The 144,179-nt window shown below is 37.0% G+C and overlaps 2 protein-coding genes across 8 annotated transcripts; one reads left to right on the top strand and one right to left on the bottom strand.

Moving 5' to 3' along the window:
- The first annotated feature begins 7,783 nt into the window (after positions 1-7,783).
- Positions 7,784-101,995, top strand: LOC114046958 (centriolin-like). Of its 7 annotated transcripts, none has more exons than XM_027867613.1 (43): positions 7,784-7,883; positions 14,800-15,047; positions 18,263-18,387; positions 19,463-19,593; positions 20,836-20,977; positions 21,292-21,478; positions 22,361-22,554; positions 27,295-27,414; positions 27,938-28,163; positions 32,716-32,825; positions 34,223-34,417; positions 39,198-39,351; positions 41,515-41,735; positions 43,520-43,696; positions 44,310-44,444; positions 47,496-47,641; positions 48,363-48,570; positions 49,383-49,562; positions 50,380-50,559; positions 52,649-52,765; positions 53,592-53,736; positions 54,790-54,938; positions 56,134-56,314; positions 58,292-58,605; positions 64,215-64,414; positions 67,081-67,273; positions 71,189-71,319; positions 71,573-71,713; positions 71,921-72,044; positions 73,058-73,222; positions 74,765-74,924; positions 75,259-75,374; positions 75,461-75,678; positions 76,864-77,021; positions 80,160-80,233; positions 81,238-81,426; positions 82,111-82,336; positions 84,121-84,326; positions 85,955-86,095; positions 86,771-87,046; positions 87,670-87,732; positions 89,130-89,339; positions 90,351-90,788. In XM_027867613.1, the coding sequence occupies exons 2-43, from the start codon at positions 14,831-14,833 to the stop codon at positions 90,369-90,371; spliced, it is 6,966 nt and encodes a 2,321-aa protein (XP_027723414.1). In that variant the 5' UTR covers positions 7,784-7,883; positions 14,800-14,830; the 3' UTR covers positions 90,372-90,788. The 7 variants fall into 7 exon arrangements, with proteins under 7 accessions (XP_027723414.1, XP_027723413.1, XP_027723408.1 ...); XM_027867607.1 differs by lacking the exon at positions 90,351-90,788 and adding an exon at positions 101,654-101,995 and having other exon boundaries at positions 7,836-7,930; XM_027867606.1 differs by having other exon boundaries at positions 7,837-7,930.
- Positions 92,688-119,463, bottom strand: LOC114046959 (ras-related protein Rab-14). Its single transcript, XM_027867614.1, has 8 exons — positions 119,176-119,463; positions 107,171-107,229; positions 105,796-105,849; positions 103,705-103,882; positions 98,218-98,284; positions 96,607-96,694; positions 96,210-96,240; positions 92,688-95,030 (listed from the first exon to the last, which is right to left on the bottom strand). The coding sequence occupies exons 2-8, from the start codon at positions 107,220-107,222 to the stop codon at positions 94,853-94,855; spliced, it is 648 nt and encodes a 215-aa protein (XP_027723415.1). The 5' UTR covers positions 107,223-107,229; positions 119,176-119,463; the 3' UTR covers positions 92,688-94,852.
- Between the last annotated feature and the right edge of the window lie 24,716 nt (positions 119,464-144,179).

Below are 144,179 nucleotides of genomic sequence, written 5' to 3' on the forward strand. Positions count from 1 at the left end.
TCTAGGGCTGTATCCCATAGAGATTGTAAAAATGGGAAAAGGACCCATATGTACAAAAATATTTGTAGCAGCTCTTTTTGTGGTGGCAAAGAATTAGAAATTGAAGGAATGCCCATCAATTGGGGAATTGCTGAACAAGTTGTGGTATATGAATGTAATGGAATACTATTGTGCTATAAGAAATGATGAGCAGGCAGACTTCAGAAAAACCTGGAAAGACTTATAAGGACTGATGCTGAGTGAAGTGAGCAGAACCAGGAGAACATTGTACACAGTAACAGTCATGTTGTGTGATGACTAACATTGATAGACTTAGCCCTTCTCAGCAATGCAAGGATCTAAGACATCTCCAAAGTTCTCATGATGGAAAATGCTATCCACATCCAAAGAAAGAACTATGGCATTTGAATGTAGATGGAAGCATACTATTTGCTATTTTTCTTTCTTCTGTTGAGTTTTGTTTCCTCTTTCTGGTAGTTCCTCTTATTGGTTCTAATTCTTCCTCACAACATCACTAATGCAAAAATAAGTTTAATAGGAATGTATATGTATAGCCTATATCAGATTGCGTGAAGTTTGAGGAGGAGGAGGGAAGGGAGGGGGAGAATAATTTTAAAACTCAAAAGGAAGTGATTAATTGATAAATCAAAATAAATTAATTTTAAAAAGAAAAGAAAATGAAGGTTATTGAGAGACAGCATGATTTACTACAGACTCCTGGACTTGAGGGAGAAGTGTCCTGGTACTGGGATACAAAGCAAATTAGTGGTTGAAGATGAATAGGTGTCCAGTCAGGTTTGCTGACTCCTAGGACAGAATTATTTCCTCTACTCCATGTTGCTAATTGTCTCTAGTCAAGACCTCTATCACTTATGTTCTGTTTAAGTGTATTCCCATGTCATACATGTAGCACTTCATCTCCTTTACTCCCTTAATCATATACTCGTCTTTCCAAGGTCCTGTATCTTTGTTAATCCAACTATATGTGCATTTTTTTGCCTATACTTGTGATTTGTATAGGGAACTCCAGGCATAGTCATTTTTCTGCAATTTTTGGAGTCCCAAAGAGTTGCCTGGAGCATTCAGGTTAAGTTACTTGACCACAGTCTTCTTCACGACCTCTGACAGCTAGTATATGTCAGTCAGAACTTGAACCTAGGGCTTTCACACTCCAAGGCCATGTCTCTATATACTATACCATATGTAAATGCACATAAGCCACAGCCATGCTCACATAATAATAACAAAAACAATAAAAATAACTCACTAGATATATGTGCATATATCTAGTGAGTTATTATTATTATCTATATCATCTGATATATACAAATACCAGTCATCCCACAATAACCCTTTGAAGTACGAAGTGCAAGTATTATTATCCCCAGTTTATAGACGAGGAAACTGAAACAGTATCCAAGAGGTTCAATGGTTTTCTGAGGACCACACAGCTAGTAAGTGTCTGAGGTGGGACTCAAACCCAGGCCTCCCAACACTGTAAGCAGTCTTGCTCTCAAAACAGTGAAAAGCAGTTGAGGGAAAATTCAAGCAAGTGTTATATAATAGGAATTCACGGTTTCATGTACAGTTCTCTCCTGTTCTACAATGTATGTGGAAATACTTATTTTATTTGGTGTTTTCTAAGATTAGAATTTGTTGGGCTGCTAGGTGGTGCAGTGGATAGAGCTCTGGCCTTGGAGTCAAGAGGACCTGAGTTTAAATCTGGTCTCAGACACATGATACTAGCTGTGTGACCCTGGGCAAGTTACTTAATCATGATTGCCTCACTAAAAAGCAAAAAAAAAAAAAAAAAAAAAAAAAGATTAGAATTTGTTTTTAATTGAGCTTGCAGGTTACATGAATTAACATCTACTCTAATCTGATCTAATATGCATTTATTAAGCACCTAGTATGTGCTTTGGGGACACAAAGGTCTTAGGCCTTGGGGATACAAAGACAAAATGAAAAACAGCCCCTGCCTTTCAAAGCTTACAAGCTAATGGGGTATAGAACACAAAAATACATAGGTACATACATGTTAATTTAGAGAGGAAGGAGAGAACACTGATAACTAAGGGGATCAATAAAATTTTCTACAGGGAACTTGAAGGAAGCTACAGACTTTAAGAGACAGAACTGAGGAGAGAGTAAAGGGCAGAGTCTATGCAAAGGCATGAAGACAGGAGATGGAGTTCTGAGTTTGGGAAACAGCAAATAGGCCAGATTTGCTGGAATGTATGATTTGTAAAATGAAGTTAAATGCAATAAATCTGGAAAGGTAGTCTGGAGCCAGTGATAGACTTTAAATGGAAAGGTAAGGAGTTTGTTTACCCTAGAGTAAATAGAAGTCATCAAGGTTTCTTGAATAGGTAAATGATAGGACCAGACTTGTGTTTTGGTATTTGCACAGACTTCGATGATTCAGGAAGAATAAGACTGATGACTTTGTGTAACTCTGCCACACTTAAATCCAATTCATTCTCAAGTCAAGACATCATCCATGAGGTCATTGGTCTTCCAAAGAAGGACAAAGGAGAAGGAATGTCTGCTCACCTCTCTGAACCTGTTTCCTCAGGGTAAAAATGGAGATATAGAGATTTGTACTATTTCTCTCACAGGATTGTTGTAATGATCAAAGTAGACAATGAATATGTATAACCATAAAGCATTATATAAATTAGAATTATTCCTATGATTCCTATGATTAGCCAGGATGCTAAGGAAACAAAAAATGCATTACACATACATACACACACATATTGGACAAGACAAGTCAGAAGTATGCGGAGACTTTTACAGCATTTTTAGTCCTGGAAATTTGAAAAACTGTGAAATACAAATCATGCACATGTTATATTTTGTTTACCTATATTATAATTTATGTAAATATATATTACATTTTAGAAGAGGCAGCATAGCGTTGTGGAAGGAGAGCCAGCCTCAAAGTCTAGAAGGCCTAGATTCAAGTTCTGCCTCTGACACAGATACTGTTTCTAGGCAAGTCACCTAACTTCTTAGTGCCCCAGCAACTTTCTAAAATCTAAAGGCACAAAGCAGTTGCTAATCTGCATTGGTAGAGGGAATTAATTTACCAGAAGAACCCTACACCAGTGAAATTGCAGATCCTCAATACATATAAATATATATTTGTATGTATATATATGCATATATTATATGTATCACATGTGTGTTACATATACTATGTACTATAAACATATATGCATATAAATACATATATAAACACAAGAGTAATTACTACCTTACAGACTAACCATACTTTTATCAAACTTCCCTGACAGGTCTTCAATTCTAAACATTTGAGGCATCTTTTAAAATAATCTCTTAGACTTATTCTAATTGACACTGATCAATTTTTTTTTTAATGTCAGCTTCATAGGGCGTAAGATGGTTTTTATACATACATTGATCCCACACTTGTCAGTGTTTCAGGATGACTAATTTTCTGCAGCAGCAGTGGGATGTACAAGAATCACATGACACAAGGGCTAGAAAAGAATTTTGAGATCATCTAGTACCACATCCTCATTTTTCAGATGAGGAACTAGAAACCCAGAGCGGTGACAAAGCTAAAACATGCAGCTAGTAAGTGGCTGATACTCTACTCCAAGTCTTCTGACACCAGGTTTGAGGCTCTTAAATTTTTTTACTCTTTCTAATAACAATAATAGCCACCATTTGTATAAGTGCTTTAATGTTTGCAAATAATGTTGCAAGTCCTTTTTGATGTTCACAACCACCCTCCAAGAATGTGTTACATGTATTGGCATATGCTTATTAATGTTACTATAGTTTACTATAGTATTACTATACTATAATATGCTTTCACATTCATGATCTCATCTGAGAGAGAATGGCCCTGGAAAATAGATAAGGAAGCTATTATTATGCCCAGACTACAGATGAGGAAACAGAGATTTAGAGAAGGAAAATGATGACATGGTTAATGGTCACATGGTGGTGTTTCAGCATCAAATGCAGTTTTTCTGAAGCTAAGTCAAAATCTCTTTCAACTTTACCATGACCACAGGAGCAAATGGCTTTATTAGCAAACATCTTTTAAAAACTTAGTGTTAGATGGAATCTTAAAACTAGGAAAAGATTTTTTTTAAATAGTATAATTATTTTCTTCTCAGATTTCGATTTCTGGATCCCTTGTATTAGAAAAGAAAGAAAATTCTAGCTACTGTTGTTCACAAGAACAAACCCTAAAATCTGAAATGGTTTTAGAAAGAAATTTATTAGGTAATTTGGTAGAACAGTGGGCTAGAAAGGAGGTATGGCTCCCTTTTGTCTAGGGTCTGGAAGGTTTATATTATATAAGATTTAGACAAGGAAACCTGCACACTGTCCTGGAGACTTCTTGTCATGTTGACAGGGAACCATTTAACTCACGTCATTCATCCATTTCTGAATCTGCCTAATTGTATTATCATTTAATCCAATTTTCCATCTCCTTCAATCAGAACAGTATGAAATATTTTCTCAAAAGCTTTGTTCAAATCTAGGTAAACTATATCCATATAGCATTTCCTTTATTTGCTAGTTTAGTAATTCTGTCAAAAAAAGGAAATGTGGTTAGTCTGGTTTAACCTGTTCTTGACGAAATTATGCTGGCTTTTTGGAATCACTAGTTCCCTTTCTAGATGTTTACCAATTATCTTTTTATTGATCCATTTTGGAATTTTACCAGGAATCAAAGTCAAGCTCCTGACCTATTGCTTGTGATTTTTTTCCCTTTAAAAATCCTTTACCAGTCTTGTGGTCTCTTTCCTATTTGCCAAACTCTTTCAAACATCACTGACAGTGGCTCAGTAATCACATCTGCTAGTTCTGTCAGTACTCAAAGATATTGTTTATCTGGGCCAGATGACTTGAATTCATCAAGGGCAACAGGTGTTTTCTTACTATCTTCTATCTCATCTTGGGTTATCGACTCCTTACTCATTTTTGTTGCCATTTCCAGTGTAAAGGTCATCTTTCTTGATAGAGAAAATGGAAGCTAAATAAAAACTGATCAATTCAAAATAATTTAAAATTTTTTTTTAAAAAACTGATCAGTTCTGTCTTCTCTGAAGGAAGAATCCCCTCTTTGATGCTTTTTACCTCCCAAAAGAGCTTTAAAAACAAGAAAACTGCAACAAAACCCTATCACCCTTTTTTGTCATCTCCTATATGCTTTTGCACAGTCTCTTTCCCATGCCTGTAATGTACTTTTTCCTCACATCTACCTCATAGACTTCACCACCTTCAAGGTTCTGATCAATTTCCATCTCCTACAGGAAGTCTATCCTGATACTCTATTAGTGCCCTCTGGAAATTACTTTGTATTTATCTCTGTTCATGCTGTTTTATCCCAACAGGATGTAAGCTCCTTGAAGGAAAGGAGTATTTTTGGCCTTTAAATCCCTTGCACCTAGAAAAATGACTGGCACAAAGTAGACACTTAATAAATGTATGTTGAATGAATTATGTGGGACAGAGACCACTACTCAAATTCCAAACAAAGACTTAGATACCTTGAAAGCAGAAAGGAGTTTATTACTTTCTCATGAGAAAGGGCACCGCCCCTCATTGACCTAATGGGCTTGCCAGGGAGGACAAGTACCTACAGAAAGCAAGGCTCATTTATACCCTAACTTGATTTCCTCCTCCCTAATCCCCTTCCCCTTATCCCACTGACTGGGCTTCAGGGGGCACAATCTATTCATGGAAATCTTCCCCAGCAACAGAGAACAAAGGCGGGTTACACAAGTTTGCCCGGAGACAAGAAAAGGCAGGAAGTCTATGTCCTTGAAAACAGGGTGGGGGGGGTTGACAAGGTCAGAAGGGAGTGTGTTTCAACAATACAATTAGAAGGCCACCTACAACAGGTGCCTCCAATTTCTCTCCTCCCACTCTCTTACTATCTGGCTTCTCACCTTATCTCTCTCCAAATGACCAGTGATCTCCTAATTGCTGCCCTTTGTGAGAACTATTAACAAGAACTATTAACCCTTTGAGGAGGCTTCACTTCTAAGAGATCATCTCTCACAGAATGAATTAAAAAAAGGGACAGATGTGAAAAATGTTAAGGAAGTGAATTTGATAAAACTGGGAAACTGGATATTGGTGGGGAGAGGGACAGCAAAGAGTCAAAGATAATTCTTAAATTGTGAACCTTGAATCATCTTTGTTTCTTCACTTTTCCTAACTCCCATTTTCCAATCAGGTACCAAATTTTATTAAGGCATGTTAGAAGAACGGATGGATTTAAGGGAAAAGATGAGTTTCATTCTGATTGTATTGAGTTTGAGAGCCCTATCACATATCCTGATAAAAACTGTCCAGCAGGCAGTTAATAATATAAGACTAGATATCAGGGTAGTTTTGGGTAGGATACATAGACATGGGAGTCATTAGCATAGAGATGATCGTTGAACCTATGGGAGCTAAGATCACCAAAAGCATGTGGAAAAGAGAACAGAGATCTGAGTGTACTCATGCATAGGGCACAGAATAGCATGTACATCTTCCTACAGACTGAAAAGGATCAGTCTGACAGGTAGGAAGACCACAACATAGCACTGTCATGAAAAACCAGGAAGAATAGTTTTACTTCTGCTCATCTTTCTAGAATATCAAATAGAATCTATAAGGCAGCAGAAGAAAAGAACATAGAGTGGCACATATGAGGCACTCCAGAGAGATGTGGAAAGACTTGCATGAACTAATGTTCAGTGAAAAAAGCAGAACCAATAGAAGGAGGTGTACAAGGACAACAATGTGGAAGATCACTAAAAGGAAGTTACAGTCTAAGTTATTTTAAAACACCAGTGAAGGTCCTAGAGAAGAGATAAGGAAACATATACTTCCTTCCTCACTTCGGAGAACAGAGGGAAACTACTAGGACAGAATACTGTATACACTGTCCACACAACCTCTGTATTGGATTTGTTGTTATTCAGTAGCGTCCCACTCTCCGTGACACCATTTGGGGCTTTCTTGGCAAAGGTGCTGAAGTGGTTTGCTATTTCCTTCTCCAAGCTCATTTTACAGATGAGGAAACCCAAGCAAATAGGGTTAAGTGACTAGTCCAGGGTCACACAGTTAGTAAGTGTCTGAGTTCAAATCTGACCTCGGGTCTTCCTGATTCCAGACCCGGTTCTCTATCCAGGGCACCACTAGCTGTTATTAGATGTTTTTGCTTAATTGTTTTTTTCTCACAAGGGAGGATGCAGTGTGGGAAGGAAGGGGGTGAGAAACAGCTGCGATTTATGACAAGATGCATCCATAAGTTGTTTGTTTTCATTTTTGATGAAAAGAAAATACCAGGGGGAACCAAGAAGTCTTTTTGTAAGGGCAGGTGCTTGACTGAGTCGGACGAAGTGGGTTGGAACGCGACCCGCGGAGTCGCCTCGGGAGTCGGGAGTCCCCGCGATCGCGCGCCCCTCCCCCCCGGGTGGGGGCGCCTGTCCGCGCAGCCAGCGCCAGTGCTGGGTCACAGAGGCCGGGCGCTCCTTCCCGCCGCGTGGCGCCACGGCCCCGCGCCTGAGGTTTGATCTCGGCAGCCCCGGAGCCAGGGCAACCCGAGGATTTCACCTGAGGCCAAGCGCGAAAGCTCCTGCCACTGCTCAAAGTCGAGCTTCCCGCTCGCGCTCCCCAAGGCGGCGCCAAAGCGGCCGGAAGCCACCGTCCCGCCCCGCCTCTGTCCAATAGGCTCGCACCAGAGCGGCGGTTGGTCGGGGGCGTGGCTCCGTCTGGCCCCGCCCCTTATCCCCATGACTGGTCCCGCCTAGTCCTGCCTGCTCGGTAACCAACACAACAAAACAAAATGGCGTCTCCGGCTCCCGATGCCTGAGGGCTCGGGAGACGAAACTCCGCAGGTAGGGATTCCCCTCGGTTTGTCCTGCCCTGGCCGGGCCCCGTCGTGGTGAGTGCGGCGGGTCTGCGCTTGGGATGGGGAGCCGGGGAGCCGAGACGTGACGAGGAAGGTGGGGGGAGGTTCAGGTGGCCGCGTCTGGGCCAATCAGCGCGTGCGCCGGGCCGGGCGGGGTGTCCAGGTGCGGGAAGTTGGGTCCGGGACTAGCGGGGATGGAGGGGAGGGCGTGGAGAGGAGTCAGTGTCGGGGCGTCTGGGGGAGCCGAGGTAGCGGGACGCAGAGGACGGGATGAAGAAGGAGGAGCGCCAGGTTGGGGCGCAAAGGCAGGGGGACAGGTGGGCGAGCAATACCTGAGGAGGTGAAGACGGGAAAAGTGAAATAAATTAAAATGGTTGGAAGGAGGAAGTCGAGCCGAGCTTGGCCATTCTTATGGAATAGGAGAGATTGTAAGGGATGGGAAGTCTGGCAGAGTGGACCGCCTCCCGGACTAGGAGCTGATTGCTAGATCGAGCCCTGCGTGGGCTGTTTGTAGGACCTTTGGAAAGTCTTTTAAAGTCTCTGAGCCTCGGTTTCCTCCGAAGTACCTTGGTAATGCTGTCAGTTTTGCCTGCTACCCTGGGTTCTTGAGAGGATCCTACAAGATGAAAGGGATTTACAGAAATGCCTTTCATATGTAAATGACCATTGTCGGATGGGTGGTGGAGTCCAGATAAAGGGATGTTGTGGGAACGGGGCTGCGGTTGGTTCGGCAAACTAGAGTCAAAGGACCTGGATTCAGATTCCACCCTTACTATTACCTATGGGACATTGTCAACCAGGTAACTTAATCTCGTTAGGCCTCATTTTTTTCCCATGTAAAATGAAAGGAGGCCCTTAAGATTCTTTTGAGCTCTAAATCTGTGATCCTATATAGGAAGCTTGAGTTTGGACTATAGAGTGAAGAGAACATCTGGCCATCAGATAAGAATAAGGGGGGGGAGGAGTCTAGGTATAGGAATAGCCACAGGTAAGAGATAAGAGCAAGTATCTGATCTATATGCGTGACCCTAGTTAAGCTTGGAGAGTTTTAACTAGAGAGGATTAACTCTTTAATTTAACTCTTCAAGTGGGAAGTCCCCTGAGTATGGGGAGGAGTGAGGATTAAATTTAGTGCTTTGGGCATCTGATGAAAAAAGGGATGGGGGAATTTAAGAATTATTTCATTTCCCCAGTACATTTTTGTGATTCAGAAGGGAAAACTCAATTGTGTCTGAGTGATTCATCATCTGGCTTTATCATATAATGCCATCCCTCCAATTTTTGCCCTTTGCTCTCTGGACCAAATTATGACAACGGCCTTTAAAGAGTGTACTAGCTTGTGTTATTTTGCCTCTTTTCTTGCATAGACATTTTCTTTTCTTCTTATTAATTTATTTTGATTTATCAACAATCACTTCCATATGCTTTTAAGATTTTTCTCCCCCTTCCTCCCCACCACCCTTCCCAAGATGGCACACAATATGATATAGGCTATACATGTACATTCCTATTAAACATACTTTCACATTAGTGGTGTTGTAAGTAAGAATTAGAACCAATAGGAGGAACCAACAGAAAGAGGAAACAAAACTCAACAGAAGAGGAAAAAAATAGCAAATGGTATGCTTCGATCTGCATTCAAATTCCATAGTTCTTTCTTTGGATGTGGACAGCATTTTCCGTCATGAGGCCTTAGATCCTTGAATTGCTGAGAAGGGTTAAGTCTATCAATAGTAGTCATCTAACAAAGTGGCTGTTATTGTGTACAATGTTCTCATGGTTCTTCTCACTTCACTCAGCATCAGACCATACAAGTCTTTCCAGGTTTTTCTGAAGTCAGCCTGTTCATCATTTCTTATAGCACAATAGTATTCCATTACATTCATATACCACAACCTGCTCAGTCATTCTGCAATTGATGGGCATCCTCTCAATTTCCAGTTCTTTTGCATAGTCATTTTCTAACAACCATTCCAGCTGTCCCAACTTAGGCTGTGTCTTTAAACTGTTACTCTTCCAAGAAAGTTTCCCTGAATATCATTAATTCATGAAACCACCAGCAAAATTCTTCATTCTAGTTTTCTGGGCTTTATAGTCAGAAGACTTGGGGAAAACAGGGTTTCAAGGCAGCTTGTAACCCAGGGAGAAGTCATGAAAATTATAAAATTAGAGAATGAGGTTGGATATCGCTAATCTAGGAGTTTAGGGCAGTAGCTCATAGGGAACCTTTTCTTTTTTTTTTTTTTTTAAATAGCAGTCCGGGTTAAGTGACTTGCTCAGGGTCGCACAGCTAGTAAGTATCTAAGGCCTGACTTGTACTCAGGTCCTTCTGATTTCAGGGCCAGTGCTCTATCCACTGGGCCACCTAGCTGCCCTTTAGGAAATCTTTAAGGGTATTTGGACATGAAGATCTTAAGGAATGTGGTGGTGATATGGAGAAATGGTCAATATAGGGGAATAGCATGGTATAGTAGAAATAATGTCTGAATTTAGTTACCAAACCTGAGATCTTGTCTGAGCTCTACTACTGAACTTGGGCAAGTCACTATGGGCTTCAGTTTCCGCATCTATAAAGTGAGAGCATTGGACTAGGTGATTTTTATGGTATCTTTCAGCTTTGCCACACCTTCTAAGATCCCTTTTGGCTCCAACATTCTTAGCCACCAGTTCTACCTTATAGTGATAACATTTCAAGTTCTAAGATCTCTTAGAGCTCTGTTTGATTCTCTATTCTAACATTTCACTGTTCCAGAGTCCATTCTAGTTCTGATAGCGTATGATTCTGTGTGAGATGCAAATAGAATTGCATTGTAATTAAAAAGCAAAATAGGTTTTTGTTTGCATTTTTTTAAAACTGAGGAAAGTTAAAATATACATACATAATATGGAAACCAGCTTTATTCTCTTGGTTCTGAGGCACAGTCCCTTGTCTGTTTCTATTCATAATAAGTATGTTCTTTAGGTTGCTGTGGCTGTTTGGTTTTTTGCCACTTTGCTTTGGTTAGGACTACAGTTGGCTTAAGAGACTGATAAGATCTATGTGTGTACCTTCTAAAGATTAGCCAGGGTCTTAGAAGAAATCAGTTCAACGTAGCAGAGTAAGCATCCCATTTTCATAACTGAGGCCCCCTTTATTTCCATGGCAAAATTAACTTTTTCTGTAATGTGGTTGATGCATACTGTGAAATGGATTAACATTATGCCGAATCTGTTGGGGGGGAGAACAATAAAGACATGTTTGCTGTGGTGTCAAGCAACATATAATTTGGAGAGGAAGGCTTTTTTGAGAGGTTCTGGTGGGTTGTTTTAACAAGAGGAAATGAAAGCAAAAAGTGTAAAGGCATACAGGTCACCAGTACTTGCTTTTAGAAGGCCAGTTCTAGAATAGCAGGTGTCAGGCATGACTGAAGTTTTAAGACTGATTTTTCATGTGCCTCACGTTGGTCAGGAAATCATTTCCAACAGATAATTTAAAAAACGTTTCCAGCAATTTTAACATCAATGGAATAACTACTGTAAATAGCTTACCAAGATGAATACATTGAGGAATGATATTAGTTTAAAAAATTCGTTTCATTACTTCATGTTTTGTTCTCACATCATTTATACACATGCACCCTGAATATCTTTTATATTATGTTTGCAAATATATGTAATGATAATACCTCCCAGTAACAGCTTAAAGAATGCTTACATATCTATTTTCTCTTAGTCTTCACAACATCTTTGTGAGGTTGGCAAGATAGGAGTTATCAATGCTCATTTTATAAACTAGAAAACGTAGGATTTGAGAAGTTAAGGTACTTATCCAAGGTCACACAGTTAGTGCATTGTGGTGCATGGGCCAGGTCACATATGGCCCAGGTCTCCTAGAACCTACCCTTGTTAAAAGCCGTGCTGTCTTTCTTTCTATGTATTGTATCTTCATGTTTAATTTTTTAAAATTCTGATTTAACAAACCCTCAAAAAAAGAACATTCCTTAACCAAAGTAGAGCAGAAAAAAAGAGTATATGTGAAACTACGTAGAGCTGTTGTGTACAACCTTTTAAAAAATTTCAACATGTTACTTCAAAGCCATCCTCTTTTGTCTGTTTTCCTGTTTGCTCTCTTCTGTGAATTTAAAAAATGTTCCAGTGACCCTTTTTTATTTTTTATCTTCTTTTAAGTAATACTATCACTGTCCTTCTCCCACTCAAGTTCTACCTGCTCCCCAATTAAAAAAAAAAAAGAAAAGAAAAACTCAATCCTTTAAAGTCAATAAGCATAGTCTGTCAAAGCACATGATACTTTCTAACTTCCATTTAGATAGACCCAGGTTTGTTTGGAAGTCTTGTGCTGGTTTCACTGTAGTTCTTTAAATGGCAACTAGATGATATCTTTTCAGAGATGTAGATGGGATTTATGTTATGGATACCTCTGAGATAACTTTCACCTCAAATTCAATGACTTATGATTTTATAAGTGTCTATGCTTACCTAAAGTGAATGGATTAAAAATGCTTTCAGCTTGCAGTGCTAATAATTTTTAATAGTGGCAGTAGATTTTGCACATTAAAAATCAAATCTGGAGCAGCAAGCATAGTGTAAATTGACACTGCAACCTTGCCCAAGATTGGTGGAGCTAATTTTATTTTTGGCTGAAAATTTGTGTAATACATCCTCAAAATTTTGTACTCGGTTTGGGCAGAATTGTCCAACCTCATTTACTGCATGTTTATAAGAATTATTGAGTATTATAAAAATCTCCTCAGAACAGTCTTATACATTGTAGTTAAGAAGACATTGGTTGAGGATACAGTATTGAAGAAGCATGTCTTATCTGAAATGAACCCTTTTACCACATTTGCTGGGTAAAGCACTTGTTTGAGGCAAGACAAACCTAGAGAGTACTATTTTCTTTATACTTGTCCAAGTGATTTAGAAAAAGTGTAAATGACTTTTTCAAAAAGGCCAAGCCTGCGAAAAAGTAGTATTGTTGTTTTTCAGTTGTTTCAGTCATGTCTGACTAGAACCAAAACAGGTTAGAAATGGCAGATGTGATCACTGTCATTGATCCCTGAGAGATTTATTGTGAGTAATATATTAGTGGTACAGAACCAAAAAAAAAAAAAAAGGCCAGTGTTCCAGGCTTTGAAAAGAAAAGAATGGATAAAGTCTGCAAAGTACAGACCAGTGAATTTTACTTTGATTCCTGGAAAATTTTTATGAAAGGAATGCTAATAAACATCTTGAAATAAAAACTGTTATCACAAAGAGCCAATTTGGCTATAACAGAGAATACTAGACTCACAACATTTCCTTTTTTTTTTTGATAGAGTAAACCCCATTTTGCCTACACAAAGTTCTATTTTAATGCCTTAGTGTGGTAATAGAGGTGATCTAAGGTTCTTAAAGACTATGGCAGCAGAGCACACATTCTACCATTCCAAAAATACAATAAGTGGTGTCTAATTTTAAGGACTAGCTATGCATAGTGAAATGTTATCTGATCGTTCATGCTGGGGAGGGTTCCTGTGAAGGCAACCACAAAGGTAAAGGGCTTTGAGTTCATGTCATAAAAAGATTAATGAAAGGAACTGGGAATGTCGAACTTGAAAAAGAAAAGACATGTAGGTGGTGGTGGGGGGGTGTCATAATAGCTATGTTCAAGTCTTTTAAGAGCCCCATCATTTATAAGAAGGATTTAATTTTACTTGCTTGGCCCTAGAAGGCAAAATTAGGAATAGTCATCACAAATTTCAGAAAGGCAAATATAGGCTTGACATTTGGAAAATCTTCTTAACCTTTGAGTTGTTCAAAAGTAGTATGAGTTGCCTGAGAAGAGAGTGGATGCCCTTGTACTAGAAATCTTAAATGAAAGGTTAGATACCACTTGTCAGGTATAAATTGGGTAAGATGGCCCCTGACATTCTTTACTTGTTTTATGATTTTATCTTCTAACATTTTGTGACCAAGGCAAGTTATTTTTAACTTGCTGGACCTTGATTTCTTCATCTTTTAATGGAGGTTGAAGTAGGTGATTTCCAAGGTACTTTCTAACACTAAAATTGTATGATTCCATATTTTTATCATCCACCTTCGAGCTGTGTGACTCAGGCCAAGTTGTTTAATTTCTCTGACACTCATTTCTATCGTTTATAAAATGATATTGGACTAGATAATATCTAGGATCTCTTCCAGGTTCAACAGTCATGTTCTTTGGTCCCTTCTAGCTTTAACTTTTCATAGTTCTAAATATTTTACCTTTGTATAAAATCTGCATTTCTGCAAAATATTGATATGAGCATGTGTACACAGTTAAAGGCATAGTAGATTTGATATCCCCCTAAAGTTTTTAAACCTTAAGTGTGCCAGAAAGTATAGTTTGTAAAAGGTAGTATATTCGAGAATACAGACATGTCCATTCCTTATATATGTTGAAAAGGTCAAACTTCATTTTTGAACGGTACATCTAATAAATACAGACAATTCTTGTTTTACCGAAGTGAACCATTCCTGCAGACCTTAGAGCATTTTTTACATAATGCAGAAATGTAAGGAAGGGATGAAGAGGGTTGAGTGCCAGTGGGGTGAGAGGATTGGCACCTGGAACAAACAGGTGGTGTAGACAGAGTGGGGCAAAGAACTCCTTTCTCAGCACCCAGAGGTCTCAGGTTTTTTGGTTTTTTTTTCATGGGGGTGTGGGAGGCTGCTGGACACCTAGCTGAAGGGCAAGAGTGGAAAGAGGAAGAGAGCACAGTAAATGGTAAAGTTAACATAAGTGTTTTTTTTTTTTGGAAATGCAGCTATCTTTAAATTCAAATTTATGAAATATGAATTTATGTAAAGCAAGAACTGTCTGTAAATGAATTTTTTTGGTCTGCACATTTATACTGCATTAAGTACCTTGAAATTTCTTTCAGCTTTGGCTCAACTATTGACCATATTCTCGCAATGAAGAAAGGTTCCCATCAAGAATCACCACCAAGAACAAAAATGACACCATCTCGCTCACTTAGTCCAGCATCTCAGTTGTCCAGTACAAGATCTAGGTCACTTTCACCTTATACCAGACTTGAGACTCCTACTTTTCATAGTAGAGGACAGTGGTTTGAGCAAAATGACATTGTGGGAGAAAGTAATTTGACTCTTGACTACCAAGATGATAAAGGTACTCTTCATTAACATGCAGTCAGATTGATATTTTAAGTAATGATGACATTAAACTATTTCTGTGTATCTTCCTTTTTCCAAATTTCATAGCACTCTGCACCTGTGTTATGCATTTACCATGTTTCTCTCACAAAACTTTGTTTGTAGTAAGTCCTTAAGAAATGTTTGTTCAATTATATGTGTTATGGTCTAATAGAGAAATTTGTCTACACACAAACTAGTGTTGTGGTAGAAATACCACTGAATTGGGAGACCCATCTGCATGTGCTATATTTATATAAGCTATTCCCAATGTATGGAATGTGCCCTTTATTCATTTGCACTTCTCAGAATCCTTATCTTCCTTTAAAGCTCTGCTTTCATTTCTTTCTCTTACTCCATGTAGTTTCTCTTACTCTCTTACTCCATGAAGCATTTCCTGATATCCCTAGGTTAATGTTTTATCAGTCCTCAATTTTCCTTGTACTGTACTTATCCCTCAACAGCAAGTCAGCTTCTTAAGGGAATGGAAGGTTGCTTTTATTTATATTCCCACCACTTAATATGGTGCTCAGATACATATTAGGTACTTAATAAATGGTGTTGGTGTTGGTTGAAAAGACCTGGGTGCTGGTCCTGGCTCTTTTTGTGACTTCATCTCCACCTCATAGAATCCCTTCTTCCTTCAAGGAGGTTAAGAGGGACTACATTCTTGGCATGGAGGATATCTTGTTTAAAGACGCAGAGACTAGAGATGGAGTGTTATGGATGAAAAGCAGAGAGAAAGTCATTTTGGTCAGGTCACAGAGTCCCGGAAGGGGAGTAATATCCATTGAAGCTAGAAAGAAAAGTTGGAACCAGGTGGGGAAGGGTTTTCAAAGCTAACCAGAGAAGTTTATATATAAGTCTAGAGGCAATAAATAGGAAGCCACAGGAGTTGAGTAGGGGAGTGAGGTGGTCAGATCTGTGTTTAACGGAAATTACTTTGACAGGAAAGTGTAAGATGAATTGGACTGATGAGGAACATGAGGCAGGGAATGCAAATAAAATATTGTTGCTATAATCTAGACAAGAGGTGTTGAGGGCCTGAACTAAGGTGGTAGCTGTGTAAAAAGAGAGCCAGGGTTGGTTGCAAGAGATGTGGAGATAGAAAGGGTGAGATTTGGTACCTAATTGGATATGTGGGGTAAGGGTGAATAAGAAATTAGGATTGTGAATGTAGGAGACTGAAAGGTTGTGGTACCTTCAACACAAATAGGGAAGTTTGGAAGAGGGAGGGTTTGGGGAAAAGATAATGAGCTCAATCTTGGACGTTTTGAGGTTGAGATGTCACCAGGACATCCAGTTTGAAATGTCCTGTTGGACCTGGCAACAAATGATGTGCACCGAGGTTCAAAGGAGAGGCTAGGGCTAGATAGACAGTATAGATCTATGGGGCTAGATCTCTAGGCTCCTTTCCTGCTCTAATGTTCTATATCCTTGCGTCCCTTTTATCTCTATTCTCCTCTAAGTTTAATCTTATTTTTTGACTGTTAGCAATTTAGTTGTGACATTTGACAGGAAGTGGTATCTGGTCAGGGTGAAGCTGCTTCTCAGATAGTGATAGTGGGGGAGTTGCTACGAGGGTATAGCTTCCATTTCTTATGGCAAGAGGTTGTCTGAGCATCTCTTTACTCCAAACCTTCCATCACTGTAGAACAGAGTATGTTTGCCCTTTTCAAAATATAGACTGGTCCACTTTCAGAGTAAACCTGTTGTTGTGCTTAAGAGAGCTTTCTAAAAATGTGATGTATATAGATTCTACCTAGTAATTCTAATGATAATTTAAATGATAAATTTTCTTAAACATATTGTACCAGAAAAGTACATTTAATTTAATAAATTATATTTTAATTTAGTAAGTCCATTTAATTAAGTAAATGTACTTTTCTGGTGCAATATGTTTAAGAGTTATTACTGTTTCTCTATACATTAAATCATCAGTCATTATTCACCGAAGAATTTGATCATAGCCTAAAAAACTGAGGAAATTCCTTAACAAATCTTTTTTTTTCGCACCAGAGCCCCATTGATACTGACAGTACATTAAAATTTTTCTAATGTTATTAAAATTTAAGAATTGATATCCATCCTTCCCCACCTAGAAAAAAATGCATTTTACTTTACATAAAACAAAAATGACATGCTTACATTTGGTAATGTGGAACTAAGAATTTTGGAGCCAAAGAATGGAATTGACCCATTGCTAAATTTTTGCTCCACAGGACAAGTCAAGAAGTAATGTGCACTGTTGTGCTTGACTTTGTGAAATATAACAAGACTTTAACTGTGTTGCAGAACTATACTAAAGTGATACAAGATGGTGAATGTCAGTTGATGAAAGTAGACCTTTTTTCCCCATGAAATGTAAAATGTGCCATGTAAAATGGAATGAGAAAGTAGGTCTTTTTTCATGAGATGTAAAATATTTTGTGAGATGTAATATTCCCCACCAATCAGAATAGGAATTTAGGCTTTTGCCCCTACTGAAAAGGAGGAAAATACATATCTGCTGCGTATTTCTTCATTGATTAATGCAAGAAACATGTATTAGGCATCAGTCATTTTTAAGGCTCTGTGCTAGAAACTGGAACCTCTTTTCTGTGTGTGTGTGTGTGTGTGTGTGTGCGTGCATTTTCTGTTAGTATTTACCCATATAAAAAATGTGAACTTTTTTTTTAAAGAACAGCATTTGCTGGATCATATAAGATAATTATATGTATAGAGTTTTGTATACCGTAAGCACCGTAAAAATGTAAGCTATCAGCTATTCTCATAGCTTTTGTAAGCATTAAGGATATATCTGTCTCTTCCTTCCCCAGTTTCCCATTTCCTTCCCCCAATCCTGACTGGAATATGTAATTGAAGTATTTTTTTATTGTTATGTTGTTAAATAGAGTGTATTTGAACAAAATTCAGGCGTTGTAGCTGAAACAAATGTTTAGAGAAAGAAATGGTAATTTTGCACTTAGTGTTTTCTGCTTAATATGTCTAGGTACTCTTAAAATGTTTATAAAAGTGTTTCTATGATTTATGATAGAAATTCATCTACATGTCTCTGAAATGTTTCATTTAGCAGTGTATCACCACTTTTCTGGTTGTCTAAGTTTAATTTCATTACCTGAGAATATTAGGTTTTCTGATGTTCCGTCATCTCCTTATCTGCTGCAAATGATTTGTTTACTTTCATTTCAGATGATCCTCCTGGAGTAAGATACATTACAGAGGCCCTTATTAAAAAGCTTAGCAAACAAGAAAATTTGGCATTAGTAAAATCTTTGAATCTTTCCCTTTCAAAGTATGGTGGCAAGAAATTTAAGGTATGTTACCAGCAATTGCTACTTTTAGATATTCAGTCATTATGTTTGAAATATAGTTTTGTGTTTTGTTTTTTGTTTTTTTTTGGAGTGGGAGGTAAAAGCTTATCTTCTCAAATAGATTGCATCATAGTTGAGGAAATATAATAGTAGCTTATAGTTATATAATACCTTACAGTTTACAAAGTGGTTTCCTCCAAAAACTCCTTTGAGGTAAGCAGTTCAAGTTTTAGTATCTCTGTCTTATATGAGACTGAGAAAAATAAAATGACTTGCTCAAGATCACACAGTAAGTGGGGGATTCAGCACTCAAACTGAGGGGTTCTAACTCCTATTCCATTGCTCTTTTAACTCTGTCTAGCTGCCATTTCACAGTTCTACAGAAATTCAGAAAGCTCTTTATTGTTGATTGTGGGAGTTCTATGGGAGAAGTCAGTATATGGCTTCTAATGTGAGAGAGCTCCTTGGTTGCTTCTGCACATCTGGTCGATTGGGATTTTACTTTTCATTAACTGATTGTCCTAAGCATTACTGGCACTCCCTAGATTGAGTAAAATTTGAATAAATTACAGAAGGAAATTTGAAAAATTATACAGTGGTACACTGAAAAAAATTTCATAGTGATCTTATGAAAATTGTGAAACTTAAAATGCAAATTCTTTGAATATTTTTTGACTGCCTCCTGCATGCAAAGCACTGTGGAGAAGCACAAATATTGTATCTTGGGATCTCTTATAAGTTAATAGATCATTAGGTTGGAAGGCATCTTAGTGATCTAGCCTCATTTTTCACATGAAGAAAGTCAAACTCTAGAGAGGTTGTTAAATTGACTCTCCAAAGTCAAATACCCTGCTAATAGTAGAGGCTAGTATTAGAAATCAGGAATCCAGTGCTTTTTCTAAAATATCACTTATTTTTTCCCTGATTACAGATTGCAGACCATAAGATTTTTTTGCAATTTTTCATTGTATTTTTATTTAGAATATACATATCTTTTTTGCCAAAAAATTTTTAAAATGATTTTTGTGTTATATCAGAACATTTGTTTACATATAGTAATTAATTTGTTCTCATCTAGTACATAGAAAACCTGGAAAAGTGTAATAAACTTGAAGTACTGAATCTCAGCTACAATCTGATTGGGAAGATTGAGAAATTAGATAAGCATGTAAAATTACGTGAACTGAATTTATCATATAACAACATCAGGTAAGCAAATTTTAGAAAATCATTTCAACCAATAATTATTAGCACCTATTAATACAAGTCGGTTTGTTTTAGTACAGTGATACTATATCTATACTAGAGCTATTCAGGTTATCTAAAAGGTTCCATTGATATTAAGGAAAAAGAAATTTGTACCCAGGTCAATAATGGAATCTGTCCCTAAACAGATCATAGAATTTCAAAGTTGGAATAGAATTTAATTAGAGGTCACCCTGAGAAGTGATCATCTGACCTCTGTTTGAATACTTACAGTGATGGAGTACTTAATGTCTCATAAGGCAGTTAATTTTATTGCTAGACAGCTCTAATTCTTAAAGAGTTTTTCTTTATTATTGACTGAACATGACTCTCTCAGACTTCCAGCTATTAGGATTATAGATTTAGAGATGGAAGGGATCTTAGAGACCACCTAGTCCATCTCCTTCCCCCATTTTACAAGATGAGATATTGATGCCTGGAGAAGTAGAGTGACTTGCCCTATGTCACATAGTGCTAAGTAGAAGAGTCAGCAATTGAACTCAGTCTTGTGACTTCAAATCCAACACTCTTTCCACTTCACCATCCTCTAAATGAGATGTTTGTAAAGTGCTTAGCACAGTGCCTAAGCACATTTCAGTGCTCAAAAAATACTTATTCTCTCCCTTTTTCTCCCCTCCCCTCTAATATCAAAATAAATCTTCCCAGTTCTTCAGTCATTCCTTCTTTGAGGTGGTTTTTTTCTTTTCTCAACTTGATTGTCCTCCTTTGGAACTTGCATGTATCTTGTTATTTATATGTTGTCTGCCCTTTTGGAGTGTGAGCTAGATTGATTATCAGTGTCCCTCTTAAATATGAAAAATAGAATGATGATTTAACTAGGTAAGCAGAATGTGACAAGTGTCAGTAGCTTGGTTTCAGTTAATGTGTTGCATATTCTTTGTTTCTCAGTTCATATTATCTGAAATGACAAGAGAACTGGGTTCAGGTCCTAGTACCACCAAGTAGGTGTAGTACTCTGAACAAGTCATTTAATCTCTCTGAGCCTCAATTTTCTCATCTGTAAAATGAGGGAGTTCAATTAGATTATCTCTGAGGTCTCTTTTAATTCCAGTACTCCATGATTCTATGATTCTATTTAAAGTCATCCAAATGGAGGGGCAGGAATTTTGCTCGTATAAGAAGGTCATATAATTGCTTAATAATATTCCTTATTCTTATCAAGTCTAATTTAACCTTAATTTCCAGGAAAATTGAAGGCCTAGAACATATGCAGAATCTTCAAAAACTGAATCTTGCAGGAAATGAAATTGATCATATTCCATTATGGTTTGGGAAGAAGTTAAGATCCCTGAGGGTCCTCAATCTGAAAGGCAACAAAATATCTTCAGTAAGTAACTTGAACTGATTTGAATTAGTACCAGTCATTGTTTTTGTATTTGTGTGAAATGCGGCCCAAACTAGGAAATTGAGAAGAATGTTGACCTGAGAATCAGGAGGCTATGGTTTGAGTATTGGCCTTGTGACTAATTCATTTTGTGATCTTGCAAAGTTACTTAATTTCTCTTAGCTTTGGTTTCCTGGAGATAAAGAGTTTGATAAGTCCCTACTGTGGGAAGAGGTATTTCCTTTTATTTTTTGCTTCTTTGTTGCATTTTATCTAAGTTTTTCATAGAGCTCTAATAATTCTGTGTCTTTTTTCAGCTCCAGGAAGTAAGCAAGTTGAAGTCGCTCAATGATTTAACTTCTCTGGTTCTGGAAGGCAATCCAGTAGTAGAGCTTCCTCATTACTACCTATATACCATTTTCCACCTCAGATCCCTGGAAAGTTTGGAGGATCAGCCAGTGACAAGTCGGGACAGGCAGGAGTCTTTTGATAGATTTGATTTAGGTAAGGTGACAGAATTTCTAAGTCAAAGTCTAAGCTTCTGAAAAAATAATTCAGAAAGCATTTTTCAAAAAACAAATTTTATTTTTAGTTTCCTAATAATAAATAACTTGCATAGAAAATGTAGCATGTTTGGAGCCTACTGTGGTGTGTTAAAAGAAAAATGGCACTAGATTTGAAATTAAAAGATCTGAATTCAATGCCTGACTCTGCTATTTACTCAACTGTGTGTATGACCTTGGACAAATAAATCACTCTACCCTTCTGAATCTGTTTTCTCTTTAGTAGCCTATCATGTAACTAAAATCCTTTTGCTACTCACTTCACAGTGATTTTGTTAGGGTCAAATAAGATAATGAATATGAGTAAAGTGCTTTGTAACTGTAAAGCTCTAAAAATACATGAGATTTTGTTTATTACTGTTGTGCTGTGAAGCTAGTCTTTCAAAACACTAACTGGGATAAATTTTTTAACAGAATTATTACCACATTTTTAAAAATCCTTTTTCATATGTCTTTAAGACATAGGTGGTGGTGGTGGTGGTGGTGGTGGTGGTGGTGGTGGTGGTGTTGGTGGTGGTAATAATAGTAGTAGCAGTAACAGTAGCAGCAGCTCCTCATACTTCAGAAAGGCTTTAAAGTTTCCCCAGTGCTTCCTTCTGTTAGGACAGATAGCATGGTTACTCTGCCTATTTTACATCAGGGTAAACATGGCCTCTGAGAAGGGAGGAGATCTGCTCAAGTCATCTTGCTAATAAGTGGCAAAGTCACATTACACAGAACCCTGATCTTTATACTTTAAGTCCAGGGCTTTTCCCACTGCCTCATGCTTCCCCTCAAGAAGATCAGGGAGAAATGGGAATGACAGTTTTATTTTTATTAACAGAGGAGATAGAACGACTAGAAAGAGACTTGGAAAATAAGACAAAAGAAGCAGAAGAGCTAAAGAAGAAACAGGCCCACTTCTTGGAAGAAATAAAAAATCAGAATGAAATAAACCAATCTTTGAAAGAGGAAGCTGCCCGGCAGAAGCACAGCTACAAGGAGCTTCAGAGTGACCTCAGCACCAAGAGTGAATTGGTACGTGGCTTCTGACCCTTTTTCGTCATGTCCAGTGTGCTCTCTCTTTCTGGGTCTTGGGCCTCTGTAATAGGACTTGGGCTGTAGCCCTTTAGCCATTTTTCAGGTGTATCTTAATATTAGGCTCCTCATGTTGTGTGGTATTCTGCTCAGTAAGAATGTTTGGCTTTTGTATCATTTGTCACAAAGTCATGGACCATAGATCTTTACTACCTACCATAGATGAAGCTGTAGTAAAAAATACCACATTCATTCACGGACTAGACATTGATGAAGTGTCTACTCGCACTGTACTAAGTGAGCCACAGATGGGGAACACAGAAACAGTGAAGACAGACATCCTGCTATCGTGAGCTTATAGTCTAACTGTAGGGTTGTAGTACATAAGAAAACATACAATACCCATTCAGTGGCCATAAGATAGAACAGATTATGTAAGAGAATAAAACACGGACAGAATGCTGTGAGACTGGAGGCAGCAAAGATCACTTCTAACTTGAGGAACAGGGCAGACTTCTTGTAGGTGTTGGCATTTAAGCTAGGTCTTAGAGGATGGGGTAAGCTTCACATACTATTAACTGTTCTGCTTTACCAATTCAAGCTTGGCAGGTAGCACTTATGTTTAATTTCTTGCTCTGTTAACACCTGGACCTTCCTGTAGTTACTAGGGCAAGCTAGGTGGTACAGTGGATAGAGCACTGGGCCTGGAGTCAGGAATATTAGAGTTCAAGTCTGACTTCAGACACTTACTGGGTGTGTGACTCTCGACAAGTCACTTAACCTTCATTTGAGTTACTTTCCTCATCTGTAAAATGGGGATAATAATAGCCCCACCACCCAGGATGGTTGTGAGGATCAAATGAGATAATAATTGTAAATTGCTCAGCACAGTGCCTGGCCCATAGTAAGTACTATATAAATGTTAACTATCATCATCATCGTGATTATTATTCTTCCTTCGCATTAAGCCTACATCTGAATAGGGAAGTCATTTGAAATACAAACACTTAACCATATCCTTTTGGTCTCTTCTGCCTTTACTGCACTTATCCACTTGAGAAACAAGCTTTTTATTAGGGATTTGGACTAAGCTACAGAGAAGAGTTGACTTTGGGGAAGTGAGCAGAGCACAATGGAGAAACCCCCTATCTTCCTAGTTTATTTGTCAGATTGTCACAGTATTTGTCAGGTCCCTTCACATGAATTTTGTTTGGAAATAATTAGTGTTAACAGGATCTAGTGACAAGAGTGTTAAGAGTTAAAATGTTCTTATTGCAGCTTTATACCTCATAGCTTTCTCTGTGACCTTGGACAAGTCACTTGCCTTTCTGGGTCTCAGTTTTCTCATCTGCAAAATGAGGGAGTTATATTCAGTGATCTGTAAGAACCCTTTCAACTCATGAACTTTTATGACATAACTCTGTTTACTTCTTTGTTCCTTTAGCTGGTATTTTGGTTTCTGGCAGATCATTTTCTACTGATTCTGTCTTCCTCATTACAGGTAGTCTCTCTTGGTTGAAATGCTTACCACATGGAATATGTTTGCATGGTAATTGATATTAGATCACTTGCTTACATATTATGTTCCGCTTGCCTGCTTTTTGTGGGATTGTTTATATGTTTTGAAATGAATGTGTGCTTTGAAGTAATATGGCATGGTAGCAAGAGCTCTGTCCTTGTAGCCAGAGTACCTAGATTCAAATTCTCATACTGCTGTTTACTTCCTGTGTGACCCTGGGGAAGTCATTTAACTTCTCTCTATAGTCTCATCTGTAAAATGAGAGGGTTGGACTTAATGATCTCTAAGATTCCCTTCACCCCTCATTCCCATGGTACTGGGTTAGAGAGGGAGATCTGAGGCAGTTAATTTGATCTACTTCAATAAATACAGTCAACTCATGATTATTCTAGGAGCTATTAATTCATTTTACCTCATTTTTAGCCTGTGTAGTTCTCTTTGTCTTTTTATGCCTGTCAATATGGTACAGTGAAAACAGCACACATTTGAGAGTCAAACGAATTGTTATTGTTAGCTTTATGAATTTCGATTGTCACTTCTCTGGAAGAAAAGGGCATAGCTACGCCCTTCATAGTCTTCAAGAGGAGCTTTTCAAATCAGTGTGGTGTCATCTACAAATGTAATAAGCACATCATCTATGCCACAAGTATAAAAATATTAAACGGCACAAGTATAAGCACCAATTACTAGGGCTTGCTACTAGAGATGTTCTTCCAACTTGACATTGAACCATGAATGATTTTGTTTGGGTTTGGCCTTTCAACCATTTCCTAAACCAGCTAATTACTGTTACCTAGTCCACATATTTCCATCTTTTCCACAAAAACACTTTGTCAAATCCAAGTGAATTATATATTCAGCACTACCCTGATCTCCCATCTAGCAGCTCTTTCCAAAAAGAAATGATGGTACTGTAAAACTACCTCTTAATGATGAATGTAATCAATACTTCTTTTTCTAGATGTTCACCAACTCTCTCTTTAAGTTGAGTCAACAAGCTTAAGCACTTCAGTTAATCAGTAAACATTTAATAAGCATATGTTATGTGCCAGGCACTTTGCTAAGTTCTAGGGATACACAAAGTGAAAAGACAATCCCTGCCATTAAGGAGCTCACAGTCTAATGAAGGAGACAACAAATGAATATATAAAAACAATCTATATTTAGGATACATAAGAAATGGTGAACAGAGGGAAGGCACTAGAGTTCAGAGGGGCTGGGAAAGGCTTGTTGTTGAAAGTGGGATTTTAGTTGGGACTTAAAGGAAGGCAGAGAAGCCACTGTGCTTCCAGACACTGTGCTCAGCACTTAGATACAAATAAAGTTTCTGCCCTCAAGGAGATCACATTCTAATGAGTGAAACAACATACAAACGACTACATGTGAGAAATACGTAGGGTAAATTGGAGGTAATCTCAGATTCTGTGTTCTAGAATTTTGTCAGGAATTAAATTCAAACTCACTGGCTTATAGTTTGCAGATCTCATTGTGATAATATTTGCACTTTTCAAATTCTGTGCACCTCTCTCATTCTTCATGACCTTTCAAAGATCACTATTGACAGCTCATTGATGACATATCTGCCAGTTTTTCTAGCACCCTAAGATGTCATTTATTTGGACTTGAAGATTTGAAGTCTTCCAAGACAGCCAGGTGCTTTTTTGCTATCTCCCTACTTATCTCTGCTATTAACTCTGTATTAGCATTTTTTCCCTGTCTTTTCCAGTCTCTCAAGATCATCCTTGGGAAGGAAAACAGAAACAAAAGTTTAACTATTCTGCCTTCCTCCATCATTTGTTATCCTCTTCCCATTCCTCCTTTGACTCTCCTATTTTCTCCCACTTAGCTTTAAAAATCCTCTTTTTCTTGTCCTTATCTTTTCTCACCAGCCTCAGGTTCATTCTGAGCATTAGCTCTCCTGTGATTCCATGACTTTTCTGCTGTTGGGCAACAAATACATCATTGGTTCATCTGGTAAAGGAGAGTGTCACAACTCTCTTCTCAAAGGAGGTATTGGTTTATCTGTGGCTGTGTTATCTAAGATATTTGTATGTCCCTTGGCAAGTTATTTTTCCTCTCTGGGTGCACTTCACAGAAGGTTGGAATTGGAAGGATCAAGTGAGATAGTTAATGTAATGCCTCAATGCTATAGATAATCAAGAGATGACTGTATTCTATATTACCTATGACTACATGTAATTTTGCATAGTACATACCATTTGACTTATTGATTTCCAGTGTTTCCTGTAGTACTATTTTTGGGACTTATGTGTGAATATGCATGTATTATTGTTTTTAAAATACCTTTTAGACATTCCAAGCATGTTTCTTCTCTTTTTGGCATCTGACTTCCTTCAGAAATGAACCCCCAAAACACATAATAGATCTTTGGAATCTATTCAAATAGCTAAAATGTCTCAAAATACAGTGGAAATACTGTACAAAACTGTCATGAATCAATGTGATATTACTTTCTTTTCAGTGAGCTCAGATAAGGAAACATGGTATAATGGGAAGACTATTAGGTTTGAATCAGGAATCCTGAGTTTGAGTGTTGGTTCTACCACTTTGCGTCAATGTTGGGCAATGTGTAGTAGTGCCTCTGTGAACCTCAGTTTCATCATCTGTAAAGCAGGGATGCAGATATGTGTATTCCTACCAAAGTTTATAAAATTGTGAGCTAACATTATTATCTGTATCTTGCTAAGACTAAATTCTAAAAGCTATCATCAACCATAACCCAGTAGAACTAGGATCAGTTCTTTTTTTCTTATCATGTCACTGTCTTTAATGAGAATTAAAGAAGATAAAAATTATTTAATTCTATTACACTTTTTATTATCAGCAAAGAATGAGGATCAGTATATGATTACCTGGTTAGCCACTTTTTAAGAAGTAATTGATAGAATTTTTTTGGTGTTTGGCTAAGTGAAATGTTATGACTGTAGAACTCAGTATAGCATATTAATAAACATTCCAATTTAAGACTGAAGTATATCACCATTCCCAAGATCTTTTATATGTGATCTTTTATGAAATGGTAGATTTTGGTATATTCTTATTTGTTGACAATTTAGTATTAATTATCATGACCTTTTAGTGTTCATATCTGTGTGTGTGTGTGTATATTTACTCCCATTGCTTTTATGAAAAATCACCACACCATTGGAGCTGGTTGCTAATTTACTGATTCTGTATTTTGTTTTATACTGGGATAATAGTTAAAACACAAGACGATGGAACTCACTCGTGCTTGCCAAAAACAGTATGAACTAGAACAAGAATTGGCTTTTTATAAAATTGATGCCAAGTTTGAGCCACTAAATTATTATCCACCAGAGGTAAGTCATTAGCAACTCTTTGTGCTTCTGTGAATCAATCAGATGTGTATTAAACCAAGATACAAACGTTTTTATTCAACATTATTCTGATTTCTCACCTTGAGTAAGGCATTAAACTTCTTTAAGCCTCAGGTCCTTCACCTGTAAAATGATAAATTAACCAGAACTTGATGATCTCTAAAGTCCCTTCCAGCTCTAACATTCTATGTTTTAAGGGCCTGTTCAACTCTGATATTCTATGTTCTAAGGTCCCTTTCAGTTTTAAAATTCTCTTCTGTGTTTTAAAATTTTATTTTCTGAGAACTCTTCCATTTCCAATATTCAGTGCTGTGATATCTTACCAATTTCTACCAGTGTTAATATTTGGTATTTTTATAAATTTTTAAAATTCAATTTATAAATTTCTAAAATTCATGGAATGCTACAATTCTCTTTAACCCAATAATAAAATGATGTTTGACTGATTTGAATTCCTTTATGAAATCACATATTGCATAATAATATGATAAATTTACTTTTGCAGTATGCTGAAATTTATGATGTCCCAGGTGAAAGTCCTTATATTGGTAAATCCAGATATAAAAGAAATATGTATATCACTGAAGGTTATATTGGTGATAATGCCCAGCCAATACAGATTCAAAAAATGGGACTTTATAAAGAAGAACTTGTAAATGAACAAGTCTCAGTGAAACATGCTGAAACACTGGATTTACACCTAAAAGATAAAGAAGACAAAATAAAAGCAGGTAAATCTATGTTTTAACTCCTGCCCTTTAAAAACAAAAAAAGGTAATTTAATCTAATTTTATTTTGTTTCCTAATTCTTTAATCACTTAAACATTGATTCTTTGTTTTCATTTATTCATTCAGCAAACAGGTACAAAAAATTAAGTGATTGCTACATGCAGGAAAATTACTAGGCAGTGGGGGTGACACAAAGATAAATAAAATGCTCTCCCTGTTATCAATGAGTTTATAATCTAATAGAGAAGATGAGATATTCATAAATAATATTCCACATCCTCTCTGGATTTTTGTTTCCATCATTGTGAGCTCTTCCCTTCACCTGCATAGATCACAACCTTTCCCTCTGCCATGTTTTATATTCCAGTATATATTGTTCATATAAATGCATGTGCCATATATGGAGAGTACTATAAAGGATCTGAGGAAGGCAAAATCAACTGTAGCTGGGGAAACCAAAAAAGTCTTCTTGGAAGAGGTGTAATTCAGAATTTCAGTAGTTAGAGATGTGGGAGCATAGTCCAGTCATATGGAATGATGTAAACAAATGCTGTAAGGTGGAAGAGAGTGAGGGATGTGTTTGGAGAATAGTGATAAGTCATGCTTGACAAGAGTGTGGAGGGAGCAAATATTGTGAGATAGCTAGAAAGTTCAGTTGGGGCCTTTGATACCAGGATAAAGAGATTTTATTTTATCTTGTAGCCAGTGAAGGTTTTGAGCAGAGTTGTGGCATAATCAGAGCTGTGCTTTAGGAAAGTTTATCTGGTGGCCTGTGCTGGGCAGATTAAGGAGAAAACAAATGTAGTTGTATTGTGTTGAAAGTATAGTGGATTCAAGATATTAGTTCTTTAAACACACTGTGTAGGCTTCATTACAGAGTACTTTCCTTTTTCACAAAGTTGGTTATGCTACTAGAGATAAATCATCAAAATGGGGGGCATAATTGTTAAACTCTCCTTAGGTTATCTTTATCCTTCAAAATTAGTGTTATAGCAAGGTTCTTCTACATGAGAATTTGAGAACATCAGTCAAAATCAGTCCTCTAAGTATCACCTCTATACTTTGCTCATACCAGTGATGTCAAACTCAAAAGAAACAAGGGCCACTAAATCAAACATAAGGATCCCTGCAGGCTATATATTAACTTAGAAAACCACATATTAACATAATCTGTTTTATTATATTTTTATTTATTTTGCTAAATATTTCCCAATTCATTTTAATATGGTTCTGATCTCACTTGGGAGTGTTGTGGGCTGTGTGTTTGACATGTCTGGCTTAGACCATTCCTTATGCCTAGAGTACTTTCCCTATCATCATGGTCCATTGAAATCCTACCCATTCTTTTAGGCCCTACTCAGATTCTCACTCCTTCAAGAAATTTTCCATAGTCTCTCTCCAAGTAAGTAATGACCATTCCCATCCTAATAAGTAATGACCTGGTAAGTAATGACCATTGCTCTCCTCAACCTCAATATATTACATCTCTCTTAGTTTTCTCTTCTATTATACACTTTTATTTTGTTGATATTTGTGTATAGGTTGTCTCATATCAAATGTTTAGTTCCACAAGAACTAGAACTGTATCTTAGCTATCTTTCTGTATTTTCTAGTGTTTAGTGCACTGATCTGCAGTATATTCCATATAAATTCTTATGGAATTAATTGAATCAAATTGAAGCTATATTTCTAATTCAAGGGAACTAACTTTACATTAATTCATGTAAATGATATTATTCATTGTTTTAACACACATTGTAAAATCATTCATCTGAAAAATGAATGTTTCATTTTAATTTACCAAAAATTAAGTGCCTACTATGTGCCAAGTACTATGCCAGGTGCTGGGGATACAAAAAAAAAAATAACAAAAATTTAAAAAATAAAATAAAACCAATCCCTGCCTTCAAAAAGCATGTGCATAGAAATTTAAATAAAAAACTTACACAAAGCAAGACACTACCAAAAGGGAGAAGAGGTTCAACAAAGAAAAACTTCCTGTAGGAAATAGCACTTGATCTGAACTTGCAGGAATCTAAAGACTCAATTAATCAGAATTTAGGAGCTATTTTTTTTTCCAGCTGTGAGGGTCAGCCTTGCAAAGCCATGGAGTGTGGAAGCGTAATGCTATATTTGAGAAATAGCAAGTGTGGCAGTTTGGCTAGAATATAAGGTCTATAAATGAGAGTAAGGTAAGTCTGGAAAGGTAAGCTCCAACCAGATTATGAAGGGCTTTAAAAGCCAAACAGAGCAGTTTGTATTTTATCTTAGAAGTAAGAAGCCACTGCAGCTTCTTGTGTAGGATAGCACGAATCATAGCAGGTGGATTCATATTTTTCTCACAGACCCCAATTAAGATGTTGATTTGATTTTCTCATTATTTCACCCCTTACCAGGAGCAGGGTGACTCTGAGTCTTTGTCCTGGTCTGGTCAGGGTGACCAAAGGGCCTGATGGTGAGAGGCCTGATATCTCAAGGCCCCTGCTGGTTATGAAAGGGGAAGTTGGTTAATTTACTTTCCCTTTGTTAGCAGAGTGGGGTGGAGTGACTGGAGTTTGCAATGAGAATGAAGAATAGGTTTAGGAAGAGTGATGGAAGGATAGGAGTTAATAGTCAGAAGAATTTCGTCATCCTAGATCATGGAGGTGGAAACTCTTATAGACAATGATGAGATTGAGCCTATAATCATCCCTATGTATAGCTGAAGTAAAGTGAAGGTGCAGGTCATGGCACTTGAGAAGATGGATGAACCTGGGAACTAGGACGTTTTGAAGTATGTTAGCAAGTGTAAGGAAAGGGACTGAGGTGGAGAGGATGAATGTGAGACAGCTACTTAACTCCTTGAAAAAGGAGGGAAAATGACCTTGGGTCCAGCAGATAATTCCCATAAGGGTCTGCATAGTGTGATGTGTCTGGATGTCATGAAGCTTAAGGAAGGAAAGGTTACTCATTGATAGCAGCAAAAGTTTGGAGATCATAGTGAAAAGCAAGGAGTGTTCCTGTTCTTCCTGTTCCAGAGGGGTGTAGTGCATGGAACAAGGTACATCTAGTACTGGAGAAGAGTATCCAGGGATACATTCTATTCTGAGAAGAGCTGTGTTTCTATGATTGGAAGGAATTGGTTTAATATAAAGTGATGCTTTGGCGTAGTGGATAGAGACCTGGCCTCAAAGCCACGAATGCCTGTTTTCAAATCCTACCTTTTGATACATAGTGGCTGTGTGTCACTGGGCAAGTCACTGAGTCGGTGTTATAGGGAATTTTCCAAGAAATTAAGTTGCAGAGAAGATGACAACCTGCATTGGTTAAGGGAATTTCCTCAAGTGAGAGTTCCATTTACCAGTGAGATGACAGATCCAGTCACTACCAGTATGCCTATGCTGATGACATCAAGTTAATTGGTATTTTCAAAAAACCAAATACTGGTTGAGTTCATTTTGTTTTATTGATTTGGGGGAGTTTGCTGATTTTTTTTTGTGATTACTTTTTGTATATTAACATATTCAATTCTTTTCTATGTAAGTTCTTTTTTTCTTTTCCACTCTTGATAATGTGTTCAAAAATAATAATTTTCATTTGAAAACTAAAAAAATACAAAAACACAAAGGGATACTTGTTAACAATAGAGTAGTAGTCCCAGAAGGCACTGTGGAAGGAGAAGACAGAACATGATAGCAATATAGGAGAGGTAAGGTATAGGTGGATAGGAAGGTGGAAACAAGGAATAATAGTAGAGCCAAGTGGTTTTTGTAATCTTATGTAAAAGTCAGCTCTGGAGAGGAGCAAGAAACAGTTTGCCTAGCCGTTGGACGGTAGTGTATCACATACTTCCCAGTAGCAAGGGGAACTAGGCCCCAAATAAGATATGGATTTAATTATTACCCCCTATATTGGGAACAGGTGGCACTGTGTTCAGTGGGACTGATCTAGGCTGGGTGGCCTATTGGTCAGTGGTGAAAAGCTGTTTGTGGAGAGCTGAAGGGATTTATTTTTTTCACCTTATTAGTTGGGATAACTCTGCCCCAGGCCTCAACCTGATGCTGAGAGAGGTCAAGATATGGTATAGTAGAAAAAATCGGGAGAACTGAGTTCGTATCCTGGTTCCAACAGTTACTTAACTATGCAATCCTGAGCAAGTTATTTAGTTGTTCTTGGCTTCAGTTTCCTTTTCTGTAAAATGGAACTGACGACACTGGTACTGCCAGTAGAGGAAGGTCTTTGTAAACCATAAAGTGCTATATAAAGTGAGTTATTATTAGTAGGGTTTAGGTCTGGTTCTGGCAATTAGTTGTGGGACTTGAGGAAACTTTCTCAGAGTCTCTCTTTGTTTCCCTATAAAACAAGGGAATCAGGCTCCATAATTTTCTCTAATGGCCCTTCAAGTTATGTGATCCTGAGTTCCTAGAGGAAGATGAAAAGTTACTTTTGTTTCTAGTATGTTTTGTAGTAAAATCTTTTTAACGAGAGTTTAGTGGGGGGAAAGAGGGAGTTAAGTTGCAAAAAGGCAGTATTTGATAGCACACATGCTCCATTTTTTCTTTGCTTCCTTTGTAGCCCAAGCCCAGTTGAAAAAACTGCATAATGAAATGGCAAAGGCTGAGCAGAACATTTTAAAAGCAACAGAAGAATTTAAACAACTGGAAGAAGCCATAAGATTGAAAAAAGTATGTAAGAGCGAAACAAAAATGCAAAAAAAAAAAAGGCATCAACCTAAAGAGACATTAATATAGATAAATAGAATAGTATTTGTTTTGTATATGGCCTCTTTTTAAAAAAAATCCAACTTCTAGGTTTCCTGAAATATAGTTCTCTGGGTGATGAGTTTTTGTGTATGAATGATGATTAGCTTTAATATCCTAGGAGCAGTGAAATGGGGGGAATGATTTCCTGTGTAATGTCTTCAAAACATCATAGCATAAACAGTATTCTGAGGTTTCACATAAAGGATCCATGATAATGTTTCAAATAGTGTCCAATATGTCGGTAGAACAGAAGGAAGTTTTTTTCACTAGAAGATAAAAAGTCACCCAAAGCAGACAAAGTATTTGTGTATCTTGAAGATGATACCATGCGTGTGATAGCCATCCACGTGTGTTATTTTTGAGCCTCCACTCTAACACCTGGAAATTGGTTTGTCACTAAGTAAATACCCACAGAACAGGAAGAATAGAATTTTCTGACATGAGAAATATGTTTTTATAACAAGTAATATTAAAAACCATTCTTTGTTGTACTCTCTCAGTTTCTTAGCTTGCTTACCCCATCTTGGCTCTGTTGTGAACAATGGAAATTAGATGCATAATATAGAAACCTCAATACTGAAGGGTTTTGAAGCAAACAAAAAGTGTTGTGGTCTTCTCTGTTCTTTTTCATAACATTCTTTTCAATGCTTCAACCATTGTTCAAACCACTTTTTTTTTTCTTTTTTTAAAGCCAAACTCTACTCATTAAAGACTGCTAGACATGGTGACACATGAAGCTCTGAGTTCCAAACTTGGCTCTGACATTCACCAGCTATTTCTTTGTCTATAAAATGAGAGATAATAATACTTGTTTTACTACCTCACAGTCTTGTTGTGAGGGAAGTTCTCTATAAACTTTAAAGCGCTATAGAAAATATGAGTTCCCAGTAGTAGAAGAGTACTTGAGTGGGTTTGTGTTTCAGGTAAAATGTCACCAAGTGTTTTCTATGAATGCATAGATGCTCTTTTGCTTCATGAAGCCTGCTTTAAATGGAGCATCTAGCTTTTCGGTGCTTTAGTGTGGTGAGAAAGAAAGAAAACAGTTGTCTTACTCTGTCTCTATTTGAAGTATTATCACAATCCCAGTGCATTTTGTGCTGTGTAAGCTGAGGTGGAAAGGTTGCACTGAGAGCCACACAAGACTGAATCTGGCCTTATGGCTAAAAACTCTCTACCCCTGCTTTTTGGTGGAATTTCCAACATTCTTGTTACGTTACAAAATTCGCTGCTGTAAATTGTATGTCAGTGTTTTCTCTCCGTGCTTAGTTGAACATATGGGGTTTTTTTTTAATTTGCTTTTGTGCACATTTGTTTTTTAGATTTCTGAAACAGAAAAAGGAGTTCTCCTCAAACAATTAAGTGGTAAGATAAAACTCCTAAATCAGTTACGTCAGGAATCAGTCAATCTAGAAATGCAGATGGAGAAACAGAATACAGAAATAACAAAAAAAGAGATGGAAATAAAGGATGCAGAAAATACTATAGATAATCTAGGTCCCACAGACCCAAGACATGTAAGTAAGTTAATGACTATATTAATAATACTTGATAGCAACCTGAATATAGCTGTTTTACTTTTAGAGTAAAGTCATAAGTTTACTTATAGAGTTTAACTTTTCACTGTTTGTGTGTGTGTGGGTGCTCGGGGTGTAGCAAGGAAAAAATTTAGTGAAAGTCCACAATAGTAACCACTCTGGATCTTGATTTGATTAGCTAGAAAATTAGCTAGAAAAGGGTTGGATCAGATAATTTCTGTGGGCCCTTCTGGCTCTACATTCTGTGTCCTGTGTTCTAACATTCTGCATTCTAGTATTCCTTTCCTGACATTCTGTGTTCTAAGGTCTCTTCTCCTTCAAAGTTCCCTTTCATTTACCCTCATTTTTCTTTCTCTTCCATCCTCTTCTTTATGAGGTAGGATGGTAGAGATGAAGTGGCAGAGAAGGAGGCGGAAGGACCTTATGATTTCTGAGGCTCCTTCATAGCTCTAGTGTTCCAAATTCTAACAATCAATGTTCTGAGGTCTTCTGTAACCATCTTTTAAAAACTAACTCAAATACTAACCTCTCCATGAAGTCTTCCCTGATCTCCCAGTGTGAATCCCAGCCTTCCCCTTCAGACCTCACCTAGCACATTGTACCCTCTATCATGTTTTTCACAAAATAGTGTGATTTATGTGTTTGTATATCTATATAATAAATATATTTAAGCTTATAGATATATCTGTATGTGGGGGAATAGCTATATACTTGAGGGAGAAAGAGAAGTTAGCAATAGTGAGCCCCCTCAAAATAAAAAGAAAAGAGGGCTATTGAAACAATTTTTTAAATGCACAGAAGAGAACAAAAAGAAGGTCAGAAGGAAGCATAGACAAGCAGGAAGGTTTTGAAAGTGTTGTGTGGAATTTATTATATATGTGCATTTTTTTAAAGCAAGCAGTATGAAATAGAAAATCACAACTCCTCATACTGTCCTCTTTTTGTGTTCTGCTATGTATATGGAAATGCTCGTTTATTTTCATGTTTAAGTTCATAATAAAACAGCAAAAAAAAGGAGGGGAGAGTTGTGGTTAGGAAGAATTTTGTCACCCTGGAGCCAACCTGATGAGGAGCATTTTCATACTTAACTAAGCTGGTCTTTAGGTGTCAGGCTTAGTCTGTCCTGGTACCATACTTAAATATAGATATATTTTAGAATATATATATATACATTTAAATATATAGGTTATATATAATATCTAAATGTTGAATTTCCTCCATTATCTACCACAGTATTGTGTACACAATAGTTACTTAATAAATGTGATCCAAATGACTGTACCAAAGATCATCATTTTCAGGGATCTTATAAATGCTAGATTTTTTAAAGAACAAAAAGTCTAAATGTGGTGAATTTGGGCCTATAGTGAGGAATAGCCATTATTAGAATGGTGTACCTAAATTTCAGTGCAACTATAAGCAAGCCTGTGTTAGTGGGAATGGTGCATATAAACCACATTAGCCTTCGTGACCTCTTTGCTTTTGTTCCAACAAATACAGATCAGTTCCAAAGTCTCAAATGTCAAAATTTGTTAAATGATAGCATTCCATGGAAAGGTAGTGGAATGAGCACTATACTTGGAGTACAGAAGACTTAGCTTTATGTCCTAGTTCTCTGTATGAACTCATTGACCAACAATGTCTCTAGAGGACATATGATATATGGTATTAACCCCCTGATAGAGAGGAGATGAATTCAAGATCCCAAAAGGGACATATATTTTTGGACAAGATCACAGTATAGATTTGTTTTGCTTGACTATGCTTGTTTGTCTTGAAGGTGTTTTTTTTCCCTTCTCTCTGTTTTTGACTGGGGAAGGAGGAGGAGAACTTTAGGGAGGAAAAGAGAAGTTAGCAATAGTGGTTGCCACCCCCCAACAAAAAAAGAGGGCTACTGAAACTTAAAAAATACACATAAGAGAACAAAAGGAAGTTCAGAAGGAAGCATAGGCAAGCAGGAAAGTTTTAAAGGTAAAGTGTGGAATTCATTATATATATATGTAAATTTTTTTCTTTAGGTAAACAATATGAAATAGAAATTCAAAATTTCACATACAATCCTCTTTTTGCGCTTTTCTGTATATATGGAAATACTCATTGATTTATTTTCATGTTTAAGTACAGAATAAAACAGCAAAATAAAAAGGGGGGAAAGTTGTGGTTAGGAAAAAAAATTTTGTCATCCTGGATCCAACCTGAACGAAGCTGGTCTTTGGGTGTCAGGCTTAGTCTATCACTGGTACCATACTTAAAGCACTATATAAATATGAATAATTTCTTAATAAGGCATAACGAGATTAATCATTTTAACGTTAGATCACAATCTATCCAGGTTTTTAACGGAATTCAGAACTCTACTTTTTTTGAAAAAAGAAAAAGCTACAATTGGAAAGTAGAATCTATTTTAGCTTATAAAATTTTACGAGAGGCACAAAACTCCCTTGAGCAGATATAAAACACAATTTTTATTCATCTTTGTGTTGAGTATTTCTCCTCATCTAAACAAAAAGAAGCCAGTTCCTCTCAGACTATCTTCTTGGTAAGCTGAGCTCTGTTGCAAACCCAAAGCTTCATTGGCTCTTCCCCCTAGCTTCCTGTGTTGTGATTTAAAGCACAGAGGGTAGAGACCAGCCCACAGAGGCAGTTGGTGATTGGACGAAACGTCACTGGCTGCTCCTTCTCTACTGAGAATGTAGTCTGAAGCTATAGGAAGTTACTGAGCCTCAGGTTTCTTGGAGAAATTCAACTGTCAGAGAGGAAAGTGCAGATGAAATAGAAGAAGGAATTAAGAAGTACCTAGCCTACGTTTCCCAGGTATTACTGTTTATTTTTAAAAGGAGGGATTCTTGGGCTAAAGGAGGGGATTCTTCCCTGTCCCTGTCCCCGAAAAGCAAAGAGAATACTGGGTTGTAAGTTCCTGTTTTTTTTTCAGCAGTCCTTTTGTGACCTCCACAGCAGCAAAAAATTCATTGTCTGGCTAGTACTGTTGTTTAAACTGTTCTCTACTGTTTTAAAAATAGAATTGATTTGTATATTGAATTCTCTTTTTGTGTTGCATTTAAAAAAAAGCATCTAATGGAGGATTAACTACTAAAATGAAAAAAAGAGTGATATATATTGGGGTAGCTTTCAATGTAATTTTGTTTTTTAGTCCGAGTAGGTACCCACAGAGTGCATGCACATACATGTGCACGCACACACACATGCACACACACGTGTATATTAACTTCAGTGTTTTAGTCTACTAGCACACACCCCACTACAGAGAGGTAGGTAAGAACTGTTTATTTCCTTTAAAGATATGCAGTTTTGTTGGTGTGTATATTCCCTCCACTGATCATAACTCCTCTTGTATTTGAGAGCTGCTAATAGACAGAAATATAGTAGTGTGAAAAAGACAAAAAATTTTGGAAAAAAAATTTATTTTGTTATTATTATAATAGTTCTTATTTTAATTAATTTTAAATTTTAAATTAAATTAATTTGAAATTTAAAGCTTTAAATTAAATTAATTTTAAAACAATTGCTTTAATAATTATAATTATTATTTATATTGTTATGTTATTCTAATCTTATTAGGATACTGTTCTTCAGAACCTAAACAGTAGATGAAGCAGGTATACATTTTTCCCCATCGTTCTGGTCTGTCTTCCTGTCTTTATGCCTTACTCATGCCATTATATCCTCCATTCCTTGAAAAGTTCACCCTTATTCTTCTTCTATCTGATAAAAATGAACTTTCCCTCCTTAAATTTATCATAATATTTTTTATGGGACCTCTTCTTTGCTACTGCTCTTCCTTTTATTGCAGTTATTTACATAATTGTCCTTTTTCCTCTTTAGGGTACATAAGGTTCTCGAGAGCAGGGGCCTGTTGTTACATCTATTTTTATGTTCTTAGCACCTAGTACAGTACCTTGCATATAGTAAATCTTATTACATGTTTTTAAATTTAAATGATTTAAAATTGAGAAACGTTTTGTTTCTGTATATTCAAATGGATCCTAAGCTTTGAGCTATAGCTTCATTTGGGCTGTAATATAACCTTACTTGTGTGGTGATTTATTTTTCTGTGCTTCTGATCATATGGGGCAGATATCCACAACCAAGGGAATAGGGTGTGAACTTAAGCACAAACTTTCCCTGGGGATTTTTGTAGCTATATGAACCATTGCGTAAGGGAGTCCCATGTGCTCCCCAATACCCAAAGTGGCAATTTGGTGCAGTGGAAAGAACACTGGACTTACAATCTGGAGACCTTGGCTCCTTTGCTCACTTGCTTCGTTGTGGTCATCTCTGCAATTAATTTCACCTTTCTGGGATCCAGGTCCGTCATCTGTAAAATGGAAATAATAATCTATACACTTCACACATTGCAGGTTCTTATGAAGAAAGTATTTTGTAAACTGAAAAGTACTGTAGAAATGTGACACCTACTTACTATTATAGTTGTGGTCTTATATACCAAAATAAGTTGGTAACCTTTAAGGATTATTTTAGCTAGAATACAGTGTTGAATTTATGAAGCCTTTTAAAGTTAGTGAAATATTGCTTTCTTATACACAATTGCAAGAATAAATCCTAATTTCAAAACAGTAATCATTCCCCTGGTTTTCTTTACCATAATGCCCTCCTTCAAAAATCACAACCAATGTTGCTGTTTCTAATAATACCTCTTATTTATATGAGATTTTATAGTTTTATTCTTAAAATAGAGGACTTTTCAGAACTTTTTTTAAAAAATCTTTGCAATCCATAGATTCATGTGGAGGCTCAGAAGAAAAACAAAGAGCAACAGCTTGACAAAATGAACAAACAGTATCAACAGCTCGAATGTCGATTAGATGAGATCCTTTCCCGGATTGCTAAAGAAACTGATGATATTAAGGATCTGGAGCAACAACTCACTGACGGTGAAGATCTTATTATTAATCATGGTCATTTCCCTGAGTCATTTTCAATATGGATACTGTATTATGTTTTAGAAACTGAATCAGTTTCAGTAAGGATCTCGTGTGCTAGAAGCCGCTTGAAATGGAACTAATCCAATTAGCTTTGTTCTATCATTGTATATATTCTTAGATCCCTTTCCTTCCCTAAAGTCCCTTAAGTGAGATAATATTTGTAAAGCGCTTAGCACAGTGCCTGGCACCTAGTAGGTACCATATAAATACTTATTCCCTTCCCTTTCCTTCTCTTCCTCCCTTCTAGCTCTTAAAAAAAAATCTGTGACCCCATAGTGACTGACTCTAGATTAAAAGAAGCAGTTCCAGTGTACTAGAGATAGCACTGGATTTGAAGTCAGATGGCTTCTAAGTCCCAGCTTTGCTACTAACTTACTGTAGGACATTGGAAAAATAACTCGCCTTCCCTGGGCCTCAGTTTTCTCATCTGTCAAATGAGAATAATAATGCTTACATTAACTGCTTCCAAAGGGGTATTGTCAAGAAATAAATAAAATGAGATTACTTACGTATATTACTTTATAGCCAGAGTGCTGCATTAATGTCAGCTTGTTGTGATAATAGTTATAATTATTAATTGTCATAATAAATGTGTCTCAATTATGTTACACATTTATATAACTTGTTTACATTATATATAATATGTTGTATATAAATAATATATAAATATTATTTATATAATATTTCAGTGGATCAGTGGGTGATCTTATCAATGTTGGTGTATGCTCCAGCACTGCAGATAACTATCTATGCCTTCTCTCCTTGTGCCTCTCTTATCCATATAATTGCATACCTACTTCACAGAGTCTGCTGAATGCCATTCAGACCTTCTTCTAGGTCTCTTAATAGTACATGGGATAGAGCACCCAGGCTGTCCATTAATTAGTCCTTGCTCTTGATAAGTGACCAGTCTACCTTTTTTCTGTCCATACATCTGTTTGATATTTTTTCACCCTTCTTGCTTTATTGGCAATATGAAAATTCACAGAGCTGTAGCCTATTCATACTCCCTCATGTACCTCTCCATTACTGGGTGATGTATAATTTAGATTCATCAGAAATTGTGGTATTTTATGATTCACAACATATAGCATCAATAGAAAAATATTGATATTAAAAAGTTGTTTTTGTTTCACATAGAAGCTTTAAGATCATTAAAAGCATTGTATGGTTTCCTAAATGCATTACAGCCCATTTTCTTCTTGCTTTTCAACTCTGGGCCCACTTCATCATCCAGCTACAGTGTCTGTGCAAAACATATGTCTTAATAAACCAGTTCTATGAGCTATCCATCCAACTATATATAGCATGGTCCAGACAGTAAGCATCCTTCATCCTTTTGGTTTCTCTACGGATGAATTTAGCATAATGTCATCTGTAAACAGGAACGTCTGAAAGACCTCACTATTTATAAGGAATCCCTCCTCCATTTGAATTCTTTTTAGAAATCCTTCATGATCTTCATAGTAAGTGCTTAATAAATGCTTTTTCATTCATTCTGTCTGTGATACTAGCAATATAGCCCTGTTTTATGCTTCATTTGGTGTTAATAATCTTAGGGCTGTTGAACAGTATTGTTGCTTGTTATATCTTCCACTACATCTGTATGATTCATATTCATGGAAGACACTTTGTTGGAAAAGAAGCTTTAATAACGCATTTTGTTGCAGCAGATCAAATGCTTTTTTGTAGTCAACAAATAGCACAGTGGAACCTTGTGTTCTCTGTAGCTTTGGTCATTTGATTGTAAAGTACTTGGCTATGGAATGTTGTTTGTGAAAGCCTGTCTGTTCCTTTCTTATTCTTTCATCCAGTATTCCTTCAGTACATGTGTGTATTAGGAATAAGCATATGGGTTAACAGTAATTGATACTGGCATTTTCAGAGGCCCTTTTTTTCAGTAGCAAGAACATTCATGATTTTTTTTCTCTCCCTGTATGTAATGATAACAGAAATAAAAATAACATGTCATTTGTAATTTGTGTAATCATGTTATTAATAATCAAGAAGGATAATTTATTGTAATATTAAACAATAATGGTGCTATAATTATCATACCTTGAAGGCATTTTTCATGAGCTTCCATATTAATGTCTCTTTCATTTTGTTCAGGTCAGATAGCAGCCAATGAAGCCCTGAAGAAGGATTTAGAAAGCATCATCAGTGGCTTGCAAGATTACCTTGAAAATGTTAAAGGACAGGTAGCAAAGGTTCAAGGTGAATGCCAAACACTGCAGACTGATAAAGAAATTTTGTTGAAAAAAGTGGCTAAACTTGAAGAAGAGAAAGTTGAACTGGAAGTTGCTGCCATGGATGCAGAAAATATGAGAAAAGTATGATTTTCACATTTGCCTCTTTCTCTTTCCTTAAATTTTAAAAGACTTAGCTGTAGTGTCTAGATTGAATAACATAAAAAGTTTTAAAGAGGGAGCAAACTTGTGAATCTATTTTTAAAATAATTTCCTAGGATTTAAAAAAATTTACATTGTGAGACTTTCAAAACTTCAACTCCCTTCCCTAATGAAATGAAGATTCTTTTAAAGGGCTTTCTGAATTGCTAGCCTATGTGGCAAATTATAAAGGTGATTGGGGTTTGCCATCTCTAAAACCCGCCTCTAATTGTGGCTATACGTGGTATAACATTCTGTGTTCTACGGGTCCCTTCCACCTCTAGTATTATACAGTTTTGTATTCAATCTATTTGGTATGTCATCATGTACAATACTCTGTCCCAATTTGGTCCCCATTTCTCCCCAGACTCAAATTAGGACGTGAGATTGATTTGTTTGGAAATTATTTTTGCTTTAATTTATCATTTGCCATCACAAGTCTTGTATTCATAATATTGTGACCAAGTCTCTTGAAAGCCAAGCTTAATAACCCAAAACCAGAATTGCTAGAACAAAAGTCAATGAAAGAATAAATTTAAATGACTATAAACTATATTTTGTGTAACATATTTATGTTGCTGTTGGTATTCACTAAAATTACTCCTTCCGGCCTTTGGTCTGTACATGAACTAATTTGGAATTGATTCAAGCAGTTGTTATTGTTGTTTTAAAGAACAGCTCCTCAGTAACTTACTAGTTGTTTTGCCAATGTCAGCCACATTTTTTCAAATTGGTTTGTGTGTGTTTATACAGCTGTTGTTACAATATTAATGTTGATCGGCCTTGGGATTTTCAGGAGCTGACATTGTGATATAGCAGCCAGAAAATCCATGTAATTAATCTTAGGTTATTTTGATAGAAATCTAGTGTCCAGGAAGAGGGAGATAATAGTTTTATTGTACTCTGCTCTGGTCAGATCATATCTGGAATGTTGAGTCAAATTTTTCTTGCCATATCTTGGAGTATTGACAAAGATGTTTGGAAGACTTGAAACCAGGCCATAAAAAGGTCACTTTAAAGAAATCAGGATGTTTAGTCTAGAAAAAACAAGCCTTAGAGGAGGGACATGAATAGTGTCCTTAAATATCTAAAGAGCTATCATATGGAAGATGGAGTAAACATCTATGTGGCTCCAGAGAGCAATACTAGGACCCATGAGGAGTGAAGGAAAGTGACTATGAGGAAGCAGATTTTGGTTCAGTATATGGTAAAATTTCATTACAATCAGAAGTGTCCAAATTTGGAACATTCTGCTTTGTCACAGAATGACTTCTCTCATCACTAGAGATATTTCAACCAGAAACTGAATGACCACTTGTTGAAGATGTCATAGAAGGAGTACATGTTTCAAATATCATGTGTACCTAGACAACCTCTAAAGCCCTTTTCAGCTCTGAGATTCTAGGTTATACACATTAAAATATGTAACCATGTATATTATTGTGAATCATCTAGGTGATGCAGTGGACAGAGTGATGGGCTTGGAGTCAGAAAGACCTGAGTTCAAATTTTGCCTCAGATACTTACTGTGTGTTTCCAGGCAGGTCACACAACCTCTGTCAGCCTCAGTTTTCCTCATATGAAAAAATGAGAATAATAGTAGCACCTCCCTCCCAAGGTAGTTATGAGGATCAAATGAGAAAACATTTGTAAAGTACTTTGCAAACCATAAAGCTATTATTATAGCTATTATAAGGATAGTATTATTAAAATTTATGTACTTTCAGGAACTTGCTGAAATGGAATTGTTACTTCAAGAGCATCAAGATGCAAACATGTCCCTTCAACAGACCCAAAGAGATTTAAGTGCCAATGAAGCAGAACTTGAGGCTCAGCTCAGAGCCAAGGAAGCTGAATGTAACCAGCACAGAGAGGAAATAGAGAGTCTTGAACGACTCAGAGAGGTGAGGGCCAGAGTAAAGGCAGCATGAATCATGCAGGTCCTGGAGAGCACAGCTGGCCTTTCATTGTATCTGAAGTAATGTTGTGCATAACCAAGAAGGCAGGCGGGACAGCAGAGAGAGAGCACCAGCCTCAGAATCAGAAGGCGTGTACTTGAATTTCACATGGAACACTTTTCTCTGTGGCCGTGGAGAAGCCTCTAAATTTTAATTTCCTAATTGGTAAAATTAGTTTAATTGTACTTCCAGTGCCTCCCTTGTGTGAGGATCTAGTAAGATAACATAAATACAGAACTTGTACATGTGAAGTCCTATATAGATGCAAGCTATTATTATTATTTTAAGGTTCTTTGAGAATTTTTTGCCTTGCCAATGGGAAGTTTCCAGAAGAGCTTTAAGAAATGCTACATAAATGCTTTTAAATTAATTTTATCTTTTTCAATGAACAAAAATCAATTTATTCTTCCTTCCTCTACCAGTGGGAAAAAATATCATTCTGAATTATTACAATAACAGTGAATTTATTTTAGTGCTTTTGCTTATCTTGTTGTATTTTACATTAGTTTGCAAGAACCATCTCTATATCCATTTTAATGTGATTTTTCTCTGGGGACAGTTAGAACACTTAACCCTACAAACCGAACTTGAAAAGGAAAGACAAGCCCTGGAAGATGCTCTCAGCAAGGCCCAATTCTCAGAAAAGAAGGAACAGGAAAACAATGAACTATACTCAAAAGTCAAACAATTGGAGGTAATATCTTTAATCACACTAAGAAATGAGTGAAGGTGAGGGTAAATGTAGCAGAAAAGACTCTCTATTTGTAATCAAGAGACCTAGGTTCTAGTCATTTCTTTGCCACTTAAATTGTATTAGCCATATAATTTTGGGCAACTCTCTTAACGTTCTTAGACCTCAGTTTTCTCATCTGTAAAATGAGATTAATGTTATTTGTATTAGGGACCTCACAGGGATATAGGTCAAATGAGCTAATACATACAAGTTGCTTTATAACAATAACATTAAATAATAAATTTAAGGTATTATTATTATTGGGAATCAATCAGTCAACAAATATCTATTAAGTAATAACTATATAATACGAAGGCAAAGAAAGGAATAGCCTTTGCTCTCATATAGGGTAGGGGAAGAGAAGGCTGGTAACTGGGGTGCTCAAGAAAGGCTTCCTGTATAAGGTAAGCCTTAAACTGAGTTTTGAAAGAATGAGGGATTCTGAGAGGCAGAGGTGAGAAGGGAGTGCATTCTAGGCATGGGAACAGCTTATACAAAGGTACAGTGATGAGAGAGAAAATGTGTACAAGAGTCAGCAAGAAAGTTTGGCTAAACTGTAGAGTGTGTGAAGGGGAATAATGCATAATAAGGCTACAAAGACAGGTTGGAGCCAGATCATGAAGGACTTTAAAGACCAAACAGAAGAGTTTCTTTTTGACCCTAGGGTGCTACACTTTGACAGCTGTCTGAAGGATGGATTGGAAAAGGGAGAGACTTGAGGCAGGGAGACCAATGAGGAGGACTTTGCAATTGTCCAAGCAAGAGGTGATCATAGATCGCAAAGACTGTCTTATATATTAGTTTGAAAGGACCTGATCTGAGATAGTTAAATCAAATATATATTTTACAGATTCCTGGGAAACTTAAATAAGTACCTTTAGAGAAGTAGAAGACTCCCATGGAAAATATTCTGTCTTCATTTCCTCAAATGACAGTCATTTTGAGATACTTTTGTGAACATACTGTATATTGTGGTTGGTATAGTGATATAAAGAGATAAAGATCTTTTCTGTAGTAACTCAGGTATATTCTCTGTTGAACTTTTATCAGTAGAAGGCAATAATAAAGCAAATTGGTGGTTTTAGTACTCTAATAATAATAAATGCAAATCAATGTTAATAGTATTTTGAATTTCTGTAGAGCTTCATAGTTGACAAAGCTCTTTCCTCATAACTCTGTAAATGTAAGCTACATTCAGTGGGTGATCTTCCCCCTCAGACCTCACACAATATTGAGTTCTACACTTCTAAATTATAGTTATCATTTAATATTATTAATATTATAGTTATCTGTATTGATGTCTTATCCCAATCCTAGGCTGTAAACTTCATGAGATAGAGTATATCTTATCTGAACTTTTCATCTCCTCTATAGTCCTGGTACCCTATTTAAATGTTTATTGATTGAATGAATGAGGTTCTGTGATTCTGTAAATAAATGAAATAATATAGAGTTAAATGTAGAGTTTAATTTTAGCTATTTTTAGTTTAACCTTTGGAGCAAATATAACAACCATTCTATTTGCTTTTGATTTTTAATGTGTGATGAAGGTATGTAAGTCCCACTAGTGTAACTTTAAGCCAGCCTCCTTTCAAATCCACCAGTCTTGCTATGAGCCTGTCTTCTGGATCTATGCTATGGGACCACTGGATAGATTAAGTAGACTTAAATGACGACTTTTTGCTTCTTTGGTAACTGAAAACTCTTGGATGGTACCCAAGATGTACACATCTTGTGGGTAAATTCTGCTTTATAAAGTTTAGAGGTTTTGCAAAAAGAATTGAACTTAGTGCCAGACCTGGGTTCTAGTCTCAGCTCCACCACTTGTTAGTAATTGTTCGATCTTAGAGGTAAGTCACTTTTTCTCTCTCAGCCTCATCTAAACAAGAATAATAAAACCTGCATTATTTACCTTACAGAGCTCTTATAAGATACTTTGTATGCTGTTCAGTAGTTTATAAACGAAGTGGGTTTTTTGGTTAGAGAGTGCTATTGGGTTCCACATTTACTCTTATTCAGTTCTTGGAGATGGAGCCAGGGCAAATAAAAAAGCCTGATATTATTGGCTTTCTTACTTACATACTTTGAGGATCTCTCATTTCATTGATGTGAGTATTCATTCTATTAAAGCAGATCAAAACTCCTTCCTACCTTAGACTAGGGGCTCTTTACTTGAGCTATTTTTAAATATATATTAATATTAATAAGCTAAATAAAAATAAATATAAACCCATTTTTAAAAATATTATGACAATTGTATTTCAGGATATAGTTAAAAATTTCCCTTGGTGTCATCCGTATTTTATGCATTTAAAAATATTATTCTGAGAAGGAGACCTTACTCTTATTATTCTGAGAAGAATAGGCTTCACCAGACTGCTGGAGGGAGCAATGATACAAAAAAGGTCAAGAACCCCTGAAATCTTCATAAGTTTCCATGCCCAAAATAAATCATCTGGCTTCTGATGATGAGCCTAACTGTACCTTGCTAGGCCAATCTTTAAGTGATGACGGAGTCCATTCCTGCACTGTTTAAAGCTTTATAGGTAGGACCCACCAGAGCTTCAACTTCCCCAGCAGCATATTTTGAAAATGTATGATGAAACATGGAAGAGAATCTTAGTAGCTTTCCCAGCTTTTTTTTATATTATATTTTTTTACTATACCTTAGAAATACTTTGCATCAAAGTAATGAGTATTTTAGCAGTCTATTTTTATTTGAAAGATGAAAGGAACATTTTGTTTCAGGAAATTATAAATCTATCTTGCCTAGATAACTAGAGTTTGAATGTGCAAATCCAAAGCAACTTCATCATACAGAGATGGATAGTGGTGTAAATTCTTTTAGAAGCTATAATAGTCAGGTTTTAGCTTTCAATTGGTGCATGGACCTAGGTACTATGGAAGAGATTGTTTTCAAATTAAAAATAGGTCAAAGGGAAATTTGTTATGTGATAAGGAAAACAAACTGTCGTTTTCAAAAATGTGAAACCTTTTCCTTTATTTTTCCAGGATGACAATAGTCTCTTAAAACAACAGCTTAAAGATTTTCAAAATGAACTTGATCATATGATTGATGGCTTGCTTCATCCGGAAGAAGTAGCAGCTCGTGTGGAGGAATTGAAGCGAAAGTTAGAAACAGGAGTTGGGGAAATTAGGTAAATTGTATCTCAGTAAGATGTCCGAAATACAGTACGATGGCCAATTATTAAAGCTGGAAATATAGAGATATTAGATTAGGGGTGTAAGGATGATGTTTTTAATAGAACTTTTGATAAGGCCTGGACAAGAAAATTCAATTCTGTCGCTTGTGTGCATTTATTTTAGAAGTCTCATGTCCTTGGTACATAAAATAACTCATATTTCTAGAGGATGATATTTCCTTAACAGAAACAAGGAGATTAGAAAGAGGGATGGTTTTAGGAGGGAAGGCAGTGTTGAATACGTTAAGTTTGAGATACTCATGTGAAAAAAAGTATTTTGTAGACCTTGTAATTCTCAATTACGATTATTATTAACTAGTTATAACGATTATTAAATCCACTCAAATCATAGAATATTAGTACTAGAAAGGACCTTAGAGATAATCTAATCTTGCTCCTCCACTTTGTAAATGAGAAAGCTGAAAACTAATGACAAATGACTTGCCCAAGGTTACCCGGTGAATTAATGACAAAGCGCTCTGTTCTTTCTACTGTGCTACAGTGAAGAGAACCTAACGTCATGTCTTACAAATAATTCAAGCTTAGTAAATATTGATTGTTAAAACAAATGCCTTATCCTGTTGTACCAAACTTCATAATTTTGCATTGGTGTATAGCAGTGTCCAGAAAACTGACATTTTCTGTTTACATTGTACATGTCTTTTTTCTCTACCAGATGCTTCAGTCCTTCAGATGTTCTAGGGAAAAGTCTTGCAGATTTACAGAAGTGGTTCGATGAAATCTTTGCACATGCCCGGCAGGAAAAAGAGGCAGTACTAGATAGAGAGAGAAAACTGCGGGAAGAAATGGCATTTCAAAAGGAGAAACTGGTAGAGGAACAAGAGGAGTACAGGAAGGCCTGTGAAGAAGCGGCAGACACAAGAGTAAGAAAGAAGCTCAAGAACTAAATGACAGTGATCCGGCTGCAGGGGCAGAGGATTGCTTTTCTCTCACCAGCTTACTGTGTTTCCCTTCTGATGGAAGCAATGCTTGGTTACAAAGAATAAAACTAGCTGGGTGTGATTGTAATCCTCTGTGGAATATGGCTTTTGAAAAATGGATATTCAGTAACCTGAGTTCTATTCCTCATTCTGCTCCTTAGTAGCCATCTATCTTCACCTGTCTGGGCCTGAGTTTCCTCCCTTGCAAAATGAAAGAGTTAAATTACATGATGTCTAAGGCCCTTTGTGACTCTAATAGTCTGTCCTACGTTCTAACGTTCTATGTGCTGAGGTATCTTTTGGTGCTGATGTTTTATGTTCAGACAGTATCCCTTGTAAGGTTTCTTTGAGCTGTAGTTTCCTTCTAGTTCTAATGTTCTGTGCTTTACTATGTTCCATGATCCATTCCAATTCAAAAAAAAAAAAGAAAGAAAAAAATTTCCTTTTTTCATGTTGTATTCTCTTTGCTTTGGGATTCAGGGAAGTGTGTTCTTATTGCTCTTGTATTTATGTATCAAGTCTCAAGTATAATGGTACAAGGATATAACTCTTTTCATGATGGTATATTGATGACACAAAGAAATGTAGCCTGGAAAGCTTTCAAAATTAAACCATCATTTGTCTTGCACAGTTCTTTTGCATAATATTTCAGTATTACCATTTGATAGTGCAAATGTAACTTCCCTGAAAGTTTGTTGACGATATTCTTTAATAACTTTCTTGAAGACTGTAGTTGAAACTTGCTTCTTTTGCAGATTCAGTCTGATAAAAGGCAGCTCGAGGCCAAAATTCAACAACTGGAGAATGAAATTCATTATTTGCAAGAAAATCTAAAGAGTATGGAAGAAATTCAAGGCTTCACAGATCTTCAACTTCAGGAAGCTGATGAAGAGAAGGAAAGGATTCTTACACAGCTAGAAGATTTAGAGCATAAGGTGGGGGAGAAGGAAGCAGAGTACCAATCTTTAAAAATATTTTCAGACTTCCAGTTCTTATAATTGAGAGGCAAGGCAGTACGATTAAATGAGGGTTGGAGGGGGAAGATTTGGACCTAAATTCAGAATCTTTTGTTTCTACTACTTTTGTGTTACCCTTAGGAGTGAACATAATACCGATAGCTTCCATTTCTGGTTGTGCCATACATTTTAACAAAGCACGATCTGAGCATCTGTTTGTGCAAGTCACCCAACTTTTATGTTCCCCTGTTTAATTCATCTGAAAGACAGAGATGTTATTACTCATACTATTTCCATTAGAGGATTGTTATAAGAAAAATTGTTGGAAAACATCAAAGTTCTTATAGAAATGTTAACAATTGTCGTTGATAAAAGTCATGATCCCTAAAATATTGATGTTAAAACTGATGATGATCACCACTTTCATTCCAGATCTCTCGTTTATAGGTGTAGCATAATTTTCAGTGTAGGAAAAAAAAAAACAGTTTAACCATTTAGGATCATAAGACTTTAGAGGTCACCTTAGCCCTTCATTGTAGAGTTGAAGAAATTGGAGTCCAGAGATCTGAATGTCATGTCACATACAGGTAGTATGTAGCAGAACATATGAGAATCCCAGCCCAACCCCTCTGACTTTAGATTTGGTGGTCTTTTCCTGTATCTTGCACAACCTTTTTTTGTGATAGGATGTTTTTCTTTCCTTCTCTTAAATCTTTTTCTGTGTAGTAGTTCATCGCTTTCGGTTTTATGTTTTTATGTTTTGTTTTGTTTTGTTTTGTTTTTGTTTTTTCCCTAGAAAAAGCTTGAAGAGGCCAGGTCCCAGAAGCAGTTCCTTGGTTTGGATAGAGAGCTGAAAGAGCTAAAGAAGGCTGTGGCTGCTTCTGATAAGCAAGCAACTGCGGACCTCTGCATTGCTAAGGACCAGCTGAAGTCTCTCCATGGGACCATCCTCAGGATTAACCAAGATCATGCCGAGGTGATTCTGTGTGTAGATAAGTATCACTGAGGTCATTTCTAAAGATGCTGACATCATTTGGCATGTAGGAACTTCTCTCCCTTACCTATTTCTCTAGAATTTTCTTAAACTATGTCAGCAGATTCCTAGATGTAAGTAGGGGCTCTTTTTTGCTTTCCAACATTCTGGAGACAGCAAAAAAGCATAGCCTAATAGGTAAAGGCAACAATTCAATACTTTTCGTATAAAAATAGTATGAACGCCTACCACATATGTCTGCCACCTTATGATAGACACTGGTAGAGGACACTGAAGTATAAAATACAGTCCTCACTCTCACTTCTGTTCAACTCAGTGAACATTAAACACCTGCTGTGTTTAGGTTAGGTGCTCAATAAGACACAATCCCTACGCTCAGTCCAGTTCAGCAAACAATTAAGCATTTGTTGTTTATTCTATCTCCACAACATCTCTTCTCTCCGTCCCATGCTCTACGGTCACACAGCTACTTCTTAGTTCAGGTTGTCATCTGCCTCTCTCTCCTCCTCTGTTACAGTAGCCTTCTCATTGGTCTCGCTCCTTCTGACTTCTCCCCTCTCTAATCCACTCTTCATATACAGCTATCAAATTAGTATTTCTGAAACAGTGACCATTTCATTTTTCTACTCAGAAAGTTTTAGTGGTTCCCTATTGCCTCTAAGATAAAATACAGAATTCTCAGCCTGATATTTAAAGCTCTCCACAATCCTACCTAATATGTTTCTCTGATTTTATTTCATATTCTTCTCCTTCATGTACTTCCTGTTCCAGCCAAACTGATATACTAGCTTTTCCATGCACAACATTCCAGCTTTCTCAGAGATCTTATTTTCCAGACCCCCCCCCCCCCACTCAGGGGCCACATTGTACTCAAGACTTTTCCTGAGCTACCTGTCCCCAGCAGTTGTGATTATAGTCATTTGTGTATTAGTGTATAAGAGGGGTACAAAGTACTGTGTAAGTTCTGAGAAAGGAAATCTCATTTTTGGTTAGTAGGCTATCAAAGAAGGATTCCTGGAGGAAAAGACATTCGAGTGGAAAGGATGGTAGACTTGGAAGACAGGGAATTCTGACTCTTTCACTTACTGTCTGGGTGACCATAGGCAAATCACTTAACCTCTGTGAGCCTCAATTTTCTCATCTGTAAAACACATGTAATGGTTTCGCTACCCACCTCGCTGGATTGTTTTAAGTAAAGTACTTTGTAAAAAAGTACTATATTAATGCTAATGATTGTTATTATTGATGTTTTTTTTTATTATTATTTTTGAAGAATGGGTAGGATTTCAACAAGTAGAGATGGAGGAGGAGGGAATTACATGAACAAAAGCAAGAAGGGAAGAGCAGGGTAGGACATATCTAGGGAATGTTGAGTAGTACAGTTTTAGTGGAGCCTCGACTATATGGAGAGGAGAAATGTGAGATAAACTCTTGCAGAGTTTACAAACTACCATCATTGGAGAGCAAAGACTAATGTTTCAAGTCAAAAAAAATATTAAGCTGTGTAAGGCAAAGTCCTAGATGCAGAGCATACAAAGATGAAAAGTGACACCCCTGCTTCTAAAGGGAGAGGTAGGCCAGTGTGGTGTAGACAAATGATTCAAATGTGAAGTGACAAAGTAGAGGTCACTTTCTGCTGGAGGAGCCAGGTAGTGGCACCTGAGCGAGACCTTACAGGAAGGCTGCTATATGCCAGCGGCGCATGGTGGAACATGTACATGAATGGGATGAGATTGTTTCCAAGGCCCCTTCTAGCTCTTATCATTCTTTGAAGGGCTCCTTTATTATGTGCTAGATGATCTATTATAGACCATACACACTATTAGCAGCTCACCAAGGGGAGAGAGAGCTCAGAAGCACAAAACTACCCCACGGAGACTTCATGAAAGAGGCAAGACCTGAGTGAGGGCGTCCAAGACGAGTGAGATCTGAAGATGTGGAGAAGCCTTCTGGTATTGGAAACCATTCAAAAGCAGGCTCATGGGAGGGTGAGCGTATGAAGACCAGTAGGAATTAAAAAGGGAAAGAAGAGTTTGTGCTTACTGTTTCTGAACCTTCCATATCACTTTAGAGGCTCCAGGAAGCTGAGCACTTCAGCCGGCAGGCAGCCCAGGCAGCCCAGGACCTCACCCGAGCCGAGGCAGAGATTGAGCTGCTGCAGAACCTTCTGAGGCAGAAAGAAAAGCAAGTAAGTGCCTCTCACTAGTTCGTTCATTTATTCAGCCCCTGCTCTGTGCAGTGTTTATTAAGTGTCTACAACACACAAGGCACTATCCAGGCACTGGGGCTAGAGGGAGATTAACTAAACATGATTCCTGCCCTCAACGACTCCATCGAGAAGAGGATATAGGACATAAACGTCAATATGTGTCAAATAGAATATAATAATATTATAAGAGAGGGGCAAAGTTTTATTTGCTGTTTTAAGGAAGGAATGATCCTACTATTGGGGTGGGGTAGGAAGGAGGACTCAGGGAAAGCTTCCTGGAGGGAGTAGCTTTTGAGCTGGGCCTTGAAGAATGGATAAGAAAGTTCATTGAATAAAGATGGGGGTGAGAAAAAGCTTTCCAGGTTAGGAAAAAAATATGAACAAAGATATCAAAATGGGAAAGTGTATGCATCCTGCAACCTCTTCTTGGCAGAGTTTTTAATTAACATGCCCTCTGAAATCATGAAACTAAGTTATTATGATAGACAACTCAAGGGATTTTGTTGTGCAACTTTATATAAAGCTGTATGATATGTGGGCACAAACAGCAGTCTACTCTAAAAAGACAGCTCACATTCCTGTAGAGTTTTATGGTTAACAAAGGCCTCTTACTTTGGGGTCAAGATAAGCTAGGCTCAGGAAATGCAACCAGGTAGTGAGGAACCTAGGAGTCATAGACTGGTCCGGCATCCTCTCTACTGGATCCTGCTAGAAAGTGAAGATTTCTGCAATAAGGATCAGTTGGTAAAAGTAATTGCTTTGGAGAGAAATTTAATTGGAACTTTGTTTATTTTTGTCTCAACAGTTTCAAATTGAAATGGAGAAAGCAGATACAGGTGCCTTTGGATCAAATTCCCAAATGCTAGAAATTGATAAATTGAATGATATAATGAAAAGACAAAGAGCAGAAATTGAAAGGCTGTGGAGTTTACTTGATCAGACCGGCGCTGGTAAAATATTTTAGTTTGATTCCTCCCCTCATTTACATACAAGTGATTTATTTCTGTTACTCCTTTTCATTTAGATCTTCTTTTTCTAAAATTAAATTGTTTGACTATTTTTACCTTCTTCTGAAAATTCTTTCAATGGTTATTAAACATAAATTTGGTTAATATTGTCCTTAGGTGTAGAGCTTTTGCCAAAGTCCTTTTCTGATGCCTCCTACTAACATGAAGGTGACCCTGAGTTTCTTAAAGGCTTTACTATCAGGATATAAGCCCTGACAGGTCCTATCAAGCTGGAAAGGTTTCTAATATGGACCTGGTGATGGATTATGTGTCTATCATCTAAGTGCTGCCCTGGTGAAAAACAAAGAGGCTTATCACCAGGGGCTAGCCACCAAAGAAAAGATTAATATATTCAGCTATAGCAACACACACTCAACTAAGACATGGAGACATTGTGATCTCTTGGCGGAAAGGGGATACTTAGGCTGATTACATCACAGATCCTTAAAGTATAGCTATAAAAATTGTTTTATTGTTGTTTACTTATTTTCGGTTGTGTCTGACTCTTCATGACCCCTTTTGGAGTTTTCTTGGCAAATATACTGGAGTGGCTTGCCATTTCCTTCTTCAGCTCATTTTACAAATGAAGAAACTGAGGCAAAGAGGGTTAAGAGACTTAACCAGGGTCACACAGCTAGTAAGTGTCTGAGGCTGTATTTGAACTCAGGTTTTCCTGACTCCAGGCCTGACACTGTACTGTGCCAACTAGCTGCACCCAGCTATGAAGATATTGAATAGTAATTTAATACTGAGAAAGTTCAATAAAATAATAACACATTGGTCCTGACATAAAGTACTGATATAAGTATTTGTACCCCAAAACTGACTTCTATAAGATCTAAATGTCACCAGTTATAAAAAAGCCCAATCTAAAATCAGCTTTAAAATATTGCTAAGTTTCATTGCATCTCATAGATTAGTACTTTGCAGATATCTTAAAGAAATGAGCATCATGGTTTTACCCCCACTTCTGAGAGTGTCACAATTCCTTTACAGACAGCAAAGGAGAAATAGAAAGTCTGTTGGATGAAATCACAGAGCTCCGACGTACCCTTTCTCATCAAAATGATTACATTAGCAGCATAGCAGATCCTTTCAGGAGACGAGGATATTGGTACTTTATGCCATCATCATCATCATCAAAAGTATGAAATCTCTTGGGCAGTGGGGCACAATGAGGGGGTGAATCATGACTGTTATATGGGGAAATATGACAGAGTGTATGTCCTCTTCCTAAATATAGTGGTAAATCAGAGGATAACCCTCAGATAGAAGACCAGAAGTTTCTATGCAAAAATATAAATATAGGGTCTTAATATTTTAAAGTCAATGAAAAATAAATGGAAACTTCCCAAAGAAGTTTATTTTTATTAAGACTGAAAATAAAGTTTATTAACATTTTAACAAAGGGCTTTTCTCACAACCCTTTAAAGTAGTATAGTTGTTGTGTTCCTCCCCTTTCATTGATGTAGATTTCATAACTGTGTTTCACTGGGACCCAAAGAAATAAAGTGACTTATCCATAATCACAAAGCTAAAGGGACTTGGACCCAAGTATTTTGATTTCATGTCTAGTTTGTATTTATTTTGGGGTTTGGGTTTTTTTTTTCCTACTGTACCATGCAGATTCAAGAAATATGTAATGCTTGGGGGGGGGGGGATTTTTTTTGAAATATTATTACCTAATTCATTTTCACAGGATATTCCAACTAAAACTTAACCACTGAATTTTTTGATATATTGCGGTCAATCTCAGTCTATGTTTATCAGTAATGATATAATATTAGCTGCAGACTAGCTGTGTGATTTTGGGTAAAACTTCTCTTAAATGAGCCTTATTTCCTCCTTCCATAAAATAGGAGATTGGACCTCTTCAGTTTAGTGTATAAGCTCCTTGAGGGCAAGAACTGTTTTTCATTTTGCCTTTTTTTCCCCAGTGCCTTGGGATTCCCAAATACTTTTTGTATTGAATGGAATTATGTGATCTCTGAAATCTCTTCAAGTTGAAACACTGTTGTGTTCCATATTCTAAGATCCCTCTCACATCTCTGACACTCAATTTTTAAGGTCTCTTCAAGCTGTAATATTCTATAATTTAGGTCATTCAAGTTAGGAAGTACTAAGATTAACCACAGTATTCCTGAAGGTACTGTACTTTATACTTAATTCCTATTAGTCAAATACCAGTACTGTATATTAGTTTCTAATTCTTTCCCTTTGGTGACCATTGGAATTGTATTTTTATGATTCAAGAGCAGCACTTTCTAGACAAGTTTCTAGAAATTAGTGAAAAGAAATGAGTGTCTGGTTTACATAATGTTATGCTATTAACTGTTTTAGGTTTCTAGTCCCAGGTCTCAGAGTACAAAAGACTCTGGTATTGGCTTAAAATACTCATCCTTCACCCCACTTCTAAAGGAATGTGGCCATGGCAAGCAAATTGAAAGAAAAGTTGTTGCATCAGGATGTTGGATTTATTCTCCAGTCAGAAATGGACTGCATAAAATTTATTCAAACAAAGGTCAGTTGAATCACATAAATTCAATTTCTAACCATTGAGAAAAAGAATTTACATCCCTTTAACAAAAATGTGTAAGCAAAGTAACAGCTAGGGTAAATTAAAAAAAAAAAGAAGGAAAGTACCTCCTCTGTGCCAGGCACTGTGCTAAAGTGCTTTACAAATATTATCTCATTTGATCTCCACAACAGCCCTGTGAGGTAGGTGATGTTATTATCCCCATTTTACCGTTGAGGAAACTAAAAAGTGTGTCATTAGGATAGTTTATTTCAGAACCACAAAAGGTGTCTGAAAGATAGTGGAATGTATTGTAAAGACCCTGGACTAGGAATCAGTTTGAGGCTGCATGACCACATCAGGGATATTTTAGAGGAACTTCCACTTGCAGTGTGGGTTGAACAAGATGACTTCTGGGGAACCTTCAAATTCTGAGATTCTGGGATAATGGATTCAAGGCCTGGCACTAATATTTCCTAACTATATGACTTGGCAAGTTATTCATCCATTTTGACTTTCAGTTTCCTTATTTGTGAAGTGGGGATAATAATGTTCACATTACCTCCCTCACAGGGTTCTTGTAAGAGGAGGTACTTAGTAAGTATAGAAGTGCTGTAGAAACTTGAATATTATTGCTAATTTCTTACTGTGTTAAAACTGTGAGTGCTTCATGTGCAGATGTATGAAGGAAGGTATATGGTGACTCATATGTTATAATGGAAGGATGCCAGGAAAAAAGAACGTTCCCCTGATTAGTTGCCATTCCATTTCATGTGATCTTTTCCATCTCTGAATATCTGTTTAATAGGATGTTTGCTTCTGTGTTCAGTGTGAGTGCTGAATTTGTAGTCAGGAAGACCTGGGTTCAAATCCCAATTCAGTCGCTGTTACCCTGGGAAGTCATTAAACTTCTGTCAAGGCTCAGCTTCCTCATGTTTAAATGAAGAGAATAGTAGTAGCTAATATTTAAATAGTGCTTTAAAATTAGCAAAGGGCTTTATAAATATTCTCTCATTGAATCCTTACAACAGCCCTATGAGGCAAGCACTATTATTTTTTACAGAGAAGAAAAGTAAGGTTGAAAGGGGGTAAGTGACCCATGGTCACTTAGCTAATAAGTATCTGAGACAGGGTTTCAGCCCTCAGATCTTCCCAACTCCACACCCACCACTCTGTGCACTGACTATACCACATTGACTTTATTGCCTACAGAATTGTTTTGAAGATCGGCTGAGTTAATGTATGTAAAATGCGTACTACATTAACCTGAAAACACTCTATAAATGCCTGTTCTTATTGTAATCATATTAATCTTGGTGCTGAAGAGGTATACTTAATTGCCTTAATAGATATGTAGCCTCCAGAAAAGGGAATATGATAGTCCTACTTTCCTACTTGTTCAGTCCATGTATGAAGCACTGCGTTCACTTTTATGTTCAGCACCTTAGAAGCATCATTGACAAGTGGAAGCTTATTCAAAGACGTGTAATCAGTATTCTTACAGATGCAGAAATCATCTCATGAGTGTTCAAGGAACTCTGATTGTTTACTCTGAAGAATAGAAAACTTAGAGGGGACATTATTGTGGTCTTCAGTTATTGGAAGGGTGGGCAATCATGAGAGAAAGGGATTAGATTTATTAGATATGGCCCTAGAGAACATTAGAACTACTACCAATGGATGGAAGTTACAAGGAGTCAAATTTTAGTGCAGTATGAGAAAGAATTCCCAAACAATGCACCAATGATGATTAACTGCAGTACCTAGTGGTGTACCGTGGTGAGTTTCCTTTAGGCCTTCAGTTAGAGGCTATGTCACCGCCCATCAGAGATGTTGGAAAAGGGATTTATACCTCAAATTAGGATTGTATTAAATTGACTTTTAAAGGCCCTTCCATCTTCACGATTCTATGACTTAATTTTTTAAACTAGAGAACACAAATGCAATGATGTTGGTTATCTCATTCTATTTCTTTCTGTAAAGGTGAAGGAAATAGAGGAGATAGCAAGGAAGAAAGTGAACTGGATGGTGAAGTGGACCCTTCATTTGTACCTCCTCCTGGGTCTGTTATTTATACTGTATTTCCAGATGGCACACCTGTCCCTCAGGGAATTGTGCTGTATGCTCCTCCTCCTCCTGTACCAACCAATGGCAGGCCATTTGAACCTGGAACAGTTATTTATGGCCCCCCTCCTGCTGGAACGCAAATCGTTTATGGCCCTCCTCCTCCTCACTTTTCTATCCCTCTGATTCCCATGGGAGTCCTTCACTGCAATGTACCTGAACATCATAATTTGGTAAGTCAAAAGGATCGATACAGTACCCACCAGCTTTTCTTAAACTGTGTTCTTTAAAACCTTGGAATTCTACAAAGCAAACCAAGGGCTCCCAGGAAGAAAAAGGGAAAAAAAAACATTATTGAGGCCTGGCACACACAACAAATCCATCACCTTTGCAACACATGTTGCTTTAGTAAAGTATACATGTTCAACTGATGTAGAAAACAAGCAAAGATTGATCTAGAAATAATTATTCATGCACTCAATAATACATGATGCACAATTGGTTGTCAGTCAATTCTGGTAGAGAAAATGTAAGGTAATCAGTTTCCATTTGTATTTTAGATTTTATATAAATATTTTATTAAATTTAATATGCACTTAATTTTAAACAAAAGAACCAGACAATTACATACATTAATAACATTTTAAAATTCCTACATATATGTCCATAACAACTTATCACTCTCCCTTATCCTTCTTCCTTCTCTTTGTTCATTCTTCTCTGTATTTCTGTACATATTTTAAAAAAAGTAATCATAGTAGTGTGTAACCTTCTGATTTTGCTTTCTTTACTAAGCATTACTTCATTAAGTCTTTTCATTTCTTTATATTCCTTATATTTATAGTTTTGATGGTACTGTAGGATTCTATTATGGATATACAGTAGTTTATTCAGTTCTTCCCCTACTGTTGGATGGATATTTGTTTTCAGTTCTTTGCAATTTTAAATAATAGTTACATATATTTAGCAGAAATCTTTATTTTTTTTAAACTGATGACATTTTTAGAATGTATTTCCAATAATGAGATCATTGGTTTAGATTGGTATTTAAAATTCTTGCTATGCTAAGAGATTGACCTCCAAAAAGATTCTGCCAATATGCAACTCCGTCAGCAATGTATAAGTGTGCCTATTTCTCCACAACCATTGAATTTTGTCTACTTTTAGTTACTTTTGCCAATTTGATGGATGTTGAGTGGCACCTCAAAATTGTTTTAATTTGCATTATTCTGATAGGTGAAGGAGAATATTTTTCCAAATGATTATTTGAAATATCTGTATTTCCTCCCTTATAAGTCATCTCGTCATCTCTTGTGGAAATCTCCTGCCCTCCAGAATTGCCACCTATTAAGGTGAAAACTTCCTTTCCTTCTACCTGCTCTCTCATTTTTGCCCTTATTCAGTTAAACCTAACTCTTCCCCAGTCACTGTTCTCTCTCATCTTCTTCTGCTGCACCACTTGGTCACATATAAACTTTTTTCTCACATTCTCCATGGAAAACATGTCATCTTTGGTCACCCTTTTCAGGAAATTTTGTTCTTTTTTTGTGCCTCCAACATAGCAGACCCAAAAGAAAAATCAGCATATTCTTTGCTCCCCATTGCCACTTTTAGACTCTTCCTCTGCCACATCTTTCTTCCTTTAAAGTTCACTCCACCCATTTGTAGCATTCTGTTTAGATCCTCGTTCCTGTTATCTGCTGGCTTCCAACTCATTCTTCTACCTTTTTCTGACATAAAACCTTCTGAACTGACACGTATAAGTAAGGGGACATCACCCTAGTCACCCAGACCCTTGATGAAGTCATCCTTGATCTTTTCCTCTCCTTCACCTCCTACCTTTTCATACCTCAACAAATCTCTCATGCATCTCTCACCCCCAACCCTATCAGCTGAAAAACTTGCCTTACTAAACTCTCAAGTTTCACCATTCACCAACAGCTTCCTCTTCTCCCCTCTTCCTCATCTCACATCACAAAGATATATGTTTTCCTCTACTTTCTCCTCCACACCTATCTCACATATAGAGTTGGCCTTTCTCCTTGCCAAGGCAAACCCCTCTCCATGCACAAGTGATCCCATTCCATCCTATCTTTCTAGCAGATTGCCCCCTCTATCATCCCCACTCTCTCATTTTTCAATCTTTCCCCTTCTAATGCTTCCTTACTGCCTACAAACATGCCCATGTCTCCCCCAATACTCAAAAAACCCTATAATTTCTTACGTTTACTATTTTAAAAATGTATCTCTTCTGTACAATTGAGAGAAAAATATTATTTCCTTTCCTTTTCATTCTTATTATAGTTTATTTTCTTATGCTTAATTCTATGATCCATTTGGAATTTACTGTAGTATATCATATGAAATATCAAATAAATCTATTTTTGCCCTATTGTTAGCCAGTTTTCCTGTTTATTAAATAGTTAATGCCTTCTCCAGTTTTTTGTTGGCTACAGGTTTATCAAACATTAATTTTTGTGTGAATTTTTTTTTCCCTCCAGTACAAGAGAGGTCTAGAAAATGAGGTTTTCGTTTGTCTGCTCTTCCTTTTTATTTTTTAATAAATTAACTTTTGACATTCTAGTTTCTTTCCTTTTTTCTCTAAATTTCATTATGATTTTACCCAGTTTCATAAAGAAAACCATTAGAATTTTTATTGGTATTGCATTAAGTCTGTAAATTAATTTAGGGACTAATTTTATTTTTACTATATTGAATCAATCTATACATGAACATTGAATTTTCCTTTAGTTACTTAAATCTTTTATTCATATCATAATTTTTTTTATTTGGGTCATATATGTCTAGGTGAGTTAAATCCAAAATATATAATAAATATTTTCAAACCAGTGCCCATTATGGTCAATTGAGTAAAACTGGGCAACTTGAAGAAACAAAAAAGCAAAAATATTAATAATGAAGACCAATGATTTAGTTTCTCTTCTTCATTCCTAAATACAGAAGAAATGTGATATTTAATGATAATTTTCTCCAATTTGTATTTACTTCGAGTGATCTTAATGTGTAGAATGATTGTATGACACGTTTTTAAAAGGCAGATCCATGGTTAGGCCAAAATTACAATATATTTTACATAATAGGTGCTGACGAAATAATTGAATTTTACTAAAATATTGAAACAAAACTCGAATTTTTTTATCAGAAATTATGATGAAGAAGGTAAAAGGAAAAAATGAAAACTGTCATGAAACATCTTAGAGTGAGGACTCTTAAATACAACATTGTCCTCAATACTTAGTGACAGGAAAAAAAATTACATCCTTAAAACAAATTGTAATATTAGAAGAGTCACAATAAAATTGATCTGAAGCTATCTCTTTTTAAGCAGCACAGTTACTTCAGCAGCCTTGTTATCTGGTGCTATTGGTTGTAGGCATTTTTAAAAATTAATTTGAAAAGAATCACAGTACAGTAGAAGACAAATATTGCACTAATAATCAAAAGACATGAATTGGAATCCTAGCTCTGCCACTTTAATACATAATTTGTTTGACCGTAGGCAAGTCATTTCTCTCTGCACCTCAGTTTTCCCCCTCTGTAATAAAAAGAGGGGCTTGAACTAAATAATTTCTAAGGTCCCTTCTAAATAGTGGATACTTTCAAGGGTTATTTATATTGACATTTTATTCAAAGTAAAGGGTTCAGCCATAGTATAAAGTTTCAGGATTTCTTGCCCTATCCTTACTAAGGCCAAAGAGATAAAAGACATATGCTCAAAATTTTTCTGGTTTCCTATAATTAAATTTAGGCCTTATAGGAATCAGAGGATTTAGAGCAGAAAGGGAATTTAGAGACCATTTTATCTAATTCTCCCCTTTTACTAAAGTCCAAGGAGGTTAAATGATTTACCCAAGGTATGATCTAGTAAAGCTGGGATTCAGAACGCAGATACTCGAATTCCAAACCCAATGCTGTTTCTGCTACATGTTACCCAACTTTTGAATGGACTGTGTTCTGAAAGCTTGCTTAGAAGTCATTTGTTTGAAACTCAGAAAGTGTTTCCCTGGAAACAGTTATATGCAGTAGTCAGGTGCTCAGACTAGCCCATCCTTGTCAATTTGACCCATAATTTCACTTTGGTAATTCTAGCCACCACTTATATCATTGTTTCTATGAAAACATGGGTTCCAAGTTCTACCTTAGAACTTGGGATGCCGGAAACATCTTCCCTTTCTGCTTCATTGCTGTGCCACCATCTGAAAAAGACCCCACCCCCATCATCACAGTATAATCCCTGCCGACACGTAGCAACAAAGGAATATGGTGTCATTTTTTAACCTTGTGATAGAGAGTGAGTCTGAGATCCTTGCCTGAGATACTTTGGGAAGGAGGTCTTTGGCTAAGGAGCTATGAGGAGAAAGGGAAAATTCACCTACCAGGCCAAAGTGAGACAGGAGTCCCCCATTAGGGCACAACAAAGAGGGAATCCCCCACGACATTGCAACAGACAGAGAATCCCCTTCCCCTGTGGCTACCATTCCAAGGTAAAGGAAGTTACAAATGTGATAATATCTTAGTATTTGTTTATATATTTTAAAAGAGTGGTAACGGTGAGAAAGTACAAAACTATGTCCTCATTAATATTATTCTGTAATTTTTCAATGTCCTATATCTTTTTTCCTTTTGATAAGCATGAGAATGACTACAAATCTAAATTTAGTAATCATTAACAAAAAACTTTGTATCCATATCCCTTTTTGATCATTTTCTTCTACATACTTCCCTGAATTTTGTTGTTTTTAAATACTGTTTGTATGTCCTGACTTTTCTTATTGTGCTCTGCATCACTTTGTATAACTTCTTGTTTTTCTTTGTATTCCTCAAATTTGTCATTTTTGTGGTGGAGCAATAATTCTATTGTATTCATATGCCATGGTTTATTAAACTGTTTCCCAATTATTAGACATAACACATTTGTTTCCACTTTTTTTTTTATTGTAAAGAACTTTAAATATTTTGTACGGGTGTGCCCCATATGTTTCTTTTCCTTTATTTATTTATTTTTTTTTGGCAAGGCAATTGGGATTAAGTGACTTGCCCAGGGTCACACAGCGAGAAAGTGTCAAGTGTCTGGTGTGAGACTTAGGTCCTCCTAACTCTAAGGCCAGTGCTCTGTCCACTGTGCCACCTAGCTGCCCCATCCCATATGTTTCTAACACAATTCCATATAGAATCCTATAATTCTCCTTGTGCCATATATATCTCTAATGCCTTTTGACGGTGATTTTTTTCCTTTCTTGATCTCAGCCTATGATTTATTTCATCACTCCCTCTATAAACTGCGCTGCAATTTACAATCATAGAGAGGAGCCTGAAGCACTGAGAGGTTAAATGACTTGTCCAGGGTCACATAACCAGGAAGAGTCCAGGCAGTACTTAGCACCCAGGTGTTCCTCATTCTAAGGCTGGCCCTCTAACCATTACATCACACTGCCTTTTTTGACATTGACATTTTGATTAAAAAGTAAAAAATTCAGATAATCTACCATCTCTCATCTATACCAGAAGAAACAACCAGATGGTTTGAGTGATTTCTTTTTTTATCAATTTCATTGAATTAACTGGTTTGCTTGCATTATCCTCAGGACAACAAATTGGTCGCCCCCAAATGTAGGTAAGCAGTATCACTAAAATGAGATCTCTTGAAAGGAAGAAAAAACAGGCTCGTGTTGACAAAGAACACTGATTAGAGGCTGAACATAGGTTTTCTGCTGTGTAGACATGTTCAAAACAAAACACTGGATTATGGGCATGAAAAGGAGGAAAAACGCTTTTTTTTTTTTTTTTCATTTGTTTAATTGTTGCATTTTTCTTCGTTTAGGAGAATGAGATTTCTCGGCTGGAAGATATTGTACACCATGTCAAAATTAAGAGACGGGAAGACAAGGCAGCAAGGCAGCAGGCTAAGAGAGAAATGGAAGAGCTTCATCAGAATATTGAAGAACTTTTGCATGAGAGGAAAGACTTAGAAGAAGAAATGGCAGAAATACATAGGAACCTCCAGAAGCACTGCAAACGAAAGTAAGAGCATGTATTTAGAGAGGCAGCATGAGTTGGGAGAGCACTGATCTTCCCAGATGACCTGGGTCCAAGTCCTGGCTCTGCCACATAGAAACTGTAATAGTAAGCGCATCCTTCCCTTTTTTGAGGCTTAGATTCCCTGCTCTACTTGCTTCCCAGAATGGTTATGAGGTTCAAAGGAGATAATGTGTATCAGATGCATGCTTCAAGGGTCCATGATTTCATCATTGTGGGTACTTCCTTTACTGACTTAAATCACAGTCCCCCTGTACCTCAACAGATGACTTTTCATGAATTGCTGTGACTAAAAAAATTCATTGCCTGGTAACCAACCTTCTGGAATTAATGCTCTTCCCAATTAGCCACATTAGTCTTCAGATAATCATTGCTGGACTCATTCTCAAAGCTTTTTCTGCTTTTTATGCCTGGTAGAATCTCCTGCCAGAATTTCTACTCCATTGGGTAGCCTCCATACCACAATATAGCATCATAAAGGATATTTGTTGAGTTTAGCAGGAGTTTATATAAAGTGCTACATACCTTTCAGTTATTAGTACTATGATGAGTAGAAATTGTTTTAGCTAATTAATGGGAAATGCATTTTTGTAATGTCATTTTAAATTCAGATCATTATACGTTTAACTTGTTAAAACTGTGTGTATTCTGTTGCCAATAATCTCCTATTCAAATAGAAATCTCATTTGGTAGTTATCTAGAAGTCATGAGGTCATAGGAAACAATGATTTATTGCTGTGGGAGGGACCTTTAAGATCATCTAGTCTAATTCCCCAATTTTATGCATGATGAAACTGAGGCCCAGAGAAGAGAAGAGATGTGTGTGCTTAAGTTTCAGTGAATATCTAGTAAATAGTAGAGCAGGAATTTGAACTTGGCTGTGGTTCAAAATGCAACGTTGTTGTTGTTGTTGTTTTTTCCCCAATTCCCATGTCCCATCAGTTCTATGAGAGATCCATTTTTTGTCTACAAAACACCCCTGGTTTCCAAGATAAGAACTAATTCAGATGTAACTCAGTTTGCCTCTGTGTCCAACATTCATAATAAGTTCATAAGAAGTTTTATTAATAACTTTTGTTTTAATATCAGTCATTCCTGGATGTATCCCTTCCATCCCCAGAACTTTGACAAAGCCTTCCCTTATAACAAAAAATTAGAAGTTGAGCAAAACCAACTGATACATTGACTGCATGTGACAGTAGGCAGCTTACCATAGTCATAGTTCCCCACCTCTCCAGTGAAATTGGAGGCTTATTGATTTGAAGACCAAAACTGAAATTATAATCATTCAACATTGTTTCCTTTTAAATTGTCCTTGTGATTATATGTAGCATTTTCCTAATTCCATTTACTTCCACTCTGTATCAGTTTGTATTCCTGTTCTCTGAATTCTTCATATTCATCCTTTCTTACAGTGCAGTAATGCTCCACTATATTCATGTGTCACAGTTCATTGAGTCCTTCCCTAGTTGATGGATACCCATTTTGTTTCCAGTTCTTTGCTAAAAGAACACAAAAAATATTGCCATGAAGATTTTATGAGATCTTTCGGTCTGTGACCTTAGGATATATGCTTACCAGTGGAATCTCTCTGGATCAAAAGATAATGAGCAGTTAATGACCTCTCTCATATAATTCCATATGGTTTTCCAGAATGTTTGTACCAATTCACAGCTTGACCAAGAGTGTATTAGTATGTCTGTCTTCCCACATTCTCTTCAACATTTACTATTTAAATTTTTTTATCATCTTTGTCAATTTATGAGATAGAGACAGAACCTCAGGGTTTTTTAATTCGCAATGTTTTTTATTCATGAATTGGAGCAGTTTTTTAAATTCTTCTTTTGAGAGCTGTTCATATCCTTTGACTGTCTTTAAAGAATGGATCTTGGTCTTTGTGTTATTCCCATTATGTCTGGGATATTAGACCTTTATCAGAAATATTTTAGGCATTTTTTTATTTGATAATTCTATCTCAAGTGCATTCATTCTGTTTGTACAAAAGCTTTTCAAATTCATGTAATCCAAATTATCTGTTTTATCTTGTGTGATCATCTCTATTTTCTTTTTGATTAAGAATTCTTCCCCTGCCTACAGTTGTAAAAGAGAGTTTCTTTCTCTTTACCTCATTTTTTTTCCCCGATATCACTTTCTCCATTTAGGTCACATGTCCTAACTTATTGTGGCATATAGTGTAAGATACTGGTTTGGTTTTACCAAACTGTTTCCATTTCCCCAGCAGTTCTTATTGAATAGGGAGTCCTTCCCTAAGTAATTTTTGTGCATAGGTTTATTGAACACTGAGCTATTAGGTTTAGTTGTTTCTAATTCCTGCTTTTCTCATCTGTTCTAATGTCTAATTTTTTTTGCCAGTACTATTTACTTTTGATGGTTACTGATTTATACTTTAATTAATGTCTAGAAGTATTAATTCCCCCTTCATTCCTACTTCTTAAAAATTTTCCTTGAGATGCTAGACCTTCCTAATAAATTTTGCTTTATTTTGTCTGCCTTTTAAAGTAATGATTGTTATAATACTGTCTGTACCTTAATTTAACTTTTATTGTCTTTTATAGCATATTAACGAAGCTCAACCATGAACAGTGACTATCCTTCCAATTATTTGTCTTCATTTATTTTTTTCTTTTGAGGGATTTCATTGAAGGACGTAGTGACAGTCTTGTTACTGAAGTAGGAATACGTGCATCTTCCAAACACCACAACCAAATTGTAGATGAAATTGGGTGCATTGAATCAACTCTTTTGAAACGTCGGGCAGAGCTCAGAGAAGCAGATCGACTCCTAGCTGAGGCTGAAACTGAACTTTCCAACACAAAAGAGAAAGTATGTCTTTGCCTTACTTCTTGTGCAGGATAGCTTAAGCCAGAAAGCTCGTAGCCATTGACTCTAGGGATTTTGAGGATCCCAAAGGTTGATTTGTTTGCATTATTTCTTTTACTATCCTTTAGCTAGGCTACATATGACTAGTAATGGAACTGAAGGCATTTTGGTCCTTCACCTCCTGAATGTTTATGTTCACTATCATTATTATCATTATCATTTTTATGTAAGGCATATATTGTAAGCAATTTGTCAGATGTTGTAAAAAAACTTAACTTTCTAAAGATTTTAAAAATCGCTTAGAAGTCTGACTCTCCATAGTAGAATTATGGACTATGAGCTAAAAGGGAGCTTTGAGACTGTCTAGTCCAAACCCTTCATTTTCACAGACGAAGAAACTGAGATTTAAAGAAGGAAAGGGACTTGTCCTAGGTCACACTCTTGGTGAAGTTATCACCATGTTTCTGCTGTTGAAATTAGCAAAGGCCTACAAGGAAAAATTGGGACAAAGAATTTGTACACTCCTATCAGGGTCTGAAAATGGAAAGCCTGATGTGAATACCTATGTATCCATCAGAAGCTTTGAGCCATCAGTAAAACATACCTGACCTGACTTATCCCAAAATAAATCCTTTTTTGTCATCCGGATTTTCTGGCATTAAAAAATATGTGCTTTTATTAAAAAACAAACTTCTACTTAAGTCTTCCTCAGTATCTCATTAAGGGTATACTAGCATAGTATAAGTTCTAACAAATCTTGCCCAAGCTGGAAAGGCTCTAAGGACCAGAAATGGTACAATGTGCCTATCACACAAAGGGCTAGCCTGAGGATTTAAAAAGACTCATTACAAGAGGGTTGGCCACTGGCTAATGAACTTTTGGCCACAGTAACTTAGGAAATCATCAAATAAAGTATTAAGATGTTGTGATGTTTATTAGTGGGAAAAGTACCCATGATAATGAAATCATGGATTTTAAAAACTATTTTAAGAAGTCACATTAAAAAAAGTCCCTTGCTGCTCCCTCTTCTTGTTGTGCATAGGTTCCTGCCCACTTTGCTTATACTTTATTCTGCCTCTCCTGTGAAAGAATTAAAATATGATCGTTGCTTTTGCTAAATCAGCTTCCTGTTTACCTCCCCACATAGCCAATGAGCAGCAGGGTATAATTGAAAGAACTCCACATATAGAGTCAAAGGGTTTGAGTTCAAATGCTCTATTGACTACTCACTAAGCAAGACACTTCCCTTCTCTGGGGCTCAGTGTAAAATGAGGGTTTGGACTAGGGGATCTTTAAGGGCCTTTCCAGTTGTAACTCCTTCTGAGTTTTAATCTAATTCAGAGTCAATGTATCAATCAGCATTTCTTAAATATAAAGCACTTAGTCTGTGCTTAGCACTGTGCTAAATGTTAGGGATAGATACAAAGAAAGGCAGAAACATAATCTCTACTCCCAAGGAACTTAAGAGGGAGATGATATGAAATTAACTATGTGCATACAAGATATATATAGTATAAATAGAAGGTAATCTTAGATGAAAGGGACTTGAGATGAGTTTTGAAGGAAGTCAAGGAAGCTAAGAGTTAAAGGTGATGAGAAAAAACATTCTAGGCACAGGGAAAGCCAGTTCAAATGCATAGAGGTGGGAGGTGGGGTACTGTGTATGAAAAACATAAGAGGTTGACTTCAATTGGCAAAAGCCAGTTTTACTTGAGCCCTATTCAGTGAAAAGCTTAGCTTTTCTTGTATGTGCTTACAGGACTGTTGAGCTCATTTGTGATACTGCTGCTAATAACCTAAAGTTTAAAAGTTACAAAGGAAGGTAATTATAGTTAACATTGTTAAAGATTCTCACTTCATTGGCTGTAAACATCTTTCATATGTTGGCCCTCTATACCAGACAAGAACCCAATGATGAAACCACTTTTTCATCTATTTATGCATAGGAATAGACAACTGTGGTTTAGTAGAAAACCACTGGATTTAAAGTCAAAAGAATCCTATTTGACATTAATTAGTTGTGGCTTTGAGCAAATCACTTAACATCTCTAGACCTCAATTTCCTCATCCTATACATCACGGAGAATAATAGCCATGATCTCTACCTCCCAGAATCATTGCAAGGATCAAGTGAGATAAACTTTTACTACTATAAGAAGTATTTTTATTAAATGTCTTTTAAAATAAATGTCCTTTAAATAATTTCATAAAATTATGGATCTAAAACTAGAACAAACCTTAGAGGTCATCTAGTCCATCCCTTTCATTTAACAGATGAAGAAACTGAGACTCCTGGAGCTTCAGTGATTTGCCCATGGTGACACCAGTTCTGTTAAGTGTGGCATTTGAGCCCGGGTCCTTCTGTCTTTCACTGAGAAGTATTTAAATTTTCCTTAAAGCAACAAATTTTGGAGGGAGGCAGTGTGGTGATGTGGAAAGCATGCTGGACCTGGAATCGGAGAGCCTGGGTTTAAATCCCAGTTCTGCCACTAGTTACTACCTCTGTGATCTTGATCAAGTCATTTAACTCCTCGAGGCCTCTGTCAAATGAGGAGGTTGAATGAGGTAACCTAAAGTCCTGTTCGGCTCTGATTCTATTGAGTCTAACTAAGTCTCAACTTTCCTACTTACTAATCGTGGGCAAATCATTCACATTCCTGAGCCTCCATTTTTTTCCTCTGTAAAATGGGAGTAGGGACACTAGTACCCTCTCCTCTCAAGATTGATTGTTGTAAGGTTCAAATAAGATAATGTAAAGAAAGCATTTTCTAGCCATAAAAACTGTTTTAGAAACATAAATCATAAAGTGCCTACTATATGCTTGTGCTAGGAACTGAAAGAAATACAAAGATGAACAAGACTCTACCCTTTGCCAGTTATTAGAAGAGAGTCAAAGGGCAGCTAGGTGGCAAAGTGGATAGAATGCCAGGCCTAGAATCAGGAAGACTCGTCTTCCTGAGTTAAAAATCTGGCCTTAGATACTTAGTAGCTGTATGACCCTGGGCAAGTCACTTAAACCTATTTGCCTCAGCTTCCTCATCTGTAAAATGAGCTGGAGAAGGAAATGACAAACTAGTCCAGTATCTTTGCCAAGACAACCCCAAATGGGGTCACAAAGAATCAGAACTGAACAAAAAGAAGTCCAACACTCGAGCACACAAACACACACACACACACACACACACCATCTATTAAGCAAAGAAGAAAGGATCTTGTTTACCTTGTTTAACAATAGCTCATATTTATATAATACTCTATAGTTTGCAGAACACTTTGCTCAGAATCCTGTGAAAAAAGTTACCTTGATTTACTTTGAAAGATCCATTAGTTAATTGTCGTGCCAGTCTTCTTTTGTAACGTGGGTTTTCCTCACTGGGAGAACCACTGAAATCATATGTCAAGTATGACATAAAAGGCACCTTCTGCCATGATGCAGCTCAGAACTGCTCTTCATCTTAGTGTCCTCTTTCACAAATGACTCTGGCTAATACAATTCTTCACTGAGTGGGTGACCCCCTGCCGATGAGCCAGCCTGAACCCATACCTTAAAGCTTTTGCAGCTTGGTAGTAGGACATGCCAAGATGTGCATTCTATCAGCCTTGCCTGTGAATACCCTGGCTGATCACCTTACCATAAGGAGGCATTGCAGGAGAAGGGCTTTATTATAAAGTGGGTAGAGTGCTCGAATCATCGTTTTCACCATTTTACAGGTGAAGTGGCTTGCACATAGTCACACAGCTACCAAATGACAGAGCGAGACTCACAATCTCTTGCTTTCCTTGCTATTTCTACTCTTTAAGTGTGCCCCTGGTTATTAACGTAGCATCCATGGTTCAGCAAAACTACACTCAGAGGAAGTTGGGTAATCATTTCTGTGCCACTTAACTGGCTTGTTTTAATGACAGTTTCTTTTCTAGACCAAAGATACTATTCAGAGGTACAGTGAGGTCAAGAAGCACTTGTCACGGGCAGAGCTGGATGCACAAGAGTTAGAGCACAGAGCCCAGGAGACAGCTGTCAAGCTAGTAAAAGCAGATCAGCAGCTAAGGTACTTTTGAATCAGTACAGCAAATACTTATGGGGTTAAATAAATGAAAGCGATTTGGTTCCAGGCAATATCATACTGTAGGATAGATCAAATAATACTATGGTATACTTTCAAAAAAAAAGACAAAATTCAACTGAACAAATATTTGTTAACACTTGAATATATTTTAAGTACTTATTATTTGCTAGGCCCTGAAGGGATATAAAAACAATGAAGTCCTGCCTCCAAATTAATAGATATTAATGTATTCTAGATCCCTTCAGGTTGATAGAAGGGACTTCAGGCAGAACATGCCCGAACAGCAAGAAATCTTGAAAGAAATCAACCAAGTCATGGTTACAAGAGACCCTGACTTCTGCTCTTTAAGTCATAAAATAGAAAAATTGATTGAAGGGTGAGTAAATCAGTATTACAAACATTAAGTATCTTCCATACTCACATGGAGGATGGGGAAGTGATCTATTTTACCCATAGCTTTTAGTAACTAGGGCAAAATGGAAGATAAAGCTAGAGAGTTAGGATGGTGAATCACTCTTAGCTATTTCAGGATATTGGGCACACTTTCTGAAGGACCAACTTAAATGGTTATTGAATTTTATAGACTTCAGAGGCTGCAGACAGGCCCAGAAGCTGCTGAAGATGGTAACGAAGGTCATCTTCAAGTCGTCAATGGGCCTGAACATCTTCACACTAAAAAAGCTAAGCTAGAAAAGGTGAAGAATCAGGTATGTGTTGATTTTAAACTATACTTTGGAAATATCATCTTCACTGTTCTGAAACCTATCTCATAGGACTTGAAGGCAGTCAAGCTCCAAGTCATGCACCTTTCTGAGTCACAATTTTCTTCATCCATAAAATGGGAAAAATAATCCTTGAGCCTTTACCTCATAGGTCTGTTAGGAAAGGATTTTGTGAATAGAACTATAGAAACATCAGCTATAATGTCTGCTATTAGAAACCTCTGCTACATGTCTGACATGTATCTACACTTAGCCAATGTAACAGCATTTGTGTTGCACAAAATGTTAGCAGCTGAAACACCATTAAGATGGATGTATTTGTTTTTCATTTTTAATGTATGACAGACCTCAGGATACTCATCTTTTGGACAGGCCATCTCTAAAGGGAGTGCAGGTCAGATCACAATATAGGCCAGCTTACATTTTAATACAGATAAGTTAGGTTACAACAGACATAGAGAGTGACCAAAGCGATATATGTAAGGGGGAAAGAGCAGGGTCTACTCAGTGTAGTCAAAAATGTTAGAGGTGGAAGAGACTTTTGACTAGAGATTGTTCCAAATGGAAAAGTAAGGATCATTTAATTCAACCTCCTTATTTTATAATGAATAAACAGCCCAAATATGATGTTATCTTACCTGAGACTGCAAAGATCATTAATGTGTCATTGAGCCTTAAAATCCAGATATCCTGACTCCCAATTCAGCATTCTTTCCACTCTGCCAGACTGACTGCCACCAATTTTCTTGGTGACTTTGGAGGATTTAATGTTATTTGTATGTTTCTGAGCTATGGGTTTCTTCCGTCTAACCAAGCTACCTAAGTCATTACCTGGCTGTAAGGTACCTGATTCTTGTAGCAACAATATAGTTGGTAGTTGAGGTAGTCAGAGTGACTACCTCAGTTTTATGTACATGACTGATGGCTCTGCCAATAGAGGTTGAATTTGCTAACCCTTATTGGATTTTAAATGCCTTTACTCCTTTCCTGCCTTGTAGATAGCAGCCCAGCAACAGGAGATGTTGGTCTTGGACATGCATTTAACTCATAAGAAGGAAGAGCTACATTTGTTACAAGCAAGTGTAATAAAGGCAAAAGCTGACCTCCAAGAAGCCCTTGACTTAGGGGAAACAGAAGTGACAGAGAAACGGAATCAACTTAGGGTAGGTCTTTAGACACATCTTTTTACAGTTTTCTTCTAAGAAGCACAGTATCATGTACTGAATTTACTTTAGGTATTTTCATTTGTTTCTTTTAAAACTGTGTACTATAGAATCCTAGAGTTTTAACTCATGCAAAGTGTTTTCAGCCAGAATATTCTATCACCTTTCTTCTCTGGGCCTCTACTTCCTCATCTGTAAAATCCATCTTTAATATTTTGTGCTATGTTCTGACATTTTGTATTCAAACATTCTAAGTTCTCCTGTAGTTGTAACATCCTATTTCTAACATTGTGTTTTCTAGGGTCCCTTTCAGCTTGTTCAAGACATGGACATGATGAATAGATTATCCATATCATTCTTATCAGTTACACATCTCTGCCCTTTCCTTGATTTCCAGAATAATAAATTGATACAGTATTTACTACAGACCCCCAGTCCTCCTATGGGAACTGAGCTCTTCCTCTCATACATCTCAAAAGTCCTTTGTTTGGGGCTGTCCTTTGCATTTACAGTATTCCAGTTCTACTTGAATATCTGTTATCCATCCCCTTCCCCACTCCCCAACCCCGTACATACTAGACAGTGAACTGTATGAAAATAGGAACTGTGCTTTATTCATTCTTTTTTTTTTCTTTTTAAAGTACAATTTATTGGTGTCTTTTTTTTTACATCATCAGAAATAAAGTAAAGGAAAATATGCTTTAATATGCACTCAGTGTCCATCACTTCTCTCTCTTGAGCTGGACAGCATTTTTTTATCATGAGTCCTTTGGAATTATTGATCATTGCATTGATGAGAGAAGCTAAGCTTTTCACTGTTTAGTAGTATTACAATATTGCTGTTACTGTGTACAGAGTTCTCCTGGTTCTGCTTACTTCGCTCTGTATCAGTTCATATAAATCTTCCCAAATTTTTCTGAATCCATCCCCCTAGTTATTTCTTTTAGCACAATAGTATTCCATCACAATCATCTACCAGAACTTGTTCAGTCATTCCTCAATTGATGGGTATCTGCTCAGTTTCCAATTCTTTGTCCCCACAAAAGGAGCTGCTATAAATATTTTTGTACAAATAAGTCCTTTTTCTCTTTCTTTGATCTCTTTGGGGTACTGACATAGTAGAGGTACTGCTGGGTCAAAGGGTATACAGAATTTAACAGCTTTCTGGGCATAGTTCCCAGTTTTATAATTTCTTCTGTTTCTTGTTTGGTTAAGAATTCACCTCCTACCCCCAACTGTGAGGGATATATAATCTATTTCTAAGTTTTTTATAGTATGTTCTTTAATATTAAGGTTGTGTATCCACTTCCTTATTCATCTCTGTACCCACAAGTACCTATATGATATGGTCTTGTCCATAGAAAATCATCAAAGTATCAAGGAAGAAAGAATAATCTTTGTCTTTGAGGAGTTTACAGGTTGAAAAAATGATAAAATTTTAGTGTCCATTCACGAGTAGGCCTTACCTTAAAGGAACTTCTCATCATAAATAATCTTCTTTTTCTCCTCTCCCCACCTACCATTGCTGCAATGTTTTTGCAGGAAATAAAGTCTATTCTGGAAGAACTGAGTTTTCAGAAAGGAGAATTGAATGTCCAAATAAGTGAAAAGAAAACACAACTCTCACTCACTAAACAGGAAGTTAAAAAAGAAGAGGAAGTCCTTCAAGAACTTCTAGAACAAATATCTAGACATAAAACAGGTACATTTAAATAGCTGTAATCATGGGCAGTGTGGTAGAAAACACACAGAACAGGGAATCTGAAGAAGTAGGTGTGATTGTTAATATCTCCATTTGTTTGTTGTGCAACCTTGGGTCTTGGCATTTTATCTCATTGGGCTTATCTACAAAAATTCAATTCTAACATTTTGTGATCAGCGTCCTAAATATCTGCATTCTAATATTTCATATTCCAAGATCTATTCTAGTACTAAGATCTCTTCTAGCTGAACATTCTCTAATTCTGTAGCCTGTGGTCCATGTGGTCTAACATTCTCTAATCTATGTTGTTCTTTACCCTGTTTCTGAATATTAGAGATGAAAAATTTTATGGACAAGTTGCAACGTGAAAACAATGAGCTGCAGATCCTAAAAGTGCAACGTAACCAAAAAGTGACTGAGCTAGAGAAGACACAAATTGAATTGCTAGAGGTAAAAAATCTGGTTGACCCGGCCTCTGAAAACTGCATCCCTTTGGTTCCTTTGAGCTGTCTAATGTTGCACATCCTCTCCACTAGGAAAAAGTGGAATTGGAGAAACTGCAACGCGCAGCCCAGTGCCAGAAGGAAGAAGTTGAGTGGCAAAGACAGCTTCTGGAAAAGGAGAAACAAGAAATCAGCCAGCTGACATTGGAAATATCCACATTGCAGACCAATGTGGAAGCTTTGAATGAGGAAAAAGAAGATCTTGAAGAGAACTGTGAAAGTTTGGAGAAAAAGTTGGAGCAAGCCAAAAGGTGAGAGAAGGAATGAGGAAATCATGAAGAGCATTTCTGGAGAGCTAGGGAACACCCCCAAGTATGGTCATTTTTCTAGTAGACCTCTCTTCATACTGCTGTATATACACCCTCTGGAAAATTTTGTGTTGGTATGGCTTTACAAGGTTTTGGTTTAGTGAATCTTCCTGAGGTTTGGTTTAGTGAACCTTTCAGTCTGGTAAAATGGCAATAGTAATAGTCACAATAACAACAACAACAACAATAATAGTATTAACAGTAGAAGTAATAGCTAGCCTTTATATATAGTGCTTTAAGATTTAGAAAGTCCTTTACAAATCTTATTTCATGTTATCCTCACAACTTTGGGAAGGTAGATACTCTTGCTATATCCCCATTTTACAGGTGTTGCAATTGAAAGTCTGTCAACTGAAGTTGACAGAAATTGAGTAATTTTGACCAAGGTCACACAGATAATAATTTGAACTTAGCTCATCCTGACTCCAGATCCAGCACTCTCTCCATTACATCCATTGGTCTTAGAGTCAAAGACTTCTGTTCAATTCTTGACTCTGTTTCCTTAGCTACTGAAGCAAGTCACTGCCCTAGTCTGAATTTTAGTTTCCTCATGTGTTAAAAGGGACAATATTACTTATGCTACCTTCCTCATAAGCTTGTTCCTTCCTCTAATATATTAAAAGTAAAAAGCACTAAAATAGCCCAAAAATGCTATATAAATGTGAACTTCTATTGTTGTTGTTGCTCTCCAGCCTAAAGAAAGTGTACAGTAGAATCACTCTTGAAGTAAATATTCATAGGCTATTAGAGCTAGACCTTAGAATATAACACCTAGAATGTTAACTCAGGAAGGTACAGAATGTTCGAATGTAGAGTATCAGGACTGGAAGGAAAGAAGACTTTTGATATCATGTAATCCAACCCTCTTCATTTCATAGGTAAGGAAGCCAAGCCCTACAGAGGGAAGGGGACTTGCTTGAGATCACACAGCAAATCTGTGGCAGAGCTAGACCTAGACCTGCCTGTTGTTAATATGATGCTCTTCCCACTCTACAGATGCTGCTGTAAGGATGGAGAATCCTCTTTAGCCTTCATAATTGCACATTGATAAAGTGTAATATATGCAAAATGCTTTTTTTGCCTGTTTGATGTTGTGTCTATTTTTGAGTTTCTCTCCATTCTTGGTAGAGTGTTAGCAGCTACAGAAGATAGCAGCAGAATAGCAATGTCTAACTTAGAAAAGGTGGAGCTGGATGTCAGAAAACTGCAGCAGGAAGTAGACCAGCTAAACAGAGACAAGCTCTCCTTGCACAAAGATATTGCCAACATGCAAGAGCACCTACAAGGTAGGCAAAAAATGACTAGGGGATATCTTCAGAGTGTTTGAGGCTTACATTTTCTAAGAGTCCTAAAAAGGAAGGGGTAATCACCAAGAGCACTGGCATAGCTTCATCAAGAATGTCATGCCAGATTAATTTCATTTCCTTTTCTGACAGAGTGAATAGACTAAAAGATCAGAGACATGTTGTAGGTATACTTAGAATTTAATTTAATGTATTTTATTTTCCCCCAATTACATGTTAAAACAAATTTTTAACATTTTTTAAAGTTTTAAAGTTTTGAGTTCCAAATTCTATCCCTCCCTTCCTCTTCTGCTCCCTCCCTGAGACAATAAACAATCAGATATAGGTTGTACATCTGCAGTCACGTAAAACATTTTCATATTAGTCATTTTGTGCAAGAAGACTCGAATAAAAGAAAAAGAATAAAAGAAAGTGAAAAATATCTTGCTTTAGTCTGTATTCAAACAATATCAGTTCTTTCTCTGGGTGCAGATAATTTATTTTGATATCTAGCACAGAACCTTGTACATAATGGATACTTAACGCTTGTTGTATTGATTTGAAATTGTCTTCAAAAAATATATCTCTTCAAATGACAGAGAGTGGAATTTTTTGGTGTTAAAATATGCAAATTAAAAAAAAATATGGAAAGTTTCATTCATCACCAGAAGGTTGGCCACTAGTTTATAAATTTTTTGGCCATACTTAATGATGAGATAGATACAAATACAAAATAGCCTATAGTCTAAGTGGTTCTCTTTCCCATTCTGTAGTGATAGTGCTTGAGTAGTAGAAAAGGGTATAGACTACACTACGATTTCAAGAACTTACTACCAGATAGCTAGTGTGAGCAATTTCATTTCTCCAAGTCACAAGTCCTCATCTATAAGATGTTATCTTACCTCTGTAATACTGGAATCTACCTCAAAGGGTTGGTATAAAGAACACACTTTCTAAACCTGAAAATGCTATATAAATGTTATTATTTATTAAGAAAATTAAACAGTTATACCATCTACAAATGTTAATTTAATTACTGATACTCTTTAACATGAAGTTTTTTTTTACTCAACTACCTCTATAGTAACATTGTGTCATAAATGAGACCAGTATTAGAAAATGTCCTTTTTGTATACTGACTCTGGTCAGGGGTGATATTCTGTCACTAAAAAGGCATTTGATACTGGATGGGATGTATGAAAATAGGTATACCAATGTACTCACTGTTGGTGGAGCTGTGAACTACTTCAACCATTCTGGAAAGCAACTTGGAACTATGCCCAAAAAGCTGTTAAATTCTGTATACCCTTTGACCCAGCAATACCAGTACTATGTCAGTACCCTAGAGAGATCAAAGGAAGAGAAAAAGGACTTACTTGTACAAAAATATTTATAGCAGCTCCTTTTGTGGGGACAAAGAATTGGAAACTGAGCAGATACCCATCAATTGAGGAATGACTGAACAAGTTCTGGTAGATGATTGTGATGGAATACTATTGTGCTAAAAGAAATAACTAGGGGGATGGATTCAGAAAAATTTGGGAAGATTTATATGAACTGATACAGAGCGAAGTAAGCAGAACCAGGAGAACTCTGTACACAGTAACAGCAATATTGTAATACTACTAAACAGTGAAAAGCTTAGCTTCTCTCATCAATGCAATGATCAATAATTCCAAAGGACTCATGATAAAAAATGCTGTCCAGCTCAAGAGAGAGGTGATGGACACTGAGTGCAGATTGAAGCATATTTTCCTTTACTTTCTTTATTTCTCTTGGTTTTTTTCCACAGTATGGTTAATGTGGAAATTTATTTTACATGACTTCATATGTATAGTAGATACTGTATTTCTTGCCTTCTCAATGGGATGGAGGAAGGATGAGAGGAAGGAAGAGAATTTGGAACTAAAAATAAATTTAAAAAAAAGTTTTTAATTAAAAAGAAAATGAAGAGAATGGTTTCAGAAAAAACTCAGGAGATTTGTATGAACTGAAGCAAACTGAAGTGAGCAAAATGAGAACAATTTATACAATGACAACAATATTATAAAGATAATCAATTTTGAAAGACTCTGATCAACACAATGATCAACTGCACCTCTAATAAATTAATGATAAAACGTGAAACCTAATGGACTCAGAGTGCAAACTGAAGCATATGTTCTTCTTTATCTTGTCTAATGCAGGAATTTGTTTTGCATGACTATACATATTTGTAATGGGTTTTGTTTTTCTTGCCTTCTCAGACAGGTGGGAGAAGGGATAGAGGAAAGGAGATAATTTGGAACTGAAGATAAGATAAAATTGAATTTTAAAAAATAATAAAATAGCTACATAGCTCAAATAACTGACAATAATTGATGGATTACTAAATAAACCAGATTCCATGGGACCACAGTTAGAACAGCTAAAACTCAACTGGGAATAAACCAATGGTCTGGACATTTGGACAAGGATGGAAGTGAAGGACAAACTATTATTCACTCTAGTGTTTAAGGGATCTGAGTTTCAGTCATGACAAGGACTGGTTTGGTTTGGTTTGGTTTTTTTAATTCTGAACTTCATACCACATAAGAGGAGTACTTCCATACTTAAAGCAGAACCAAAAAAGAGGATTGCATGTACAGCTGCAAATCTATACCATGTTTAATTTGCCTCTTCTTCCAAATTTAACGACAAATAGAACATATTTTTAAAGCTGTCCTGCTTGTCTGCTTCTTTGACTTCCTCCTTTTTGTTCTATACATTTTTAAATGCTTCACTGACCTCCTTTTCTTCATTTACTTGTTTTTCCATTTTGCTGATCCTTTCCTTGGCCCTTCTTATCCTAAAACCTCTCCCCAAAAGGAAGAGAGAAAAACAAAACCCTCATATCAAATATGAATAGCCAAACAAAACAAACCCCCATACTAAGCATGCCCCAAAATGAGTCTCTTATTTTAGCACAGTGCCTCCAGCACTTTGCACAACGCCTGGCACATAGTAAGTACTTAATAAATGTTTGATTGTTTGTATCTAAGAAGGACACATTCTAATAGTACTATTAGACTGGGTGTTTTTATTGGAACAGTGACAGTCAGCTATCCTGAAAGCCTCAATAAGCATTTCCTGTTTCACAAAGAGAAAAATTCTTTGTTCCAGAAAAAAGAGAAGAATTAGACACCCTAAAAGATGAACTCATTGGTGTTCAAGATGTGTTGAAGTTGACAGAACAGGTAATTATTAGAGTATAATTGCGAGTGTGGTTGTAGGATCTTAATTTTGAAATCGAACAGTTAATTGAAACACAAACCCAAGAGATGAGCAGCCTTGGCTCCTTTTTTTTTTAATTCTATCAAATCTAAACCACTGAGTTAAATAAGTTAATCATTTTTATTTTGCCACTACTCACCCTTCATATAATGCATAGAGAATAGACAGTAATAATAATTTAACATTCATATTTTGTACTTTATAAAGTACTTTTCATACACATTTTCTTATATGAGTTCCACAATAGACAATTAGTCTAGAAGGTAGGCAGAGTAAGGGATTATTATTATCATTTTACAGCTGTGGAAACTGAGGACAGAGAAAGGAAGTGCTTTGCCTAATTTAATTTGTGGCAGAGCCAGAACTCACAAACCCAAGGCTCTGGGTAAGGCTTAGAATATGTGATGGGGAGTAGCATGAGACAAGACTAGAGAGTTAAGTTGATTGTCCCCTACTAGACTGTAAGCTCCTTTGGGCAGGGACAACATTTGGCAGTTTTGTATCTGACATAGTGCCTAACACAGGGCTATAGATATAGCAGACTCTTAACAAATGTACAGTTGAATTAAAATGTATGCCTTGATAATGTTTAGTGTGGTGATTAAAGGTTTCTAAGCTTTATAGTTTTAATATTTCTAAAGCACTTTTCTATTTACAGAGCACTTTCCCTACAGTCCTGTGAAAGAATGGAGTACAAATAGTACTTCCAGTTTTACATATGGGGAAACTGAGGTACAGCAGCTTAGTAATTTGCTTAAGGTCACACAACTAGTAAGTGTTGGAGGTGAAATTTGAACCTATAATCTCCTGGCTTCAAGTCCACTGCTCTCTCCATTACACCACAGTGTTTGTCTTTTGAAAAATCATTTTGTTTAGTCAAAATTTAATAGGTGACTTCATAGTGAAGGTATTCTGCTTTTGACCATTGTGTACATGATTAGTTCTGAAACTTTCTCTTCACACACAGGATCTGGAATTGACTTCACAACATCAGACTGTGTTGCTGAGTGAGAGAGACAGCCTGAAAGATGACATCAGTGAACAGAAGAGGAAGCTTCAAGAATGCCAGGAACAAGGAGAAAAGAAGCAGTTACAACTACAAGTACTTCAGAGTGAGATTGAAGAGAGGAAACTGAGACTTGCACAAGAAGAAGTGGTAAATGAGGGTTGATGGAGTATAACTGTCTATTACACGAGTACCCAAAGAATCTGTGCTTTGCTCAGTGTAGGGAACTTCCTTGGCCTTTACCAAAGCAGATCACAACCTAGCTAGATAAGTCCTAGGAATTCCTGGAGGCACGTGGAGGTTAAATGACTTGTGGAGGACCATGTAGCTATTATTCTTGATTCAGCATTCTGTCCACTATGCCACACTGTCTCTTAAATGTACTTCACAAAAATGTAAAAAAAAACTACCCGGGCAAAGGATACTAATAACTAACTTTACTCCATTCCCTACTCCCTGTTCCTAAGAGAACACGAGCTAAAAACAGGTTTTGATATCATGAAATCTTAGAGTCACTGCATATCAGGAGGTCTGTAATGGAGTACTCTAGGAATCTATCCTGGAGTGATAGCTGACTAACATTTTGAGCGACAAACTCCAGATACAGAAAGCTCTCAACAGGCTAGTGTTAATGGGCTAAATTGATTAAATTGAAGCTTAATGGAGACAAACAAAGTTCTATTCTTGGTTTCAAAAAACTTCAAAAATAATGGGTGGGTGGGTAGCATATGGCTGCTTGGGTTGAACTAGATGGCATCTGTGGTATCTGCTAACTCTTAAGTTCCATGAACTCTTTGTTACACCAGCCTCATTAATTTAACGTTGTCTTTTTAGCGTCTTCATCAAATCCAGGAAGAAATAGAAGGTGAAGAAGAAAAATTAGAAGCCTGTAAAGCAAAACTGAAAGATCAGAAGCAGTTGCTGGATTGGGAGTTGGAGAGTCAAAAAAACAAATTGGAACAAGTGATCTCAAAGGTGACACTGACAGAGGAGCGAGTCAAGACCCTGGAAGAAGAAGAAAAATGGAGTGCAGCCTTGGAGAAGACATTAAACCAAACCAGTTAAGTGTTACCACATGACTCATACAAGCCTACATAACGACCAACAGGAGTTGGTTTTTGAACAAGTATGAGTTTTGAACATATAAAAGGAGATAAAGACCCCATTCTAAGATTAATTTAGTGCTATGTTAATAGATCATAAAACAGTTCCTTTTAAGAAAAAGAACCACTTAAGGGAGAAGAGTAATCTGAGGGCTTTCCATTAATTTCATTTTCACAAATTTTTATTTGAGATCTTAGAAAATATTTAGTCCAACCTGCTCATTTAAAAATGAGGAAATTGAGGCCCTGAGGGGTTCAGTTACTTGCCCAGGGTCAGACAAAACAGTATATGGTCGAACTAAGGTTTAAACTAAGGTCCTCTGACCCCAGTACAGCACTTTTCCACTTTTGCAACTTTTTATTAATTTAGTAAGAGGAAAAAACCACACATCTACAAAATTCTTACTTTGATGTTTCATTGTGTTATGGCCTTGACCCTCGTTTCTTGAAGGCTTTGCCAGTGGAGCTCAAGCTATTGACAGTTTCTGCAAGGTTGAAAAGGCTTTTCAGATATAGACCATATACGCCTGTCATGCAAGGACCATCTTGGCTGGGGGGGGTTGAGGAGAGAAGGAATGTCTTTTTTCTATCTTTCTCAGCTACTTTATTAAAATATGGTTTTATTTCACTAAGAACTGACCTAGACTTGGTGAGTAGTCTTGGATTTTCAGTAAATTCTTACAGATTCTAAGGAAGATCTTTTAGAAGGCTGTTTTTGTCATATAAATCCAAACAGGATCATCATCATGTCAAGTTTCTTCTGCTACAATAAACTCCCTTAGGTCTTTGAGATTGAAATACCCTATACTGTCTGAAATGTCTTCTAGGGGTTTCTAGGATGACCCTTTATAGATTAGACATTTTAGATGTAAGATGATGGGAAGGTAAACCTGGGCAGGTTGTACCCTGCAAAGAATGTGCACATCTTCAAAAAGCAGTTAGTTGGGGCAGCCAGGTGGTACAGTGGATAGAGCACTGGCCCTGGAGTCAGGAGTGCCTGGGTTCAAATCCAGCCTCAGACACTTACTAGCTATGTGACCCTAGACAAGTCACTTAACTCAGATTGCCTCCCCTCCCAACTCCCTCACACCAAAAAAAAAAAGCAATTAGTTGGCATAAGAGCATAAGCAGTAAGGACCTTGGCACACTTCATACCAATAAAATGTTAGAGCTAAAAAGGACCTTAGAACCATAAAATAATAATAATAATAACTAACATTTATATAGTACTTACTCTGTGTAAGGTACTGTGCTCGAGGCTTTACAATTATCTCATTTGAGCCTCACAATCACCCTGTTATGTAGTATTATTATCCCCATTCTACAGATAAGAAGAAACTGAGGCAGACAGAGGTTAAGTGACTTGCCCAGGGTCACATAGCTAACAAGTGCCTGAGGTTAAACAGGTCTTCCAGACTCTGTGCTCAGCACTTTATCCACTGCAACACCTGCCAAGCACTATTACGAATATATAATGTGAGAGCTGGAAAGGACTTAAGAAATCATTTCATCTAACCCTCTCATTGTATAGAAGGAGGAGCCTGAGATCCATAGAGAGACAGTGGCTTACCCAAGGTCACGTATCTAGTTGGTGGCAGAACCAAATTAACTATATACAAGCACTAATGTAAGGGCTTCATATTGCAGGGATTTGAGGAAACTTGAGTTATGTAATCCTTCCCACTGGTACCAGATTCCCATGGCTGGCACTAGGCTAAACCTGCTTAAAAATTTATTCCAGGACTTCAGCTCTCAGAACGTGAAGAACAATTAATAAAAAAAACAAGTGAACTCATGGCTCTGCAGCAAGAAATGGACCTCTCCAAAGCTGATATAACCCACCTTCAGAACCGTTTCCGGTTTGAAAAAGAGAAAGCTGAAAAACAAATTACAGGCCTGAAAGAAGCAATCAGGACCCAGCGGGCCCAACTGGAAAAAGCCCTTCTCGTATGTACATCATTGCCTTAGTTTTCTGGCCTTGGATCCTAGAGCTGCATAAATCAGGCTGAGGGTGTCTTTTTGTAATTCTCTCTCCTCTTCCTTTTAGGGAGAAGACCATATTGAACTAGTTGAATGCTAGCCTGTAGTCACTGGGACCCATCAAAGTCTAGCCACAGATGAGTTTCATGTATTCTCAGGGTTATTATAAGGAACTGTAGTTGAGAATTATGTCTTAGGATCATAAGATTTGGTGCTAGAAAGGGACCTTAGAGATTTTCTAGTCCAGTCCTTAGCTTGGGAGTCAGAAAACCTGGGTTAAAATCATGCCTGTCACTTAGTTCCTGTGTGACTTTGGGTAAGTCATTTAACCTGTCTGGGCCTCAGATGCCTCATTTGTAAACAATGAGGGATTAGACTAAATGATCTCTAAAGTCTCTTAGAACAGAGATATCAAAGTGGAACAAGCAGCCTGCAAAACTCTGGGTACATTCAGAACCAGATTAAAATATAATTGGGAATGTTCAACAAAATAAAGATATAATATGACATAATGTCACTTGGTGGTTTTCTAAATATGAAGCCCACAATTATCTCTTTCTATTTGAACTTGATTTGAAATCCAGTGTACTTGACACTGCACTGCCTTTCCCTTGAATCCCTCTTCAAGACTGAGTTCAAGTGCTACCTCTTCTTCTATGAAGCCTCATCTGATCCTATCCTCCTCCCTTTATTGTGCCAGACTTCTCCTTTGCTTTATTCACATTCTGCCTTATATGAACTTAATTGTCTATAAGTTATGTCCCACCGCCATTCCCACCATTATCTTATTCTTTGAAGGTAGAACCTGTGTCATTTAAATTTTATTATTGCCTACAGATTTAATAACTTCCCAAAAGTTAATACAGGTATTAAGAGACAGAGGCAAAATATTAACCCAGGTCCTCAAATTCCAAAGCTAATAAAGTATACAACACTGTACCTAGCACATTGTCTGGCATGTAGTTGGTGCTTAATAAATGTTTTTTAAATTGAATTGAAATCCCCTGTAGTGCACCACAATAAGACAATGAATCAATTAAAAAATAATAAATTTAACCCTGCAGCTTAAAAATAGAGGAGTGTTGATTTTATTTTCAATCCTAAAATAATAATCTTCTGTTTACATAGCACCACTTATTATCCAGAGAGGACAGTATGGTATACTGGGATGAACTTTGGAATTGGAATCAGAAAAGGACCTGAATTTAACTTGTTTAAAGGCATTAACTTCTTTTTTTTAATTTTTAAAGATATTTTTTGCTATAATAATTATTTTTATCTAACATTCTTATGAGTCATGCAAAAGGGTCAAAATTATCCCTACTCTAGATTGTAAAGCTGAAGCCTGAGTAAGGGAAAATGTGGGGTCTGGAATTACATTTGGTTTCAGAGGTAGAACTCTGTGCTGTCAAAAACTGTGTCCACTAATGCTTTTTTTTTTCTTCCTTGCTACCATGGTTGAAATTTAGTTTTGTCTTTTTATAGAATGAAAACAACACTTGTACTACCTACACAGAGCTGATAAGAAGAAAGTTCAGAGTAAACCCTAAAGTGCTATAGAAATGTTTGTTACTGTCACTTACCTCTTCTTACAGGATCAAAAACATGAGAACAGTTGTATGCAGAAGGAAATGGCAGCAATTGAGCAAGTTGCACATGAAAACCATGAGCGAGCCAAGCGCCTAATGAAGGAGCTCAGTCAGATGCAATATGATTATCTGGAGCTCAAGAAGCAGGTGGGAGCTCCCCTGTCTGTCTGGCCCATTCTGTTTCCTCTAAAAATTCTTCCTCAGTGATCTCAGCCTTTGTATTATAGTTAACCATGTGCTTGTGTCCCCTACTAGATCGTAAATTCATTGTAGGCAGGGAAAGAGCCAGAAGAACCAGGTTGGTATCCCACTGGACATAACTAAATCTTTTCATCTCTGTGAGTCTCACTTTTCTCATCTGTAAAATGAGATGACAATAGTTACCTACCTCAGAGGGAATGCAAAATGTACTGTGTAAACCTCAAAGCACTACAAAAAATCTAAGTTATTGTTAGCATTATCACAATTCATCTTCATTCCTCTTAGCACCTAGCACATTACTATGCATTTAATGTTTAATTGGATACATTACTCATAATAGCTTCTATAAGATTTTCAAAGTGTTTTCCTTATAGTAGCCCTATGAGGTAGGTAGTATTTTCATCCTCATTTTACAGATGAAGAAACAAACTCAGAAATGGAGTGACTTGCCTAAGGTCATGAAAACTAGTAAATGGCAAATTTGGTACACAAAACAAGTCCACTGTTCTTCTACTCTGCCACACATGGCTTAAGGTAAACCAGCTCTGAAGACCTTACTGAATCGAATTTAGGCATATCTTTCTTATTTAAAATTATCCAACTCTTTTGATTACTGTTTAGCTAAAAAATCAAAAGGATTTGGATCGACAACAAAAGGAAATTAATGCGGCAATGAAGCAGCTAAAATTAGAAGTGAAAAGTGAACTCAGAACCGGCCTTAAGAATTTCAACCAGTCTCTTCCAGAGTCGCTGGAAGATCTAGAAGCCATTTTTGAAAAAACAGAAACCCTAGAGAATGAATTGGAAAGTTTGAAAGAGAACTTTCCATTTTCCACCAACGAGGAGGGACAATATTCTTTTGAAGAGAAACTAAACTTATCCAAAGTTCACATCATGGTAAGCATTTATGACTCTTGCTCCATATGCTTCATCACTTCTTTCCAGTTACTTTATCATTAAGGTAATCTTTAAAACTCCCCTCCATATTCCCCAGAACATGTCCTACCCTTTCCCACCTATGTGCATTTCTAAACTTGTGCTCTTCCTTGGACCTACAAAGTTCCTTCCTTCCTTCCCTCTTAACTATTGAAATCTTACCATCTTTTAAAGCCCAACTCTTATACTACCTGCAAGAAAACTCCCTTCATCCCATCCATAATGGTCTCTGACCTCATGTTGCACACTTCATTTTAACTTTCATTAGACTGCAAGCTCCACCTAAGGCACAATCCTGCTTTATTATCCTAACTGTATAGCTGCCAGGGACCTAGCATAGTGCTCAGCTCACTTTTTTTTTTTTTTGGAGACATGAGACCTTTGATTTCATCAGTATAGAGAGCTCCAAGTTGGGAAACAATGAAGATGAGCAATTACTCTGCAATTTGTATGTCACAGAAAAGACTTCAAAAGATAATTTTAGAAATAATAGATCTGGGGCCCCCAGGGAGGAGTGAGCAATTTGTCAGTGGTCATATAGAAGATTCTTGTTCATTTATGGCTACTTTTTTCCCTTGACAAAGGAGGAGCACTGGCGTGGAGAAGCCATGAGAGAGAAACTGCGTCACCATGAAGACAAACTCAAGGTTGTATTTTGAGTAAATACTATATGAGCCACTAAGATTAAGGTAGAGAAGTATTAGGATCATTTAAAAGTGGAAGGTGCCTTAGAGTCCATCCATTCCCATTTTAGAGATGGGGAAGCCAAGGTCCAAGTAAGGGCTTAGACTGAGGTCATAGCAGTGGTAAGGAGAGTCAAAGGGCAGCTAGGTGTCACAGTGGATAGAACACCAGGCCTGGTGTCACAAAGACCCATCTTCCTGAGTTCAAATCTGGCCTCAGAAACTTACTAGCTGGGTGACCCTAGGCAAATCACTTAACCCTGTTTGCCTCAGTTTCTTCATCTGTAAAATGAGCTGGAGAAGGAATTGGCAAACAATTCCAGTGTCTTTTCCAAGAAAACCCAAAATGTGATATGAAGAGTCGGATGTAACTGAAAAACAACTCAACAAAAAAGGAGAGCCAAGCCAAGATTTTAATCCAAGCCCTCTGGCTCCAGAGCTAGCACAATTTCCACTACATCCTGCTATAGTAGAACATTTTAAGTTGAGGTACTAAATGTATCCAGCATTGATTCTGGAATGTTGAGGTACCACATAACATTGGAAACAGCATTGGATTTAGTCATCGGATCATCTGATTATAAGATGACCTTGGAAATCATCAGTTTATAGATGAGAACACTGAAGCCCAAAAGATGAAGTGACTCGACCAGTTAGTTACACAGTAAGTGGCAGAATGGGGTTTCTCATTTAGCTTTAAGACAATAGAATTCAAAGAGACCCGAGACATCATCTAGTGACTAGATTGTAGTCCAATTGCTTCATTTTACACAAAAGGAAACACATCTTCAGAGTCCAAATCCAGTGCATTTTCAACCTCAGGGAAGAGGTTTGGATTCAGAGCTTGGATCTACCCTATACTTGGCTCTGTCATCTCCTTTCTCTGAGTCTTATAAGTCTCCTCCTCTGTAAAATGGTGCTGAAATACTTGCCCTGTCTAACTTACAGGGTTGTTGAGGAGAGAGTTTTTTGTCAACTATAAAGTGCTATAGAAACAAATTGCTGTTTTAGGATCAAAATTATGGGATTCAGAGAGAGCCTTAGATCATTTAGTCCAAATCATTCATTTAACAGATGACTCTCTTCCAGCATCCACTGATTTTAAATTAGTGCATCTTTGCTATTGAGCATTAGAAGGTAATGTTTAGGGGCAACTGAGTGGCACAATGGGTAGAGCTCTGGCCTTGGAGTCAGAAGGACCCGAGTTCAAATATGGCCTCAGACCCTTGACACTTACTACCTGTGTGACCCTGGGCAAGTCACTTAACCCCAATTGCCTCACCCCCCCCCCAAAAAGGTAATGTTTGTAATGCATTTGACTACTCATATAGATATTTAAGTTGCAACAAAACAATTTTTAGGCCCAGCTTCGCTGTTCTATGTTCAAGCAAGCAGAGGCCTTAATGAAAGGCAAACAACAAACAGAAGGCACTTTACACAGTTTGAAGAGACAAGTTGATGCTTTAGATGAACTGGTTACCAGCACTTCTGCAGATTCTATGTTTCTGGCACCCAGCTTGTCACAACTAGAAGTTTCCCTACTTAAAGACTCTCATCTCACAAGGAACCAGGTAAGAAGCAGCACTTCTTTGAAACCACTGGCTCCAACTTTTCATGATTCTCAGGTAATGGATGTGGAAATATTTCAAAAGGTCTCTGAGATAAATTATAAACAAGAGATGTTCCTATTATATTCGCCACTTTGCTCCAAATGGTAGTTTGTGCCCATGTAAATTTCAGAAGGTATATGTTCCATTTAAAACCAGTGTCTTTTGGAAATGAACTTATTTGTTCTTTCACTTTGTACAAAGACCTAGAGACTATGTCTTGCGAGATTGAAGGAATTAGGGCTGCTTGGGGTGAAGAAAACTGAAAGAGGAACATTATAGCTATGTTCAAGATTTGAAAGGGTGTCAGAGGAAAGAATTATAATCCCTTTCCTTAGTCCCAGAAGGCAGAAGTAACAGCAGTTAGGGGTGGGGAATTGCAGAGAGGCTTGTTGAAACAAGCTCTCACTATTAAGGAGGAAAAACAAAAAACTTCCTTTAAAGTTCTCCAAAAGGAAGGGGAATAAGCATTTATTTAGCTTTTATGTACCAGGCAATCACTCTTCCAAGTATTATCTCATTTGATAAGGAATTGGGGTACCTCAGGAGGTTGTTGGTTCCAATTTACTGGAGGTCTTCAAGTGGAAGTCTTCTGGCCACTTGGGGATTTTATACAAGGGAATACCTGCTTCGGGCAGGATTCGTAGTAGATGTCCTTGTAGTTTCTAAATCCGAAATTCTGTGGGTCATCAAGATTAGTAGGATGCCACAAATTCCATTGCTACAAATTCTTGGTAGTAGTTTGAAACACAAACTTTGTTGCGTTCCACGATGATTCTAACTTTTGCAACAGCTTAAGTACCTTTGAAACAATGGGAAGATTCCTGTAACTTTGTTTCTCCACATTCAAGTACCCTATAAACAAGAGCTATTATAAAGAAAAAAAAAAAAACCCTGGCCAAACGTTTAAATTTTACTTAAACCAAATTTTTTTCATTGTTCAATTCATCTTTCTGCTATTCTATGTGCCTGCAGGGAAGGGCCTTGTCACAATGACTTACCCACAAGAGACTACTTGGAACACTTTTTGCCTTCCATACCTGAGAACATGTCTACTACCTCACTAAGTGTTAAGTCAGAGGCCCTCTTATCTGACCTTGCTAAAATCCAACTCAGATCCAGGACCTTCTTCCTAAGGACAGCGTGTTTTATGCTATGAATGCAAAGATTTTTGTAAGTCATTTGTATATATGGAAATACGAATGCATAAAATTCAAACAGGGTGTGAACCTAATACCACAAGTTTTTTTTATAAAAACACTTCTTTGAAATACACATTGAAGGGTGTAAACTGAAAGGTCTGTACTGATGTAGCAGAACACCTTGCTGAATTTAAATTCCTCTACATTTGTTAATCTTATCAAGTTTGTGTTTTGTGTGAAATATATTTTCATATAAAAAAGATTAAACAAATTTGTCATAAGTGCCATTTTTGTATGAGAAGACCAAGCCATTTCTGATTTCCAATGAATGACCCTTAGGTTTAAACCTCAAAAGACCTTTAGGGATTCTCCAAATCCAACTCTCATTTTAGAGGGGGAAACTGGCTCACTGAGATAAGAAGTAAAGCGATTCACCCAAGATCACTCAGGTGGTGAGTGGTATTGTTATTTCCACTGAACCCATGCTGCTTCAATATATTTTTCTATCTTAGTTTCTTAAAATATAGCCTAAATAGTAAGCACCTGCTTTTACCATACTAAAGAGCACAAAGGCACTTAATGACTTTTTTGCAAATGCATATATTTTAAATGCCAGCACATGTCCCCATTTCTTGACCTTAGATATTTTATGATATATATGCATTAATGAAGACTAAAATATAATTTTCAAAGGTATGTGAGACCCATGAGGAAATCCAATTCTATGCATCGTACTTATGTTAATCCCCTTAGCTTCATTCTATCATATAAAGTAGCTCAATACTTACTTGTATTTTTCTGACACATCATTTAGGAATCCAATACAAGCTACTTCATTGACTAGAAAATCCATGCCACTGACATAACTAGGTATTTCTTCTGAATTACTGGTTGCCTCCCAGACTCTTTAAATATCTCTATACTGGTACGGAAAAAAGGTATTTTGATTTCAGCTCGAGATTTGACCCAATGAGCTAGCCCCAACCCCTTGTTTTACACATAAAACATACTGACTTGTCCAAATGAACACATCGTCTTTTAGGCCAATACTTTGAATCCTTCCTGATTCCAAGTCCAGTGCTCTACTACTCAATAATTGGTTGAATCATGACATCAAACCAAATTTGAAATGGGACACAATTGAAATTTATAGTCTCCTGTTGGGAACTGATAGATTTTAGATATAGTACCGACATACTTAAATCCACACTGCTGCTACTTAAACAAAATATCACAGTACACTGCAATTTAGAGCTTATTTCAAAGAGAAACTATTCATAAAATCATAATATTTAAAACACATTTTCAAAAGACCTTAGGATCATAGAGTTAAAATTGAAAGAACCTCTGAAAGTAATCTAATCCTCATTTTATAAATGAGGAGGCTGAGGCCTCCTCAGCTAACTCAGAGCTGTTAAGCGACTTGCTCAAGATCACTCAAGTAGCAGGGAACAGAACCCAGGTTCTACCCACATTTGGTAGGATTATAGTTCCATGGAAACTTGATTACCTCAAACTAATAACTGAATATCGTCTCCACGGGTGAACAAAAAAAAAAAATCAAGTTTACTGCATTAAACATGTAATTTATTGTACAATGAAAGTACTTGAACATTGTACTGGAATGTAATCTAATAGAATAAATAGGCAATGAGCACCAGATACAAATTGGGAGCTTCCTTACAGGTGTTATACCAAACAACTTAAAACCAGTGAAGCAGTTTACTGAAGTGTGACCCGTGTCACGATTTGCAATTTTTTCTTCTTTCCAACCAAACTCTAAATTTAGTTCCTAGAAATTAAGGCAAACAAAACAATTTCACTTACTCCCACTTCTGAGCACCCACCTTTATTAAGAGGGTCTATACATGCAATTAAGAACAGAATTTGGCCCCAAATGCTTTTTTTTTTTTAAAGACTATCAGCACTGCATGTAAAGTTACACGGAAGAACATTCTCATTGCTGTTTTCTCTGCAAATAACAAAATCCAAACCCCAGAGCTATAAGGCTTGGGAGTAATCTGGTTAAGAGTTAACAAATAATGCCATTTCATTATGTTGTGAGTAAGGAGTCTGGCAATACCTGGCAACCAACAATTTCTGTCAAGCAAAACCTTGATTGTAGACTGTCTAAACCTTGTAGATCGCAAAATAAAGCAACTAATTATAATTTAATCTAGATACAGGTACTTTATTTACAAATATTTAGATTAATAGCATTTTGTTACATCAAATGAAGAGTACAGCAGTCTGAACAAATCCTTCTGTCACAGAAACAATTAAGACCCACTGCAACTAACTTTGGGAGTCAGGGTATCGCACCTGAACAAGCTGTAATCTTTAGATCGTGATTTCTACCTTATATCCCAGAGGGGGCGTGTGTGTGTGTGTGTGTGTGTGTGTGTGTGTATGTGTGTGTGCAACACACACATACACACACATATATATTTATATATACCAGTAGGTCATGGTCCCTGGGTGAACCCCTTATGTGCAACTGTTTCGGCAAAATGGAGCAACTGTAAATTCGACTGTATTCACCAATCTACAACAGGAATCTTATGCTGTTTTGTTTTGTTTTTAAAAAAAGACAAAAATAAACAAAAAAACGGACAGTGCATAAAATTATCCAAATCCTATCATCTGCACATTCCAGTTTTGGCTTTTAACAATGACTATACAATATTCTAGTACCACCGTGTTTTTACAATTCTGACAAATAGAGAATTCACCTTACTTGTCTGCAACAGGAATTTAAAATGTGTACTTGAAACACTGCAGTTTTACTAAATGCATTATTTCTAACAGGCCAAAGTTTACCCAGCAGTCTTAAAAAAAAAAATAACTGCATCCCAGCTTTCTTTACATAAAACAAATTTTAAATTAGTCCACAGAAGGGAAACACTTGATTGGCCAAACTAGCTAGTGTAAAGTTTATCCTGTCAGTATATGCACTGAAACACTATTAGAAATACTTTCCCTTTTACAAAACTACTTATGCCAACATGGCATAAAATGGCCCTCAAAGCTTTAAATAAGAGGGATCATATGACTGAAATGATTTCACCGTAGTGTTAAAAATGCACAGTTTAAAATTTCCAAAGAGCAGACCTGCCAGTCTGGCTGTCCAGTTCAGAAACTGACCACTCCAAAAAGATAAAGGTATAAAAGCTTAAAATGTGCAATAATAAACCCAGCCTTTTTTTTTTCCCTATACAGTAAGGCAGGAAATGCAGCCCAATAATGCAAAAATGTTTACAAAAGAGAAAAGCAGGTTAGCACATTGTTGATTGCACAGGAACAGGGTTAAGAGAACAACAGATATACCATAGTGCAGAGATGGAACAAAGGCAGCAATCGTTAAATTCTGATAGTGTTAATCCTTTTGAATTGGGAGCTCTTCCCAGTACAATGTCCCCCTGCCAGCAAATGAATGCTCCAAAAACTGCCAGGGATAAGGAATTTAAGCCAATATCACTTAATGAAATGCAGTTGTGTCTGTTTCCTTGTGTTAAATGGAAAAATAGGAGGAACATGGTCACATATAAGTGATACTGTACAAACTGGTATTTTATTATATACTGTTCTAATGCCAGTAATCAATTTATTTTCTTCATTAAAATCATATACACAGAATGTATTTGTTAGTTCAGTTCCTTCAAATTTTATACATATTTACGTTCCATTAACAAAGATAAAGATAAAATGGGTTGGGAGGAAGAGCTAAAGCTATTGAGCACAAGAAAAAGATAAATGGATATTTTCCCTGTGCTAGGCTAAGACAGAAGTAAACGTACATACCCCTGCAAGAAAAAAAAAAATAGAACACCCACCCAACAGGGAAATTTCTCCAACAAAAAAATGCAGTTACAGAACCCCTTTCCTTCTGTCAGAAGTCATTTCACAGCAAATAAATTTATCTGTTATAATGGACATACTTGGAACAGTTAGAACTGGGGATAAAGGCTTAAGAGACCATTAAATTAAAACCGTCCAAGATAAACAAAGCCCTGCAAAAAAGTTTAAAAATCATGAGTCCAGCATCAGTGCTCAGTTTAAATCATGTATTGGTGACATATCTATCACAAGGACAATCAAGGGGGGGAAAAAAAACTTCTAGCTTTACCATGCAGGAGAGGTTTATTACTCTACTTGCCTTTGAGGACCTGATTACATCTAAAGTTGTTTAGCAGTTTAGTATTGTGTTAACCTGTTTTCTCAGCAGAGTTTTTAAATCAAACCCAGTAAGATGTACAGAAGACAAGGAGGCAGTAAAAAGTACTGCTTCCAACAGACAGAGGTGAAGTCAGAAATGGGACTATGGCATCAAGGTCACTAGCAGCCACAGCCTTCTCTCTGAGGTTGGGGTTCACTGGTTAGTCGTCCACCCTGCGGAGCTGAAGGTTTGTGTTGTACCCCGGACTCTGCAGCATTCAGATCCAGGCTTCCATCTTGGATATTCTGATAGATTTTCTTGGCAGCCTCCAGGAATGCATCCTCTACATTCTCTCCCCTAAGAAGCAATTAACAAGATCAATGGAGAGCTATATTCTTTACCCACTCTTCACCCCACAAAATCCTCCCATACCTTTTTGCCCTTTCCATAATCTCCCCCTCTGAGGACTCATCTACCACAATGCCACTACTTCAACCAGGGCTTTCTTAGCACATAACTTGGTGTAAGGGATACACAAAAAGTGTCTTAAAGCAAAAAGCATAGATAGGTTCCCTAGGTCTTAGAGCTAGAAAGAACAGTAAAGATCAACCTCATTTAAGCTCAAGAAACTTGAGGCACAGGGAGCAAGGACAAGAAACAGGTATTTACAGAAACAATACTGGAACAGAACTTAAATGCTGGCTGTACAAAACTCAAGAATTAAAGAGACGCTATATTAGTTAACATGTTCCTTCCCATTCAACAACTTTAGCTTTGACCATTTCCATGAAAGGTCACACAATAAGAAACTCAACTATATAAGCATGTAGAATCAACTTCAAGATACTGTCTTCCAGATCTTCACCCATTATCAGTAAGACAGACACAGTGTTGTTTTTGCAGACATGGATTTATGCTAATCCTCACCCAATCACCCTTGTGACCATTGGCACATGTTGGGAAGATTCTTGGCTAGGCTTAAAGGCACAGGCTGTGGCCAGGACCTTAAACAAAATTTTACTGATGTATATGGTGATCAAAACTAACAGCAATGCCTTCATCTTTCCTTCTAAAAGAGGTAATAAGTCCAAGTGATGGGAGCCTAATGTTCATTAACTAAGCATGAAAGAACAATTAGAAAATGCACTGTGCTATGAATTTTAAGAACTAAGCATTGAAGTCATCTTTTATTCCTTCAATCAGAAATATTATATGAAAGTGTTAACTGAGCTTAGGTTTCTGGTATCAATGCAAACATACTATGTTATGAAATTTACACCCTTGTGAATGCAAATAGTTTTATTCATTAACTTAATTACCAGAAGGCTGTGATCAAGGCACAACTTTTTATGCAAAAAAAAAAAAAAAAATTTAGCTTGTTTATTTTGATATTAATGAAAATATACTTGTTCTTCCTGCTACAAAGACATTTATTTCAAGCAATACTTTTCACAAAAATTTTGTCCATTTTTTAAGACATAAGTAAACATCTTGAAATAAACATATCTGAAACACTGCAAGCTATAAATTACTTACGTTTTTGCACTTGCTTCCAGGAACAATAAGCCTAAAAAATTTAAAAAAAAACCCAACTATTAGGTCATTTTAAAATCCTAAAAATAGCTCACAAAGATATTACTCAATTTTCATCTAAAGTCATCCAATAACTTAGGTATTTCCTTACATAACAACTAAAAGAATATAAAAGTATGGGACAGTAATATCTGTATTGTACATCAGACTAATGATCTGTTCTATTTTTGTAAGTACCTATGTCCAGTTTATTTGTATTTACTTCACTCCTGATTTCCTGCAGTTTGATAAACTATGTTAAACAATTTTCAGTACTCAAATCTTGTCTGTCTTTGGACATTTCTCTCAGTTATGAATGAGCTGTGCCATCTTAAAAAGTAAACTCTTAAAGGGAACCCACCATTTTCCTCTGCAAATTGTTTGGCTTCTTCATATGTAACATCTCTCTGTGCTTCCAAATCTGCTTTGTTTCCTATGAGAATTATTACCTGATTAGAGACAAAAACAAACATACCTTAACACACAAGCAACCAATACAGTCAACCATGCAAATTATATAATCTTTAAAGGCTGATGGACAATAGGACTTTCTTTTAGACCTAAGTCCATTTTTTGGTCAGATTCTGAGTCTAAGACTTGCAAAGGAAAACTACAGACAAAGGTGTACAATGACATCACATTTCGTAACCCTGTATTATACAATCCCAACCTATCTCCCTAAAATCCCTTGTACTACCTTATGCCACCATGAATCCTTCATAATCCCCTAAATGGCAGCCATTCTTCCTTACTTAAGGCCTCTCTTTCTGACCTGTCCCTACAAATGAAAAGACTGAGAAGCAAATATCATCGAGAAAATGTTAATGAACTGAGGATAATCTCTGGAGATATGAATACCATTTTCTTTATCTGCAATAAAGATGGGAAATTGGCTTTGGGATAAATGATCCTTTGGAGAAGCTGACAATCAAAGCCCAGGGAGCAGAAATCCACCAACCCCCTAGTACCAATAATAGAGAACAAGGTTTCAAGTCTGCTGTGGGGTCATGGAGGGGGAGGAGAAAGAGGAGGAAAAGAAAAGATGGTCCTGACCATTAAGAGCTAGAAAAAACCTGGAATCTTAAGAGATCACCATCTAGTCCAATCCCTTCATATTATGGATGAGTAAAGTGAGACCCTGAAAGGTTAAATGACTTGCCTAAGGTCACACAGTAAAGAGCACAATCAGGATTCAAATTCAGGTCTTCTGATTCCAAGTTCAGTGCATTTTCTATATACCATCTATACCATATTTGAGGGAAATTGAGAAGAAAAACACAAAGTTGCCAGGGACAGATGTATCAGTAGGAGACTCCTGCCACCCCCATATGCCACCCAGTTTCCCAGATTGCCAACATCCACTATTGTACCTTCTATCTTTGGGCCCAGATTTGAGAAGAGGAATCAAGCATAACTAATCCTGAATACAAGGGACTGTGAGGCTCTGTGTACATATGTGTAATACACACATACATACACACACACGCACACACACAGAGCACAATACAAGCTACAAAGTGTGTGAGAAGTTCTGTAGGCCAGTGGACAAATTTCAAGGACCAAAATCCAAATCAGTATTCCATACAAGGTATTTTAAAACCCAAGATTCTCCCATAAAATATGGCTTAAGTATAAAAAAAAAATTAACAGGGTGATCCCATTTTAAAATTCAAGAATTTGTTTGAACAGGTTTAACAGTTTCAAACTGAAGCTCTATGTGCTGTTATAATGGCCCAGTCTATTCATACCTTTCATTTTTACAAAGAATACAATCAATGGAAAGAACATGTAAAAGCTGAGAAGCAAAGGATGAAATACATTTTTCCATAATGAAGTAGTGACAAATTACATGACAGTTTTTATTCCTGTTATCAGAAAACAAATTCAGTCACACCAATGAAAAGCTTTGTTTTTGTAGGTTCCTTTAGCTTAGAGCTAAAAACATATTATGACAAAATGCCATTCAACTTACAGTATTTGGATTGGTGAGATTCCTTGCATCTGTCAACCAGCTGCTTAAATGGTTATACGTGCTTCTTCTGCAAAAATTGAAGTTGAAAATTTTAACAGCTAATATACAGGTTCCATATAAATAAAGAGGACAATCTACAGTTATTTAATCAGTTATTCATTTTTGTTGAACTATCTAAAACCATGGAATTACAAAAAACCTAACACTACTACTTTAATCAAGCATCTCTCTGAGAAATAGTAAATACTTTCATCCAAAGATATACAACATACAAATTTTTCAGTCTTGTAACAGAACATAATGTATTTTTTTTTTTTTTTTTTGGCAAGGCAACTGGGGTTAAGTGACTTGCCCAGGGTCACACAGCTAGTAAGTGTCAAGTGTCTGGTCTGAGACCGGATTTGAACTCAAGTCCTCCTGACTCCAGGGCCAGTGTTCTATCCGTTGCTCCACCTACCTGCCCCCACAATGTAGTATTTTTAAAATACCCAACAAAATTTTTATTTTCTTTTTTTTAAATACAGAATTTTTATTAATTTGATTTATCAACAATCACTTCCATATGCTTTTGAGTTTAAAATTTTTCTCCCCCTTCCTCCCTACCACCCTCCCCAAGACGGTGCACAATCTGATATAGGCTATACATATACATTCCTATTAAACATACAAAATTGTTATTTTCAAGGAGTGATTTTGTTACAATTCAATACATTTCCTTAGCTGTATCAATGAGCAAGCAATTAACCTAAAAACATATGACAGAACAGGATTGTGACTAGAGTAAGTCAAACCTAAAAAGCGCTTGCTAAATTCCCCTTGGGAGATTTTCAATCACAAAATAGAGATATTCAAATTAAATGTAAAAATACCTAGCCAATATCAGATGAAGGGGAAACAACAAAAGTTGTCCTTAAATTGAGTTGTTAGAAATCTAAGACAACTACATTATTTTATACTGATGTCTGAATACGTTGACTAAATTTCTACTGTTTTGTGTTCAGAATTTTTTGTTTTAAATTTTGATATTTTTTCCAATTACATGTAAAAAATTTTTAATATTCATTTTTGAAATTTTTGAGTTCCAAATTCTCTCCCTTCCCTCTTCGCCCCTCTCCTTGATAAGGGAAGCAATTTGATATAGATTACTCATGTGCAGTCATGCAAAACACTTCCATATTAGCCACACTGTGAAAGAAAACATAGGGAACCCCACCCCAAAAAAAGAAAAAGTTTAAAAAGTATGCTTCAGCATGCATTCAGACTTCATCAGTTCTTTCTCTGGAAGTGAATAGCATTTTTAATCATAAGTCCTTCTGAACTGTCTTGATCAGAATAGCTAAGCCATTCACAGTTGATTGCTGTTACTATATACAATGTTCTCCTGGTTCTGCTCACTTCGTTGTGCATCAGTTCATGTGTCTCCCCAGGCTTTTCTGAAACCATACTGTTCGTTATTTCTCATATAGCACAATAGTATTTCATCACAACCATCAGCCATTCTCCAAATGATAAGCTTCCCTTTGATTTCCAATTCTTTGCCACCACAAAAAGAATTGCTATAAATACTTTTGTACAAATAGGTACTTTTCCCTTTCCTTTAATATCTTTGGGATACAGACCTAGTAGTGGTATTCAAAGGGTACACAAGTTTTATAGCCCTATGGGCATATTTCCAAATTGCTATCCAGAATGGCTGGATCAATTCACATTAAATTCAGAATTTAGGATAAAAGATTTTTTGGTGTTAGCAAACCAACCCATTATCATTTAGAACAGAAATACATGTTAAGTCTTTTTGCTGGAAGGGCCTTTTTTTAAATCAATGAAAATGGATCCATACATTATACAATTGGCTGACCAAAAAAGTGACATATTTGGTGTTAATCTCAACAGCTTTTTGGGTAAGGATTGACAAGCATTGGACTAGGATTCAAGAAACGTAAGAGTCTATTCTTAGTTCTTCCATCAACTTACCTGTATGACCTTAGGCAAATACCTCTACCTCTGTATCTCAGTTTCCTCATCTATAAAACTTTGACAGAGGTAAACTAGATAAATTTAGATAATATCTAAAAGCCCCTTCCAGCTCTACCATTCCATGAGTCTACTATTATTCTAAATGTTGAGAAATTTAGCTTGTCAGCACTGGGAAAATTTCTCATGAATTCTGAACTCAAATATCAAATATTCTTTTTATTTAAGTAAACTACCTGGAGTATATCTAATCACTGTCCTGTGTTTCTCCTTCTTCTCTAAGCATAGATGTTCTATAGCATTCTCCATCTGTAAAGGGCCTTTTTTCTTTTGGTTGGTTTGTGACACAGAGCCAATCAGAATGTCAATAAACATTTATTAAACACCTACTATGTGACAGGCAATGTGCTAGGTGCTGGAAATACAAAGAAAAGTAAAACAGTCCCTGTTCTTGAAGAACTCTCAATCTAACGGGGAAGACAACACAAACAGATACAAATAACTTGTAAATCACAAGATACCAATAAAAAAAAACACCCCAAAACACCTTTATGTTATTGAGATATTTTTCCAAAGTTTAAAAGAAATTTCATGTACCCATAGAATTTTAGAATCAGAAGGGACTCCAGATCTAATCTAATCCTCTAATTTTATTGATAAGAAAACTGAGGCCCAGAGGTAAAAATTACTTGCTTGAGATCACATGGCTAATTAATGGCAAAACCAAGACTAGACCCTTGGGGCTCTTGACATGCCCAACCCAAACCTCTTTCCACCAAAGCATCTATAGCTTTTAACCCTTTAATATTTTTATATTTTAACTCTATAAATATATCTTACTCTATAATATCTAATACTTAAAAACAAAATATACAGTTTATATTTTGAGTTCTTGCGATCAAAAATTGTTCCAAAAAACTTATCCTTTTATGATGATGTAAATGGGACTTAATGCTCTGACCATACTCTTCCCAGGGGAGCTCTCATTCCAGGAAAACTAATTGCTATATCAAAAATCAGTCAAAATATCACACATGTTCTTAGAGTTTAGGATTTTCTAGTATATAACTGCTAAATTCTTTGTCAAACCAAAAGAATAAAGCCATGGCTAGATTGTTGAATGTTTACTGCACAGCTTTACTTTATATAAGCTGTATTTCTGAAAAGTTGTTTATAAGTCTAATTTTGTAACCACTTATTTAAAAATTTTCTTGAGTTTTTTAGGTGGTTATTTCTAGAAAACAAGAAATTCCCTCTGAAATCCATCTTCCTCTACACAGTCCACAAACTGATATTCCTGTGGGCCTATGTCACTTCTCCTGCTCAAGAAGTTTCAGTGGCTCCCTACTGCCACTAGGATAAAATATGAAATTCTATGTTTGCCACTTAAAGCTCTTCACTGTCTAACTTATCTTTCTAGACTGATTTCACATTATTTCCCTTCAAAAATTCTCTGTTTCAGCCAAACTTGCTGTAGCATATCCATGGCATTCAATCTCCCATTTTTGTGACTTTACACTACTCCTCGTTTGGAATGCTCTCCTTATGTATGGAATTCCAGGCTTCCTTCAAGACACAGTTCAGATGCTACTTCCTACAAAAAAACCTTTCCTGATCCCCTCAGTTGGCAATGTCCTTCTTACTTCCACCACCATCACATCCCCCAGAAGAATATAAACTTCTTGATAAAAAAAAAGATATTCCATTTTTGTCTTTGTATTTTCACCTGAGCCACAGCAAGGACTGAATAAATGTTTGCTGAATTGAAACCAAATTGCAGTAATGTAAACAACTCCCCAATTTATCCTGTTTTGCAAGTCTGAACTTTCTTAGTGATGCTCAATTGTAAAAGTGTAAGTTTTCTCCAACAAAGTCTTTCCTCAATATTAGGAGCTTTTATTGGAAGAGCTATTTGTAATTATATGCTTACCCAAATATAAGATATATTGCTAAGGGAAGAAAAAAAATATGAAGTCAAACAAAATAACTAAATGCAAAAAGATGACCTGAACAACCAATTTTAGAATTCAGTTTTTCAATTCAACTTAATTTTAGGTAGCTTCCAAAAATACACTCTGCTAATATTTTTTTAAATGACAATCAATCTTCAAGAACCTTACAACCTTTAGCCTGATCCTTTGCATCAATCTGAGAGACAATACAACCTGTTCCAAGGATGTAAATACGAAGGAGAACAGATGAGTTATTCAGTTCAAAAAATTCAATTCTGACAAAAATCTCAGTGCCTATGCAAAATAGTGTACAATGTGAAATACAACAGTGAACTAGGCATGGTACCTACCCCTAAGAAATTTACAAGATGATATGGGTAATTAATACAGAATAAGAAAAACATGATAGAAATGATGGAAGAAAAGATGATTTTCTTTGGAGGGAAGGGAAAGAAAAAGGCATGAGAGTAGCTATCAGGACAGGTTTCATGAAAGAGAGGAAGTATTTTAATTGAGTGCTGAAGGAGGTATAATATTTAAAGATGAAAAGATGAGGTTAGAAGAACCTTCTAGGCAGAGCAACCTTGTAAACACAAGAAATCAGGAAAATATCCCCTTCAAGAAACAGCAAATGGCCCCAAATCAATTGTGGTATATGAGCACATGAAAGGGAGTATTGGGAGATAAGATCGAGATGAGACTGTGGTAGGCCCTAAGTTTTGGACTTCATTCTGTAATGAACAGAGGATAAACGCATTCAGATTTTCATCATTTCCTGAACATATAGATGCATTATGGATATCAAATTATATCATTTGTAGCTTCATTAGTTTATGAACTACTTGTGAATTCTCAGATAAGAGAAAAATCATGGTTAAATAAGTAATAAAATGCCTTCCAAAGGCAAATATAAGAGCTTTTTTTATTATCTGTACCACTACAACCTTACATTTCTAAAAATGTATTCTTTCAGTTCTAATTTTGACATTGGATGAATGGAAATAAAGATTTTTAAAGCTGAGAAGCAATGAGGTAATTCTTCAATGTTTCCTTGTCTGATGTTAAGAGAAAATTCACGCAAAAAGTATTTTTGAAATATCCCAAATAATATTTTACTTGTTAAATACACTCAGATTTCTGTGTTTCCAAATCATAAGAGCATAGATTTAAAGCTGTTGTGGCCTTAAAGGGAGGTCCAACACTCTCACATCTTATATATCTTTGTCTCCAATCTATTTTCTTGTGGGGAAGAAGAGGGTGGCACTCTGTATGGCCCCAAGAACAGGTTGCATTTTTTTTCCTCCCGGATCTGAATTCTATAAAGCAAGAATGTGGCTTATAAATCAGTGTTACTTTTCAGCCCTTAATTTTTCTTTCAAAGAGATTTCAGTTTTAGGGATATGGCATGTATTTAAAGCAACACAGTAATATATGTTCAAGTTTTGCATTATTTAAATTAAAGGGAACAACCAAGAAACCCAAATATCTCATAAGCAGTAGCAAACCAAAAATACAAAAATACCCAAAGTAATTTTACTAAAAAGATGAGATGACTTCTTACCTAGTAATATCATAGACCATAAGTGCTCCTGCTGCTCCTCTGTAGTAGCTTCGTGTAACAGCCCTAAATCGCTCCTGTCCTGCTGTGTCCCAAATCTGCAGTTTGATTTTTTGGCCACTAACTTCAATTATTCTTGTACCAAATTCAACACCAATTGTGTGAGGACAATCAGCCATAACTGTCACCAAAGGAGGAAAAAATATATATGAACTTCTGGTATTTCTACTGAAAATCACGTCACAGAATCATAGGATGTTAGAGCTAGAAGAGACTTTAGAGACAAACGAGTTCAACCCCCTCATGTTACAGATGAGGAAATAGAGGCCCCGAGAGGTAAAAATCTTTGTCTTAAATGAAAAATAATTACAAGATTCCCAACAGTAGGAATAACACCTTTTTTTATACCATTTTACATTTTAAAAAGCAGTATAAATATCATTTCCTCTATTTTACAAATGAGGAAACTAAGTGATTTGTCATTGGTCACACTGCTGTTACGTTTTTAAAGTGACTTGCCTCTAAGTCTTCTGACTCCAAATCCATTAAAATTAATTTTTATGACACTTTAAAGTTTATAAAATACCTTATATACATTATCTCATCTAAGCCTCACAACAACCATGAAGTAGGGAAGAAGTATCATTTTACAGAAAAAGAAACTGAAGTTCAGAGAGTTTATGACTTTACCATGATCAGACAAAGCTTATAATTGTCAGACAAGATTTAAACCCAGTTCTTCCTGATGCCAAATTCAGCATTCCCTACATCATGTCACATTACCTCTGCAATTCTGATACCTTCAAACTAAACCTAGGAGGGGGGAAATCCATCAAACACCTGAATGAGTGATCTATTTGCTAGTTCAATACCTTAGTAAATTCTACTATGGCTGTACAGACCAAGAGGTCCAAAGTCCAGAAAGAAGTCAGACTTGGGCCAGGCTATTAAGCAAAAAAAAGAATTTTAATTAAAAAATCAAGTACTTCACAGAACCAAGTTATGAGGTTGCACTATTTAAATTCATTACTATCAGATGCATTACCTACTATGTGTGGGAAGGCTTAATAAAAGCTCTGCAGCACAAAGATTTTTCAAAAACTATCTCCAATAATAAATTGCAAATAAAGTAATAATCTAGTACCACCTCCCCTTGAAAAGAAAGCTGTGGAATTGGGATTCCAAGAATCACTGGTCAATTCTTTATTCTAGAAAGTTATCAGTGTCTCAGAAAAAAACTACCTATTTAATTTAATTAATGTGCATTGAGAACTTATAGCTAATTAGGGTATAGATTTACTAGTCCTTTCTTCCACAAGCAGGATGTTAAATTGCTAAACCAATATTCTTGAATATACACAAAAACAGCACTGGGCACTACCTAAAATATTACAACTCCATTTCTAATTATGGTTGGATAAATAGAAATACCAAAAAACCATCTCCAATATTTAGAAATACATTTTCATAAAAATAATTTGTCTCCCTCCCTTAATTAAGAAAAACTAAACAGCCAAGCTTTGAACTTTTAATTTAATCATAGCAGACATAAGTTAATCTAGAAAAGATTGAATTTTCTCAAATTAATGTTTCAATCAAGTCTACTGATATTTAATTAGTAATTAATACATGCAGCATTTTTCTAAGAACTCTGGAGATGGAAGGAACCTCATAGGTCATCTACTCCAATCTCTCATCCAATGAAATAAACAACAATTACAATCTCTACTTTGTAGATATCCAAAGCTTCCAGAATATCAATTCAGAACAATGAATCATGAAAACTAGGTGTTAAATGTTAATTTTTTTTTAAAAGCTTTAGTCAGATTTCCAAACTTAGAGAATCAGACAGAAAATAACTCAGCAGACACAAAAATCTAACACCATGAAAATGTTAATGAATGTTCAGTTCTTTCCGCTTACTCTTCTGTCCTATATAAAACTAGAAAAGCAACACCACTCAAAAAAATAAGCAATGAGAGGCAGAGTTAAAAGTGAGTTGCAATTGTGTATGGTATAGCAGAAAAGACATCTTATTTACAAAAGGTAAAAATAACACTAAAATAAGGTTCCACCCTAAAAATTTACACTTACATTTTTTTTCTGTAAATTGATGAAGCAAGCAGGACTTTCCTACTCCCATGTCCCCTGTCAAAAAAGACAGTGTGTCAGTACTTCCAGATGGTAAAGTTCTTACAACTACACTCCTATTATTCATTATCAATGACAGACTGGGCTTTAATGATTCACACTATTATTTAATATGGCAGTGACATTTAGAAGAATGATATTCTTCAATTTGACAAAGTACACCAAGTAGTGCTACTGCAGGTCATATTCTTTGATGATGACAGGACTATTCCAATTTTTAATTGCATGGAATATGGTATCAAACTGCTTTAAAATGACTCACCAACTGCAGCTTAGACATGGATTTTGCCCTAGATTTTGTTTTAAAGGTCTTTGTTTTAATGTTTTTTTAAACCTATTTCAACTTCAGAATATTCTGTAATCTTTTTTGATCTTTGCCAGAAGCAAAAAGATGATAAATGTGACAAAAGTAGTAGGTATACAACAAGAAAAACTACAATTCATGCACTTTATGTACCTTGTTTCATTTACTCCCCCTTCTCACATATATCCTATCTAAAGTGGATTGTCATCAGAAAATATTCCATATTAGCAAAGAAGCATAACTAAACAGATGACATTTGTGACTGCAGCAATTTATTTCCTGAATAAGATACAATAGTATTGTATTTTAACACACATTTTACAGTAACAGTACACCCACCTCAAGACACTAATACAAAATCATAAAATTGTAGATTTTAGAGCTGATAGGAGCTTTAAGAGATGAAAGACCATCTAATCCAAATCCCTCATCTTACAGATGAGAAAACTGAAACCCTCAGTTATAGAATTAATATTACTATGAAAGCAGGCAGGCAGCAGGAGAATCATTCTTATTTTCTAGTTTAAGTTAACATTATCTTTTACGCAAACTACATTATTCTATACTAATTTGGGGGATCTAGTGAAAGATCACTTCTAAGTTAATTTTAGAATCATTTCCTAGCAATGCTGAACCAATCACATCATCATCATCATTATTATACTTTCTGGCTAAGAATTAGAGCTTTCAGATAATTCCATCATTTAACAAAATAGGCTTAATAAAGCCATACATGCAGTATTGTATTAAAAAAGCAGGACAAAGTACAAAGACACAGAGTTAACATAAAAATAAACCTTGTAAAAGAAAGTTAGCTTTGTAAAAAAACATATATATGTATATGTATGTATATACATATATACACACATATGTATATAAATATATACACACATATGTATATAAATATAATTTTCAAGCTCCTTTTGAGGTATACTCTTGGCAAATTTCAATGTGCAAACTTTCCAGTATATTAAAATTCTTGCTCTCAAAATAAAATGCTTATGTGTAACTTACCAATAATAATGTACTTAAAGATGTAGGAGTAGTTGTAAGGTGCAGTTGCCATTGTGGCACTAAAAATAAAAAAGATTGTGTTACTTCAGCAGCATACAAGTTAATCTGCCTAAATTTGAAATATTCTCTAAAAATACATAAAACACTGAATGTATCACAAAACATTTGAACTTATGTGATTACAGTAACATTGATTTCTAGGGGATTTCCTGAATAATCAAGAACCAAAAATGCAAAACCACCTGAGGCCAAATGGTTTTATCAGGAAGTTTCACTTAAAAAAAAAAATTGATGTATACCCTGAGATATCCTATCATTTCATTTACCAAGAACAGCAATTTAACATTTTGTGCATCACACACAAAAATATCATAGGAAACCACACTTGTTTCAAAAACAACTTTGGAAACAAGAAATTTTCAGTTAACTTTTTGGAAACACTTTCCCCATACAGAAAGCCTTCATCGAAAGGATACTTGTGCAGAACAATGTGCTGATTTTTAAAAACACTGTAAAATGAAATCTAGCATCTTTTTCAGGGAATGAAAAATAATATTATTAAAACAGCATCAATTCCTTACATTATTTCTGTGGTTATAAAATCTAAAACTGTCCTAATCTAAATGAGGATCTAAATCTAAATCCTAAAATCTAAAACATCACTCTTGATGGGTTCCGGGACACTCTTGATCCTATTTTCAAGACTTCAAGAAAAGTAGATGGCACAAGCCAGTAAGTCATTCATGTTAGTATCTGACCACCCTTACTGTCAGGAAATTCTTTATTAGGTCAAACCTAAGTCATTGATATTGTGGCTCAAGCATGTTTCTGCCTTTTATTCTCTTTGGACATGCAGAACTACCTTTCATATTCTAAGTAGATTTCTCTTTCTTTAAATAAATTTTTAAAATAGCTTCCAAAGAAAATGATCAAGCATTTAAGACCAGGTTTTGTTTTTGTTTCTTTGTTGAGTGTTTCTAACCAGATAAGTACTACAAAAAGTTAAATATTTATTGAACAGTTTGTAGAAGGCACTGTCTTAGGCCCCATTTTAGGAGGAAATGGCACTGAAAATAGAATTTTTTAAACTGATTTTGTGATTGCTCATAATAAACTTGTCATCTAATTTCAGTTGTGCCTTCCTTAATCTACAGCAATTGTTTTAAGTCTTCCAAGACATCTAACTTTCACAATGTCCATTGACCATTCCAAGCCTCCTGCCTCACATCTCCCTTAACCAACCTCCGTACTCATTTATTGAAAAAATAAAGATCTTCCATCAGAAGCTTCCTCTTCTATTCCATCCCACACCTCAAAACCCTTCTTCATCATCTTCCATTCTTTCTTCCTGTACTCTAATCAGTTCAACTATACACTAGCCCAGGGACATTTATTAAGCACCTACTGTGGCCAAGGAATTGGGACAGGCACTACAAAGGAAAGTCAACATTATTACAGATTTTGTGGGTAGTGTCTAAATCAGGGGTAGGGAACCTGTGGCCTTCTAGGTCCTTGGGTGTGGCCTTCTCAGTCCAAGTTTTACAGAACAAATCCTTTTATTAAGCAGATTTGTTCTATGAAATTTGGATTTGGTCAAAGGGATGCACTTGGGGACCTAGAGAGCCACATGTGGCCTTGCCCCTGCGCTAGCCTCTACTCTCAAATCCATTGTTCCCTTGTCCTATCAATGCTCAATGCCTGACCAAATCTCAACTCTAGATTACTCCTACCATCTCCCTTCCTCCTCCTCTCACTTCCTGCAGAATGGGGCTGGAAGTCACATGATCATGTTGAGAGGTTCCACTACAAATTTGTTATCTAACCTCAACTGGGCCTCATCAAAGCAAGACAATCTTTTTATTCCTTCCTAATGGATACTCTCAACAGCTGATCCAAATTTTTGCTTTGCTCTTCAAGACTTCTCTAGCTAAAGCCCTCATCTTACACTTTATCAAGAAAAATCAAGGCCATCATTGAGGTCCTTCTCCCCCTCATGTCACAATACTCTGGGAGTACCCCTCACATTTTTCTCTATTAGTACAATCTCTGATGAAGAGGTGGCCCTGTTTCTTACCAAAGCCAACCCTTCTCCAAGTACCATTGATGCTATTGTTACACCTCTTCCATATGCTCCAGTACATCAAACATACTATAATTGCCCTCTCTTTCAAACTCTCCCTACTAATTCCTTCCTATGCCTACAAATATGCCCAAGTTTTCTCTCATCCTTAAAAAATCCTCACAAGATTCCAACACTTCTGCTAGCTGTCATCCTATATCTATCCTTTTCCCAGTCAAACTCCGTGGAAAAGCCATTTACACTGGAGGCTTCCACTCTTCTTCATTGTTGTTGAGTCATTTCAGTCATATCTAACTCTTCATGACCCCAATTAGGGTTTTCTTGGCAAAGATATGGAGTGGTTTGCAATTTTCTTCTCCAGCTCATTTTTACAGATGAGGAAATTGAGGTAAACAGGGTTAAGTGACTTGCCCAAGGTCACACAGCTACTAAGTGTCTAAAGCTGGATTTGAACTCACAAAAGAGTCTTCCTGACTCCAGGCCCTGCTCTCTATGCACTTCACCATCTAGCTGCCCACCTTTTCCTCTTACTCTCTTGTAACCCCCTGCAATCTAACTCCCCAGCTCGTCAGTTAACAATGACCTCTTAATTGCCAAATTGGATTGTATCTTTCCAACTCTCCTTCCTCTTGGCTTCTCTTCAGCACTGAACACTAATGACTGCCCTACCCTCCTGAATGACACTCTTCTCTCCCAGTTCTGCCGTCCATCTCACCACTACTTCCCAAACTCTTCCAAACCCACCAATCGACGCTGTGCTAGTTGATCGAGGGTGTGCCCCAGGGCTCTCTCCTGAGTCCTCTTCTCTCTCCTTTGGCAAAACTATCCACTCCCGTGGGTTTAACACACACACACACACACACACACACACACACGTGTGTATATATGTATATTCAGGCCCAGTCTCTCCTGTGAGCTTCCATCCTGCATTACCAATCACCTATTAATAATTTCAAATTGGCTAGCCTGAAGACATCTCAGACCCAGTATGTCCAAATCAGAACTCATTATCTTTGCCCCTAAACCTGTCTCTTTCGTGCTTAACTCCTCACTCTCACACCACATATCTATCTAATCAGTTTTCAAATTTTGCTGTTTCTACCACCACAGCACACCTCATTTCAGCCCCCTTCCCTTTACTCACATAACAAGCCACCCACCTTAGTTCAGGTGCTCATCATCTCTCCCTGTAGATTACTGCAATAGCCTCCTAAGTGGTTTCCCTGCTTGCTACAAGTCTCTTTCCACTCCAATTCATCCTCCACATAGTTACCAAAATAATTTTCCTCAACCATAGGTCTGACTCCTGTACTTAATCAATTCCAGTGCCTTCCTATTGCCTCTAGAATAAAATACAAATTTCTATTTGGCTTTCAAAGTCCTTCCCAACTTAAACCCCAACTTATCTTTCTAGACTCACTGTATTAGCATTCCTCTTCCCTCACATTCTGTGATCCATCCAGACTGGCCTTCTCTCCCTCCCCTCACACTCAACACTATTTACACAATATCTGTTCCTTTGCCGTGGCCATCCCCCATGACTAGAATGTTACCACCTTACAGAACAACTTTTTTTCCTACAGGATGAAGCTCAAGCACTGCTTCTACGTGAACTCTTTCCCATCACAAGTGCCCTCTCCCCAAGCTTTTATCAAACTAATTTGTATTTATTCTCCTTATATTTATTCTGTACTTTTTGTTTACTTGTCTTCCCCATTAAAACATAAGACCTTGAGAGAATGGACTTTTGTTCTTTGTATCTGTACTCCTGGCACACAGTAGGTGCTAAATAAATGTTGAATTATAACTAGGAGGCCTTTCATTAATTCTGAATATAAAGGTAATAGAGCTGAATGGCAAAGGACCTCTTTGTGGAATTAATGAAGCTTCTAAAAGCTAACTTGGACCTTACATTAACTTGTATGACCAGGGATTATTCATTCTCAACTTCTCACAAAAATGAGGATAATGGTATCTGAACATGTTATTCTAATTTTTTTTGGTCAATACCTATGATTTCATCAGTCTAGGAAGCTCTAGGTGAGGGAACTCCCTCTATCAATGCAGATGAGCAATTGTTCTACAACTTAAAGAATTGTCTTAAAGAATTAAAGTCTTAAAGAATTGTCTCAGGCATTAAGAGGTTAAATGACATGTACAGGGCCACATGTGAAAAACAGAACTTGAACCTAGGTCACTCCTGACAGGCATTTATTCCACACTGCTCTCAAACGATAAAATCAAAATATTAATACCATACAATCTTTTCTCTTACAGGTTTAAAAAAAAGGTAAGACACCACACTTCAGGTATCCCTCAGTATAGGTACTTTCTCCACCTATTGCACATCACTCTATGACATCTTTCAGCATGGTCCAACAAATTCATTACCCAGGGACCAAACTTAGTCCATGCTAGGCTGATGCTCTGATTCCAGGGCATACTCACAAGCCTTTTGGGCTTGCTAAAGTTTCCTGTTTCAGCCTCTCATAAGCACTTACTTGGATAATTGCAATGGTCTCCTTGTCTCAAACCTCCCACTACTCCAAACCATCCTTTGTGAAAGAGTTGCCAAAGTGACTTTCCTGAAGTATGCACCTGTCGAGGTCACCACTTTCCCTCACCTCCAAACTCCAGTTGATCTCTATTACTACTAGAATCAAATATGGAATCCTCTCTTCAATAAAATTCTTCACAACCTGGCCCCTTCCAACCTTTCCAGTCTTCTTATAAATCACCTTCTGGGACACAATGCTCCACCCCCATGCCTGAAATGTTTTCCCTCTTGGAATCATTAGTTTTTTCCCAGATGCTAGTGCCCTCCATTCCCCATTTATCTTGTAATGATTATATTAGAAGCTCCATGAAGGCAAGAACCGTTTCTTTTTATCTTTGCATTCCCACTACTTAGCACAGTGCCTGGCACATTATAAATGCTTGTTAACTGATTAGTAGAACCTGCCAAAGCATTTAAAGTCAGCTCTGCTATAGCTTATTTTGAAAACGTGAATGCAGAAAACTGCACCCAGCTGAGAGGGCTCATCCATACCCTCATACTCTGCCCTTAGCCCAACCTCCACTGTCTACCTTGATCACAAAAGTTACAAGTAATGAACAGGAGTTCTTCAACCCTGCACTTATTCTGCTATACCATAATTTATTTGGTTCTACTTTAGAAAATGCTAGAGAAAAAAAAAAAACCCACAGCAAGTGACTTCAGTGAGCATTTAAAGTTTGTAAAGTGATTTACATATATCATTTTAAATGCTAAGGATCTTAGATAATACTAACAATAATATATTTTACTTATGTAACACTTTAAGGTTTGTAAAATACTTTACATATATTGTCTTCTTTGATCCTCACAACCACACTCTGAGGTAGATACTCCAGGGTAATACTCATTTTACAGATGAAAAAACTGAACAATGTGCAAGATTAAGTAACTTGTCCATGATCACAAAGCTATTGTTTATGAGAGGTGGGGTCTCTCCAGATTTTTAAGTCTAGTTTTATTATACACAATGTTGTCTCTCCCAAACGGAAGATTACTAAATATATTGAATTATCTCTGTGGCAGAGTTTAATGCAGGATGACCTACTATATATTACTAAGTGATTTTTTAAAAATCAAATTAAAAGGTTTAATTTCTTAAATTATTATTAGACATTGAGAGGACACTGTGGATTGTGCCAAGCTTTGAAGTCAGTGAGGTTTGAGTTCAAATCCTGCCCCAGTCGCTTACGAGCTGTTCGATCTGATTCAGGTCACCTTACTTTCTTTTGGCCTCAGTTTCTTCATCAGTAAAATGCAGATAACAGCAACTATCTCACTGGGTAGTATTAAAAATCAAAGGAGAACAAATAAAGCATTTTGCAAAACTTAAAGCAGCACTGAATTAGTTAGCTATTACCTTTATTGTTATTTTTAATTGGTACTCCTATACAACTCTTTTCTCCTTTCACTTGAAGGCTTTTCTTCCATTTTACTGGTTTAAAGACCCACAAGGGTAGTCACTTAAAATGTTTTATGTCATCTTTCCTTTAGTAACTATCATTGGCTAGCAAATGCTCTTTTAATACATTGCCACCAACTTTCATTCATTCTTCCTGCTAAAGTTTCAATCATGCACCTGGATTCACTTTTACTAAATTAGGGTTATGTTTACTATACTAATTTTAATCCATATGAGGTCATTTAATCCATAAAAAGTCATTTAAAGTCAATTAGAACTACATAGCCCAATTCTAATTTTAGTAATTTACCACTTTCTAATTTTCTCCCAGAGAAAACTTAGTTCTCTCTTCCCTTTGTTCTTCAAATTAGGTGAAACAGAAATATGGTCTAATTATTTAGGTCTCCAACAATCTGATTGTTTAAAAATACTATCAAAATACTAATATAGACTGTTTTGAAAGTCAAGAAAAGTCACACTTTCAACTTCTTTGCACCTCTAACTCATCCCCCAATCTTCTGGGTTCCTTGGGAAGCCTATGTATACCAAAATCCAAAAGTAGATACAGTTAAAGGAAAACTGCATTCTGTCTTAGTTATTGAAGACAAATTTTATTTATATTCATCAAATTCTGTTTATTTTTATTTTGTTTTGCACTGAGGCTTTCCATTCAAACTGCAGGTTAGTTTAGTTTAATTGTAATGATTTTTCCAGACTTTATGTCAGTTAAATATATATACTAGTCAATCTATATTTATCACCCCATTTAAGAAATATTATCTGTGCTTAATCTTTTTTTAAGGAAGGACTTTTTTCACCTTCTTATTATCTAATAGCAATACAGGTACTGAGGAGAACAGTACATTTTACCTAGCTTTGAACTTTGTCTAGCTGTAAACAAAAGTTTCTGAGTGTTTTCTTTTTCTAAGTAAGTAGTTACAAGTTGTTTGCCCATTATATATTCCCAAGGAGTTTCTGATAAAGAATATAAAATGAGGAGGCTGAACTAGATTAGAGATTCTTAACCTTTGTTGTACATCATGGACCCCTCTTCGGCAGTCTGCTAATGCCCATGGACTCTTTCTCAGAATGTTTCCTACATTCATAACTGAAGGAAATGCTTAAAAATCATTTAGTGAGTAGTGAAAATAAAGATATAATTTTTTTCCCATCCAAGTTCATGCACCCTTTGAAATCCATCCATAGAACCTTGGTCAAGAGCCCTTGGACTAGATAATCTCTAAGGTCCCTTCTAACTCTGATTCCAATGAATCAACATGACTATAGTAAAATAGTAAAATTAGTCTTAAGAGAATATAAATAGTAAAATTAATCTTAAGAGAACATTCAGAAAAAGCACATCACCAAACAAGCTAGATTATAAACAAATAAAAATATATTTTGCATTTTGAAAGCACAGACTACTGCAGAGTTGGACATTTATTTTATTTCTATGCACCAGCTCCAAAATTTAGGAGCCAGGTGAATTATCCAGCCTTCAAGGAAAGAAACAAGGGGGAGGAGCAGCATGAACAAGAGCACAAAGACACTGGATGAATATTAGTTCCAACTAGTCCTATGTCTATAGGACTTAGAAGGATTTCAAAGAAACAGCAAGAAAGGCTCAAAGAGACAACTAAGCATACATAGTACATCCCAACCCATATACAGAGCTATTGGAAGATCAGCCAATCAGAAGACTCTTTCCTAATCTCTATTCCACCTGTTTTTAGTGTTGGCTGAGAAGCCTAGGAACCCAAGAAGGTCCCAGGTAGGATGCCACTACTAGCCCACACCATAATAGCCAAACAGGATTACCCAAAAATTGGGGACGAGGAAGGCAGAAGTGCTTTTCTGGAATTCTAATAACAATGCAGTTAACATCGTATTCTCAAAGAAATTACTGGTAGTACTGACCAGGGCACCCTTGCAATCACAGAAGACTACTAGTAGTCCCTACCAACTTAAAACTTTTTACTACTACAACCCCATGTAAAACTACCACTGTATTTTGTTTTAAAAAAAATTTTTTAATACAAAAGTTGTATTAAAAAATGTTACAAGTATCTGAAAGCTATTCTTGATTAAGACACCACCAAGGCTGAAGTAGGTGGTGTTTTGTTTTTTAAACATGTCATTTCAAGGTGGGGGGAATTCCTACTTTAGATCAAGAGTGCTTAGTTTTAGAAAATTGGTTTAGTTTCTCTATACTCAAGATGAATTATCTGTAAACTTTATAAGAAGTGCCATATTCTGAAGATAACTACAATGCCTGAAATCATATTTAATGATGAATATAAAGAAGCATGGAAAGACATACAAACTAATGAAAAATGAAGTAAGCAGAGCAATATGTCCAATGACCACAACAATGTAAATGAAAAGAACATCATCTAAAATGAGATGGCTCTCTGAGAGAGTGATACATTGGGAAGTGTGGTGAGGCAATAACCAAAGTTATCAATAAAATATATTTTCAAAATTATACTTGATATATTTGTATCTTTCATCTTTTCATTCCACTCACTGACTAATTTTGTAAATATATCTTTTAAAATTCTTCACTGCCTTTAGCTTTTTGGTATCATCATTTGTTTTCAAAAAACATAAAAGCAATCTGTATGAGTGAAAAGCCATATTAGCAAGAACATTAATATGGAAATACTCAACACTTAATGGTTGTGCAAGAAACAAAATAAGACATGGTTTCAGTTTACTGGATCTAAAGATCTTCCTCTTTCGAATCAGACACATACACACTTTAGAAGTACCGAAATTTGTAAGTAGAAACAATCCAATTGAAAAGAAGAGCTTCAAATCCAGACCATATAACACACTATTAATATAAAGTTAAAAATGGAATTCCAAATATTTTAAGACACATTCTGGATATAATTCTAATGAGCTGATATGGTACTTTCTACACTTATCAAAATCATGCCAAGACTTGTGGCATCAAAGGCTAATTAAGCAATAGTCTGAACAGAATTTATTGATTTAAAAAATAATTGTTCCTACTGTCTGGTTATGCTTGTTTAACTTATAGAGTTCATTTAAATTAAATAAAATTTGTGTAATTATACAAAAGTAAAATGAACATAAGTAAAATATTTTTCCCCAATAAAATATTCTATCAAAATATCACCTAAACCAAGATGGGATTTTGTTCCTGATACTCAAGAATTGGGCTTTATTGTATGTAAAGGCCCACTAAAGTAGAATGCCATTTGATCTATCAGGTAGACAGGAATAATTGAGCAGCCAATCTGAGTAGTCAAACTTCCTTCCCTCATGAAGGTCATTCAATAGCAAAGCCATATTTGTAAAAAGTAGTAAGAAGAAAAAAATACATGTTTTGAAGTTAATAAAGACATCCTTCTTACCAAGACAAAATTCAAAAGAACCAGTAACACTAATAGTACAATAAATTTAAATGCTTGATATTAGAAATGTTCTAATTATGACTTAAGTTCACCTAACTTCCAAATTATACCCAGCATTTAATTTCTAAAAAATCAGAAACTTTTAAAAGTGTAAATTAAGTATCAAGGCCTTACTGACTCAAATTTAGCATAGTCTGATAGTTTGGCCTTAGAACAAATCAGTTTTATCTATCATTTGCAATGTCTCACTAGGGTTGTATTTCAATAAAAAAGAAAAAACAGTGGCACAAATATTCAAAGTAGTCTAATATGATTTCTTGTTTACAACCTAAATGAATTAAGCATTAAGAATAAAAACTAGCTTAGCTTAAAATACAAACTGTTTCAAAGAATGGAAATTAGTATTTAAAGATATGTGTGCATGTCATTTTGAATTACCTACACACTGACTCAGCTTTTGGACCTTTCAGAATGGATCCCAAATTTCATAATTCTAAATATTCATAAAAGTACGTCTTTAAATTCAGCCCTATCCCCTCCCCATTTAGCCAGTTTAAAAAAAAGAAAGAAAACTCTGAAACTCTTAAAATGTATGTAATATATGTAAATATAAACCAAACTAGTGAATAATGCTTACTGCACATCCATATACATATATATTTGGAAGCACAAGTAATAATGAATGTACATTCAACATTTCCTTTATTTTATAAAAATTTCTTGGCAAAACTGAGGTTAACTCAGAATTATACTCCTCTTTAAGCAGAATTACATGCTATATTAATATTCTTATCGCTCCTCATGAGTCTTAATATTCCCAAAAAGTAGCACAAGAAAAGCACTGGATCTTGGGCAACTAAAGTAGAATCTTATTTTACAGTACTTTAATTCTGTGAAGGCCAATCACAACAGCATACCAATTTTGATTTCGTTAATTCACAAACTTCAATTCTCCTAGAGAAAAATTAGCTCCCTTCCCCCATTCTTCAAATCAGCTGAAACAGAAAATAGCAGTCAATACTTTTCCAACAATCTAACAGTTTATATTACCATTCTGAATACTATGTAAACTGTTAGTTATAAGAACTATTACCATCTCTATTTTACAAATGAAGAAACTGTTTTAAAAAGGTTAAGTGTCTTGCCATGGTCAAAGAGCTAGTTAAATAGGAGAGGCAGGACATGAACCCAATTCTTCTTGTCTTCAAAGTTCAGCAACTCTATCCACTGCACCATGCTGAATATTCCATAGTCCCTGTGGACTGATAAAAAACTAAGACATGGGCTCATGGGTGATCCTGGACCTCAACAAATTTTCAACATGCAAACACGACCAACATCAACAAAAAATTAGCATACATATTGGTGCTAAAATTATGTGGTGTACCAATTGTAGTGCTATATGAGTTCAGATAAGAAGTAGTTGGAAGGAAGCTCAATAAAACTGTTGAGCTGCCCTAGAAAAATCGTGTTTGGAGAGGCAGGGGGTAGATTTGGCTATAGTAAGGGTCAAGTCATGTCCCCAGAAACTTGATATGAACATGGCTATTAGCTGTGGCTTATAAAGCGGACTCCCACACACACCAGCATTTTAAGGGGTTCCAGAGTAATCATATTTCCAAATACCATGTGTAGTATAATACAACCCTTTCACTGAATCCCTGAAACAGGTTTTTTTTTAATTACCAGATGCCATCTTGAGTAGAATGAATCTATACTCAGCTCTACTGCAATTCGTGGGAGAATACACCAAAAATACAGTATCCCATACACACACATGCACGTCTCGAAGCTAGAGAAGTAGCATTCTACCAAAGTCGACAAGGACTGACACAGAAACCAAGTTGCCTGGGGAAAGGCAATTGGGAGTCCTTTGAAAAGCAATCTTTTGTGTTCAGAGCAAGATTGTAGCTAGCGGTCTGGGGAGAAAATGCAACGTTTGTGACCCAGGGGCAGAAAAGTGAACTAGAGCACTCGTGAGGCCATAAATACAGATTCTCGTCTCAAGGCAGAGAGAAAAGGCACACAACCAGGAAATGTGATTTCTCCGGTTTCTTAAAATTCACCAGGAGATGCCATTTCTTCTCTCTGGATGGGTGTGTGGTGGAAGAGGTGGGGAAGGTTATAAAGAGAACACACCCTTCCCATTCCCAGCATCTCCAGGTCCACGGAGGGTAAAAACAATGATGGGGCCTGGGGGGGGGGCGGAGAATAAGGGGGGGAGTAGGGGGGAAGGGGAAATAAGGATTAGAAAGCACCTTCCGCCTTCTCCTCCGTGTCCCCCCCCCAGCTACATTCCCGCACCAAGACAGGCCAGGGGAAGGGGGTAGGAGGACGGCGGGGAGCCAGCTGCAGCCCCCCTCCCCGTCTCCTTTCCCCTCCCCTGCTGTCAGGAGCCGCCCCTCCCCCTGGACCCCCTCCGGAGCGCTGCCCGCCCCCGCGGACCCGGAGACCGGCCCGGGCGCAGGCCCGAGGAGACTGTGCTACGAGGGAGGGCCTCCCTGCCTCCCTCCCCACCCCACACGCGCGCTCCTGCTGGAAGGGGGCTGGGGGCGCCCCGGAGGGGGCCGGCCCGGGGTCAAGTACCTGGGGGGTGGCTGGTGGCTGGGCAGCTTTCCGAACGGGGCGTGAAGAGTCAAGAGGGGAAGATGAGGCCCTTGGGCACCAAGGAGGAGAAACGACAGTCACGGGACTAGGCCCCGGGAGGCCAAGGGGGCGAGCTCGGGCGGGCTGAGGATGCCGGGGGAAGAAGAGGAGGCGCGGGGCAGCGGCGACTCCGGCGGCAGCTCCTGCAGCTTTCCTCAGGAAAGGATCCTCCTCGGAGTCGTCCAAGATGGCGGCGCACCCTACACAGGGTTTCCTGTCACCCTCGCAATGGGCCGGACCACAAAAGAAGGGGGGGATGCGCGCGCAGCCTGCCGGGCCGCAAGTAAGGGGGCAACAGAGGCGGAACCATGACGACAGCACCCTCGCCACGCCTCCCGCCTTCTTCCCCTCCCTTCGCCACGCCCTTCTCCACCGAGTGTTGGAGTGCGAGCCGGCCTGGCGTTCCTTCGCGTGCACGCGCCCGGCGGACTCGTGCAACTCCATTACTTTCTCCAGCGCTGGGGGCCACGCGCACACGCGCACTCTCGCCACCCAGGAAGTTTCTTGCGCATGAGCAACTACACTACTACTACCACTACTAAGGGCGGTTCTGGCCGTAGCTCTCTGGCGGGTCTTGGGGCGTTTTGCGCTGCCCGACACTTAAAATTAAAACAGCTTCATGTCGGAATGGTTCCGATATTGCCAATGCGAGATGGAAGAAAACTGTGAAGAAATCGTCCCTCACCGTAGAAAAATTGGAAACCTGAAAAACCTTTAGCCCAAGGATCTGTGTTCAAATGAAACTTGGCGCTGGCATTTGCTCCCAGTGTGACCTCAGCAAGCCCTCTAACCTCTCGGTTTCCTTAAAATGCGAGGGCGATGGATTACACGAGTTCACTTAATCCCTTGCATCTCTTAAATCTGCGATCCTATGACAAACTCAAAGCTGGTCCCCAAACCACCAGGTGCTGTGGGGATGAGAAGAGAGCGCTGCGCTTCGAGCAAGCTTCCTTCGGGCTTCTCGGAGCCCGCATCCCGCCTCGCACATTCCTCCAAGCCAAACCGCAGAGCCATCACAACACCTGGTCTGGTTTGCACGGCTTCTCTCCAGGTGCCTGCTCCCCCGAAGCTTACAAGGAAGAGAGCCCCACATTACAACAGTGTCACGTAATGTACCGTATCACATGAATGGATGTAACGCTTCATAGACCCTAGTGCCTCGACGAGACAAGTCCCTCCAGGCTGGTAGGGCTGCCCGGCAGAATTGCCCCATTTTCCGGTAACTTTGTCTTTGATTTTGGTTGTGTTAAGATGTGCCTTGCTTTATCTACATTATTGCAATTGCTGGTATACCCCCAGTCACCCACTTCTCTAGGATGGGTCATAGGCTCAAAGAATTTAGAGGAAGGAACACTAACAATCATCAACCCAAATTCTCATTTTTCACATAAAATAACATTTGTAAAATATGTATTACATAAATAGATTTTAAGGTTTGCAAAATGTGTGTGTGTGTGTGTGTGTGTATATATATATATATATATATATATATATCTTCTCCTTTGATGCTCACAACAACTCTGTGAGGAAGGGGTTATTATTTTACAGATGAGGCAACTGGGTCAGGAAGAAGTGATTTGGCCAGTCACAGATGATTCTTAATGACTGCAGCAGATAGTTGAACCTTGATCTTTCTAATTCCAAGCTAAGTGGTTTTTGTTTTGTTTTGTTTTGATTCCACTCTGCCACACATCCTACTACTGTTGATACCTACAACAAATCTTACAGGTGTGTGATATATTTCAACCCTGAGGCTGAAACCAAGCAAGATTTCAACAAGTTCAGCAGACTATCTTTTCCTTAACCTTGTTTCCAAAAGATGTTTGCCACCATCATTGAGGATGTCCAGTAAAGAAGAGTCCAAATTGAACCAAAGAATGAATGTGTGCCTATTAGCACTACATGAAGTGATGGGGATGCAAATACAAAAATATATACATATATATTATATATATATTATATATATATATGTGAGACAGTCTTTACCTTCAAGGAAAGTAAATGCTTAATAAATGCTTTAGGATTGGTTTGTTGATAATAAGAGAAAGCAACATATATAGGATAATAGAGGCCAGGAATTGATCAGGAAAGTCACAGGGTTATCAATTAGAGTCATAGGACAATTGATTGACATTTCCTTTCTTGGAATAGTATTGTTGATTTGATTGCTGTTCCAGAATTAGAGATGTGATGGGTTTTGGTTGGGATAGATATGGGGAAGTTCACAGATCAGAAACATGGGGCCCCAAAGCAGGAAGGATTCCTTAAGATAGATGATGAGGTCTTCTAGATACTCCTGTTTGCAGATGTCACATACCTGTTTGCATCAAGCTCTCAGAGCCTCCTAATGAGATCTATCTATAATCACTCAAAAACCAGTCACTCAAAGGGTGTAAACACTTTCATTTAGTTACCTTGAAGTCCTGTTGTGAGAAAAGCAGTTTTGGAAAATCACTTTGATAATTCAATTCAACAGGTTTTTATTAAGAGCCTTCTATAGGCAGGAGTATTGGCACATGCCTATAAACCTTGCTGCTGTAAGAAGCTGAAGCTAGTGGATCACTCCAGCTTAGGAATTCTGCACAATGCCTAGTACCAACAAGGTGAGCCCCCAGGAATGGAGGGCCACCAAGCTGCCTAAGGAGGAACAAATTGGCCCAGGTGGGAAAAATTAAGTAGGTCAAGGCTTTCCTTTGATTCAGTAGGCCTGTGAGTAGTGTGGCACTTCAAGCCTGGGCAAGATAGGGAGACCCAGTCCAGTCTCAAAAAAAAAAAAAAAGCCTATGGTGATACAGGCATTGTGCTAGCTTAGGTTCACGAAACAAAACAGTAGTTTATTTTATCCAGCACATTCTAGTTTGCAGTACCACACAGAAACAGCCATTGTCCCCCTTTTACAACTGAGAAAACTGAGTCTCAGTGAAGTTAAATGATTTGCTCAGGGTCCTGTAGCAAGTAATAGTGGAACCTAGATTTAAATCAAACCTTTAACCTCTAATTCTCTTTTCTAATCAATATGTATGATCATTGACTACATGAGTCAGAACTGCCTCCCCTAGCTCATGATAGCTAGGACAGGGGAGCTACTCTTTATTGAGGGAAAGGCCAAAGACTGAAATCCTTTGAGACTTGTTCCTGAGAGGAGATATTATGTCACAGGAAGAGTCAGAAACTGGAGAGGAGAAGAAGTTCTGACTGGGAAAAAAAATAGTTATGATGGCTCCCAACACAAGGTGGAGAAAAACAGGAATGATCTTATGCCCACTCATTTTCCTATGTAAGTTACTTGGCTGTTCAGGCTTAATTAAATATTTTGCTATTTGATTTGTGTCCTTTCCCCAATGATCCATAAATAAAGGTATTTATTCAAATGGGGGCACAAAGATTATTAGCTTAATCCAAAGCATCCCTACTGAAACCAAGGTGACTGGGGTCCCACAGATCTTATGCCACAGTGCTTCCCTTTGTTTAATTAAGCCAACAAATCCAACCTGCTAATTTTATATTTGAGAAAACTGAGATTTAGGGAGTTTACACATAGCTAATTCAGAAGAAGAATCTGAAATCACGTCTTTCTGATTCCAAGTCCTACACTCTACCCACTATGCAACATTGCTTCATTAATCTAAGGCCTTCTATATGTCTCTATCAGTTTGAGGTGTAATGTTTTTTTTGGGTAATTTTATTTAATGTTTGCCTTTGTATTCCCAGTGCCTAAAATGGTGCCTAACAAATAGAAGTCACTTAATAAATGTGTATTGATTAGTTGATTGGTGCTCTTTACCTTAATTTGTTAGTGAAATTATGCATTTAAGCATAGCTGCTTCTGGGTTTGTCACAAGTATTTCTGTACCTGGATGATATAGTAAGGGGAATATATATATGCCCTAGGTGGTGGGGTATAGTAGTGGCAGTGATAGTAATTCTCTCCAGGGGCCTATGATATGTTCATTCAATGAATGTTTATTGAACACTGATAATGAGTGCTATGGGTGCTAAGGGAGATGGGAAGAAGAGCAAGACAAGAACCTTGCCCTTGACCATGGGAAAAGCCAGGGAGACTTGATTGAGAAGCCAGGAAGGGACAGAGTGAGGGTCAAGCATACACATTGGGCGTGGATTAATGATAGATGTAAAATTCCAAATATAAGTCAGGAAACCTGAGTTCTAAACCTGGCCACACTACTTAGTAGCCATGGGATGCTGAGAAAAAGTCTGTTTCCTTACCTGTAAAGTTAGGGTTTTGGACTAAGTGATCTCCCTAGTTCTAATATTCTTTGTGTTAAGTTTCCTTTCTACCACTGAAATTCAATGAGTCTTGAGTCTCTACACTATTACCAGTGAAGTTAACATTGACCAGAACACTGTCCAAAGCCTAGGAAAGAAAAAAGGAAAATGTGATAGTGTAGAAACTCTTGAGTTAAGTCAGCTAGCCATAGAAGCTGGAGCCCCTTCCCATCTATCTTATAAAACAAAACTGAGAACCAATATTAATCAAGATTATCAATGGGAACTACAACAAAACTGCTTTCTTTGTAATAGCAAAACATAAAAATAAAAATAACAAATGGAAGCAACTTATGGTTAGTTATATTAACCGCTGGAGAATGGTAGACTAAATAATGGTATATTAACATACTTGAATTTATAGTTCCATGAAAATGATCAGATGAAGAACACAAGGAAAGGTGGAAGAAGAGAAAATATGAAGGTAATACAAACAGGTTTGTAGAACTAGAAATGTGTACATATTGAGTAAAACTATATAAAAATGAAAAATAGGACAGAGGCGAAAGACGTAGAATTTGGAAGAAAGCAAATGCATTTTAGGGTTGTTTGTTAATTTGTTTGGTTCTACTTTGTTAAACGCTAAAGGCTTTCTGTAAGATTTTAATCCTTATTTTGTATGTTTGTTCCGGATTATCAGCACAGCTTATAACCTATGTCATTTAATCTTTCTCAGTGCCCCAGGCAACCCTGAAAACGTGTGGATCTGCTTTGGTTGAGGGCCTTTCTTTACAGGAGTACCCATAAACAAATGATATCACAGATCTAGAGCAAAAAAAAAAAGTTTACTTAAGTTATTGCTTACTAAATTTTAAAAATGAATATTTTTAAAAGCAGGAGTATATATACACATATATACATACACACACACATGCATATATATACATATGTATATATATATACACACATAAATACATGCCTATATACATATACACACATTTATACGTATATATGTAAGAATGATACAGAAAATAGGTTATTATGAGAAAAAGTGGCTCAGATGCTGATTAGTAACTGATTCTAACTTTGCTTTGAAGCATAAAACTGTAGTAACACACCTTTTAGTGTAGTCACAGAATAATTAAAGAGGATACTTAAGACTTAAAAAAACCAAAAACTTTACAATGTCAGTCACTCCAGACAAGAATTTAATGGCCACTTATGATGGAAAATGCTATCCACATCCAAAGAAAGAACTATGGAGTTTGAATGCAGATTGAAGCATACTATTTGCTATTTTTTTCTTCTGTTGTGTTTTGTTTCCTCTTTCTGGTGGTTTCTCCTATTGGTTCTAATTCTTCCTTACAACATCGCTATTGTGAAAATGTTTAATAGGAATATATATGTATAGCCTATATCAGATTGTGTGCCGTCTTGGGGAGAGAGGTAGGGAAGGAAGGGGAGAAAAATTTAAAACTCAAAAGCTCGTGGAAGCAATTGTTGATAAATCAAAATAAATTAATAAAGTTTAAAAAAAGAATTTAATGGCCGCCAAATTTTTATTTTAAAGAGGGGAAGAATAAAGTGATAACAATGAAAAAATAATCATCAATGAGGGAGACAGTTCTTTGCAGAGGAAGAAACTGGCGACTCATACAGCAACTGCTGGGACAGAATCAGCTTCTCCTGAGTTCAACCATTTCTCAAAGGGGAGAATTCAACCCTCAGACTAATGAAGATTAACAACAATAATAATAACAATAACAATAATAGCATTTATATAGCACTTTAAAGTTTGTAGAGTTATCTCATTTAGATCATAAAAAAGTGAAAAGGACCCACGTGTACAAAAATATTTGTAGCAGCTCTTTTTGTGGTGACAGAATTGGAAACTGAAGAGATGCCCCTCAATTGGGGAATGGCTGAACAAGCTATGGTATCTGAATGTAATGGAATACTATTGTGCTATAAGAAATTATGAGCAGGCAGAGTTCAGAAAAACCTGGAAAGACTTAGTTAACTGATGCTGAGTGAAGGGAACAGAACCAGAAAAACATTGTACACAGTAACAGCAACATTGTGTGATGACCAACTATAATAGACTTAAGCTCTTCTCAGCAATATAATGATCCAAGACAATTCCAAAAGACTTGTGATGGAAAATACTATCCATATCCAGAGAAAGAACTATGGAGTCTGGATGCAGATTGAAGCATACTATTTTCACTTTTTTTTTAAACAATATGATATAGGCTATACATGTGTGATCATATTAAACATATTTCCACATTAGTCATGTTGTGAAAGAAGAATCAGAACAAAAGGAGAAAACCACGAGAAAGAAAAAAACAAAAAAAGTGAATCCATTACGAGTCTTTTGGAATTGTCTTGGATCATATGTTTAACATGGGTACACATATAACCTGTATCAGATTGTTTGATATCTTGGGGAGGGGGGTGGAGAGAGGAGGAAGAGAGGGAGAAAAAATTTGAAACTCAAAATCTTATAAAAATGAATGTTGACAACTATCTTTACATGTAATTGGGGAAAAAAATTTTAAATACTATTAAGTAAAAAAGCACAAAGGACAAAAGAAAAGTACAACTTTTCTTTAGGGGGAAGTGTTTGCATTTTTTTTCCTTCTCTCCACCTGAATTATTCAAATTGGTGATTTTACATTAATTCATTTCTTTCAGTAACTTCCCACCTGTGAATTTTGAGCTAATTCCTCTTTAATAGGCAAGTAACAACAATAATAATGATGATTGTTGTTTTTCCTTCGTTCTTGAATAGCTAACATTTATATAGCACCTACTATATGTCAAGCACTGTGCTAAACTTATAACAACCCTAGGAAGTAGGTGCTGTTATTATTCTGATTTTACAGATGAGGAAACTGGAGGCAAACAGCAATTAAGTGACTTGCCCAAGTTCACATAGCTAGTAAGTGTCTGAAGTTGGATTTAAATTCAGATCTTCCTGACTCTGTGCCAAGAAAACCCCAAATGAGTTCACCAAGAGCCAAGACATGACTGAAATAAATGAACAACTTCCTGACTCCAGGCTTGGTGCTCTCTATCCACTTCACCACCTAACTGCTAAAATGATGGGAAATGCCAAGTTCCCTTCAGCTTCCTGACAGTCTTATCATACATGTCACATCAGTTCTTGATGGGGAGGAAGAGCAGAGTGTCCTCATCCTTTTATGCCAATACTCTGTGACTGGAGCTCATCATGTCTCAGAGGAAGAGGCAGGGGAACTGGCACTCAGAGATCAAATGCCTGACTTGCCCTTGCCTGCTTTTCTGTCTGCATGGTGAGGAACCAGAATGGCTGCACATTCCAGCTTTTCTCCCCCAGAAAGCCCACTTTAAAAGATGTGGCCAATTGGTGAACGCTGGAATCATGTCTGTTTGAGTGTCTGATCTCCAGAGAGCACTTACAAGACAGGGATAAAATTCATAGTAACCATAACTGACATTGGTACAACCTATAAAGTTTGCAAATTACATGTATTGCTTTATTTTGGTGATTCTTTTTTTTTTTCTTTTTGGTGAGGCACTTGGGATTAAGTGACTTGCCCAGGGTCACACAGCTAGTAAGTGTTAAGTGTCTGAAGCTGGATTTGGACTCAGGTCCTCCTGACTCCAAGGCCAGAGGTCTATCCACTGTGCCACCTAGCTGCTTCTGCCTTAGTTTATTTTGAGCTTCATAACAACCCTGTAAGGTAGGAAGAGAGATATTATCTCCATTTTAGAGATGAATACACTTAGAAATGTTAAGTGACTTTCCCATGCTTACACAGATAGTTAATCCTGTCACAGACAAGTTTGAATCCAAGCCTTCTTGACTCCAGGTGCAGCAGTCTATTTAGTGCTGCCACTCACTATGCCATGCTTCATTTCCATAGCATTTTAAGTGTAAGACCCACAGTCCAGGGCAAGGTTGCCCTCTTCTCACCAAGGAGCCCTAGCTCTAGACTCATGAAGACCATTTTCATAATCTGAGGAAAGATGGCCACTAAAGAAGGTATCAGGCTTATAACGCTGAACCAGAGTAAAACTCTGGGGAAATAATCTCTCAAACAATGTTTGGAGTGCCTCATGCTAAGGTCTCTGATCCCAAAAGGGATTAAAAGAGTCCCTTCAGGAAAGGTACTGAATATATAAAGTAGCAGATATCAGGAATAAGACAGCTATTTATTTACTCCACAGCAAAAGTGCTTAAAAGACAAAAGACTTATTAGGATGCATTAACATATACTTAAAACATTAAACTGTAACCAATAACAAAGAATCACAAATATTCATAGACAGATGCAAAAAAAATGTGAGGTACTCCAGGAAACTTCTATATTCTCCTGGGTGGTAAAGAAATCTACCACAAGGGTGGGGAACCTTTAGCCTTGAGGGCACGTATGGCCCTCTAGGTCCTCAAGTGTGACCCTTTGACAATCCAAACTTCACAGAACAAATCCCCTTCATAAAAGAATTTGTTCTGTAAAGCTTGAACTCGGTCAGAAGGCTGCACCCAAGGACCTAGAAAGCCACATGTGGCCTTGAGGCTGCAGGTTCCCCATCCCTGGTCTAGGAGATTTGGGGGACTTGAATAAATTTCACTTTCACCTCAGTATTTACTATTAAAGAAACTCATTCAAAGTCTGTATCTTCTGGCCAACCAGCAGTGCAAGGCACATCCTCCAGATAGTGGTCATCTTGCACTGCAGGAAGATGCAGTGAGGTACTGGTAAATGTTTAACAACAGTTCTTCAGAAGAAAAAAAATCTATGATGAAATATTTTAATAATATTTAGAAATATATTAAATAATATCTTATTAACATTTTCTCCATCACCTAAGTATAAGCAAAACTCTAAATCAAGTCCTGATGTGTAGTATTTGCTGATTTCTAAGGCATGAATGCTCATGTTGAAAATTTAACTATTGGCTCTCTCAAGCTTGTATGATCCGGCTCCAGTGTACCCCTGGGTGTAGTTGCTAAAAGCTCCTTTTTCTGGGTAGCCAGCACCCAATTCCTGAATTCCTGAGCTCATCAGGCTGGAAACATTCAATTCAGCATAGCTGTTCAGTTACTATGGTCAGGAAGAGACACAAAGCAGAAGAGGCAACCAGAGACAAGACTGATTCTCAGGCAAATAAATGTTGTATTCACTGCCATGTACCACTTTAGAGAAGATGGAAATAAATCCCCTTCTCTCTCCCACTAGAAGTCTAAGGGAAATCTTACAGAATCACAAAATTCTTAAAAAAGGGATGAGAGTAGGAAAGAGACAGAGAGAGAGAGAGAGAGAAGTGTTTGTGAAATGTTAATCATTCACCACATGAGGAAACATGACTGGAAATAAGAAGGGTGTGGGCTGTAGAGATCCTCATGGTTTGAGAGGTCCCAGGGTAGGATTTCCCCCTACAATTGTTAAACTCAGAATGTGAAGATCAGGGTGGGATCTAGTGGTGAGTATTCCTACCCATAGGTATCTAGATGCAGTGATTCCAGTTTAGAAGCAGCAAGAGATAACTGGTCAAATTTGATCATGTCACTTATCAGTAGCAACAGTTTCTGAGTTTCTGTATTCTCCACAAGGGAAAGAAAGTGGGAGCAGTGGTACAGATGGTATGAACTGGAGAACAGCAAAAGGTCGCTACTCGTCATAAATCTGGCAATATTCAGTCTTCATCCATTTGGTTTTATCTGTGTGGATGGCTAGTCCTAGTCTCTTCTGTATGACCTTGAATCACATTGAAGAGGCATTTTAGTGGTCTGGGACTTGATGCAATCTGCACAATGTCATTTGTAAACAATACCACATGGAGAATTTTGTTGTCAACAACTTATTTTTAGTAAAATGTCAGTAACATGTAGTCTGATGCTGAGGTCACAAATTGCTCTTTTACAGACATTGTTCCAACATGACATCTTAAGAAAAACTAAATAAACTCCAGGGCTCAGACACTTTGGAGAAGACAGTGGTATGAAAAAAACCTATCATTTTGAAGTGTACATATGTTTATTGATATATGTTAGATCTCAAAACCTAGGGGGAAGAACACAATCTGATAAATTAGAGAACCTGGATTCTAGTCCCAACTCTTGCTGCTCATTAGCTGCATGATCATGTTTTAGTCATTTTACTACTCTGGCTCTCAGTTATCACATTAATAAAATAATAGGGCTAGACTAGATGATTTCTGAGGCCCATTTTGGTTTTAATTTCCTATCTTTCATGTTCTGTAATTCTTTGTTTTGATTTATTTTCTGGCTCTCACATTCTGCATTCTAAAGTCCTGATGTTATGTTCTAAGGTTTCGTCCAGCTCCAGTCTGTAGTTCGATAATTCTGATTATTGAAAATTCAGCATGATACCCTTGGAACAAGCAATACCACTACTAGGTCTGTATCCCAAAGAATTCAAAGAAATGTGAAAAGGACTCATATATACAAAAATATAGCAGCTCTTTTTGTGGTAGCAAAGAATTAGAAATTGAGGGGATGCCCATCAATTGGGGAATGGTTGAACAAGTTGTGGTATATGATTGTGATGGAATACTGTTGTGCGATAAGAAATAATGAGGGGGATGGTTTCAGAAAAATCTGAGAAGACATGAACTGATATAAAATGAAGTGAGCAGAACCAAGAGAATATGTAAATAGTAACAGCAATATTATAACAATGATCAGCTGTGGAAGACTTAGCTACTCTAATCAATACAACAATCCAAGACAATTCCAAAGGACTCACAATGAAAAATGCTGTTCACCTCCAGAGAACTGATGAACTCTGAGTACAGTTTGAAGCATTCTTTTTTCACTTTATTTTTCTTGCTTTTTTTTTTTGCAACATGGCTAATACACAAATGTATTTTGCATGACTTTACATGTATAATTGATATCATATTGCTTGCATTCTCAATAGGTGGGAGAGGAGTGTGAGGGAGGGAGAGAATATGGAGCTTAAAATTTTAAAAAAATAATGTTAAAGTGTAATTATTTTTAAAAAGAAAATTCAGCTTGTAACAACTGTTTTTTATGCCACTTCCAACACTTAAGGATCCCTCTTTTGGTCAGTCATTCTCAAGGTTTCATAAATGATTTCAAGAACAGAGTTTAGGTATCAGTCAAATAGAGTCTTCAATTCAGACTATCCCAAAACCAATTTTCACAGACTTGTCTTTTGTATGTCAGTTGGAGACTGCCTCTATTTCACTGTGTATACCTGACTTGTGCATCTATTTTTAGGACAAATTTCCTTCAGCCAGTCACCTCATTTCCTTTTGTTCGTTTTTGGCCTGCATTCAAGGGTCCTGCTGTACAGTAGACAGAGCACTGAATTTGGAGTCCCAGGACCTAGATTCAAATATTGACTTGGCTTACTGCCTATATGACTATGGACAAGTCACATGTGCTCTCTGGACCTCAGTTTTCCTATCTATAAAATAATAGGTTTGGACTAGAATCAGAGGTGTCAACTGGGTCTGGCCTGAAAAACTCCTTAGTAAGGCCTGAAACAGATAATAAAAATACAATACAATGTAGATAATGTTAATTTGTGATTTTCTAAGGCACTATGTGGCTGGCAGGGATGTATTTCTATTTATTTGACACGACTGGACTAGATAATTTCTAAGGTGCATTCTACCTTTATATCTTATGATTTCTAGAAATATATTAGAAAACACAGTCCCAGGCTAGATTCTGCCTTGGACTTGGTACTAAATGTTAGAGGAAAAAATATTAGTCAAGTATTGTATATCCTCGTCCACAAGGGGGAGTTTCTCAAAAACTGAGTAAAATATACAGCTCCAAGCTCTGTGTCATGTTCATGGGTTGTATATTTAGAGCTAGAGAGGATCTTGAAGGGTACACTGTATTTCAATCTCCTAACTTTTACAAATTAAGAAACTGAGGCACAGAGAACTTAAATAACTTTACCAGAGTCACATAGCTGGTCTAAGGAGTGTTACCAGTAAAGATCCCAAACGTTCTTTGTAACTAGGCTTACCTCTTTTATAATACAGGTCAATCCACTGATCTTGTTTTAGTAATTACCCATTGGTTACAGAGCCCTATGGTTGGGTTTTTTTTTTTATTCAGTAAAGCCTGCCCTCCATCTTCTCTTCCTGCAACTCCTAGCAATTTTCAGACAGCTAGGTGACATAGTGGACCCTCCCAAACAACATATATGGAATCAAGCCTGTTGTGTTCTGCCGGCTAGCATTATAGAATTGTACCAAGAATGTCGCATGCTGATTCCATTGAGCCTTCCACTTGAGGCTCAGTATTCCCAGCATGTGTAGCCGGGTATGATTAAGTCACTCTCACTGTGTATCTCCTTGAGCATGGCATCATGGAATTCTGGACAAATTCTACTGGCCTCAAATGGCAACAGATTTATTCAAGAAATGTAAGACTTTTGCCAGGTATGTTCAAAGGAAAGTGTACCAATATGAGCTGCTTATCTAGAGAGCATAAGTAGTAGCAAATCCCACACAAGAGACCATCCAACCTCGACCCCAAATGTCCAATGCTACAGCTTCCTGCCAATCATAAGGACTTTTGTTTTTAAGCTGTCCAGATTTCAATATAGCATTCATGTGTTCTCAGATGAGACTAACTGCTAGCAAAGCTTCCTCCACTTTGTTATCTAAATGAAGACCTTCAAGAAAAACAAGTCTTTTTTGGAGACCGTTAGTTACATTATCTCCTGAATGCTTTCCTTGTGGAAATTCCTACTATGCAATACTAAATTCTCCCCCCAGATAACATCTCACATTTTTGTCGCACTTACCTCGCAATAACCCTGTGAAGTAGGTAATGCAAATCTTATCCCTCCTTTACAGATAAATAAATTGAGGCTCAGAGAGCTAAATAACTTGCTCAAGATCATATAACTTTTAAATGTTAGAGGCAGGACTTGAATCGAGGTCTCTTAATTGCAAAAATTTGTGCTTTTCTTACCTAGCCATGATACTTCTTCAATCTGCTTGTTCCTTTTGCCCTAAAAAAAGGTAGGATGCTCTTCTTTTCTACCCACTGTCAGATTCCATTGGAAGTCTTCTGTAAATAATAACAACAATGATAATTGACATTTACATAGTTTTTTTCATATATCAATTGATTCACTCAATAATACTGTATGGTTATCATTCTCATTTTGCAGATAAGGAACTCGACTCAGTGCAATTAAGTGACTGACCAATAACTGATGTTTCTATCCTCTTCAAAGTATGATAATAACATCTAAAAGTAAGTGATACTAGATATGTATGCTATAGGGTTATAGCTTTTTTTTTTTTTTTACATACTTGGTAAACATCAGAGTTAGGGCTTGAACCAGATCTTCCTGATACTAATCCCAGTACTTTATCTACAATGCCATACTGTTTCCCATTAACAACATGAATGGTTTGCATTCACATAGAACTTTATAGTTTATAAAATGCTTTCCTCACAATAATTCTGTGAGGTGAACAGTACAAATATTATTATCCTTATTTTACAAATGAGGAAACTAGAGCAAAAAGAACCTAAGTGACTTGGGTATAGATTAGAATTAGTGAGTCATGACTCAGCTAGCCTAGTGGGTAATTCCACCAGTAGTCTCATAATCTTAAATTACCAAGGATAACAAAAGACATCTGGAAGAAAAAAGAGACTCTCTGATGCTCGCTCGCTCTCTCTCTCTCTCCCTCCCCCCCCCATATTCATATATATGATACATTTATAATTTAGTCCTTTTAACCCATGAATTTGACTAATAATAATAATTTTCATTTCCATGGTACGTTACTGTTTGCAAAGTGCTTTATGTATATTATCTCATTTAATTCTCATAAAGAGCCTATGAGAAAGGTATTTCAAGTACTATTATCTGCATTACAAATGAAGAACCTGAGGCTTTGAGAGGTTAAGGGACTGACTAACCCAGAATCATAGGGATAGCCATATTGCAGATGAGAAGGTGCTGGAGTCAAGATGGTAACTGAGACTTTTTTGATTCTAGGTCTGACAGCACTCTATCCACTGTTCCAGGGAAGGCTGAGATCTGGCTACTAGTACATTGTAGAATGGATAGAGTGTGGAACATGAATTTACCATGGATAGGTTACATGATAAGTTTTAAGTTTAGTTTCTTCCCTTGAAATATGGAGATAATGCAAGAAGTACTTGCCCAAAGTGTTATTGTGGGCCATATACTTAGGAAAAGCCCTTTACAAAATTTTACCTTCTACCTTTATAGCAATGTCTGTTGTTATTATTCATGGGATTTTTTAGCTCCTGTAAAGTATTCCCATGCTGCCTTTCCCCACCAGCTCCTCACCCCAAAGCCTATAGCCACAATTACTTCCACAGTATTCAGATCTTAGACTGTTTAGCTCCTGATGTTAGAGCCTAGGTGGAAAAGTACTTATTCTTAGTCATTTGGAAATTGGCATAAGGATAACTAGGCTTCCTTGGGAAGTAGTGAGTTCCCTGTTATGAAGCTATTTAATCAAAACTGGATTACAACTGGATGGAGCTCCCAAAGATAACATAAAGGGGATTATTATACTTAATGGAGATTGGACTGAATGTCATGGAAAAAAGCATTAGCTATAGGCTTTAATCTGACTGCCACCTAAGAGCTGTGTAAATATGGGCGTTTCCCAATTTATCTGGGCTTCAGTCAAGTCAACCAACATTTGTTAAGCTCCTACTATGTGCCAGGTACTATTTCCTTATCTGTAAAAGAAGGATCTTGACTAAATTATATCTGCAGTCCTTTCCAGCTTGAGATCCTATGAACTCTAAGGTCCCTTCCATACTGAGATTCTGTCATCCTAAAAGTGTTTGTTTTGTTTTGCTTTTTTGGTGAGACAATTGGGGCTAAGTGACTTGCCCAGGGTCACACAGCTAGCAAGTGTCAAGTCCCTGGTCTGAAACTGGATTTGAACTCAGGTTCTCCTGACTCCAGGGCCAGTGCTGTATCCACTGTGCCACCTAGCTACCCCGCTAAAAGTGTTTTTAGAGGATAGTGGGTAAATAGACATTGACCAGAATTCCTGGTTCCTAAGTACTACCCATTTCAATAAGGAAGTTAGATTATTTAGTGACCTATTGTACTTTATCTGTACATGAGAAATACTCTTGGTCAGAGAAGTATGTGGTATAAAGGGCAGAATGAAGGGACTGTTTCATTTTTGCATTTGTATCTCCAGCACCTAAAGTACCTGACACACAATAGGCCTTTAATAAATGCTTGTTAACTGATTATATTATTAAAAGTATTTTACTCATATTGTCTAATTTAATTCTACAACTATGGAGGGTTAGATAGAGCAGATATTACTGGAGGCAAAGACAGGCAAGTGACCTGCACAGCTGGGATGATAACTCATGTTTTCTAACTCCTTGCCCCTACAAAGAGAGCTTATTGAAGTTGTAAACTAAGGAGCAGAAATCAGAGCTGGGGGAAGAAACTCACTATATCCATGAAAAATGACCTTCGTAAGTATAGGAAAAGAACACCAGATTTGTCAACAGAAAAATCAGTTGGAGTCCCTATTCTATCATTTACAAAATGCTTACCTTTGGACAAACTATCAAACCACCATTCTTTGGAAGTTATCTCCTCATCTATAAAATTAAGAGGTTGGATATGCTGATCTAGAGTTTCCATACCATGTTTGGAACCCCTCCCAGCTATCATATTCTTTTCCTTGTCCTAAAGTCTTTTTCCTGATCTGGCATTGTATGTTCTAAAATCTCTTCCATTTCAAATACTCTATATTTTCTGTTTTAACATCATATGGTCTAAGGTTCCTTCTAGATTTATGATACTAGAAAGCATTTGATAAAGATTGTTGTTCATTCATTCTGACTTTTCAAGACCCCATTTGGGGTTTTCTTGGAGAAGATACTGGAGTGGTTTGTCATTTCCTTCTCCAGCTCATCTTCCAGATGAGGAAACTGAGGCAAACAGGGTAAGTAGCTTGCCCAGGATCACACAATTAGTAAGTATCTGAAGACAGATTTGAACTCAGGAAGAGGAGTCTTCCTGACTCAGGCCCAGCATTCTATCCACTGTGCCTCCTAGCTGCCCCAAGGTAAAGATAGAGGATTCATTTAGTGCTTACTATCTGCCAGACACTGTGCTAAATGCGCAGATAAAAGCAAACATGACAGTCCCTGTATTCAAACAGCTTCCATTCTAAAAAAGGAAGGCAATATAAATGGACACTGAAAATAAAGGGGGCATGGTAGGGAGACTAAAGGAAGTGGAAGTGATATGGCGGCCAATGCTTTCCAACATGATAGGCAAAAGACTCAAGTATCAGAAACAGGCAGAGCCAGTGGTGGAGTCCAAGTTTCCGGTGAGATGGGGATAGTCAGGGAGAAGGACCATATCCAGGAAACTATTGGAAGTGACAGTGGCATTAAAATGCCTGAGGCAAATTTGATGTTTTTTCCCCCTCCAACCACCAGTGCTAAAACACTATGATATTACCATTGAGCAATTGATGTATTGATATTTTAAAAATCCAAATCTGATGCCATTTAATTTACTAATGAGTTTGTGTACATTTAGATGTTGGGAAATCTCATAATTCATGCAAAGATAATTTCCTCTATTCTAATACATAGTACAAGGGAAAACTGTTGTGCACTGTACTGCACCACCTAGCTGCAACAAGGGAAAAACTAGGACACTTTAAAGGAAGTTTAGTCTTCTAGGACTCAGAAATAACTGATGATAGTCTCATTTATTATTGGTCATGGCTATATTTCAAATAACAGCAAATTCAGCTTAAATGTATATAGTTGTTTCAATGTTGTTTCCCCCATTAGACTGTGAGGTCTTTGTGAGCAGGGGCTCCCTTACCTTTCTGTGTATCCCCAGCACTTAATGGAAGTGCCTTGCACATAGTAGGTACTTGTTAAATGCTAGTTAACTGGCTGATTGAATGCTAGTTAACTTACCTTAATGAAGTAGAAGAAATTTTGTCCAATACCAAAGGCCTTATGTGAAAAAGCATGACTCTGGTCCGGTGCAAAGAGGACTGGCTTGTTAATCAGAAGGCCTGGCTTCTGGTCTCAGCTCTGCCATTAACTCCCTAGATGTCTTTTGGCAAATAATGTTTTGTTCAGTTGTTTTCAATTTTGTCCCACTCATTGTAATGCCATTTGGGGTGGTCTTGGCAAAGATACTGGAATGACTTGCCTAGGGTCACAGAGCTAGTAAGTTTCTGAAACCACATTTGAACTCACAAAAATGAGTCTTACTGCCTCCACCCTGGCTCTCTCTCTACTGTGCCACCTAGCTGCCCATGGCAAATAATGGGACCTCCTTTATTCTTAGTTGTAATGGAAAATGAATGGCATAAGTGTTAGCAAAACTGGGTGTGAATCCCAGCTCTGGTATTTGCTCCCTGTGTGATCTTACACAGTTTAATCTCTCTGAGCTACAGTTCCCTAATTTATAAAATGGGGATAATAATACTTGTACTGCCTATTTCATACCGTGGTTTCAAGGATTAGATAAGTTAATGGATATGGGTAAGCCCCTTTCCTTGACCATTGATATAATTCCTTTTCTCTCCCTGGAATTTATCTCATGGATCATTCGCTCCATGTCTTCCATTTTTAGTCTTTTTTTATCTACTGTCTTCTTCTGAACTGTCTCAGAACATTCTTAGATCTTCTCTCAGTTGAAGAACCCTGCCCTCTCCCCCAAGTTATGATATTTTGTCTCTACTCTCTATCTTTGGAAAATGCCAGAAAAGACTTGTCACTTTTTCTAACTCTACTTCTTCAATACCCACCTGCCCCTCAACCCCTTCCAACCCCTTTCAGTCTCTCCAAAGCTAACAGAAACTCTTTATTGCCAAATCTAGTAGGCTTTTTTAGACCTCATCTTCCTTGACCTCATACCTTTTGATTCTGTCAACAACCCCTCTTCCTGGATATTCTCTTCTCCTTTGGCTTCTGAGAAAAATTTACTCTTTCCTGGTTCTCCTCCTACCCATCTCTTTTGCTGGTTCATCATTAATTCTCCATCCCTTAAGTATGAGTGTACCCCATAGCTTCCCTTCACACATGCAATGTTTCAGCCAAACCCAACTTCCTTGTTTTCTGAACTTCATATACACCCTCCACTTTCATTCCTTTCACTATACCAGGAAAAGACTCTATCTACCATTCATTTCTGCTTTTAAGAATCTTCCTTTTGGGGGCAGCTAGTGGTACAGGGCATAGAGCTCCAACCTTGGAGTCAGGAGGAGCTGAGTTCAAATCTAGCCTCAGACACTTGACACTTTACTAACTGGGTGACCCTGGGCAAGTCACTTAACCCCAATTGCCTCACCAAAAAGCAAGAACAAACAAACAAACCAGAAAAAGAATCTTACTTTGGTTAAGACATTTTCTTTTCTTTCTTTTTTTTTTTTTTTTGAGGCAATTAGGGTTAAATGACTTGCCCAGGGTCACACAGCTAGTAAGTGTCTGAGGTCAGATTTTAGCTCAGGTCCTCCTGACTTCAGGGCTGGTTCTCTGTCCACTGGGCCACCTAGCTGCCCCTTCTTTTTTATTTTGAACCTAAACATCAGCAAACATGAATATTTCAATACATAAAGAAGAATGGAAAAAAGAGATTGGATATGAAGTTTTGAACTTGTATTGCATGTAGTTTTTTTTAAAGTTCACATTAAAATTAATATGATAGTAAGAAAATTGCCCTGTTTATCTGTGTCCTCTTCTATTTTTAAATGTTCACTGACCTGATTTTCTTTTTTCTTTCTTTTCTTTCTTTCATGCCTTCCTTCTTTCTTTCTTTCTTTTTTCTTTCCTTTTTTTCTTTCTTCCTTTTGTTCATCATGACCACTCCCTCTAACACTTCCTTCTACAATTCCCTCCCCTTACCAGTAACAAATAGGGAGGAAATAGAGACTAGACTGATTTCATTGGGATGAGAAATTCCCTGATGAGGAAGCTCCCTCTGCTAATGTAGGTCAGTACCTTCTCTACAATTTTTAGTCTTAGAGAGTTGTCAATAGCACTGAGAGATTAAATGACTTGCCCAGGATCACACAGCCAACATGTGGCAGAGGCAGGATTTGAACTGGGGTCTATCCATTATATTATGCTGCTGCCTCTAACAAGTAAGTATAGTCAAGCAAAACAGATTCACACATCGGCCATGGCCGAATATATGTGTGTAGAATAAATATAGAATGTAAATGTATCATATATGTACATGTAATATACCTGTGATTATGTCATCTTGTATGTGTATGTATATATATATATGTGTGTATATATCTATAAGTATCTATAGCTAGATATATACATATATGTATAAAATTCTGTATCTCTGCTCTTTCACCTCTTTGCCAAGATGGCTGGTCCTTGCGCTGATCAGGTTCTATATTCTTTCAAAGTTTTCCTTTATATTAGTGTTATCCTTGTATAAGTTGTTCTCCTAGTCCTTCTCATTGACTGTATCAGTTCATGCAAGTCTTCCTAGGTTTCTCTGAATCCATACCTTTCTTCATTTCTTACAGTATAAAAATATCCCATTATATTCATACATAATTTGTTTAAAAATATCAATTTATGGGTATGTTCTTTGCTATAACAAAAAGTATTGCTATGAATGACTGTACATGGGGGTCTTATTTTCTTTGTTTCAGGTGCCACTTCCTCCATCAAGTCCCCTCCCTTTACCTGTATTTGCTTATCTGTTTATCGTTTGTATCCCAGAGAAGACTATAAACTCCTTGAGTGCAGGAATTGCTTCATTCTTATATTTACGTCCCCTACATTTAGCATAGAACCTTTTACAGAAAAAGCACCTAATAAACTTTGATGATTTGAATACACATAAAACTCACCTCTGACCTAGGCTATTGGAATAGCTTCCTAGTTGGTCTCTTTACATACATCTAATCATTTCCCTTTCCAACCCACTCTCTACATGGCTGCTGAAGTAACATTCCTAAAGCAAAAATATGAACATGTCACCCCTCTGCTCAACTTCAATATTTATGAAGTGCTTGCATATTGCCTGGCACATAGTAGGTGCTATATAAATGTTTATTCCCTTCTCTTCCCTTCCCCTCCCCTGATCAAGATGTTCCAGTGTCTCCCTTTTGCTTTTAGGATAAAATATAAATTCCTATGATTGACATCTAAAGCTCTCCATATTCTACCTCCAGTCTGCTTTGCCAGGCTTACTACATTTACTCCCTGTCACGTAGTCCATATTCCAGCCAAATCTGCCTCCTGACTGTCTCTTGTACACAACATTCCACTTCCAGTCTTTCTCTCATTGTACAAGTTGTCCTCTTACCTGAAAAGCACTTCCTGCTCACCTCTGCCTCTTAGAATCCCTAGCTTCCCTCAAAATGGCTCGATGCTGTTTCTGACGTGAGGCCATTCTTAGTCTCCCTAGCTGCTGGTGCCCTCTAACATTACTATGTATTCATTTTCTTGTACTTGGTGTTTACTCATTATAGTTACAATGTAGCTCATATAGGAAAGTCAATTGTTAAAATTTCAGTGTGAGTGTTTACACTTTGGAAATCAGCAAATGATACAAATCAGAGCTTTATTTATTATTTGTTGATTATCTAGACTTAAGAAAGTGATGGGGAAATGTTAATAATGCAAATTAAATTTTAAAACATATGTCATCAACACTTTTTTCTTGAGAGCCAGTTGTTAAACACTTACTGGCATGCCGCTGCTTGCATTTCTATATTTGATATATAGCAGAATGCAAGTAAGCTCTTTAATAGAGGGAAGTGTTTCAATTTTGTCTTTGTTTTCCCAGGATTTATCACAGTGCCTGAAACATAGTATACACAATAAATGCTTATTGATTTACTTGTAAACCACTAAGCATTAAAGAAAAAACAACTACTATCAATAAGTGTTTGTTGAAGTGAGTATAATGTTTTTACTAGGGGTTGGAGGGAGACTTACAGTGTGTATGTGTGTGCATGTGTGTGTGTGTAAAAGACAGGACTGTGAGCAAATAAAAGAGCTGGTTTACAGTAAAATAAAGAGAGAAGAAGAAAGGGGCAAGAAATAGGGAAGTAGAGAGGGAAAGAGAGGAAAATGGGGAGAGAAAAAGGGAAATGGAATGAAGGAGATGGAGAAAAGGAGGCTTATTATTAAACCACAAATCAAAAGGTCAATTAAATGTCTAGGTGCAGATTTCATATTTCTCCTGAAGATTCAGCTAGAATATTAAAACAATTAATGGTATTTTAGGGTATTAATTTCTTTGGATTCAGACCAAGTGAAATTATAAGGTATTAGTTCATATCTGATGAGTTCTAGCCAAGGGCTCGTAGAACTTATAGGTATTTCCATTGCTCTGATTGCATATTATGAGTTGTTTGGAATTTCCTAAGGTAAACCTAAGACAGTAATAAGCAGGGAGACATTTTTTTTTTCCTAACACCTTAATAAAAGGAGTAATGTTTACATTTTAAAAAGCAAATATATGTGCATACATACATATGTATGTATGTATGTGTGTATATATGATGACTTTCAAAACTTCATAGAATTTTACAGCTAGAGATCTTGTGGTATATGCAATAGTTATGATAAATGTAAGGTATGTGTTGCCTGTGTAGGTAAGATATATGTCAACATGGGTTATCTAAATCCAATTCAAAGGGAGTCTTTGACAGATATCACTGAAATTTACCCACTCATCTCCAAGTGTGCCTTTCTGTTCTCCCCAGAGAAGGGATACCAGATTAGAATTTATATCTATCTTCTTTATATCCCAAATATTGCTAATCAAAGGGAAATTATTTCATTCTTATGTTCAAGCCACTTTCCTGACTGGTATCCCTTACAGGAAATGGAGCATCTCAAATTTATATACAAAGGCTTGAATGCCTTCCCACCAAATGTTAGTTACACACAAAAAAAATCTCAAGTAGTGACTAGCAAAAAAAAATTATCCAACCAGATAGAAAACAGAAATAGTTATGCAGATTCAGAATATGCCAGACAAAACATAGATCGGTGCGTTCTCCCACTGAGAGTAGGAGATCTCAGCTCAACTAGGAGAGCTGATCTCTCCTAGATCTCAGCTAGGAGAATCTCTGATCTCACCCAAGGGGAAATTCCTCAAAGTCTCTAGGAGGCAAGCTAGGAATCAGAGGAATGTTGAGGTGCTGGCTCTTCTACCTATCTATTGCTATTCAAAGTCATTTCTGTCTCCAAAGGTCTCTTCCTCTAGAGAGCATAAAACTGCATTTGTTCTCTCTTGAAGCTGTAAGAAAGTTAGGTCTGTTCTTTCCCAGGCGCTACCCTTCACACAAGCACATAGCATGAAGTAGTCATTCTTTCTATTAAGGAGGAGAATCATATATGTGTACAAGGCTTGAACCCAGGTTACAATGACAACAATGATAATATTAAAAACTTAGCAATTCTGTAGCATTTTAATATTTACAAAGTGTTTTTGTGAAAACAACTCTACAAAAGAGGTATTGTAAGTTTTAATTAAAGGAACTGAGGCTTATAGATATGATGTGACTTACCCAGTGTCGCATAGCTAGTAGGTGTTGGAGCCTGGATATGAATCCTGATCCTCTAATTCTAAGTCCAGCACTTTGTCAGGAGACTGTGGAAGATGCCGAGATGAATGAGACCCAGCTCTTCTGCTTAAGGATGACAGGAGCAAAAGTTAGAGCTGGAAGGGACTTTGGAGGTGATTCCACCTCACTTGATAGAAGAAAAAATTAAGGTCCAGAGAGGGGAAGTGATTTAGTCAGGTCACACAGCTCATTTATGGCAAAAATGAATGCATATCTCCACAACTACTAATTCAGTGCTTTACTTGTTCTCTTCCCCTCCCCACCTTTGTCCCCTCCCCCACCTCACCCCCATTATGAGCCATCCTGTGGGGCCGAAGGTACTTTGGAAAACACTTCTCTGACTTGTTGCTCCTCTGCCCCTCAAAAACTCTGATAACTTTGTTATCTGATACTCTTCCTCCACACTGTGAAGGTGTAATCACCAACTTCTATTATGAGCTCAGAGTATGAGAAGATTTACTTAAAACTTATGGGAAATCAGTAGAATTCTTATCAGAGCCCATAAAAAATAAAACAATATTCAACTATGAACAGGATTCTTCCCAGAAGCCTGTTTGGTCTTAGTGACATATTACTTTTCTGAGTAAGGTTTGTGTGTGGCGGGGGGAGGAATTCTGGAGGTGCTTCTCCACACTGGTGATCCTTTCCACAGTTCCTTACTATGTTGCTTTCTCTTATTGTTCTTGTATCCAGATGCTCTCAGCAGATATCACAGGTTGCAACTTTCTCTCATAGGTTCCTCTCAGTAATCCTGCTCTGTACAACTTCCCTCAGCTCCATGCAACTTTCTTGAGCTCCCAACAGATGGAGGTCATTCCATTTCACAAGTCTCTTTCACATCTCTTCCTTGCTCTGCTTGTAGTCCTTGTACACAAGAGATTTTCCATGGATTGGAGGACCAGCAGATGGCAAATGTTCCCTTTCCCAGGGGAACAGCTTTCTACTGCAGTCGGCAAGGGAAGAGCACAATCCTCGGTCTCTGCCTCATCGAAGTGTGTTTGCTCTAGACCAGAGTACAATGAGTTCTGCTATAATACACAAATTTTTGGAAACACAAATTTGATCCAAGGTAATTGATGTATTAGGGAACATTTTGAGCATAAGGTGAATTTTGTTCCTGTGTGATTTTTTCTGCAAGAAACAGTGAAAGAGACTCTTTTGGCTGCTCTCTTTCCTGTGCTCCTCAGAGGGTGAAGATCCCATTTCAACCACAGCATGGATGCTATATACTGAACCAATAAGAGAGGAAGGGCTTCCTTCTCCTGCTCTCTCTCTCTCTCTCTCTCTCTCTCTCTCTCTCTCTCTCTCTCTCTCTCTCTCTCTCCCCCCTGTCCCTCCCTCTCTCCCCCCCTTTCTCTAGCTCTAAGAAAAGAGGGGGTGGGTATTTCTGTTCTGTGTTGTTTGTCTTCCTCAGTTTCAGGTTATGGAGTTGATCCCCATGGCACTCAGGAGTTGGAGCCATGACAACCTTGAAGCCAGAATTATAGATGGGATGGTGCAGCCAGCCAACCTAGCAAGGAAACCCTGAGAAACCAGAATACCTGGAACTTGAGCCCAAGAGGAGTTTTAGACTTAGAACTGGTACTGTGTACTCTGTAGGAAGCTGTAAACCTAATTGCCTTCCCTCCCAAGACTGAAGTGGTATAAGGAGCAAGGGAAGTGGGGAGAAGGATTATGCTTCCCAGTGTTGGGGAAAGTAAGTGTGTATATTTGTATTTATACCTTTGGAAGCAAATATTTCCATGTAAAAGCTAAAAGAAAAAGAAATAATGAGAGAACTCAGAAAACTATACCACTTCACAATTACTTGCAAGATATAACCTTTCTGATGTCCACTCCTACAAGCAAATTTCTGCACTGTGCCTTGTCCATAGCATAGTGATTTGTGTCCCATTATAGTAGAACTGTATCAAAATCCATAATGACTCCTTTTGTGCCTCAGGACCATTTCCCCTTATGTCTTATGAGCAGATCTCTCTTCCCAGGGTCACATTGGTTTATGGTGATTTATCATACCTTTTGTTCTTTTTCTCTTCCAAGATTTGGTGATGCATTTTCTACTGAGGCCAATGCTCCTTTTAGATCTCATGGCTTAGGGG

Source organism: Vombatus ursinus, unplaced genomic scaffold (genome assembly GCF_900497805.2).
Source record: "Vombatus ursinus unplaced genomic scaffold, bare-nosed wombat genome assembly UNPS02014786.1, whole genome shotgun sequence".
Taxonomy (NCBI): domain Eukaryota; kingdom Metazoa; phylum Chordata; class Mammalia; order Diprotodontia; family Vombatidae; genus Vombatus; species Vombatus ursinus.

Bases quoted from the DNA above. Each gene is read 5' to 3' on its own strand.
- LOC114046958 (XM_027867606.1), top strand. From the start codon at position 7,851: ATGCCTGAGGGCTCGGGAGACGAAACTCCGCAGGTAGGGATTCCCCTC. The intron at 67,274-71,188 runs GTATGTCTTTGC...TTTCTTTTCTAG, and splicing joins TTTCCAACACAAAAGAGAAA to ACCAAAGATACTATTCAGAG. The intron at 86,096-86,770 runs GTGGGAGCTCCC...ATTACTGTTTAG, and splicing joins ATCTGGAGCTCAAGAAGCAG to CTAAAAAATCAAAAGGATTT.
- LOC114046959 (XM_027867614.1), bottom strand. From the start codon at position 107,222: ATGGCAACTGCACCTTACAACTACTCCTACATCTTTAAGTACATTATT. The intron at 96,695-98,217 runs GTAAGTTGAATG...GTCTCTAATCAG, and splicing joins ATCTCACCAATCCAAATACT to GTAATAATTCTCATAGGAAA. The intron at 96,241-96,606 runs GTGGGTTCCCTT...TAAATTTTTTAG, and splicing joins ACAATTTGCAGAGGAAAATG to GCTTATTGTTCCTGGAAGCA.